This window comes from Struthio camelus, chromosome 1 (genome assembly GCF_040807025.1).
Source record: "Struthio camelus isolate bStrCam1 chromosome 1, bStrCam1.hap1, whole genome shotgun sequence".
Classification (NCBI taxonomy): Eukaryota; Metazoa; Chordata; class Aves; order Struthioniformes; family Struthionidae; genus Struthio; species Struthio camelus.
The window spans coordinates 117,810,266-117,954,444 of record NC_090942.1 but is presented as its reverse complement, the minus strand read 5'-3'; the positions used below and the strand labels follow the sequence as shown (position 1 = coordinate 117,954,444).

At 40.0% G+C, this 144,179-nt stretch overlaps 1 protein-coding gene and 1 long non-coding RNA gene across 2 annotated transcripts; both read left to right on the top strand.

Annotated features, from left to right (window-relative positions):
• The first annotated feature begins 53,642 nt into the window (after positions 1-53,642).
• On the top strand, positions 53,643-65,520 carry LOC104139474 (uncharacterized). The gene is made up of 3 exons (XR_693120.2): positions 53,643-53,831; positions 61,734-61,835; positions 62,330-65,520. It is a non-coding gene; the product is annotated as an uncharacterized lncRNA (long non-coding RNA).
• A 30,169-nt stretch (positions 65,521-95,689) lies between these two features.
• On the top strand, positions 95,690-137,326 carry ADAMTS5 (ADAM metallopeptidase with thrombospondin type 1 motif 5). Its single transcript, XM_009667660.2, has 8 exons — positions 95,690-96,841; positions 107,938-108,070; positions 122,627-122,794; positions 128,911-129,194; positions 130,760-130,943; positions 131,415-131,590; positions 132,595-132,770; positions 136,310-137,326. Exons 1-8 carry the CDS (start codon positions 95,909-95,911, stop codon positions 136,878-136,880), a joined length of 2,625 nt encoding a protein of 874 aa, XP_009665955.2. The 5' UTR covers positions 95,690-95,908; the 3' UTR covers positions 136,881-137,326.
• Positions 137,327-144,179: the final 6,853 nt, after the last annotated feature.

The window sequence follows — 144,179 nt, the reverse complement described above, 5'->3', positions numbered from 1 at the left end:
TCATAAAGCAAAATTTAGCTACAGACAAGAGACAAAATTTGTGCAGAGATGTTTGGAGAATATGATGGAAATTGCAGTGAAAGCAGTTCATTGTCAGAACTGGCACTCATCACTTCCCTGTGCTCTCCACCTAAGTGAATAAGGAACATGCCAAGCAATTTGACTTGTAGGAGGTCTACTTCGTGGTGGAAGACACCTAAAATGGCAGCACTTGGTAAGGGGGTTGCACAACCTAATTGCTATGAGTTTGACTCATCCTGGGTCAAGGGAAGTTGAAGTACCCCACGGAAGTGGGATGCTTTGGTGAGGGTAGGTTTGTTTGAGGAGACAGCTGTGACAGGGCAGGTTGCTTCAGCTCAGTGAGAGCCGAGCCTGCTCTGGGTGTTATGGCTAACCTGGACCGTGCAGACCTCATGAGCCAGGACTCAGACTCTAAGAGTGGCTTAAAGTAGAGACTTCTAAATTAAGAATTTGAAAATTCTTCTCCCTTTTCTCATGATGTTGAAATGCTTATGGTTCACCTTTTCAAAGGCTATCCCCTCCCCCCCCCCCCCGCCAAAATCAGGAGAAATAGGACATTACTTTCTAAACAAAAGCTATGATTCTCAGTGATTTGGAAGTTAAGGAAACAAATAATTTTTCAAAGCTAAATAGCATTAGTTAAAAACTCCCAAAAGAATGCCCTAGCAGGATGTTTTCATTTGTAGGGCATCAGCTGGATGAACTGATGAGAACACCAAGAGAAATGAGACTTTCTGAGATTAGGGTGTTCAGGGACTAATATAGAAGTCATTCCTTAATTTGATTAAGGCCTAACACACTTAGGAATCCATGTTTAGAGTGCAAGAGAAAAGAATCCTATTTATTTAGCCTCAGTGTAGCCTTCCCAATGGGCTGCCAAGGGGATATACATCTCCTGTATTCTGTATTTTCTGTATTTATACGATTCTTTTCCATAGAAGAGGTACTTGTTTTTGTTTCTGACAACAAGGAGAAAAAAAGGGTGAAGTACACAGAGGAGGAGAGACAAACTTTTTGTGAGGAAAAAGTTATTTGGAAATGCGCAGCACCCATTACTACCCTGTTTGGGACTAGCATATAGTTCTAGTATAGCACAGAAGTTCTACTACTTTATTTCTTTCCAATAGAGAGGTGAAAACAATGGGGATGAAAAGGTAGATGAGTATGGCTGAGTATAGGTGGGAGTGAGAAAGCGAAGGATTTAAGTTTAAGCAAATTTTGTCAAAGATTAGGACAGTTACCTACTTAGTTCTAGACTTTATTCCTTATCTAGGTCTTTTTAAAACAAACAAACAAACAAAAAAACAATCCACATTAAAGTCTTCAGCCTCTTTCCTGTTTAATAACAACAATAATCATAAATGATCCAGTAGTTTGGCTATGGTGGACCTTTTCTGAGGTTCTTAATAATAAAATCAGCTTTCTAAATTATGAAGTGGACTGCAGAATACATCCAAATTTTCTTTTGACTGCAAAGATTTTTTTTCTGCAAGCTTATTCTACAGAAAGCTAAGAAAACTGCCAAATAAAATTAGAGTTTAGACCCTTGTGTGCTTCTAAAGACAATTCTATTTAAGTACACAGAAATATTCAGACCAGGAGGGCCAGTGAATGTGATCTCTACATGACACAGGCCGTAGAATCTCTCCACGGGTTCTCTATAGCATGCTTAGCCCACGACTGCTGCACATCTTGCAGAAATGTATCCTGGTTTTAAAACTTCAAGTAAGACATAATGAACCATGTCCTTAGTAAAATTGTTCTAATGATTTACTTATTCTCAGGACTGAAAAGTAACAATCCACTTTCTTGTTATTCTATCTACTATTTCCACAATTTTGTTTCATCCTGCATGTCTTCCCTGCAGAGATTTTTCTCTCTACGTTTGTTCACTTTGACGGTATTCAGTAGCGAGTCTACTGCAGAACTACTAGTAACTACAGAAGGTATGTACAAGCATTCAGGCCCACATCTTATAAATTTTTGTTAATGAGCTTTCAACCTTGTCTTCAAATCATATATGGAGGGAAAGAAGGGAGAGCACAAGGTAGGTAGTACTGCGGCTTTTAAACTGATTTCTTTGGCCAGCCTTGAAGAATGGAAGGTTTCCTACAGCTGCAAAGCCCTGGTAATTTAGGGCTCTGGCCTGCAGTAGCAAATTAACCTACATGTAGCTCGTATTAGAGACTATTTGAACCACTTCCCATGGAGTTCGGCAGAGAAACTTTCTCTGCTTTCAAAATAAATAGCTGTTGAGAGTATCCACCTGTGATTCATGGCAAAGACATTCTGAGGTAAAATAGTCATTCTTTTCCATGAGGTGAACTGCAGTTAACTAGGTTCAAGTTGGAAACTCTTCGAGGAACTTGAACCAAGGTTAGATGGCATGTGTTTGGTTTGGTGACTATATTTAAGGACGTCTTCTGAAGTAATCTGGCAAAGGGAAAAAATATTTTTTGTGGTGTTACTTGTCTGTGAACATCTGATTGGGATAAGTTACTTAATCTTTTGGAAATGCCCAAGTACTCCTTTTTTTCTTCTTGTTACTAAAAAGTGTTTTAAATTGATGTTTGATTAAAATATGTTCATTCCAGTCTGTCATTCAGTTATTTAGCCGGAGCTTTAAAAATACATACTAAAAACACAAAGTTGAGCAGAGGGATGAGTCTTGATTTGATTTGAGTGAAGAGAGGGTTGAAAATAAGGCTCATCATTGTAATTTTAAGTTGATGCCATTGCTAAAAATTTTTGAGTGCTGGATAGCTATGGATAAGTACACCTCTGTTTTATTTTAACTACGTAAGATTTTATGTGGAGTTGTTGCTTGGAAGCACATGCATCGGCACTTGTCTATCACCCTCTGTAGCAACCAACTGCTCCTTTGCATAACAAGCCACAATACTAAGACTCTTTTGCAATTAATTATGTTAAGACAGTTTAGATTAAGAGATGGGTGTGCAGAAAGCGAAATCTGAGGGAGGAATGTATAATTATATGATGTGACATGCAATGGGTGGCAATGCTTAATTACAACTGCAAAGAAATTGGACAAACACACAGAAAGTTTCTGTTCCTCTGACAAATGCTTTGCCTGATGGTAAAATGCATCCATTGTGATTCTGTAGTTCTACACAAATTTTTCATTTGATGCAAAGCTGACTATTGCTTTAGTGTGGTAACCACTGAATTGTACTATCTGCCTGGAGTCTACATCAGAAAGAATTTACATTGCATTTTTATATTCTTTTGCATGCAGTGAAATTTATTGTCATTAATGATTTCTTTAATTTCCTATTATATGCTATTATATGTTTGTACTATAAGATTCTCTAGAAGGGAATAACTGTTTGAGTGTGGTAATCAAAACGTAGTTCACAGTGTCAGCTGATATTTCTTTACCCATCTTCATCCCTTTAATGGATGGACAGAAAAGTTTCCATTATATTTGACCTAAAAACAATAATCTAAACTGTTTGGGAATAAATAGTAGTATATATCAAGAATTTAAATGTGTTTTGCTAATGCATTTTAGTCAAATACTAGGAGTAAGAAAGAAAAAGAAAAAAAAAAGAAGAGAAAAAAGCATATTATCCAGTGAAATACTTCTAGAAAACCAATTGTAGCTGGAGGCCAGCCTAAAATGTTCTTGGATATAAACACTACCTAAGAAACTTCAGAAGCTTCAGTATCATAGTAGTACAACAGAATATGCTCAAGAGTAGAAGCAAGTCACTAAAGAGTTGTATTTTATAACTTCCAAAGATCTAAAGTTAGAAAAATGAGTATTTCTGTTTAAAAAAAGTATTTAACTGCATTAGCATAATTTTTCTAAGGTGTTTAGTTGCTTTTATCAGTGAATGGAAGAAACCGAACATCCTCGGCCTCTTCCCGATTGCTGCAGGTAGTCATTTGCTAGCAGTGCAAATTTATATTGTGTCAGAATAAAGCTGGGTCAGAAACAAATGCTTTTTCCTTTATTTACACAAAATAAATATGCCAGTAGAAGGTAGGTCTCTGCTAGTTCATACTTAGGCAAACAGCAAACAGACATATTCCTTAGCCAAAACTCACTAAAACTTTAGGGCCTGTGCATACATGGGTAGGTTCAGTCAGTCATAGCTACAGCCCTTCTTGTGATATTCGGAAAAAAAGTGTGTGCATTAGGGTGAGCAAGCTTAATTTCAGTAACTTCAGTGGAAGTCATACAGATGTGGATATTCTCCACAGTGGTCAGCAGAATCACTCATCCTTGCATAACCTAAAACATCCACTTCTCAGCCTTATCCTGAATACTAATTATACTCCTAAACCAGAGTCACATTGTGCTTTTCATTGGGTCTGAAGGGTCTCTGCCACAGTATTGAGATGGGGAGAAACTGCTCCTAATGTCAGCAGATGGTCTGCCATAGCCAGCATCATTACAGGAGTGCTCGAAGCAGAGCAGATCCTGAAGGACTAGGCCATGATGGCTAACCAGTTGCTGTACTTGCTTGATTGCTGCCTGACATGAAGAATGCTTTTCTGCAGTTTACCTTCTTGTTTCGGAAATGTATCACGAATGAAGGTGAAATAGCTCTTAATTCTTCCTGAAATATCCCATCCTTTCCTCCTACTTTGTTTCAGACTAGCTCTTATTCTTATGAACAGCCAAACAATTGCCAGATTCTTTAAACATTTCTTAAAAAGAAATATAATGAGTTTAATCAATGAAAAGTGATGATCACTTTGATTTTGCTTGGAAAATAATTTCTCAGGGAGCACAGAGAATTAGGGAGATATAGCGAAGAATAATTTTTATATGGTTCAGAGGGTAAATGTTTCTTGATAAAATGTAAATATTTAGCTCTACTGTCTTTTTTTCACTGTTCAGGAAGCATTTCATTTCATTTGGTGGGGAGGCAGGGAGAGAAGGTGTTCTGGTGTTTTTGAGACAAAGAGTGTAATTTAGCTCGACTTGCAAGAGATTGAGATGGAGAATAGAGAAGCAAGAATGACGTTATCGTTTATTGTGAACTGATGTGTTAATATTGAAACTTCTTCAAGGAGACTGAAGTTCTGAGATTTACAAAAATGAAAGGGAGGGTAGGAAGGAAAAAAGAGTTACCAGTTCTTTATTACACCTCCAGAGTTTGATTCATGTCTATATTTTGAAAAAGAAAAGGCTATAGGTGGGTTGTTAATTCACCAGAAACAAGGAGTTCATTATAGATGTTCTGTTCCTTTTGAAAGCAGCATTACAAGGTACAAACACTGGAGATTCATCATACTACTTCATCTTCATCTGTCCTTTATTACTGTTGAAGATTTGTTCTGAAAATTTCATCCTGTGTAGTCCTATGTTCTGTAGCTGATGACACTGTTCAATATGAAATCCTATATAATATTCTGAAGATTTGTAGGAGTTATAGTAATATTTTGAGGAAGGCAGTATATACCTAAAGGTGAACTACATGGGAAATCAGACTGATGCAAATTTTATTTTGCTCAGAGAAACATCTTGGAACCTATTTCCAAACTTTATGGAAGGCCAGTTGTCTGGGAAGTCAGCTATCCACTCTTGCACAGCTAAATCTCATTTTGTTGATATCTACAGTGGAGTTTTACTGGCTTTATTTGGACTAATGACAGGTTGAATAGCAAATATAGAGAATAGAAAGTAGCCCTTTCTGTGAATACTTGTATCTGCTATTCTGTAATATCATTTATGGCTTTCCCTTTCCTTATATGATAAACAAAATGATACTATTGTTACTGTATTTGCAATGTACACCTTATTCAAAACTGCATGCTATCATCATTCTGATTCCTTCACGGCCTTTGTTTCTGAAAGGTATCTATGTCTCCATCTTTCAAATTAGATTTCCATTATTGGCATTTAGTTTGTTTTGCTTGTATCATGGAGCTGACAAATAGCTGCATTTAATCATATCAACCCAATACAAATGAATGAATTCAAGAATCCAGTTAGAAGATGTACATCAGATTTGTACTGTCCATCAAGACTAAAGATTTACCCTCTCTTCATGTCACAATTGCAATTTATTATTTTTATGCCACTTCCTAAATTCTAGTTTTCTTTTTCTCTCTTTCATATTTCTGCATTGTTTTCCCTTACCTCTCTAGCACGTCTTTTCTGCAAATAGTTTTGTTTTCTAACTGGTTCCTATTGGTGGATTCGCGCTACAAAGATTCTCTGCTCCAAAATGGGAATAAATATTTTCTGTACTGCTCAAAGTCATAGTTTGATTCCATTTAAGTGCATTGAAAAAGTGCGCTCTACCTTTGTGAGAATCCTCGGAAGTGTGCTGCCTAATTTTAGCTCACGTTTACACTCAGAAGAAATGCCAATGAAGCGGCAGCATGTATTTCTGCATTATGTTGGGGGGAGGGGCGGGCAATGACTTAAAACTAACCATTAAAAGATGCCACATGATTTCAGTTCAGAAATTACCCTTCCATTTTAACCCAGCACTACAGTATTGACTTATTCCTCCCTCTCCATGAGTTTGCAGGGAATTTGTCCATACTGTGCAGTGACACATGGTGCAGCAACACTCTGATTAGTGCCAACTTTAAAAGATATATCAAATGAGCTTGACAGAGCACTCTGTGAAAGCTCTGACAGCACTACAGAGCACCGCTGCAGTGGTGCTTACCACTCAGAGCTTTGTGTGATCAAGACTGCAGGCCATCAACGCCATGTATGTGGGGTAAACTACAAGACAGAGGTCTTGAGAGGTATGCTAAATTTCTTTGTACTGTGCATTTTTGGTGTTTATTGTGAATATAATTTATGCCAAAAAAGTAAACCCTGTGCTATACTACAGAAATGATGTTCCAACGGACACAGTGATAGCCTGTGTTGAACATACTCAGTAAAGTTAAGCAATTTTGCATTATTTGCAATGTTTAAAGTAGGTTTGTGCCTAATTATGCTATAAGCAAAAGAGACACGATCCAGGCCAATGAAATATATACTACAATTTCTGTCACGTTTGCAGGTTCTGCTATAATTATTGTCTCTACCTTCAAAAGCTTAACCCTGCTTAGCTCCATATATGACATTCTCCATTCATTAATCTCAAAACCTTTTTGAGGGAAGGAAGTACTTTTTGCCCTCCTCAGATGGGATAAATTAGAAATTAATATTCCCAGCACCTTATGAAGTGAGCGGTAATAATATTCCCATTTTGCTGGTGGGATAGCTGAGGAATAGTGGAATAAATAATAGATTTTTTTTTCCAAAAAAAAAATGTTCTGACCACAAGACATTTTCCTTCTCCTCTATAATAAAGTTAAATATGTGAACTAAAACAGTGAAGTTGTTCTACAGGTTAAATTCACAGTAATAAAAGATGTTGAACAGTTTTTAATTTCTCTTTTTGAGTAATGTGGTCTGTGTACTGCCTGAAGCAGGATTTAATTTGTCTCGTTACGTTATCAGACAACTAAGCTGCTGTTAAACAGACAGATCAGAAATTAATGAAAATATTTCTATATACACTCTGTGATTATAGTACAGATAGATGCATTTTAATTTCCAAGCATTTAAGTTTCACAACGATAGATTTCCAGCTTAAACTAAAATCAGATAAGAATACAGGCTAAAGCTCACTTCATATCTGAAAATCTCATGTTCTCGTTGGAAGGAGTGGATCTATGCACAGACTCACATAAATACTCATTAATAACTGTGTTTCCCAAAACCCCTATCGCAACTGGCACTAAATGAAACCTTTCTTTGCTGGCTAGTCTCAACAGCCTGCAGAAGGAAAGACAAGCTTGCACAAAGAAAGACAACAAAAGATCCTATGATCTACACGGGAATACCTAAAACACATTTAAGCCAAAAAGATTAGTTAGCTGCCTAAACTTCTGCTACTGCCGTTACTAGAATTTGTGTGACCTTGACTAAGCTATCTTCACGTCTATCTCTCATTGTGAGCTTAAGTAAGTCCTTTAGTAAAGTATGATGTTCAAATTAGTGAACTGCATGTGGGCAAAAAACGGCTATGAATGTTCCTTGGGGCACTTTGCTATCATCAGCATTAACATGAACAGATCTGTAGTCTGGAATTACCCTTTTTGGTTCATATAGTAGGTGCAGCTGAGGAAGAGTGTTCAAAGCCCAGTGAATTCTGGGAATGCCTGCATGATGTAACCTTTTATATATGCATTCTTAATAAGCAACTACAGGTGGCAGTTCAAACCTTATGTCTTCAAAATCAGCCTTTGGGAAGTGCCAATCTCTTTCTTCACTATAGAGAGAACAAGAAGCATTTTGGTTATGCTGCTAAAAAGGGAAAAATTTTGGCTATATTCTTCAAATTACTCTGTGTGTAATAGAGTCCATGCCTTTCAGGCTTCACAGAGATGCAACCAATCAGCTATACTCATAAGAATAGGTTTGGTTCAAAAAAAATTTTTTTGCAGCACTGCTCCTTTTCTAGTCCAAATTAAGAATATTGGCATGGGAAGCGATAAAGCTGTTATTGACCTGACTTTTGGTGGGCCATAGAGTGCTGAAGAAATTCAGTATCTTTGTTCCATGCTTTCCTTCCCTTTTCCTATCCCCTAAAGTATCAAGATCTCCTAGGCTAAGTTTAAAATATATTGGAATTAAGGTCTTCTAGATTCTAAGGTCATGGCTTGACTTTCAACAGCAGTCCTGTTTAAGAAATGTCTCCTTCCCTTTCTCCAGTCACATGTATTTTTCTGCATTATCCCTTCTATTGTTTTGGGACAAGTGTTTATGTACTTAGACAGGGAGATGTAATGGGAAGGTGATCTGAATGAAATGTAGGTCAGTCCTTTTCCCCTCTGTCTCCTGTCTCCCCTAAAAAAGAAAACAAATTGCTATGTTGGCACAACTCTGACAACAACAATTAGAGATACTGACTGTATATGTCCATACAGTCATCAAAAAATAGTTGTTCAAGTACATCCTCAGCGTGCCTCAGGCAAAGCCCATTCTAGTCTGCCTTTAATATAGTACATGTGAAACTGTTATTCAGTTATTGGTTCAGTGTAGAGAAGCGATCTCTTTTTCCATTCAATTTTTGATTGTTTTTTGATGATCTTAAACTTTACAGTGCTTTACTCCACTTTTATGTTATCAACATATTAAGAACTGGAAGTCAGATACTGATGCAAATAGTACTTCCCAGATGTACTGTTTTGCGGTAGGACAATAGAAAAAAGAAGACAATTGGCCATGGACCTAACTTGATGAGATGCCTAGACAGGATCCTCCACCTACTGCAGTTGAAGTCAGTAGAGCATATTTTGGGAGATGGAGAAACGTGGATGTTACTTTTTACTTCTATTGCAATAAGGAAAGAGGCTGACAAAAGCAGATGTTGAGAGGGTGGTAGATTATAGCATATTTAAGAATCAGAGATTCATTTCCCTGTGGGATTTTTTTGTTTACTTATTAAAAAATATGTTTAGACATTTTGTATGAAAGTTATCCAACATTGCTAGGTATTCTCCTGGGAAGGAACTTAATTAGAAAATTGAAGCATTTAATCATCCTGTAGGTAGGAATTATTATTCTCTTTCAGAAACGTGCTTCTCTTACAGTCTCTCTCTTTCTTCCCTGTGTATGTCAAAATCAAAAATATTTTAACTGTTTATTTATACCATACCTAGACTGGAGGAGAAGGTATTAAATTTTTTTTTTTTTTATTTTAAGACATGTTGAGCCCATATGTTCATCCAGTTCCACTCAGCTGCTTAGAAGTTTAACTGGCTGGCTGTTGACCAAAATAAATGGAATGCCCTTGTTACAACATCCCTGTAAAATCTGTAGTCAAAATTGATAAATCTTGAGCAGAAATGAAGAACTGAGCTTCAGCATTGCAAGACAACTTAAAAAACACTTCCCCTGCCTTTCACCCTTCCTCCAACATTAGAATTTAATATAGGTATTGGCTCCAAGTAGCTAGAATATTCACTTTAGATCCAAAGGTCACAGCACTGTGACTTGATAATATACCATTCTCGATTGCTGTTTGAACAAAACAAAGAAATGCTGTTTGGCATAGTCAAAAGTAGAAAACCAAAATTACAGACCACAATAAAGTCTGCCTGTAATAATCTACAGTCTTTAAGAAGAGAGAAAACATATGCTATGATTTCAGTATTTTCAGCTTCACTGGGGAGCACTAGTAAATGACATTTCCCTTCTTTTGCTCCTCAGTTCAGTCATTTTATTAACGTAGGAGTTGCTCTTCAGCCTTTCCAGATAGTCTGCGTGCTTCCCCAGCACGGCATGACTTTACAAGGAGTTTTCACCACCCACTGCAAAGCCCCTGCCTGCAGCACTCAGACACCCCAGAGGGAAAAGATGAGCTAATGAGCATGACCAAAACATCTCGTCCCCTTGGGATGCAGCCCTGCATGAAAATCCTGAGGAGCGCTTTCAGCATAGGAACCAAATCAGATGGATTCAGAGCAGCCTTGAGGCTGCTCCAACTATTCCAACTGGATTACAAAGAGAATAGGAAAATATAAGGAAGTAAAGCTGTCTTGTGAGGGAGGCACAATTATTTTGAAATTCAAGCTGGTTGTAAATAAGGTCAATGTTCTCTCAAATAGAAGTTTTCTCTGAGACACTGAGGCTCGATGTGACTAACAGACATCCCATCTTTGCATGTCAGTCCAGTGTGGTCGTTACGGCAAATAAACTAGTTGACGATGGAAATGGTAAGTGATCCTTTTCGCTGTGCAGCGGTCACAGGGGTTCTACTGTAGCCATTGAACTCTTCTGTGCACGAGGCTGACATATTCAGAAAACAACACTAAAACATTTTACACCCTCTCATTGTCTCCCACTTAAGTGCAGCCCCCCAGGAATTAGTATAAACATTCGGTCTCTGGATGCTGTAACATATCATCTGCTCACTAAACTTTTGTTTACTTTAAAATAGCTGCACCCCATAGAAAGTATGGGATATTTCTAAATTAAAGCATGAATTCCTATTGATGCTGGCTGAGGTGTAGAGTTGTGTACAGTGGGAGGCTGAAGCCATGCAGAAGCCCCCAGTGGAAAGACTGAGGTAGTGATTTTGGCCCTGCTAATTAACTCCCAGTGGTACTAAGAAAATGTTTTCCCCTCCCTCCAGTCAATTAAAAAAATGAGGATATGGTTATGTAAGTCCTTTGCAGCTGACATACCACAAAGCTTAACAGATCAAGGATAGCCGTTCCAGCGGTCCAACTCCTTTCTCCTCGCCTTTCTGTCTTTAAATGCTTAGCAAAAGCTCATGCATATCTTGGACGGTGCTGAAGAGTCTCTGTGTTGTGGTACCTAATCTGCTAGTAGTACCTGTGTGAGCCGTAGTGACTGTGTCAAACATAAGCCAGAGCTGGGAGTGCCTGATGTGGTCGTTTCCACTCTTCAAGTGGAGAAGAGCTAAGAAAAATCCCCACACTTTGTAGCTCTCGTAAAGCCAGCACAGCAGTTACACAGCCATTGCAAAATGGCACAGCTCTCTGTTTCATGAGTGCCTTTGAAACCTGTTTGCCTAAACTGTGGCCTCTCAAAGGTCTACCTGAAAGCAGCTGGAGAGAATGGGTTGTGTCAGTCAAATGGTAGCAGATACGCAGGAGAATCCAAGGGCAAATTGAATGTTCTCTGCCACACCTGAGGCCAGACCTCCCAAACAGCTCAACAGCATCTGTAACCTGTAATTTACATGATGAAGGGTGCAGAATTTTAAATAAAAGAGCTCTGTTGACTAGGAAAACCTGGGCTCAGCTGTGCCTGCTTCTTGTGCTCATGCACTTTCCAGTGGTGACTGAAGGAAAGCAGGTTTTGTAAGAATTTGGTACAAAGAGGGAAATAGAACATGTCAGAGGCTTTTGCTGTTGCTGCTGATTACCTTGTCCCAGGGTGTTTTGGATGAGTTAAAGAAGTTCTAGATTGCTGCCTTTTCTGTGTGGAAATCGGATAGCAATATTTAACGATAAGTTTGGGAACAATATTTTCAGATGCTTGCCTAAACTCAGATTTGCTCTTGAGCAAATATCTTGTCCACAGTTTTTTAATCAAAAAAATCATGTGACCCCCTAGGCACAATATACTCATATCTATGCACAACAAGGGACCTCTGAAGCAATCCACACCCGTGAGTGCCGTCCGTTTCATCACTGCATAGTAGGAGTTAACAATACCTGGTGCTAACTTGTAAAGGCCAAGTAAACACTCAGTGTTATTCAGCTAAGAAGATATCTTTTTTTCTTAAAACAGAATGTTCTTAGCTTCTGAGCCAGAGGAAGCAGGAGTAAGATTGCAGCAGTTTTGTATCTTATCAGGAAAAACCTGTTTGTCAATAACAAAAATTGGGCTTTATAATGGATGGCTCAATATCTTATAGAGCTAAATTTTACTTATTTGTGATTAGCAGTACTAAAATCTAATAATCTGAAGGATTCAATGGATCAATTTTTTTTTACTTTTCTTTTCCCCTGTAATAGATTTGCTCCTTGGCCATAATGTGGCATTTACTATGGCTTGAATTTTTAGGGCCATAGTCAAGATCTTTGTGTTATTTTGTATGCTACAACTTCAGTTCTGACCCTTGTTTCAGGGCCTAATACATAATTTGCAAGGGATGAGAGAACTACAGTGGCATGGATTTTTTTTCCCTGTACTACAAAGTGATGGTGAAATTACCCTGCTGAATTTCCTCTACATGAAAGTGGATTTGTGTGGTCATTTAACCACTGACCCCAGTGCTTTTTACCCACCTTCAAAACACTTCCAGAAAATCGACAAAAAAGTTTGTTAACAGTATGTCTGCTACCTTTCTCCATGCCACAAAACCACTGAGAATGCAATGTTTTCAAGATTTTCCAGGCCCAAGTTAAGATCAGTTAGCCCAGATTTTTTAATTAGTAGTGAATTAATTTATGTACATATTTCATGGGTGATATTGCACAGCTTATACAAAAGAGGAGGAAAAAAACTATCTGAAAGGTACCTGAAGCAATTAAGCGTTCTTCTGCCAACCTGTTCAGCCCTGTCCTTCTGTGTAAAGCCCACAAGTGTGGAGTAGAGGACTCCTCCTTATCTGCGGAGACGGGGTGGGAAGTGACCCGTCGCTCCTGAACGCTCATCCCCGCATGGACTCTCCTGACACAACAGCCAAAGGGAAGAGGATCTCCAAGTCCCAGCAGGTACCTTGACCTGGCCCCAGGGCAAAAGTAGCGTTTCGCTGCACCGCCTCAGCACTCAGCCTCGGTCTAGCTCCCAACTAGTGGAAGCTTTCTTTATTAACCTTCTAGGCCTGTCTTGTAAAATGTGGCTTTCTAAGCTCGGGGATGACTTTTTTGAAACAGTTAGTGTTTTTGTGAGTAGAGAAGGTACCGAAACTGAACTCACCAGTCTCACTAGCCATGTATATGCCCATGGTTTGGAGCAGGGCAGAGCATGACAAAACAAATGTGCAAACACCAGCCAGGAAACACGCACAACAGCTTCTCCTTCGGTATGAACTGGGTCAAGCAATGTATCACCTTAATACATAATGACTATTTTAATTGCATTTTTTAATTCCAGTGATGCAGGTAGGAAGAAAAAAATATGATATTCTGAAAGGGACCAAATGCATACATATAAACTGCTGACCTCCTGAAAGTGTGTTTCAGCTCTTGGGACTCTGAAGTGGATTTTCTCCAAAGTATAACTCAGTTCTGAAAAATGTATTGTGTTTTCTTTCTATGCTATCTGATATACAGTTCAGCTACTTAAGATAAATATGCTGTGTTTATCTGGGTAAGTATTTTCTGATAGAAGGAGGACATCTTATTTAGCAGAACCTGACAAATTCCACCATGTTGGTTATATATTGGTATGCCTTGTAATTATTAATAGTAATTTTCAAAGGAGCAGAATCCCTTATCATTGATGTTTCTCCTCTATGAGTTCCTACCCTGCAAAAAACTAAGCCCTTAGCTTTCCAACAATATATTCTACATTTATTTATTGAGATTGCTCAAGCTGTGTCTTGGAAATTTTTTTTTTATTTTTCTTTCAATAACTTGTTCACAGTAATGCAGTTTCCAACCCTAATCTAGCAAAGTCTTTGAGTATATGTATCAAGTCTACTGGCCTAAGAAATTTTACAATTTGCTGAAGATGTTAGGGGAAAAGAGGAAGCACTATACCATAGCTGAAAAATGTTATGAGTGTGATTTGTTTGGAACTGGAAAGGAATGATTTGTATTATTTTTAGCTGATCTATTTTAAAAGTCAATGCAAAAAAACATTTCTGATCTGATAATATTTTACGTAGTATTTTTCTCTGGTTTAAATGGTTGCAAAGGAACAAGATAGATGAGGGTGTCAATGACAGTTCTTTTCTTTTTTGTGATAATCCAGTATTTTCCTAACGTTTTTAAGTCAGTGGAGCAGAATGGCCTCTTCTTTTTATAAAAGATCTGCAGGGAAATTGAGTGTGACTGTTTTTCAGCTTTTTTATAGAAACATACAGCTTCATTCAACTCTCACTGAAATTAATGTGCAGACTTCTTTTTACCTGAACAACTCAAGACTGAGTGCTAGCCATTTTCTGTTGTCTCTTTTGCCAGTAGTGACAGATTTTGCACAATTTACATAATCTTAGTGACTAAAGTCCCATTAATTTTTTGTTCCTTCCTTAATCTTCTAGAATCTCAGCATTTCCTGCCTTAGAATCTTTTATTTGTTTCTTTTATTTCTGCCATCAAAACCTATCAGGTTTAAACTCTTTGAAATAGCATTTTTCATTTCAGTTTCAACAAAGCCATGTAATGTCACAATTGAACAGTAAGCACATGGGGTAACAAATTAAGCTAAAGTTCTATAGCTCATGCTTTTTCTTTAACAAGGAAGTTTATGATCCATAAAATGTTTTACCATGTTAACTTATTTTTACACCTAGGTGCAAATATATGTGAGTCTAAACGTATGTGCGTTGACGTTGTGAGACATGCTGGTATTGTCTACTCTCTCTCTCATGCATTCTGTGACTTCTGCAGTCAGAATGGAAGACCAGCTTTGCAGGTTCAAAGGCTATACTGCTTGCTCACCTTCAGGAGGATATGGCCTGCATTTCAAATGCTTCAATATAGAAACAGAATTGTCTGTACCTTTTTTCTGAAGTATTCAAACTGCATGCTCTGTGTGTTAATGGTGGTTGCTAATTTTCCTTTGATTTATCTAAAAGAACTGTAAAATCTAGAGTTATAGTAAGTGAATGGGTTTTACCTAACTTTAGTTTGGCTTGAAATTAGGGTTTTTTTAGATTCTTGTATTTTTTTTTCCTTTAATAGTGATTAATTTTAACTATTTGGTAGAAGAAATGGCAGATGCTTCCTTATTACTGAAACTGAATTGGAAGATACCAATAGTAGCAATGCTCTCTATTCAGCGGTTTGCATTTCTTGTATAGTATTTGCTACAGTTAGAATGAGATCTCTTCCTAGTCTAGTCCCTTGATTTTGACACATTTCTAGCCTTAAACTGGAAAAGATACTGTTATAAAATAAAGAAAAGTTTAGACCCAAACTGTTCCAGCTTCAACATAAGTGTATTTTAGTCAGACCAACAGTCCCTCTCACATCAGTGGTCTTTCTTGTACAACTTAAAATTTTAGTGTATGTGTGTCTTTACAAGATTGACACCTGGAGATTGATCTGAATGCAGATCTCAAGCTATATCTACGGTCTTGCTAACTACCTTTTCATGCGCTTAGCTGTGCTCAGAGAACTGTCTGCAGGAATGGAAACTTTCTGCTGACATGTTTTATGTATACATATGTATATATCTATATGTATATTTGATGTGGCTGACTTGTTAATGAAGAAATTTGTATATAAGATAGAAAGGGAACTCTTGTCTTTTGATTTCTTCTGAGATATTATGAAATTCTCAGATTAAATACATACGGAGCAACAATTCTTGCACTTTTTCATTTAAGCAGCTTTCTCTTATTAAATGTCTCTTCAACCACAACTACACGTTTATTTTTATTAGTAGAATGTGACCACTGGCTCCCCAAAAGGAAAAGGCTTGTTTCCACATTGCTTGCCAGACCACTCCCTTCACTGGGAATTAGATTGCTGCTTGCAACAGTAAAATAATTTTGAGCTCTTGTGAAGAAGTCATTTGCATCTTGGGTGGATTTCACAAAAATTTAGTTCATTGAGTAATAACCAGATTAAACAGGCCGTTCTATATCTCATGCTGGCATGACATAATGAATTCTGTATTTTTTAATTATCAGTTTAGTTGGTGTGTCAGTTAGACAAGATGCAGTAAGACTGAAATGCATGAATATGTTTATTGGATAAATATCTGTGAATAGCTGACATTTTATTGACAATATCGTATACTTTGGTTAGCTGCATTGACAACGCAGTTGTCTCTTTAGAGCAGTTACTTTGCACACATTCAACATATTCATTTCATCTGGCCCAATAGAGATATATGTATCTTTTTATAATGTCGAGATATATATTGTTCTGGATAATTGCTACATGTCTTTGAATCACCTAATAATTTTATGTAGAGCTGGTCAAAACATTTGCAATATTTTTTTTAAAGAGAAAAGTCTTCTTGTGTGTTTTAATGTGCTTTTCTTCCTTTTCCTCTTTCTAAAACTGAATAATGTGTATTGAACTAGATTCAAACTAAAGAGGGTTTTGTTTGTTTTTTTTTTTTTTGGTGTTTGATTCTCTAGTTTCTTCCTTTTCTTCCCCCGTTCCCTTCCCTTTTTCTAGTGGAAAAAAAAGTCAGGAGAAAATTACAGGCACCCTAAGAAAAAGAAAGCTGGAGCTTTTCTTTTCAGTCAAACCTTAAATATTTCTTCACAGAAAACTGTTTTCTTTTAAACAAAGTTTTAAAACATCTTTTTCCACAGAATATGCCTTCTTTCATTAATCCAAGAAATTCAGAGTGTTACAGTGCCACGAGTGCTTTGAAGTAGTCTCATTAAAAAGTACCAAGGCAATAAATAACCGGAATGGTATCAGTTAGTAGTATTACAAATTCTACATCAAATGAAAAATGCTTTTACTCAGTGATGCTTATTTGAAATTATTTTGGCCCCACTAAACCTACGAGCAAAAGTTTCCATTTATGCACCAGGATTTCACACCTAAACTTATTGGAGAGATGAGAGCAGTTAGACACCTTTTGGATAGTAGTTGAAGAGAAGTGTGCCATTAACTGGAGGAAATGGTCAACAGAATGGGCATTTAAAAGACGACTTCCTGCTAACTGGCATCACTTTCCTTTTACGTAGATTGGATGAAAGTCTGCATAGATCAAACTCAGCTACTAATCTTGGATAGCTATTGGGGAGGCTGTAAAGTCAGATGTATCTGAGTCTGAGAGCAAGGAGTTGGTGGGGGTTGAGCGTCAGCAGCACGGTGGTAGCCCGTGCACGACACCACCACAAAGCACATCCCCAGCGGGGCCGGTGATGGGGGAGGCACGGGCTGAGCCGGCATCGCCATGGGCCGTGGCCTCAGCAGCTGAGAGCCCTCGAGGCATGGGAGTGGGGCTCAGCTCTGGCCCCTCCGCTCCTCTGGAGAGGAATGAGGAGAATCGCCCGCCCAGGGCTTTCTCTTCAGCCAAACGAGAGTCCACAATTGAGTCAATACCTGTCGGTTGGAAGGAGAGGTCAGTGCAAGGCCAAGCAGTACCATCAAAACAATTTGGTCTCTTTTTGCTCAGAGGAGATTGTAGACGGAGGAAAGGAAAGTAATGTTGTTTCCGTGCTCTGCCCCGGTCTGTGGTCTGACTGATTGGGGTCCAAGGAATTTGAGGATATAAAACCTTGTGCCAAGAAAAGGTGGGTGAGATGCTGGGTGAGAATTGGCAAGGATATGAGTGTGCAAAGCTGTGTTCCAGGTTAGGGTAAGACCACAGCATGCTTCAAGGTTTCTACCTTCTTTACCTCCCAATGGGGGCATTACCAGAGTATACCAGGCACAAAAATATATTTAAAGTCTATAAATAAAAATGAAAGTGTACATGTTTTAACCTAGAATGGCTTTAAAGCAAAGTTACTAAGTTGTACCTGATTCCTTCCTTACAGTGACAGCCTGTGGGAGGTGATTCCTCTGTTCCATTTTTTTAGTCCTAACTGTATATCCTAGTTCCTGTGGCTTTTCTCTTCTTCATTGTAGATGGAAGTGTTGCACATCATCTTCACTTGTTCTTCTAAAAAATGTAACAAAAAGGGTACTTGCTGATTTTACATTTCTTCTCTTATAACTATGTCTGAGGCACTGGAGAACATAAAACATGCCTAAATGAATTCCTCGGAGTCAACCTGACTGTGATTCTTGATTAAGCCACTGGTTATGCAGCGCGGTGCCTTTTCCTCCTTTCAGATCTCTAGTTCAAATGCAACGACCTCTGAATCATGTATGGTTGTGTTACCATTTGGATGGTGCTTCAGCTTTGAGATGAAAAGCTAGTACAAACCAATTCCCATTAAACGCTTACATCACAGAAAACACCAGCATAACTTGTACTAGCTATGACCACACATAGGTTTTTTCAGTCTTAATTAAAGAGGTCTGGAGATGGAATGGAATTAGCCACAGCCTTTGAGGAAGTCTTGTGTGTTGATGTTGAAGCACTTTTGCAGGGCAGCGCAGAAAAAATCCCCTGCATTCCTCTGCCTTGTGGTGTATTTGATCTGTGGGCAAAACAAGGACTCTAATTTAATTTTGTGGTGTGCTGTGATATTTTTACGAAGGGTGTGATGCATGCACTATTTGAGGTTGTTGCTCTGTTTCTTGGGCTGTCACTCTGACACCTTTCACAGACACTAATTCCTCGTTTAATATGGGCAAAGCCGATATATCTAGGCCAAGGTCCTGATATTAGGCACTGTCATATGAGAATTGAGAGAGGACTGTGCAGCTATTTTGAAAACATACCTGTACCCCACCCACTCATATGTATTACATCAAACTGTAGAGGAAAAGGAATCTTGGATTTTTTGTTTTAACAATCTAGTTTCTCAGGTAAGTCCTAATGTATTTCAAGCAAGGTGAAATGGTGTCCAAAGACAGCCTATATTTCTCTCTTTTTGTTTTTCTTAATTTTCTGATTGAATTTTACTCTGCTTATCCACTGTCTCTTTCTGCATGTATCAAGTTAGAGTAGGCTGAGAGCGATGAAAAGCCCTCTGCAGAAAAACAACTTGACAGCAGAAGAAAAAAATCTGTTTCTGGAGGAACACTCTGTGCAGTTTCTTATCTCCTTTCTTCCTCTCTCTTCTCACCGTTTTGCAAGGAGTGTCTGCTCAGTGACCTGCCCTGCCCCTATGTCCCGGGGTATTTCAGCTAGGCAGTATCATTTCTCTGTAAAATTGCCCCCTTTTTTGTTTCACTCTCAGCAGAGACAAACTTGCACATCCTGCTTCCTAGCCTCCAACCTCTTTTCCACTGCGCTCTTCTTTCCCTTCAAATGACTTCAAGAGATAGAATAATTTACCAATTCCATAGATACTCATATTTCTTACAGGTTTGAAAAAATATGTAGTGTCCATCCTTGAGTAAGTTATAAAAAGATAAAGTATTTTTATATACTTCTCCGTGACTACATTTGAGAACTGGATGTTAGAGGCAGCATGTAGACATAATAAAAGATATGGATCTTTTTAGAAAAATTTTAATAAACCTGACTCACGAACTATATGGAAAACATCTCAGCACAGACCATTTGTATCAATGTGCTAGTGCCTTTACACTGGCAGAATAAGAGGTTCTTCAGCACACAGGCTCAAGGCATTTCCAGAAATAGTTCCACCCTGAAATTAGTGGGTTAGGAATTGAGCGTTCTCAGTGCAAGAATGTTTTACTAGTTCCACTATTCATATGCCACAATCTGCAAAGACTCTACTTGCTGCAGCGCATAAAGCGGAATGAAAAAGACAAAACCTACTCGTGCGTAATCAACAAAGAAAGTAAACATGAAAGAATAAACAGATATAATCAGGAAATATTGGATAGCTAATCTAAATACATTACATGCTTTAGACAAAAATGCTGAAAGGCATGGTCGTGGGCCAGACGTGTTGAACTTGTCGACAATGCCTCTTCTTGACTGCTAGAGATCTAAGAATGAATACATAACCAGTGAAAAGTGATAACTGTGAAAAGTGTTACTGCTCAGCAAATACAAATTGCACACTTCAATATATTGCACACTTCAGGCCTACTTAATATTAGAAAACTGTAGGTTTTCATTTGTAGTTTTTTTATGTAGTCCTAAACTTGTGGCATATTTCAGGACACTGTGCTAAAATATGTAACATGTGAAGAATAGTACTTGCTGAAATGAGAAAAGTTTTTTATTCCATTGCTTGTACCCTTTGAAAAATGCAAACATATTATCCTGAAAGCCAGCCCTACGTCCCTCTTCAGCAAACCTTTATACACACGGACACATATACATAGGTGCTCCTGCACAAAGTCTTATGAAAGCTTGTGGATGGATTTACAAGTTGACAAACATTTATTTCAAAAGTTCATTGATTTTTGTTATTGACATAGCTTTTTAGTAAATAAGGAGGGAAATTCCATGATTGTTCTGACAAAATCAGTTGAAATTTTCCATGGCATTTACTTAAATGGCACAGTCAGTTATGAAGGTTTCTCTTCTAGTTCACCTCAGAAAATAATACTACTTGTGAGCTAAAAATTTTGACCAGGTGCACATGCTTTTCCATTTGTTAAATCAGTGATTGCAGAAAACAAACTTACAAGTGTACCTTATGGTATGTGAGCTTTAGGTTAGCATATCCAACACTTACAGACTAAGACAGAATGATGTATTAAATGACATCTGCCTTCCTAATAACTCTTTGATTGTTAGACAGTTGGATCAACTTCCTGTATAACAGCCTGTCATGTCATATATGCATGTGCATTTAGCTGGCTTCAAAGTCTGGATTAGACACTAATTAATGCCACGCACTAGGTGTTCTTTCTGTGCATAAGGTATGATAAAGTATGGCTTGGAGATAAAATTTTGAAACCTCTTTCCAGATCTCTGGTATGGAGATAGAGCAAGATTTGATTATCTAATCTTATCAAAAAGATTACAGCTATGGTTATTCCATGTGACTGGGAAGACAGAAAAAACAAAATCTCCTATGACCTACCCAGCTAACAAATGTTATTAGTGTCTTTTTCCTTTTTCCTTAGAATATTTCAGGACAGCTCTCTGAGTTACATAAATTCTAGTCTCAAAACACTTGAAATTTCCAAATGTTCTTCCTCAAAAAGTTTAAAATTCTTCTGTCTATCAAGATGTAGCCACTGAAATATTGTTTCTCACCAGACCAATCAAACTAGGGCTTTTTTTGTCTTCATGTTGTGTCTCTAGTGATATTTCTGAAGATGAATTTAATTTATTTCTCTCTGGCTTCCACTCTAGCCACCGCTTGTGAGACTTGCAAGAGGAAGGGAATAAGACTTAGTAAAAAGGTTTCCCCCTCTTCTCAGCCCCAGGGAGGCCACATCTGGAGTACTGTATCCAGTTCTAGGCTTCCCAATACAGGAGAGATGTGGAGCTCCTGCAGCAAGTCCAGCAGAGGGCCACTAAGATGTTGAAGGGACTGGACCATCTCCCCTCTGAGGAAAGGCTGAGGGAGCTGGGCCTGTTCAGCCTGGAGAAGAGAAGACTGAGGGGGCATCTGATCAAGGTGTACAAGTCCTCTGAAGGGAGGGTCTCAAGAGGACGGGGCCAGACTCTTCTCCGTGGTGCCCAGCGACAGGACAAGAGGCAACGGGCACAGACTGAAACCCAGGAAGTTCTGTCTGAACAGGAGGAAAAGCTTCTTTCCCGTGAGGGTGACAGAGCACTGGCGCAGGTTGCCCAGAGAGGTTGTGGACTCTCCTTCCTCAGAGATATTCAAAAGTCGTCTGGACAAGATCCTGGGCAATGTGCTCTAGGTGACCCTGCTTGAGCAGAGGGTTGGACTAGATGATCTCCAGAGCTCCCTTCCAACCTCAGCCATTCTGTGATTCTGTGATTTTGTCATGAGGCACAAGTAGAACTAGGATTTTCTTCATTAAATCATTTTTAGCATTGAATTATCAGTTCAAAATCTGTATGAAGCTTAATAATACTCATGACTCAATGCAAGCAAGTAGCAGTTCTTTTCTGCAAAACTATTTTCATATTGTCTCTCACTCCAGAAAGAAACCGGTTGACCTTTTTTTTATTGAACAAACGCCCTATTCTGATAACAATACCTCAAAAATATTTTCTATCAGCTGTACATTTGCTAGAAAAACTAGGTATTTGTGTATTCACGTGAGCAGTCTGACATGAAATTATGTGTAGTTTCTTGTTTTGTTGCTACCAGACATACATTCTCTATCCTCTTTGAAAATTTTCTCCGATAGGATGTATGTAGGCACGTCCCCTTCTACATTATCCCAAATATATCCTTTGGCTCCAGAAATCTATGTATTTTTTAAGGTTTCCTAAAATCAATATTTTTTAGGGTTCCCAGTCTCTCACTGTTCAGTAAAAATAATTTAGGTGGTGGTCTATATTTGTTCTTCAAACACAGTTCTTAACCAAATGCTTAAATGTGGCTAGAATCTTAACAGAGTCCTGTTATCTGTTAAATACCAAACAGCATCCTAATCATCTTCAAGTCACATCCGTGACTGTTCCCTTTCCATTAACGATCAGGTAACATCCCTCAGGGCAATCTCTTACAGGAATGTAATATCAGGGGAATACTTTGTGTACTTTTAGGCCCATTAGTGCATTTTTGTAGTTGGAAACAAGGAGAAGCCAGCATCATATGTTACTAGCAAGCTATCATGAGATTATCAGCAAGTGCTTTGGGGACATGTAGATATCTAAAAGCCACAGTTTGGGAACTGTTTTTAAGTTTTAAAACACTTTCAACCTGTGTATTTTTTTATCTCCAGTACCTCAGTTTTAGAATGTAAAAAAAAGACCTTGTACCAGTATTTCAGAAAGACCTTTAAAACACTCCATATCTGTTCGAACAGCCTGGACATTGCCAGCTGCTGCTTTAATGCATCTGCAAGGGCTTCAGTTTCTTCTTTCCTTTCACTATTGCTTAGTTAAGAGGCTGGAATCTTTTGTTCTGCTCTTACTCCCCCTCTTCAACCCACAACTCTCCCTTGTTTGACAGCACATATAAAGATATCTTTGTTACTCTTCTTGGAAAAGGAACAGGTTCTTGAGTCTCTCAGTTTTCTGAGAGCTTACCAATTTGAGTTTTGACCTGGCCCTTGCAAAGAAGATCACTGCCTTGGCAGTAGAACCAGATTCCAGGGGCTAGGTATTTCAGGCTTCTTTGCTTAGGCTGGTGGATTAGAGCTCACAGTTCTCTCTTTCTGAAAAACAAAAGCAAAAACAAACAAACTTGATCCATAATTAGGCAATGACACAAGATTGTCTTGCCAGAGTGAAGCATACAGCAGTAAAAGCTAGTAAAACTACCAAGAGCTATAAAACGCCCTATCCAATACAGAAAAAAAAATGATATATAGAAAAGCAACTTGATTGCTGCTACAGTTTATAGGTTCTGACATAACTAAGCTGTGATTTTTGATATAACCAGAATTGTGAATACGAAGTTCAGTTCCACATCAGAGTACGAATGTCATCTCTGGATCCAGCTGTCGAGCCACTTACAAGCCTAACGGTTGTTGCATCTAGGTTGCAATTCCTCCTTTCTCTACATCTTGGTGGCTAAAAGTAAAATGCAAGAAATAATTTCATGAAGCAGCTTGCTCACTTCAGGAAATGTTCAAATTGATTTTTAAACACAGTTTTCGAATCAGTAGCAAAGGTTGGTCAATGTATATTCCCCTGGACATTTTGTATTATTATTATGGTCAACTTTAAAGTAAATAAAAACGGTCTTTGAGAGAACCTTTTAAGGCCGAACGTAGGTTATTTGAAAGGCTGAGGCTTCTGGATGCTGTATCAGTTAGAAAGTAATCCGAGTAATTCCAGTGTTTTATTCGTAGAGTTCCTACCATGTCTGTTTTTCCATTCCGCTGACAGATCAATTTCATATTTCATTTCACATACACTCCGTATGAACAACTACAATTTGTATACCTTTCAGCTGACTTTATGGAGTGAACCAATTTAACTTTTCCTCAGGAAAAGGCATCATAAAAGTAGGTGCTGGTATGCCAAGTCCAAGTATTTTTCCTCAGAGCAAGCTGTACCAATTCCTGTGGGCGCGTCAGTCTGATAAGAATGTAATTAAGATTCATTTCAGATTTAACCTAGAAAACGTTATTTTCTTCTACAGACTTTTTCTTCTGCAAAGCATTGAGCACTGGGTAGCTATTTCACCACTTTGCAGGCCTAAAGTGGTCTAGTATGACTGTTGGGTTAATGTTCATCTAGTGCTTCATGAGGAATTTTTTCAACCTTCTGCAACAGGGCTGTATATTTCTTTTTTTGATTGCTCATATTGAATAATTATTTTTTTCTAAACTTTTAACAAGCTAGGTCTATAATAGATTTTGAATGCAAAAAGAGCAGATGCCATTCGATTTTTCTGATTGGAGCATCTCCTATGTTATTTTTCTTTACAAGTAGGTGGAGAAAATATGCTAACAAGAAAGTGTGGCATTCCAAGCAAGAGCTGCTCACACTGTACAACTTAGCTCGGTCTTGTTCCAGAATGCTTGGGGAAAGTTGGGGCTCTTTTGTGTGTTTTTGTTCAAGTTTAGCATAATTTAAAAGCTCTTGAAGCTGGAAAGATGCAGTCTGTTTTAAGAGAAGCTGTCAGACATAAAGTAACTTCTCATTCTCTTCTCTCTTGAATGTTGCTTTAATATGCACTTGGTAATTCAGCTTTGTGATTCAGTATAACAGCATAATTTCTTCTTCAAGTATAGAATCTGTAAAAAAAAAGAAAAAAAAAGTCTCAAACATTCCTTGGCTTCCTTTGCTGCTTTCTTTCTGTTCATCAGACATATTTACATAGCATGGAGTAGAGGCTGAATGTCAGGGATTCTTTCCACCCCTAGATAGTAAACAGCCTGTGAATACTCTGAGTTGTTGCATCTGTGGGGTGCTGGACCCCTGAGCATCTTATACCTCCAAGCATGAAATTAGTGGTCTTCTGTTACCCTTTTACCCGTATCTTTTGTTTTAGAAAACACCCTATAAATTGATTAAAGGCAGCACAGGGATATACTTGCACATCAAGTCAATAAAAGTATAAATCGAAAGGACTGTAAATCTATGACATCTTTACTGTCATGCCAATGTTATCCCCATTATTTCCAAGCATACCTGGAGCATTTCCTGTGACATTAACTAAATATTTCTCATTCTATTTCTGCCAGTTAGCCCAGGTGGCTGCTAACTCAGTCAAAACATGTGGCTGTGATGGGGAGCTGCAGTGTAAGGAATTGCCCTCCTCACTACAACTCACACAGATGGAGTTGCAGTTGAAAAAAGACCTGAAAATAGACAGGTATCTGGAGCGGATGTGCCACTGGAATAAACTGTCAGGGCTCCATTAACTTCACAGAGCTTTCTCTCTTTACACCACTGGAGGCTCTTGCCCCATTGACCTTTAAGTAGGAATTCTTTTCAGAAGGATTTGCTCACTCTGGTTTAAATTTGAACTCATTTTTACAACCATTACCTAAAATCCTTCCTTTTTTTGCAGCAGTAGTAGTTTTGTTTTGTTATTTTTAAGAAGAAAAATAGTTTTCTTTTCTCCTCCATTGCATTTTATTTGAAACTGTGGTTTCCAGGGCCAGCAGCCAATTCAGCAATTGCATCTTAGAATAAAGATTTGACTGGGGTTTATAGAAGAAATATAGGTGTGAGGCCTGCAAGAATGCTGTAGCTATGCCTGCTCTTATAACAGAGCCCTCTGTCCTCCCTGCCACGGAAGTTAAGGTATGCAAACTCATGAGATCGTTGGGTTGGTAGAGAAACTGGAGGTGTTTAAACGCAGAGAAAAGCAGAGAAATGGAACCCATGGATACAGCTTTTAAATGTGCAGATGAAGCACCTCTATAACGGCCTCTGGGTCTATTAGGGCCTCTGAGTTTTGTAGCTGGCTGGACAGGAATACCCTCCCTGCTTTTTGCACTAAGGCTTGTTGCAGTCACACCTTGCTCCAGAGACAGAACAATGCAGATACCCACTGTGTTTTGGAAATTAAAAATCTTTGCACACAAAGGAAGAAATAAGTATGTATTTTTCCCTCTGTGGATATCAGCTACATGTGCTTGCATTGGAGACATATATGGGTTGTACCAGTTATGCAAAACAAGTGCACGTAAAATCTCTTACAGTGCAACTGCTCTTTGCTTTGTCCACATTTAAAAATGCACTGAAGATGTCATGACATAAGGAGAGGGGCAAAATACATCTTCTCTGTTTTGAAAGATGAAACAGCTTGACAGCAGTTTAAGAAAGATCTTGACAGATCTCTAAGTCTTTGATGCCTGCATATCTCAGAGCCAAGACCACAGCACTTGCTGCTGTAGAATGAGAAAGTTGTCACCTACTCCCTCTTTCTGCCCACCTTTTTATACTGAATGGATTTCAAAACAGGAGAGAATTCAGACAGACCTGACAGCATTTCAGTTAAGTGACACTGCTGCTCAGCAAACAGTTACAAGCTCTTCAACAGAAAAGCAGCAGATTGCTGCTGAGCTGACAGGCAGCAGAGTTGCACAGCATGATGAACTCGGCGCCAGAAGCAGCTCAGAGGAAATCCATAGAATTGCACCAAGGGAAGGAAAAACAGGTTCAAAAGAGGTGGCTGTTTTCCCTTGTTAGTTCACATGCTCGGGCTCATTCTTGAGCCCAAACCCTTTTCCTGGCTCTCCTCATGCTGGCTGTCAACTACCTCAAGCTTGAAGCAAGCCAAGAAGCAACTGTGATAGGGGGTGTTTCCCATATGGTGGGGACCACACGAGTCTCACGCTGTCCTCTTTTCCTTAGAAGGAAGGATAGAGTCATCTTAAACCAAATGATAAATAGAGAACTGGACCTCATGGCTCTAGGCAAGGTTGTAAGAGTCGGTAGGTATGTAGCCAGGGAGGACAAGTCTATACGACCAGAAACTCTGCATTTAATGTTTGTTGTTCTCTGCTTGTGGTTTAGCTTCTAGCTTTTCCTGATTTCATTGTAAATTGCACTTTGCATTTACCATAGCTTTGGTTTCCAATGTATATTTAACAATATTTTAAAATAAGACAAAAATGATGTAGTCCTATACCCTCTACTGCTCTTTGAAAACAAGCCTGGCCTTAATTTGAGTGATATAAACAGCTGTGTGCCCTCAGTCTGCTCTGCCACCACAGTGAGCCTGTGTCACACTCAGTGGTGTGACATGAACCAAAAGACAAATTTTTATACACTCTCTTCACGCTTGACAAGGAAGCTGTGGTCTGGCCTTGGTGGGAGGCATCTTTATATAAATAAGATGTTTGTATTGTGGGTTTCCAGTCAAAACAAAGTGACAGAAAGCCTTCTGAATCTAGTCAAGGTTTGAAACTTGTTTATAATGTGAACTTGCTGTAATTTTAATGCTGGAAAAAAGATGCAGGATATAATTCCTGAGCAGAAGAAGCTAAGGAAGATCAGCAACAACAAGAACAGAAGAGTCGGTAAGTCAAAGAGTCTGCCCACACATTCACATTCATGGCAACTTGCTATCTGAGTTTTCCTCTTCAGATACTTCTCCTTTCCCTACTCAGGTAGTACAATTTCCTATTTATGCTATGTACATTGCCCTTAGCCTTTTACTTACTATTTTAACTATTCTTCTACAAATCAGTTGCCTTTAAATCAATCTCCTTTCTCTTCCCATAATGAATCCTGTTGAACCTTTCTCACCCAGTTGTTTCCTCAACCTTCCTACCTTCCCACATTTTACTTTTATATGGATAGTACTAGCCATTTAATAAAAGCTCCACTACATAACTGTTGATATACCTCTGCCCCTGGCTGGTAACATGGATTTACTGAAAGAGTAGTCGCAAAGGGAAGAAGAAGGAATATGGCCAGATTTTGTGTGCTGCCAATTCTTCCTTGAAAAAACCTCGTAATCGGCTGAGGTTCCCTGTTGGGAAGGAATGAGAATGATTCTGCAGATACACAGAGGCTGGTGCAGATGCACAAAAGCTGTTTATCCATATCTAGATATGGGTCTAGATATATGGGAGATGCAGTGGTTTTGAAAACAAAAGTTATTTAGGGTATGGCTAGAATGGTTTGAAGAGAAGGATTGCTGTCCAGTGCTTTCGAGCTTCTCAAAGTCACTGCACTAAATCTCATTTACATCAGTACAAGCTGTGGCATGCTTAATTTATAAATTGGTCTAGTCAGAAATACAGCTCTTGACAAGTTCTAAATGCATCTTACAGCTAACAGCATTTGTCAGATGTCTTTCCTCGTTGAGTTCAATTTGTGTCTTGCAAAAAGTTCCCTTGGCTGTTTTCATATTACACTGTCAGTAAAGAGTATAATAGTCTTTTAATTGATCCCTGGTGTACTGCAAATGTGCAAAACTGCTTATCCCTCTACTAGGTTCTCCTAGAAACAGGAATTCTTATATAAATTTAAAGCTATTTGATGAAGATCGCATTTTAAATATAATAATAATGTTTGTTTCTGTGCTTCTGTTCTATTTGGATCAAATTAATGAAGACAGCAGAAGTTTTAGTTCTGTACTTGTATGTGGAAAAGTGAAAAAAGACTGAGCAACTCCACACATTACAGTTTGGGAGATTTTTTGTTTGTTTTTCTGTAGCTACCTGTAGCTCTGTGTTACCCTCCTCATCCAGCTTTGGGGCATCCTGGTGCTGCCCACAGTGCTCTGAGTGTACCTGGCTCCTTTGCCCACTCTGCCCGCCAGAGATGCCCCATGACGGTGCAGCGTGTCAGGGGGTGCCAGCTTTTGCCACAGCTATGGCAACAGTGGGTGTTGGGCCAAAAAGGAGAGCAAGCTTCTGATGACGTCCAAAGAGGACTTCTGGGAAAGAGTGCCCCCCTGTTGCTATTTGCCACCCCTGTTGCCAGTTTGGGGCAGGGATGATGGTGGTGGGAAGCCAATGCAGATTCCTTAGCAGCCGGCCTTCTTCCTCCAGGGCATCCCACCAGGGCCCTGAGGTGCAAGCAGGGAGAAGCCAATGGCTTGCAGCTAGTCCCTGTATTTTCATCTCACCACTTGCATTAGTGTGAACAAAAGAGCAGCTTTGGCTTTGGTCCCCTTCCACCCTCTTTGTGCTCCCCCCCAAGCAGTGCAGTTATTGCAGATATTGCTTGCTATATCTTCTCCTGTCTGCAGTGGGTGCATAAGTTTTTGTTCACTTGGAAATTGTGTGATACTCCCTCTTTAAAAGTTGACTAGGAACTATGCACATCATGTTAAAACTCATGTGACATTAAGCTTCATGTAATGCTTTCTGAAAAGTTCTGGCAACTAGCTTGCGTTTCAGGAAAGAGTTAAATGGGGATACATGAACAGAAAAAGTTTGTACATAAGATTGTCTCCACCTTTCCTTTTGCAATAACACAGCATAGACTTCATTAAGGGGAAAACCGAGAAAGCCATTCAAAAACAAGTCTTTCATATCATTTTGGTACCATACATTTAATATTCTACAGGTCTGACAACACAATCTCCCACTCTATTAACAGTTTTCATACCAAACTGAGGATGTAAAAGGTCCTTCTGGATTCCCTCCAGCTTTTCCTTTCTACCATTATTCAACCTCTGTTTCTTCAATCTTTACTAAGGTGCTGGAGCATTGCTATCATGACCTAAAAAGTTGCTAATAGGACTTTCATACTCTACACTGATAAAATTAGTGGAATGGAGTACTCTACACTGATAAAATTAGTGGAATGGAGTTTGTAATCTAAATACTGCCAGTGACAGAATATGCTGAGGCAAAGCCACGAGATTCAATTTAGAAGCTGTAAACTGTTACAAGACTATAAATTCCTATTACATTAATGCTATGCCACATTAAGTGGAAAAAAGCCTCAGCTCCCTACAGCAGCTGCCTGGGTTCTCCTCTCTATAAAGGTGGAGTCCCAGGTGAGCGTGCTGCTTTTTTGGCTGGTTCTTCTACCTATGACATTTAAAATATTTAGAAACATAACTCTAGATAAAAATCAAATTCCTTGACTCTTTTGCTGAACCATAGATTCCTGTATGAGATTTAATATTTTTACTTGCATATGCTAGTACCTCTTATGAAAACAGACTGGCAAAATTGCAATTTAATCGAGTGCTAGCTATTGCTAATGACTAGCAGATTGTGTCCCCTTACTAAATCATGTTCCTTCTTTGATACATTATAATCTGTCTTTCATAAGACACAGGTAAGCTGAGCTCAAGCAGAGCGGAGGGAACTCTGACTCCAAGGGAGAAGAAATCATTCACTATAGTTCCTCAGGCCAGTACGTCAGGGAGTTGTGCCAAGTACACAGCCTTCTTCGGCCCGTGTTGATGCCTTCCATAGACACCTGCAAAGGTGTGTGGAAGACCTCTGCCTCCCCTGGCTGCAATTTGCAGGGTTAGCAGTTGACACAGGAGCTGAGGATGAGGGATGCACTCTTTACTACTTCCTTGTACACTACTGTAAGTCTGCTCATCATCTTCCAAGTTTCATGGGTGACCTGCATAAAATGTTATCTGCTGTTTGGATCCCTTTCAGCTGATTTACATTCATTTCCCCTTAGAAGTATTTCACTTCATGACTCAGGCTTCTTTGTGAGGCTGAAGACTAGAATGGAGCAGTGATTAACTCTGTGAAGCTTCAAATAACGGTCTTCTACAAAATAACACGTCTCATCACAATTCAGTCTGTGATCTTATACTTTTCTACTCATCTTCTTTCCCACGGTGTAACGGTAATAATATATTTAGCACAAAATAGTAGTGCTCAACAGTAGGAAGTGAAAGATGTGTACTTGCTTTTTTTGCACAAGGTCCAGCTTGGAATCAGAAGAGCTCAACATTATCTAAAATGCAGTTCAAGCTACAACATTTCCTGTAATCAAGGAGGAAGTTACTGAGGGTGAATTGAGGCCTTTGTGTAATTTGTGCATTCTCTACAATTTCCACCGTGACAGAGAGCAATTTTAACACTGTTGCAGTGTAGCTATGAAAAGGGAAAAAATATTCAGTTCACCAGGCTGGGGCAAACTTCAGCAACAAGCCAGTAGGCAGTGGATACTTCAAGCATTGTATCAGCAGCAGTCTCCAAAAACCCTGCTTGCTATTTAACTCCCATCCCTCTTTATGGTTCTATACATTTGATAATGTGTTTGAAAGAAGGGTAAGGTAGTATGAAGGGAACATGTATGTTATTACCAGGAGAAACTGTTCCCTTTAAAATGAGAGACAAGTATTTGATGTCTATATTTTTCAAGTAGGTTTCACACAGATTCATTCTTGTAAATCTGTGAAATGTGTAATTGCTTGAAAATGAAATAATAGCATGATCATGATCCTTTCTGTAGGAAAGGATCTTTTCTGTTCCAACTGAAAATCATCTTGAAGTTCAGGGTGAGTGTTGCTTTTCCTATGAGAAAGAAAAAACACCCAAGAGAGAATGAGTCAGTGTACTAGCTTGCAGGTGATGACTGATATAAAGATGAATAACATTGCCTAAGCACACAAATAGTGTTGCTTCTGAAAATCTTGGTCCTTTAGTGGATTTTTTCAAGTACCTCAAATTTTCAATAACCAATTTTAAAAGGTGTAGCATAGCTTGGAACCCTTTATGGTGTGCCTGTGTGGACAGGAATAGGCAGTCCTGAGCACTGAGCTTGGTGGCAGAAAATAACATAGGTATGGAGAAGGAGAGATGTATTAAATTCATAGAAACTCACCTTAAGGTAAGCTCTTCAGAGATTAATTGCTTAAACAATGCAGGCAGTGGTAGGATTCAGTATTCAAAATGCTTATGTGAGTTAGATGCCTTTCAGCACCGTTGGGCACCTAAATACTTTCATCCTTTAACACAGAATACCCTGTGAGATTGAAATTATTACTAAAAGCAGAAGTGTAATATTTCATTAAGACACTCTCAGGAAAACAGAAGTCTATAGGCCAATACTAGGAACTAGTCTGCTCTTACCCCTGTTTTTGAATTAAGAAGGAACACAGAGACACTTATAAAAACATTGAAAAAGATACCAAAGATAAACAGACTAAAATCTGTATAAATATGTATAAATCTTATAGCCAAATGCAAAGTTATACAAGATGCTAACATACAGTTTCTACATAAAGAACATATTTATTGGCATGTGTGTAGTGATACGGGACAGAGTACAGAACAGTTTTTGAAACATGTTGGATGGAGTTACTGAAAAGTAAAAAAATAGGGGGTCTCAGGGCACAAGCTGGTCTTTTTTCTTCTTCTTCTTCTTCTTTTTCCAGGGTTTTCTTTAAAGAAAAAAGAAGTCATCAGTCTTTTTATAGCACAGGAAAAAAACATAAGGCTAAACAAGTTGGCCTGTCTAGACGTAACCATAGGGAACACTAGAGCCTCACCTCTCCTTCAGGAAGGAAGGAGGGAGGATGTGTATGTGCGCAGAATCGTAATACTTAACTGCCAGCCAGGAAATGTCAAAAGCAAATCGCACATACCGAGAGTCCATCTGCTGAGGACCAGCAACAGGAGCAGTATACCAACATGCACGGGTATAGCTGCCCCTAAAGGAACCCCCTGCTCCTGCTGTCTCTGCCCCTACCTCCCTCTCACTAACACCATCACACCCTCCCTCATGCCACCAAATGCACTCAGGGGTTTCTAGGGCTGTACAGCAAAGCAGCAGCTGGGCAGCCTCTCCTTTCACCCCAAGCATTTTGGCACGGCAGCCGGCCGCGGCACTGCCATTGAAGTCTGACTGCAACGGGTGCTGGCGACAGCTCAGAGTGCTCTCTCAAGCCTATCAATGTTAATTTGGCAGGGAAAATTTAAGACACTGAGCACATTTAAAGTTTCATTTTCACAACCCACAGGGAAAAGAAAACGACTAGCAGTCATACAGTTGCCATGTCACCTATACCGACTGTGTAATAAAACCCTCCAACAGAGCAAATGTGTAAAATGTGGCTGTGATGTCATGAAATATTAATGTTAAACAAGTTTAAACAGAAGTGTCTCTTCAGAATGGTTTGGTAGGCTCTATTTAAGTGACTGTGCATGCCGCTACACCTGAGAGGCATGCTGTTGACGACAATGCCTTTCTTTTAACTCTTTGGCATTTCTCCAACAAAAATTTGTTGTATCCCTAATCTCTTTACCTAAAATTTAGAAAATATTCTGAAAATCTACCAAGAAAAGCAGTGTGGCTTGCACAAAATCACCTTCACCTTCAGCAGGTAGTGGCCCTCCTACTGCATGCATCTTTGTGCTGCTTGTCTTTAAAACCCTTTTCAGAATAGGTATTTCCTCCGTTTGAGCACCCCTTTTGCCTCCCTATACTAGGCCAAACAGCAAAATTAAAACTGTGCTTGTTATCCTGGATGTTTTAGTCAAAAATGCTCTGACGTTTCCCCAGTGTGTGTGCATATATGCATATATATTTACAATAAAGGATTGCTGATGGGAAATAGTTGTGAAAGTAAATGAAGATATTAATGATGCAAAAGCATTATAGTGTCATTAAAGAATAAAATCTACTGCAGTAATAATGTGTGAACCAGTTTTGCTTGTGAGTTTTCCAAAGTAATTGTGTTTGACCTTAAGCCTGCAATAATGAAATATTTTGCGCTTACTGAACTGTGCCTGGCATTACATGCTAAACTATGGAGGAGCAAAACGGTAGGATGCCGCTTGGTTTGTAATCACATACCATATTGTAATCCCATACCATAATAATATTTACAGCTAACTATTTGGGGGTATTTCAGTAGAGTGTAGCTGCAGGGCTATGATCTCTTTGGAATCACGGAAGCGCGGTGGGATAGCTGAGACAACTGGAATGCCACAATGGATGGACACATGCTCTTTAGGAAGGACCAGCCAGGAAGGCAAGAAGGGAGAGTTGCATTGTATGTGAGAGCACAGTGGGAATGTATGGAGCTCTGCCTAGGGGTGGATGACAAGCTGACAGAGCTCATGGGTCAGGATTAAGGGGCAGACTAACATGAGTGACAGCTGAGGATGTTTGTTACAGGCCATCTGATCAGGAAGAAGAAGTAGATGAGGCCTCCTACAGATGGCTAGAAATAGCCACACGTTTGCAGGCCCTGGTCTTCATGGGGGACTTGAACCACTCTGATATCTGCTGGAGGGACAACACAGCAGGGCACAAGCAATCAGGAGGTCCCTAGAGAGCACTGATGACAACTTCCTGATAGAGGTGATAGAGGAGCCAACAAGGAGAGGTGCTCTGCTGGACCTCGTACTTATGTACAAAGGGCTGCTTGGGGATGTGAAGGCCAGAGCAATCTTGGCTGCCGTGACCATACGATGGTGAAGTTCTGGATCCCAAGAGGAGGGAGCAGGGCAAAAAGCAGGATCACAACCCTGGACTTCAGGAAAGCAAACTTTGGCCTCTTCAGATTTCTTCATGGAAGAATCCCACGGGATAGCGTCCTAGAAGGAAGTGGGGTCCAAGAAGGCTGTTTGATATTCAAAGATCACCTCCTCCATGCTCAAGAATGGTCCCTCCCAATGAGCAGGAGTTGGAGCAAAGGTGGCAGGAGACCTACATGGATGAACAAGGAGCTCCTGGCAAAAGTCAGACATAAAAATAAAGTATACAGAAGGTGGAAGCAGGGACAGGTAACCTGGGAAGAATACAGGGACATTGTGCAAGTATGCAGGGATGGGCTAAGAAGGCCAAAGCCCATCTGCAGTTAAATCTGGTGAGGGATGTCAAGGACAGCCGGAAGGGCTTTTAAAAATACATCAATAACAAAAGGAAGGCTAGGGGAACTAGCCTGCTGCTGAATGGGGCAGGGACCCTGATGACAAAGGATACAGAAAAGGCAGAGGTACTGAACACTGCCTTTGCCTCAGTCTTTCCTGGTAAGACTGGCCCTCAGGAATTCCAGGCCCTGGAGACCAGGGAGGAAGTCTGAAGAAAGGAAGACTTTTCCTCGATGGAGGAGGAGCAGGTTAGGGAACACTTAAGCAAACTGGCTGTACACAACGTCCATGGGGCACATCCACAAGTGCCGAATGAAGTGACCGATGAGTCCAATTCTGGGCTCTACAGTACAGGAGAGACGTGGAGCTCCTGCAGCAAGTCCAGCAGAGGGCCACTAAGATGTTGAAGGGACTGGACCATCTCCCCTCTGAGGAAAGGCTGAGGGAGCTGGGCCTGTTCAGCCTGGAGAAGAGAAGACTGAGGGGGCATCTGATCAAGGTGTACAAGTCCTCTGAAGGGAGGGTCTCAAGAGGACGGGGCCAGACTCTTCTCCGTGGTGCCCAGCGACAGGACAAGAGGCAACGGGCACAGACTGAAACCCAGGAAGTTCTGTCTGAACAGGAGGAAAAGCTTCTTTCCCGTGAGGGTGACAGAGCACTGGCGCAGGTTGCCCAGAGAGGTTGTGGACTCTCCTTCCTCAGAGATATTCAAAAGTCGTCTGGACAAGATCCTGGGCAATGTGCCCTAGGTGACCCTGCTTGAGCAGAGGGTTGGACTAGATGATCTCCAGAGCTCCCTTCCAACCTCAGCCATTCTGTGATTCTGTTACCATCATACTGAAACTGTCAACACTGAGCAAATTAACTCTTCCTGAGACTTTGGGATGTGAGTCATTGCCACGCTGTATACTACACTGAAGATGAAAAACCATAGGAGCACACTATGGAAAAATGTCATGGGAGAGGAAGGGGGATATTCTGTGAATTTCATTTTCAGGTAGCCTAGACAGGTTTTGGAGAACTTTAGCTGGGACCCTTGAGCAAGTAGGTGGCTTTACTGCTAGTCAGGTGTTTGAATAACAGTTGGGTTTGCTGCTGTTTGTGATCTCTCAGAGAAATGAGAATGAGACCAATGATTCCAGGAATGCCACTAAGGTACAGCCAAGTAAGCTGACCTGTCTGGTGATACCGCGTTGGCTAGTGACACTTCCTGGGATGATGGGAGAGCACAGCAATGTGGCAAATATTTCGGGCTTGTGCAAGTCAATAGTGAGGAATGAAGACAACTCCAGAAATGACAGCACTTTGCTGTGCAGTAGTACATAGTTATGGTCTGCGCAAATGGCTGGTGGATTATCTGTCCTGGGATCATAATATTAGGAGGAACAGTCACTCATGTGACCTTTTCATTAGATCCTAAATGTATTAGATCCTAAATGTTTAATGTTAGAAGTGCAGGTATTACTCTCAATAGGGCCTTGTGTAATTTCACTTGTAATTGGGTTCATTGGAAAGGTAGACATCTATTTCAAAGCCAGAGAGCAATTCATGCCATCACAAAGGTATTTTAGATGCTGTGAGCTGTCCCCTGGTTTCATCTATGTTTTTACTGCAATTCCATATAAATCAGCAGAGTTATACTGCCATGAAATTAGCATCAGTGAGATGAGAACTTGGGTAAAAAATTTTGAGTGCAAGACCTGACACTCAAAGCACACCAGGTGCTAAGAAATGCAGAGCCTGGGCTAAAGGCAGCATAGTAATAAAAGTAAGCAACAGTAAAAGTAATTAAAAAAGTAAAGGTTTTTGATTGTTTACAGCACAGTAGCAGACAAGGACATTTTTTATGGTGGCTAGAAGACAGTAGGAAACTACAGCAGACTGAAGCAAAGTGACTGCTCACATTGTCATAGCCTATTTTGTAGGCATGTAATGTGTAAGCCATTGCACTGACTAAGGAATCCAGAAGAAATAGGACTCTATGGTTAAAACTTTGGGTCTCTTGAAGTGAAAAAAGAACGAGCCTATAATAGCATATTGCCCAATGTACTTCACTCAGCCAGCTATCAGATGTATGAAGTGGTACAAAGCTGCTTCGTTTATGGTCTTCTTAAGGTTCCTACCTATAGCTAGTTGATGAACTTGTGTAACTGTATAAATTTGTGTTATACAGTTAGTAAAGCATTGTTTCTATTTTAGGCCAAACTGTTCATCTGCAAAACCCTGCAACACAAAGAGGAAAGTAGACACTGTCTTTGATACTTTGCATATAAACTTTGTATTATCATTTTGTGTACATATCCAAACGTCAGTCAGGAGAATTTCTATAAGTCTTTTCTCTCTCCCACAACAGGATGCTATTTTTTACGCAAATTTTGCTTCCCCTAGAAGCCTTTAGCTTGATGAACTATATTATTCTCACCATGTTTGTATGACTGGACTAACACTTAAAAGGCTATAGGATGCTTCCTGTGCTTGGGGATATCTTTATCGGCATAAGTTCTGCACATAGCCCTGTCAGTCCAAATTCAAGCTGTGAGAAAGGTAGCTTCTTAGGGCACAGTCTAGCCACGAGGGCATCTTCCCATGTTACTGATTCTCCCAGTAAAGAGGATCTGTTCCAGGTAGCACATTAGAGCTGAAATTCTTGTTGCAGGAACGCCATTTTTCCTACAGCAGAGATCGTGTTTAATTTGTCGTGTAGAAAGTAAAATCAGTTCTTATGAGGGTCGTTCAAATGTCTCAAATGTGTTGAACCTTGGGGGTGGGGAGGAAGGGACAAGATGGCTAACTTCAGGCCACGTGGAACCCGTGTATAACCAGCTGGGCTCACTTGCTTTATAACATGTTTCAGTAACCTACGTGTGAGGCACTCTGAAATACTGATCCACAAGCACAGCTTCAGCTTCCTTATTTCCTGTCTGTCAGAGCTTTATTCTTATGTGCACAGTAAAAAAAACTTGAGATTTAACTGTATAAATCATTGGTAAATTAAGTGGTTAAGGTCATTACCAAATGGTTGGTTATGTCCTATTTTGATGGGAATGCACTAAGTAGAAAAGTTTCTTACATTACAGCAATTATTGAACATAGGAAAAGAACATAAACATTAAAGGTCTGGAAAAATGGAGATTTAGGCTAGTGAAATGTCCACAGAGCGCTGTGGTAAAGTAGGCTTTAAAAGTTGGGAAGAAAATAAAGGTACTCATCAGACTTGCATACATTGTGTAACAGTATAGTCCTGGAGTTAGAGACAATTGCAATACTTTACTGTATAATGCAGTCAAAGGAAACAACTTTTATCAAAAAGTTGCAATTTTTACAAAATAATGTGTACTTTGTGGCAGATCAAGATACTTAATAAGAAAATCTTCCAGATGATTAACAGGAGAAATAGCACATCTCAGACACTACTTATTAATGGTTGAAATAAATAAGTTTTTGAATAGAAGAGTAACTTCTACCCTAAGAGGATCCCTTTCACTTTTCCATTTCCTTTCCTCTTTCCACCACCACCACTACCACCTAAAGAAGAGGAGAATGCTGGTAATAAAATGCTTAAGATGTTCCCATTATAAATTCTCCATACATTTCGTGAATACTTCATCTATCAAACCTTTAATTCTTCATTATTCCACATGTTGTCATGTTCTGTCCTATTTCAGCACCTTACACAGCAACTTCTGTGTGTAACAATAAGCAATTTTGTTTTCTTTCCATCACAATTTCTTGTGATTAAAAATAGGATCAGATAATATAATCCCATTAGTACTAGTACTTTGCCTCCAGTGATTGGTTAGGTGTTTCTTTTAATATTTCAGTGTCTGTGGAGGCTTTTCACTCCTCAACTGGATGGACTGTTCTGAGAGTGACTGTGTTTACAACTCCCTAAAACTTAACCGGTGATTAATAATGTACTCATAAGAGATATCATGAAAATTAGTCTCTACGGTGTGATAAAATGGCAATCACTTTTAAGTTTCAAATTTACCAGTGAATCAAGACTAGAAGGAAAATATATGCAAGGAACCATTTCCTTGAAGCAGAATTGTGGTCTTTCTTTTGCATAGAAACGAGCTTTCTTGCAATCTATCTGCAAACTTTACTCCCTTGATAAAATTAATGCTTTTCCAGAAATCTTTCAAGCAATTATGTTTTTTTTTTCTTTTAGCTACACTTTTAGTGGGAAGAAAAAAAGAGGAGAACAAGTTTTCCCCAAAACTTCTCACAATGTTTTTACTAATATCATTATGTTTATTATAAAGTCCTCTCTGAAATAGCTACAATTTTTGTCTACAATTTTGTCTAGTATTAAACAGTATCTTGCAGAAACATCTGTGGTAATGGACTCATTTCAAAACTAAGAGAATGGAAAGTGCTTTAACATATTTTGTTAGCATCTCTAGTTTTGTGCGCACTTCAGAAAACTTGCATTGGCTCAAATTAAGCACTGGTGCATTATCTGAGTCTTGCATAATACATGTGTCTCTTTTCCAAAGGGATTTGGAGTTGGTTTTATGTTTTGTTACTCTTGATAAAGTAATAGTATGTAATTTGGGCAACAGCAGGGGCTGGGCTATGTTGATAAGAACACTTTGTATGGAGGCAGCGTACGATTTATTTAGGAATGGGGTGTTTTTTCCTCTTTCACTGTGTCTTATACAACTTTTCAAATGATAAGTCTTTGGCCATTTTATATCCCAGAAAAGCATATTTTTATCCAGGCCTGTCTACTTTGGTGAGCTGAGCAGAATAACTGCTGGGGAATGATAATCCAGAATAAAAGTAAGTTGTATTCCCTCCCTCCCTCCCCCTCTCCCTCCCCCTTTTCACTCCCTTTTGCTTTGAAAGCACACTAATTATTCTAGAATAAAGTAATACTTATTCTATGATACAGTGCTCCCATGGGGGCAGGGGTATGCTGAAGTTATTACTGAAGAATACCACTACAGTTACACTAGATTAGTTTTCTCGTTCATCAACTTTACTTGCTTTGGAAATAAAACCTTTTCCCCTCCCCTTTAGAAAAGAAAATACTTATGAACAGATGAAAAGGGGAAAAATGCAGTTCCTCCATTTTAACAAGGAGTCCAGCAGTTTCTTGAGTTACATCTCATAAAAGTGGGAATTATGAATCTGTCTCATTCATCAGCTTGAAGGTGTTTTTTCTTTTCTCAGAAAATATCAGATCCTTATGACAAAACAAGAGTAAGAGAGAAGAAATTAGTTGACCAGATGAACTGTCAATCCAGAGAGCAAACGGAAATATTTCCCATCTTTGCAAACAGCTCTGGGTAGGGAAATCCTCTATAAAACCTTGCCTCCTTTTCACATGAGAAGAATAGTTACCAACATGGTGAAGAACAGGGTCATACAAAGCTGCCATATGGCATATGAAGTACCTCGAGGAAAAGGATTCCTACTGTTATACAAAAGTGTCTTTTGTTTGGTCCATCCTATCTTAAGCCTTTCTCAATTGGACCATGCTGATCTGTTTGAATAGCTCTCCTGTGTCCCCTGCAACAATCTAGAATTTCATAAGATACCACGTTTCAGCTGAAATCAAGCGAGGTGCTACAATTTCCACTGCTTCAGTGTTTTATCTGAAGCTGTTGAGATTTGGGTGGTTTCCTGAAAGTGTTCTTTGGGGGAAAAAAAAAAAAAACTGTATGTGGGTGGTGCTTGTTATCTGGCTGGGATATAGGAGGAACAGCTGGAGCAGGTTTCCTGTGACCTTCCTAGCACCTGTAATACATGGATGTAAACGGTATCTTACTGGATAATATTTTGCAGGAATTCACCATTCTAGCAGGAACAATTGTGTTAGAAGAAAGCTCCATTAGGATTTCTCACATCTCTTCTTTCCTCTTTTTTCGCTGTCTTCTCTGTCCCTGTGCTAAGTTCACAGATTTTTCTTTGGTATTAGAATATGGTAGAACTGCCATGCACAAGCTTGTAAGGTAAGCTGAATAGGTATTTTGCCATGATGTGTATGTTAAATTGCATTCCTGAAATTGCTGCCTAATTCTGGTGCTTTGCTTGTAGGTATTTTCCACTAATTCCACTCCCTGAAAAGGAGATATCAGTAGGAAGTTGTGGAAGGGAGAGCAGCCTCAGAGAATGAGCTAGAGAAAATGAAGTAGCAAAGAGCAAGAATTTGCACCTACGTTCATAAGGGATTTTGTGATACGAGAGAGTGGAATAAACCTCGTAAACAGCACAGGATTTTTCACAGACAAAACAGGTGAACCTAGAGAACACATGTCCTGCAGAAAACTTGATCCCATAGAGGATCACAAATCCCATGCTTAGGCTGACATATGGCAAACATTTTCAGCTTCTAAATGCAAAACAATGACACGTCACACATGCGCTCTCAACTACATAACAGAACTGCAAAAATAAAAGCCAAATGTGTGATACTACAAAAAAAAAATTGAATGGAGGTTCAGATGACTGTGCAGGAAAATGCTAACCATGCAGTTTTTAAATGGTATAATTACTATTTTATTATTTTGAAATATATCAGATTTTTTTATCTAGAGAAACCGTGGGATATAACCTTAATAGGTCTGTAGGAAAAAGTCGGTTTCAAATTCACAGAGCGATTTTTAGCTGTTGCCAGTTTGATTTTCAGGGACTCATCCTCTAACTTTTGTGCCACGGCAACGCTAAAGGGATGGTGGTGCCAGCACCACAAGATGGTGCTGATGACTGGCTGTCCAGAGATGTTCTTTGGCTATGATGGAGGTCAAACACAAGGACTTCTTATGTAGTCAGGCATGCAAACTATGCATTCCCAATCAGAGATCAGCCAGAGGCCTACAATACCTATGAGACCTTGACTACATGAGCACTGAGGAGAAATTGCCAAACACGCTTTGGAAGGAGACTAGAACTCATAATTCGATGAGTCTAGAAGATCCTGAACACTGGCTCAAACTCAGGTAAAAAAACAATAAAATTTTTAAAAGTCTTTCAGCTCCTAGAGGCAGGAGACTATTTAATCGCTCCCATTTGGGAGTAATTTTGTATCACATATATTTACAAAATGTAAATTTGTGTGATTTTGATTACACTGTCTTAATTCTATTGATCTGTATTCTTCTGTTTGTTTTTGTTTTCCCCCGCCCCCATAAGCTGGATTAAAGGCTAGTATGATTGCTACATGCAAAAGGTTGAATTCATCAAGCACCAAATTGGGGTCAGAAGGAATTTCCATTAAAAATAGACTGGAAGTAACGTGGAGGAGCAGCTGAAGAGGGAGGAAGAGAGAACTGGACAATGAAATATTTCTCTGGAGCATTTGGAATGGATCATACTCATACTCAAACTACAAGCAAATTGCTCTGATACTGCAGTTTGGATGATATTATTCCAATATAGATTTTGAAGTACTCTAGTATTCTTTCCTAAGACACAGCCTGGAGGGGCCTTCATTCCAGGTCTCATTTTGCTGAGGGAAAGAAAACCCCAGGCCTCAGCAATGTGCAGGGGAAATTGAGACAGAAGGCACCTATGTTTTATCCATTTCCACAGGAACCAGAAAGCTCCAAATGCTTTTTTTGACTGAGGCAGGAGGGAGGAGAGATTTGTTCTTCTTTATGTATAGACAACTGCTTTCATGGGATTGTTTTTATTCATTTTCTATGATGTTTCCCAGCTGAGTAATTCACAAATACCCCTTCAACCAGTCATATCTTAAATAAAGACACAGCCCTTAATTGAAATGTTATTATAGGGCACATTAATTTGAAAGAATAACGCACAATCCCTTTAAAGCTCACTCATTCCTTTAGTTTCTTTCACAGAAACTGTGGCTCAGAAGGGGGGATATGTGAAGCGAGACACTGGACCATATGCCCAGATGACCTAAACTGGTATAACTTCATTTATTAACAATGCTAATGTAGTTTGCACTAGACAAGAATCCAGACAGCAAATCTGATTAAAGCACTGTCAGCCCTATTTTCAGTTCTCCAAAGTCGTCTTTACCCCAGTTTCATGGCAAACTATAGGATAACTCCAGCAAATCAGCCAAGCAAGGGATTTTCCGTTATCATGGTCTAATGTGGTCATTGTGGTTCAGTATCTTCAAGTGCAGGACAGCGCAGCTGAAAATATAGCCTACATGAGAACAAAAAGGCTCTGTTAAGGCTTCTTTTTGAAAGAAAGCCATGAATTTCTTGACTTGGTTCACTTTAAATCATAACCACAACACATTAATAATAGATATTTCCCCTGCTTTTTCCATTGGCATTGGGGAATTTCGACCAGGGTGTTTTCTGAATGCTCCAGGGATCAGATTTTGCCAGAATGCCTATTCTGTAGTGTACAGTACATGGCAACAAGCACTATAGATGTGAGCACCTTTTGCATCTATAGCACGTGGAAGCAGGGGTTAGAGAAAATTGTTGATATTATCATTTGTGTTATCACCATCTGATGTACAGTTAAGAACTCAAAATTACTTTTTGTTACCACCCGGCATGTGCTGGCAGAGTGAAACGCTGAAACTGGCCAGTATAAGAATTGCTCTGGGAGAATTTACTGTACACACGTTCTGATACTTGACTAATGCTATGTGTCTTTGGTTCATGGTACTGTAAATATTGCCCAAGTGGAACATCCCCTCTCCCCCCTAAAAAAGGAAATTTGAAAAAATATATTTGAAACTTCAGAAATGATCATTACTGGTCTTAATCTGTCTGCAGAAGGAATTGAGGTAAAGAGAAACTTAGTAAGAACTGAAAAACATGTAGTACATTGAAATGAAGCAGTATCAAACATTGGCTGTTATCTCTCAAAAGGGCAATAAATCAGTGGCTGAAGAAACCAAAAAGCTCTGCTTACAGATCAGATTAAGCAGTCGGTACAAATTTATTGCTTTTGGATTAAAAGCAATCACGCAACATTCGTCATCAGCAGAAGAATAAGCAACTGTGATGTTTCTTACCAGGAAGGAGCTGGATTAATTGCTTCATTTTTTTGGGCACCCTTAGTGGCTCTAATAATTCCTAACACACAGGTATCAGGTCACAGATGTGAATTTTTTCCAGTATTTCTACCCCCTCTTTGTTTTTAAAGTGAAAAACTCCTGTCTGGCAAAGCTAGTATTGTAGAGAAAAAGCATAATGTTTCATTTTAAAGTCTGATAGGAAGCCAGTTTGGGGACATGACTGCAGCACATTATGCTGTGAACTTGGAGGCCTCAGCTGTGGAATGAATCAATCTGGATGCCTCAGCCCCCTACTCAGCGCAGAGGAAGGGTGGGACCCCACTGCTTCGCTTGCAGCATCCCTGGCCCAGAGCTCCTGGAGCAGCCTTCCTCTTGGCTCTGGGGAAAAGGCACTACAGCAGAGTCAGCCTTTGGAAAGGGGGAGTCGTGCTCATTGAAATGCCTAAGTTAAATAATCAAGGTAATGAGAAGCAGGGCTAGTACAAAATGGAGAGATGCTTAGTAGCAAGAGCAAGCGGTCACGCTACACACTCTACATTCAAGGTGACATTGTGCATCTCTTGCTGGAGATCAGTTTTCAAGGAGAGATTTACAATCCTGCCATTTGCTTTCATAAGTCCATGGGTGTGATCTTTTTTTACGGTCCTTGCCTGACCTTTATTAATAGACAGATGTGCTGTGGAGTAAATAGAGACCAGCATTAAATGGAGGAGGGGAAAATTAACATTTTGTTTGCTTTTGAGCTCAAAAAAAAAAAAAAAGGAAGTGAGACGAGTGAGAGGATAACACTATGTTAAAATTGTATTCAGGCTTATTTTTTTCAGCTGAGTGGCAAGCAGAAATAAACCAGTGCGTTCTGCCTGAAAGAGAATTTGGTGGGTGAATATTAGAGAGTTCAGATTTTCCCACCGAGCTGCAACTTCTGTTATGGAAATTGAGAACATGAATGCATAACTACTCCAGAATTCTTGAATCTGATTTAAGTCTGTGTGATTTATTAAGAGCTGGAAATTGAAACAATTTTGCTGACTGGCTTATTTTGATTGGGGGTGGGAAATTCCTTCCCTAGATTTAAAAAGTATTTGAAAAATGTAAGGTAGAAAAAAAGCAGCTCAGGCTTAGACTTTGTTAGGGAAGAGGCCCATTCATCTGTGATTCTTTACCAATAAAATAAGGATACAAATCGAAGGAATCAAATGAGTTACCTTTTAAAATCTGCCTAATGTTAGGGAGAACAGTGCATCACACACATCCAGAGCTATGTGACCAGACCGCTGGAGCATGAAGCAAGAACCTTGTCTGAAGCACTTTCACTGAGGTGAGCTACAGGGAGCTTGAAGAAAACTAACTTGATTTAAAAAAAAAAAAAAGCCTCTGGTTCAGTTGAAATCTCTGGCTTCCTTCACAAAGAAGAATAAAAACCTGAGAAACTTCTCATGTTGAATACAGGGTAACATCCTCATTTGAACTGGTTAATAAGCTATGTAAAAGCAGTGCTTCCAGGAAGGAAGTAGGACTACTGTATAGTACGATGAAAAAAGTTCATCTGAAGAAAAAATAAACCCAGATATTTCAGGTTACAGCACTGATGCAGCAGGATTGTGGGAACCTTCCAGTAAACAACCATGACAGTCCTCTCTATCTGAAGAGCTTAGCAGGCACTTGCAAAACAGCAGAAACAGGAATTATGCTGGAGTTCTGCAAGTACAAGAACTACTAATAAGGCTATAAGGTGAACAGCAAACGAAATGATTGACATACTTTATTAAATATTTCCATTTATCAGAAAATATCACATAAAGGTTTTATGGGAGTTCACTGACACAAGCCTGAAGAGTTAAGATAAATATAATCTTCAGGAGTATTACTGTTCATTCATTCCCTAGCCTTCAGTGTTTTTGCCGGTTAATGTGTCTCACACATGGAGATGGACTGTTCTTGGGCCTTACAACTCTCAACCTACAGAACTGGATTCTGCTCCTGAAGTAGCACTCTGAATAAACAAGGAATGTAACATTTTTACATATACATAAAATTACAGAAAATTTTTCAAATCAAAACAGATGAAAGAAATTCAGTGTGTACCTGTCAATTGTCATGGCAGTTATGCTGGTTTAGAAGTAAAATGGAATAAGTCACCTTTCCCTTCTGCATTTATATTGATGTCAAAGTATTTTTAACAGCATAGCAAGTAAACTTCTTTTTATTATTATCCTAATTGCAGCAAAAAAGGTGTCTATGTGTGTTAGCGTATAGACCCCAGATGGCAACCAGTTTTCTGTAGGGCTAGGAGCTGTGCAGACATTGACTAAATGTTGTGAAAACTCTATTTTGAAACAAATGATTAGGATTATGAGACTAGCTCATAGTCATTAGGATTATGTGATAGCTGCTTCAGGGAATGGAGGAAAAGTTGGAGCCCGCATTACCAGTATGTGCTGTAAGACTTAAACCCACTTTGGGAGATCTGCTGCTTCAGCTGCATTGATAAGGTTAAGACAGCTTAATTTGCTCATATAGACAAGTCCAGACAATCAGTCCTGGATCCACAGACTTGGCAAGCTGATGAAACAGAATGGAAGTGGGTAGGAGACAGTAAAGAATTGCTATTCACAGTTAACAGATGAGGAACTGAGGCACTAGAAGACTTTGGCTTCAGTCTCTAACATTTAACTAGGTTATGATCTAACCTGTAGAAATCTCTGGACTAATTGTAGCAGTAAAGTGAAGCATTTGCGTAAGTGTTTTCAGGAACGGGGCCTAAGTTATCTACTCAGCGTCACAGAGGAAATCGGTAGCAGGGCTGTGAATTGAACCCAGATTTCCTGAATTTCCACACAGCCCCTTAACCAGATGACTAGGCCTCCTCCTTCAGACAGAAAATGTTACTTTAAAATAAATCCATAATTCTATATTTTTTAGCATTATATGCAGAATATTTTGAAAATTTGTATAGTAACAGATTTTTCTTACGGACACAGTGGCACGATTTACCTCCTACAGGAAGCTTCCTTAATGCTACAAGTGCATGGGTTCTGACCTATTTTAACAGGAGGCAACGTTGCTTTGCACTCTTTTATTAGCAGCTAGAGAGCTTACAGCTCTCAACCCTCCTGAAGAACTAGATTCAAGCTACTTAACAAAGACTCTGAATAAACAAGAGAAGCTCCATTGTGAAATATAAATAAAATATTTGAAATGCCACCAGATCAAACACTTATTTTTTAAAAAAAGAAGAAGCTCTAGGAATAAAAAAAAAATAATGATTAAGTTTGCCATATCCTAATTATATTATTGCCTTGGAACAATTTATCTATTTTCCTCCTGAGAATATTTTCAAGCCATGATTATTGAGCAATTCTCCTCGTATGAATAATCAGTCTTTTGAAGTGTGCCTCCAGTGTAAGGTCAAAGTTGTTTTTTATACTCTCCAAGCAGTTGAATTGCTCTCTGCTTATGTAATACAGATGTCAAGCTGCTTGAAATACTTGTGCACTTTTGTGACTGCTAAGGAGAAGAAGCAAGCACTCTCTACAGTGTTTAATTTAGTCAAATTGAAACTTTGTGTCTCTTTCAAAATGAATATGTCAGTCTAACCAAGCTTCTGCTTGTGCAAAAAATGCCTTCCTTACAAAGAAAAAACAGTAATTGCTGATCTTTTAACTGTGACTTTTTGTTGATATTTAACTGTGTTCACAACAGGATGACAACATTCCTCTGTTCTTCATGAGCAAAGTTCAGGCAGTTTGGAGTCTTATCTAAAGTATATTTGAATCTGACAGGCAACTGGAAGTTTATTTTTCATCTTGTGACCAATGCTCAACAGGGTGCTGTGTGAGTACCAAGGGGAGGTAATTCTGATCTGAGAGAACTACCTTTTGGTCCCACTGAGTCTGTGTAAGTTTGTCTTTTAAAAGAAATAATAATGATAAGGCTAGAAGTAACAGTAATCTTTCAGCTAAGTTTTTTTCTCAGATATACAGGGTCTGTTATATCCACTGCCTTGCATGGGCTTTGGATCTTGCCTTTAATAGATTAAGACCAAATTTGCATCACAGCTTCAGAGGTGGCTTATATAGCCCCATGCATGCTGATAATGCAATACTGTGCAGTGCAATGCCTATGCAATTGAAAGGCGTAATCCAAGCTAGTCATCGCTATTGTTAGTGGGCTAACAACAGCGGGCAACAGTTAGATTCTGTGCCCAGATTCTGGCACATTGCCATGTGATAGCGGTCAGATTGCTTCCAGGCACATGGACTAGTCACTGTGTCACATGGAACTACTGGCACAATTTGCACTAACTCAAGGCATAGTTGTCTTCTGTTCACTGCAGACAACTCTAAGTTTTGCAGTGAGACAGAAAATATTCCCCCTTCCCTCAAATAATGAAATTGGAACAAAGCAGAACTAAAAAGTTTTCCAGAATCTCATAGATATCACTGGTTAGAGCTGGGAATAGAAATCCAGTCCAATGTTAGAGCCACAGGCAGAGCCACTTGTATAGCTTTCAGCCGCACAAGAAGACGTTCCGTATTTTTCATGGCTGGTATATAGAGTACACTGTGTGAACCTTACATCCCCATTAACAACACTGTCACCTGTTTTGATAGTGAGAACTTGATCTGAATAACCTAATTGTAAGTTACTGTCTCTCAAGAGGACCAAAATATCAGCTTTTGCTAAGAGATCTGTATATGCAGTCTCATCAAAAGTGACAGGAATCGGAGCAGCTTTGGTAATCTGTTTTAGTCATCTTCCTCTCATCTTCCTCTTTGGATAAGTTTGAGTTTGAGAGGAAGTAAGGAATTTGAACTGCTGCCACATTTCTCGGTGTTATAGTTTGGGTGGTTTCAGTATTCTTTTTATCTAATGTTCAGCTCAACATGCATCTTCAATGGTACACAGTCTCCCTTTTGATTTGGGAAGTAATGCATCACAGGAGTTGAGATTCATCACAAGAAATCTCATTTGACCAGGTGTATACTTACAAAAAATAGCTGAATTTGGTAGCTGAATTGGAATAAAAGCAGTATATCTGATCCAAATTTATCCATTTGGGACAAACAATAATCTTTGCGTTTTCTTTAATAACTGTTTCTTTGGAAAGCACGTTTCTTCATAAACTTAGCTTTCCTACCAAATAGTTGCAGCTCTAACAGGAACGCCATGTTTGTATAATAGCTTAAGGTATGGCTCATTTCTTAGGAGATGATGCACAGAAGGCAGTATGTATCCATTTTGAGAAGCCCAGAGAAAGAGAATCTGCCACAGCTGAAAGTAGTTTTCAGGCTGTAGAAAGAAATTAACTTCAGGACTAGAGAACTGACCAGCACAGACAATGATGAGATGGCAGAAAAAACAAACCCAAGACTTGAGAAGAGAGCATAGTTGCCAAAAATAAATTAGAAAGGAAGAAGTAGGGTTTTGGTGGCAAACTGAAGAATTCTGTTTTCACCAGGTTCTGTGAAGGCCTCCCGTACTAGCAACACTATGGAAAAAGAGATAGCTTTAGCCAGCTTTAGGGATAGGGAGACAATCAAGATGGAAACAGAAGAAGCAGTTGCAATAGTAAAACTGCGTTCAGACCTTGAGATGAGATGTGGCCAAGTTTAAGAACCTCAATCCTGTATATATAGATTATGTATATGTATATCCAATATGTATATATTTAAATATACATTTAAATTAGATACCTAGGTAGGTGCCTAAAGCAAGATTGTTTGAGCATAGCTTGAAGAATCTCTGCAGAGGAGTTTGTGTGTGGGAAAGAAACTTATATTCTATCAGCACTAGCAAGTTAAGGATGGAAGGTGCTTATTGGTATTTGATCACTATAATCTTTGCATCCAGGGAGGGAAACATCAGGACAGTAGATTAAGATAAACTGGAGAATCAGGAGAGAAATGATGAAGGGCAGGGCAATGGAAATAGGAGCATACTCTCAGGAGTGTTAAAGGCAACAGGAATGGCAGTTTAGGTGCTGATTTGAGAATATTGGGTTTAAGAAAGCTGTTCGGCTGTATGACCTGAGAAAGCAGGCTCTGATACTGCCTAAGAAGAAAGCAGAGAGAGCAGAAAATGGAGGGTAAGACAGAGGATGATATTCGACTCAAATATCTCAGTAGAGGAAAAGAATTGGGAGGGCAATGGAAACGCAGAAAGGAGTGTGTTTTTCTCTTCAAAGCAAACAAAAAGTTAATATATTATAAAAGGATAAAAAGTAAAAGAAAATAAGCTGAAGAAAGGCCAAAACTTTAAAGAGAACTTATGTTCCCATAGTTATGAGATTGTATCATGAATAAAATTAGAGCAGGAATATTTCCCACTAAACCCAATACTTTAATTGATAGTTCTTCAAAATGTTTTCCAGTGCTTTACATTTCCTGTAATGGAAAATGTTATCCTTCATTAAAGCCAAACTAGACTGTTAGTATTTTCCATCTCATTGTCTATATTCAGCAAGCTCTATATTATAATTTAACAGCATTCTTGATCTTCTCCATTTTCCCATCAGTCTTGAAGAACTATACCAATTTTCCCTTCTATGTTTTCCTTAGTATGGAAAAAATTCAATATCCTTTCCTCTATCTGGAGTCCACATCCAGAATACTTGCCAAAAACTCAAAGAACAGCAAAAAGAAGAGGTGAGGAACAGACATGTCTCTTCTGTGCTTCTCCCTCTCTCTCTCTCTCTTTAAAGTCACACTGACAATATAAACATATGTCTTTCTGAAGTCTTTCCGTGAATGTCTCTAGTTGCCACTACCCTGTCTTCTGTTACTGCTTCTTAATCCTATTAAGTATCAAGAGCCCTAGTTCCAATGAATTCTCCATTGCCCTAAGTGTGAAGAGACACTTTGAGAAAGTCCCTTCCCCAGAGAGTTTTAAGGAAACTAAAGACAAAAAAGGAGATTAAATTTAACAGCAACTCAGGCTTCCCAGGAATTCCCATATGTGTGTTGTCTCCCAAAACCAGACCTGATGCTTTCACTGCATTAGTTCTGGCTTTTCTTGAGCCCAGAATGTTGTGTTCAACATACACATTCTTCTGTAATCTGCTGTTCTTTAGGATACCTTGGCTGCTTAGCCATTGTATATCATCAGTACAGGCATTTCTTTTTCTTATAGTACACACAGAAAGTGTGTAGCACACAGGAACCACAGTCTCAGCTCTAACAGGGTCCAGAACATTACACACAAGTGATAAATTTTTCTTGCTGTAACTCTGGCTCCTTGACATAAGTAGCTTGTATCTTAGTTTTAGGCACATAAAACTATGAGCCTGAAAAAGAAAAATGGAGCAGTTTTTCTGAAGTAAGTTCATTATACAGTCAATAGAGATGCCTTTAATGGCCTTCAGTGGAATACTCCGCTTGCTTTAATTTTAGGCATCTAAACCTTGTAGGTAAATTGACCTGAATTAATAGGTACAGATTCAAACAAGAACAACAACAAAAACTAAAACAAACAAACAAAAACCAAAACAAAAAGGGAGATGTTTCTTCATGCAGGACCTCACTGAGCTGTAGAATTCTTTGTGCATCCTAAGAGCTTACATGGGTTCAGGAGGCAACTAGGTAAATTCATAGAAGAAAAAGCCCACTGAAGTCCATTAACCATAAAACATTAGCATGGGGTGAGAGATCTCTCAGCCATGAATTGCTGGAGGCTACAAAAGGGTCCTGGGGGAACTATTCCTATATTCCTACACACATGTTCCAATGTTTTTTCCTAGGCATTGGTGATTGGTCAGGATTAAAAAAAAAGAATTTTGGACAAAGCTGTGGTGTCATCGACGATGGCTATTCTTATGTTGAAGAACTTCTCCAAATGCTGAAAATTTATGCGAAGAAAAAAGATCTGAAGTAAATTCACCACTTCCTCATCCTCTACTACATTTTATAATTGGCTGATTTCATAACATTTTCTAATAGAGTTCCTTTGAGGCAATATACACCATTTTTTAATTACTACTTCTAGAGAGCAAGAATTGAAAATCACATGAGATTTCTTGTTTCCAGGTTGGTATTTAGGTGAATCTTTTAGAAAAACCAAGTAGAATCGTGCCACCTGTTAATCCCCGACCAGCTTTCCTTTTCATTCTCTCATCTGTTCACTTGCTCTTATTGCTGGCAAATGTCCAAGCTTGTCTACGTGGATGTAAGTGAGCAGAAAAGGGTATGAAACAGTAAAAGAGACAATGAGAGAAAATAGCAAAATCAACTTAGAACAGAAAAGGCTGGTAAAAAGAGGTTCCCCACTCCAGCTTTCTTTAATACCTGTTATTTATAGTATCCATAGCCAAAGCCTGAAGCAGAAATAGAATTCATCCCTGTTGGATGTCCCCTTCAGTTCATTCCTAAGTTAGCTCAAATATTTTATATATTTTATTCATAGAGTTCCTTGCAGGCATTTCCAAGATTTAGGTAAAGTAGTTACATGTGGTTATGTTTGTAATTCACTGTATTTCTTTACAGCTTTGACTTGTTTTTTTACATAGCAAGATATTCTATGGTTAAACAAAATTTAATGTTAAAATGCATTTTCCAGAAGGCTGCTGAAAGTATAAAGTTACAAGAACTTTACTTTAACTATGGATTTATCGGATTTCTGTAACTTGACATACATAAAGCATGTTCATCTTTTTGTCTTCTAGAGAGTAAACAAGATTAGGTAATTCATTTTATCTGGCATGTCTTTTTACTATTGAATCTGCATGAAATCTCCTTAAATTCTCCTTATGCCATTCCAGACAATAAGATGAGCTTATTTTAACATGGCCTTTCTTTTTAACGGCTGAAATATGTTTTCATTTTCTAAGTACTTTTCAAGGTTGTAACTCATTAGCTAAGAAAGTTTTGGTTACAAATATTCGACACCAGTACTCAAGAAATGAGCATACGTGAGGGTCCACGTATGGCATGTTCTTTTGAAAACTTAGATCTTTCTAACCTACTTCATTCTTGATGCTGGTTTTGCATCCCATAACATGAACGTCTTCCCTTTGGCGAAGCCAAACAGATAAATGATGTCACTGAAATGAATCCGTAGCACATCTAAGCATGGAATTTCTATTATTGTTCCCTTTAACTCTAAGGGGTTTTTGCAGCAGAGCTAGGAATGGACCCACACACAATACAGGAGTCAAACTGAAACAGTATATTCTGCTTTTTTTCCCATGAGCAGTTTTGGGTGTGATAACTTGTGATTTAAGGCCAGATGGATAATCTAGGTAAAAATTGGTACATCGGCCTTTTGCATAGGCATCTCTCTCCATGCCTGGAGAACTGCCTGTGAGAGCTGGCAGTGTGGGAACCGTCTAGAAAAAAAAAAAGTGGAAATTCCTGCTGATTGATAGACTCAGCAAACCTTGCTGCCCTGCTCTCAGGCACAGTTACTCTGACCTCAGGTGTCCATTACACACCTCCCATGGATCTATCACTGTTGAGGAGCTGGCGGAGAATATGTGCCAGTAATCCTACCTGCATGTATCCACACATGCTCAGTTCACAGTCCAGGATATTAATTTTTAGCAGTGGTAAAGATGGGTTTGTGCTAAGATCCTTGGTAGGCTGAGGAGGAGCTGAGAATGGACATTTCAGCTTTGACTGACTCTGTTATAGGGTTGTAATTTCAGAGAGAAGTGATGGGCAGATATCTGGGGAAGGAGAGGGCCTTAAATCTCCTACAGCATTTTGCATTACTGAATTCAAATCAGAGCACTGACCACCTCATTTTTTTCCGATTCCCAAGGTAGTGACTGAAGCAGTATTTTGGTTGAAGTGTTTGGAGAACAAACTTCACTGTGATACTTAGCAGCCTTTATACCAGGACTGAACAGAAACTGAGGAATCTTTTGCAACAGCAGGGAAGAATAACTCCCTGCTTGGCAGTGAGTATGTTCCCAGTGAAGCAAAGTTGAGCTCTGCAGCCACTGGGGGAAAAGGTAAGCTTAAACCAAGAACAGTGCCCTGAAGTCAAACTGAAGAGAATATTCTGCCACCCTCCTAGCAAAGCGTTGTCTGAACATGCCCAGTACTTCATAATACTGAATGTGCTGCACATTTTAAAAGAATATCCTAAAGCTGAAGTCTGTGCATTCAAACTTTTGCTGCACTTTTTATCTTTGCATAGTTTTGAAGAGCACCAGCATTAACTGTAATTTTTTTCTGTAATGAATTTAGACGTAGCTAATCAGTCCATTATGCTGTAAGCTTGGCATTTAAAATCCTTAGATGTGCCAATCTAATTTTGGCAATTAATCTTTCTCTTTATTGCATTTTTACAAATTCTTTTCAAATAAACTCTCCAGATATGCAGCTTCCCCAGATGCTACTTCTAGTGTAACTTATCAACCTTTCCACATTTAAGCACTGAAGATCAAGCTTTGCAACACAGCTGTACATAAGGAAGGAGAAATAATACCCTGGGAGTTGTAGAGAAGAAGTATTTAAACGTTTTCTTAACAATTTAAGCGAGAAGTTACGTGAGAAAACATTTTTGGAACTTTCTTTGCTTGGAAATAGAAAGAAATTGCCATTTCAGAAACACCTAAGGGAGGAAGGAGGAAAGTTTATCTTTAATACTCCTTTGGAAATTAGCAAATGCTATTTTTCAGCCTATTCCTTACCATTCTCTAATACCCATAGGGGACCACTTATATGTTGTACTCTAAAACTGTTCTCTCTTTTTTCAATGACCAGAACTAATCTCTGTAATACAAACATGCTAGACTTCTCCACGGATGTGTCTGGATTATAAGCTTCTAGTAGAGGTGGCCAGATCCATATAGGCAGAGGTGATAGTGTCTATATAAGATGCCGAAGGAGATCATTTGGACCAAAAGAATGGTTTCTCACATCCAGTGTCTGTATAAGATGCAGAAGGAGATCATTTGGACCAAAAGAATGGTTTCTCACATCCTTGTTTACTTTTTGGAGCAAGTGGGGAACATCTGTGTTAAGATGAAAGTTTTTAAACATTGATCATAGTGCAGTTAGTTCAAAAATATGTTTTGTAATTATCTTCCACCCTTTCTACAGATCAGATATAATACACAAAAGACACAATTTATATGTAACATTCAGCTAAGGCATAAACTCTCCAAAAAATGTTGTATAAGATTAAACGCTGTATACTTAGTATTAGCCTGGTATTTATCATGGAATATTGTTACTCTGCTGGAAGCACTCAGAAGTAAAATAGAAAGTAAAACGATGGAAGCTGTAACACATTTCCCTTCCTGAAGGAAACTTTTTGCAAAAAATGCTTTCAAATTCACATTTTATAATTGCACGTAATAAGGTTCATCTAAAATTCAGGCTCTAAGTGCACTTGGAGAATTGATACAAGCCAGTGCCTGAGCCATCCCAAACTGGTAGATATTCATTGTAATTTTTATTTTTAGTTATCTGGAATATTTAGTTCAGGGGCTTGATTCAAGAGTGCCATCTGAGATGCAGTGGAGCGTCCGTCCACACAGGGAGGGCAGCTAATATACAGAGTTTGCAGGAGACCTGTGTCCTGGAGCACAACCAGATGCCATGAAGGCTACCCCAGGGCACTGGGTAGCCATGTGTAGGCAAAGGAGTGGAGCCCAGGGCATCCTTGTTGATTTGTAACGGACAGACTTGTAAATGTGTGCAGGCAGGCCTGAGATTACCCTGTCTGAGCTGAACTAGACAGACACAAGCAAAAGTGTAGCCACGTTACTTAGTTAAAAAAATAACCTTCATTGCAGGTTTCTGCTATAGATTTCAGTGAGTCTTACAATTTTTGTGATTTCTGAATCATGTTACTTCTGAAAAATAGCTTTTTATCCTTTGTCATCTTCCAAGACAAAGTTATCTAAAAGAAATCTCCCCAGATTACTTCAAATACTGATTTCTGCCATATCTGAAGCTCTAGGGGGAAAGAAAAGCACAGCAGCACGTTTCAATGATAAAAATTACACTTCGATGATCAGCAGTTAATTAGATTATCTATGTTTCCAAGAACATGGAGGGAAAATTACAAGATGTTGCATGGTTAGGTAGTAAGTATAATGCTATATTCATTCCTGAACTCTTCATATCAGATACGGGATAGAGTTTGTTTAGGAGGGTGAGTTCTCAAGTTTGGCTGAGATATCTGTGATTTATGCTAGGAATATTTTAAAGGGAATAAACTAGTATGCATCTGTGTGAGATTCTCATCTTAATCTAAATTCTTTATAGAAAAGCTTGTGCTATAGATGCTGAAACAAAAATACGATGTTTTATAATGGTGTTTCATCAGTTTAGCATAAGACGTTCCCAGGAAGTCATTTCAGTTGCTATTACATGGTATTGGCAAATGTGAAATCAGAAATCCAGTTGAAGTCTGGCAGCAGTGCGTAGCGCCACATGGAAGTTTAAACACTCCCTACTAGAATCAGAGGGAGAAGAAGGAAAGCAGCAGTTTAATACACTGATCCAGTCATTTCCACGTTTGGTCTGGCCACTAATTTACAGTGGTAGGTTTCTTCTTTGTCTCATAGCTGAGACAATCTTCCACCATCTGTACAAGCATGGAGGCTGTTCAAAACACGCAAATGTAAATGAGTCATGAAATCTGGGCCCTAAAACAGGATTAGGCCCAAGCCACAAGGAAGTCTGGCTGGAGTCTGCCACCGTGAGGCCACTGTGTTTTCAAACCATAATACAACTGCCACCAATTTTTGACTGTATTGATTATTTCAGAGTTTCAATGTCTAGAGTTAGCATACAGATATGCATGACCAGGCATCATATCCCAAAGGAGCCAGCACAACTGAACTCAACACTCCTCAAAGTCTTATTATTGCTCAAATACATATTGCATTAAACCTGATAAAGTTGAAGCAACCCAAGGAAAATTCAGCCAGTTCTACTCTCTGCAACGTAAGGGTGAGCAAGGCTATGAAGGCCTGAGAAAGAAGGTAGGAACTGATTTGCTCAAAGAGACAGGCCAGGTCCGTGTCTGCAGGTTTTGTGTTTTGTGGACTTTGAAGGCTGTTCTAGTCCTTGTGCCTCTACAGTTTCTACAAGGACAAAGTTAACTCCTATTTTTTCCATGCAAAAGTCAAGTGCACATCCCATGTTCTCACTCATCTGTGCATTTTATTCCCATGCAAGGAGTGCGGGTCATCTGTTGCTTGGTTCAGATCTTTTCCATAAGGAAAGCAGGAGCAGCATCTGACATTGTTTGCAATACACTGGGTGATCAACTGTTCAGCATTTCCCCAAATTGTTCCGTTTTCTAGCCCCTTTTCCTTTGTTCTGTAACTAGGCCCACATGTTCCTATTTTTAACTCTTCTAGTCCTCGGGCCCAAAACATGTTTCCGATTGTAGACGCTGCCCTTCTTTGAACTTTCCCTCCCCGACTCAGCTGATGAGTATCTGAGCACTGATCTGCCCTAGTGCCATGAGTGGCTTTGCCATACTCACTCTCAGAAAGCCGAATTCACTGCTTTTGCGCTTTGCCCATCTCAGCACCCCCTCACAGCCAGCAGGAAAGAAGGATAAAGCGTGTGGGAGCGCATACGGTGCTGTGCCCCCCTGTCCATCATCTTCAGCGTAGTGCTCATCAGCAGTTATCATGGGGCAGATGTGAGCCAGAGCCTTCTTGAGAAGAAGAGATTCGGATGCTTAAAATCCCCTGACCCTTTCTAGACTATTTGAGTGTTTTTGCTAGTATTTTGCTGTTTATAGCCATGAAAAGTGATCTTTAAAACATGCAAAAGAGAAGAAGCATCTCATGGGGAGAGATGTGAGGATAAAGGCAAAAAAGGCACAGGAGGAATTGCAGCAGAGATGAATGAATAAAGCAAAAGGAGAGATAAATAGAGAAAGCGAGAAAGAATAAGATGGGGGAAGAAAGGAAAAGTACAAAAAGACAGCGACAGCACAGTGAGCACAGAACAGGGAGTGAGCAAAGAGATACTGGGATCAGAAAAGAGGAAAGGGGAAGAAAAGAGATAATATAAGAAAACAGGAGAAAAAAAAACAAAGAGAAAGTGGAGACAAAGTGAGTGTAGGAAACCATCCTGCCAGAAGTTCTGCATCTTCTGTTTGGAGTGGGCAAAGTGCCTGAATGATTTCCAGACTGCTCACGGGACAGTTAAAGCAGTGTTGCCAGCAGCACCCTCGCTGGCCTGGGTGCACCTCCATGACGTGCAGTCCCAGCTATGATCACAGTTCAGCTGTGCTCTCGTGCTGCAGCATCTGCCTCAGTAGGAGGTAACTGAGGAATCAGCAAGTGCAGGAGTGTTCGGGAAGCATCTAACCATCCGAGCAGCAGGAGGGAAACTGAAAACAAAAGGGAAAGCAGAAAAGGAAACCCACAAGACAGTTAATCCAGTCTCAGGAGCTGCATGGGCCCGTGCTCAGCATTACTCACCGGGCAGTGGGAAGCGTGCTGAGGTTATATTTTTGTCTGGGACGGTATTGGTTGAGGGTGTTGTCACTCCTGCGAGGAGGCTGTGGGTTTGGAGCGCTGGCCGGGGCCAGACCGTCCTGTTCCATTCCATTCCTGCTGCTCATGCCTCTGGTGTGATCGTCCTAGTAAACAAGTCGGTTATTTTGCGGCTTTATTTCTTGCCCTCTTGCTTGCTTCCAGATTCCCATTCCTTTTGCCATAACAGGAAAGATGTCAGACACCTTCAAGTTTTGCACTTTTTCCAGTTAGCATGGTTTTTTTTTTCTCCTTCCAATCGTTCATAGAAGGAATACGGAAGAGAATTTTCCAATTGCTTTTTCCTGTTTCTTTTCATTAGTCACTATGTCATTACCTGTCTATAGCTGTCCATTACAACCTTATTACTTGTCTCTAGTACAGTGTAAATAGTCTCTGTTTACCTGCTTCCTACTTTTGTTCTTACTTAAAACATTTCTGGTAACCTGAGGGATGTCTGCATTTCAGCGTGGGCACTTATAACTGTGTTATAAAGATTACTAACGAAGACCGCATAAAAATGAGTCCCTTCTGTCTCATCTTGTGGTGCTTTTCTGTGAGCCATTCCCTCATTGCTATCTTTCTAAGATGAGAAAGAGTATTTGTCATGCATGCATCACAGATGCAGAAAGAACTCTCATACTTTTTTCTCCAAGAAAATATTTGTTAAAGATTATTTATAGCACATATCTTTATATCTAGCAAGTCAGTCATGTGTTGAAGTTTCTTTTAGAAAAATATTAAATTAGAAAATCATTAAAATAATAAAAATTCTAATTAGAAATTCACTAAAAGATAAAGTAAGTGGTAGTTGGGTATTTCAAGCAAAGACAAACTACAGAAATTCAGTACCAAAGGGCAGTTATGATGATCCCCCTGGGATTTACACTTTCCGTATACACGGTATACACGTGTAGGTTCTATACATAGAGAGAAACAAAAACAAGCCTTTGCTTAACACAAGTTGCAATACATTTTTTCCAACTGTTTAAGAGGATAAAGCTGCATGTTTAGTATGGCGTCATTTTCATCTTGACGTTTCTGACGTAACAAACTGAAAGGACTAGCAGGGTAAGGCCTTTGTGTCAATGCCTTTGCATCATGATGCAGAATTGTCATGTTATGAAATCTAAAGCAGGCATGTTTTATCGACTATCTGAGAGGGCTTATCTGAATTAAAGAGGTGGTAATTTTTTAGTGAGGATAATAAAAAGGTTCTGATGCTATTCTGCCACTAGTGATGGATATAGACCAGTTCAAAGATCTTAACTAGAGAAAGAAGATTTTCAAAGAGACAAATAGCCAATAGTTATTTAATTTCCAATGTATTTAAGTGGTAGTTTGATGTATGCCTTTGGCCCCTTTGAAAATTTTCCTAACTGAATTCTGGAAAGATATTACGATTCTAAAATAATGCACAAAGTCTTTCATTAAGGAACATTTTTCTCTGAGGTGTGCACAGAGCGATTTTTGTATTTATTCTAACTACGTTCCTGTGAGGTAGCAAAAATCTATGTTCCGTTTTCCTGTCTATAATTCAAAGATAAAAGAGTGAGAAAAATTATGTGCCTGTGCAATACTATGCAAGGAGAAAGGAGAAAGAGAGATTGAAGGAGATGGTAGTGCAGCAGTTTGCTCAATCCATACCAGTATTATCCTTAAAATAGTTATTACTTAAAAGTTTTAAAATTGTTTGTGTCTGTTGTTCTAATATTTAGGAATGCTTCTCTATTCATATTTCTCAATTTTCAGTTTACTGCAGTACAGGGGAGAAATGGGCCGGGCCTGTGTGTGAAATGATAAATGCAGCCATGCAACAACCTATTGCTAATTGTGAAAGAATGAGGCAATAGTAAAAGACTTTAATTTGTGGAGAAAAAATGAGCAGGATATGAATGTCACTGAAAATTTTTCCCTTTTTCCTAAGAGGGAAGTTGCAGAGAAGACAGACAAATAACTCTCAAGGTGCACAACAAAAGGGTAAGAGGCAACAGTCACAGCCTGCAATGAAGGAAGTCCTAGTTTGCCCGAGAGCAGCCAAGCACTGGCACGGGTGCCCAGAGAGGCCATGGGGTCTTTGTCCTTGGAGTTTTTCAAAATTCATCTGAACAAGGCCTTAGGGCTTTGTAGAGTTGAAATTAGCCTTGCTTTTAAGCTAGCGTTTGGGCTACCTGACCTCCAGAGGTCCCTTCCAAACTTAATTTTTCTATGGCTCTGTGACTGTGTAATATAAAATCATTAAAATCAGTTCCTGAAGAATTCTAAGTAGCAGTAGTTACAGGTTCAATTACAAACAGATTACTGGATGTGCTTTCCTCACACTCCATCAGTGCCATATAATGAAAGGAGGCCATGAAAGATTAATATTTCACTGGCAAACAGCTGGCATTATACGAAGAATGGCAAAAGCAAATGGTTACTTTAGTTTGCCTAAATGCGCTGTTGGTGTATGCAGTTACCTGCTTTCAGAAACAGCTCTCTTCTGTGGGCTTGATTTATAATCCATCTTATTGCATGGCTGTATGTAATATTTTTGTGGTCCCACTGTCACTGAAAAGCCTTTAATACTATCTGACACTGAAATGCTGTGGTATGGCTACCGCAGAGGGACAGAGTCCTTCTTCACCCAGTTCAGGAGGGAGCCACTTTCCGGTGACAGTTGTGCTCTGCAGGGCCCCTCATATTTTTCTCTCAGCTCAACTGGGCCTACTGAGCATTTGCTTCACAGATGGTCTGCACATGCATGACAAATCTAATGTATTCTGGACATACTGTGCACATGCAGCAGCCATTTGTCCTGGACTTCTGGGTGTCAGGCAGCTCGGTTCAGCTATTGCCCCAGCTGGTCTCCCCGCCATCTGGAAACCCCTGACAAGCAGCCAGGCTCTTCCTCTCCTTTCCTTACCTCCCTACCCCTTCCCGGCCCACTCTCTTTGGCTTAGCGGTGCGCTGACGCAGCTTTGTAGGGGCGAGCTCTCCAATTCAAAGCATGAACTGCCGTTGATCTTGCCCACACGGGAGCTGGGCAAGGTGAGGGAAACAGGCCCGTGCACCATTTCCTGCGAGACACAGCTGTATGAAGACTGGGCTAAATCTTCTTGTGCGCCACTGCTTAAAATGGGTAGTAGGATGTTATAGCAGGTCTTTGCATTTTTTATTTAAGATAAGTGTGATATGGCTGGACTGTAAGTGAATGGCTGTTTCTTGAAGAGGAATTTTTTTCCCAAAGGAAGGAGGGAGGTCATCTCTAATAAGGTGGTATGTGTAAACAAACCATTTGAAAGTGAGATTTTCCTTACAGCTAGTGGTTAGTAGAGGCTGGGTGATTGTCTATGCTTCTCCAAGAGCCTAGTCACATAATCTTATGAGCATCTTCTGATTTGTTTTTTGCACTAGGTGAAAGCCAAGCCTGGATCTCTGCAATGTCTGACACTCAGACTAACAACATTACCCTGTGATTAGACTACTTAATGTAAAATATTGATGACTGAAGAAAAGGTAAGGCCATTATCAAACCAAGGGCTATGCTATCTTCTGTCAGCATGTACTCTGGCGAAGATCCCAGAGTCAATGAGAATTTTGTGCAATTACATCTGAAAGCAGCTAAATCCAAACGTGTGGTGCCTTCTCAGCTTTTCTGTTGAGAGGAAGGGATAGAGGGAAGGGTTAAATTTCAAGTCCTTAAACTGTAAGATAAACAAAGCAGGAATCATCTGATTGACTGTTCCATTTCTGGGGTCTTCTGGCAGCAGGCGTAATTTACAGTGTCCTCTGAACTCATCAATGGAAAATTGGCGTGTCTGCCATCTACACTTGTGCATCTGTTATTCTGTTTCTTTTGAGATCACTAACCACCATTAGGAATCTGGAATAAATGTGCACCTAGGAGAAGGAGTAAGAAAAATGACTTACCAAGTCCTGACTGTTACTTGGAAACTTTTGCACATGTAACTAGAGAGAATATTACAAAATGATTGTGGGTTGTTTTACAGATTTCGAAAGTGAAGAAAGCACTTGAGTCACCACCAAGAAAAGAAAAACAACCCAGGAGGAAAAGACCACCTACAACTGATGAGGGGCCAGACACCTGCCTTTAATTGAGTGCCTAAAGAAAACAGTATATGGCCACCCTTTAATTCGTAATGAGTTCTGACTTGCTTTGACATAAGCTATGTGAACTGCCATGTGTGCTGTTAGTTGAAGCTGAGAAGGAAATTCTTAGGCAGTGTCTCGGTGCTGGAGCGTGTTATATGTGTGGACCTGAAGCATGGTCCAAAATTTGAAAAACAGGATAAACCCCAGCCTGGCTGAATATGAAGGGTAAAAATTATTTCTTGCGTAGCAGCATAACATTAATGAGAACAGGCAAGATGGTGGCAGAGAGACCTGTGTGGTAAGGGATACACTGGACAAGTATATTAAATCTATAGATTGAAGTGTAACGGTGTGAGCACCTTTGTCACAACACTGCTCATTCTATGTCTTTCTCCTCTTCCCTGAAATTAAGGTGGGAAAAGATAGAAATGTTATGATCTAATATGGAAAAAGATACTGCTTGCTTATCTGCTTGGCATTGAAACACAGATGCAAGAAAAGGTCAGCCATAGCCCTGAATTTTTATTTATTTATTTGTTTTTAACTCTGGCAGCCTCCCTTCATCCGTTTCCTACATCACTGTCTTTCTGATGCTTCCTCCTGAAGAGCTTATCTTAAATCTTTCATGGCCGAAATCATAGCCCGCTCTGCATTCCTACCTTTCTGTCACTACTGGAAGTATTACTGTCCTCTTACCCTACCAAATTAGAAAAAAATAGTCATCTGTGACTGCTTTCTCCATCACCCCACACATCGAGCTCCTCTCTGCTCTCCTGTCAAGCTGTTTCCAAGACCTTGTTCCACTGCCCAAACAGCTTTTCCTTTTTCCCTCATCTTTCCTCATCACAGCCTTCTCTTTTCTTCTTGAATGCACGAATGCACACACACTTTCTGCCAAAATCATCTTCATAGCTGCTTATTCTCCTGTCAAACCTGCCTCCTCAAGCCCTTCAATGCCTTCGCCTTCTCTACTTAATCTGTTTGAGCTCTTACTGAAAGCCATTAAGGCCTCTCTGTCTTTCTGCTCTGCTGATTCCCCCTTGCCAGCCATAATTGCTATTTTAGCTCTCTCTGCCACCATCATGCCCGTTCCCATTAATGATATGCTCCTGTGTGAGAAACAATTTTTTATACTAGGGTATAAAAGTCATTTTCTTGTCCTCCTCTAAAGTGACTGAATAGCAGCCTGGCGAATACTACTAGTATCCAGACTATTAATCTACAGTTTGTAGAACAAGCTACTTTTAAAGCCAGAGTCATCGCCTAATTCAGGTAGTGAGGTTCTAATCCACATAACCTCATTACTTCTCCCATAGGCCTGTTCCATTTCTCTTCTTTTGCTCTTGCTACACGTTGGGCAGCATGATCCTGAAAATCTTTTCCTGTTATTTTGTTGTTGTTGTGGAGTATCTGCTGCAGGTAGCTCAAGATGAGGAAGAGAGGTATCATTCCTGAGAGAGAAACCTTAAAACTCAGAGCATAGCACTGAGAGAAGGCTTACCATCAGTTGAATGACTTTAGTCCAGATATGGATTTATTTCATTTGCAGTTCATTGTATAAAACCAAAATACCTTAAAGAGTACCAGCTCTGATTTGGCGCAACGGTATTTAAACCAGGACAATGATGTTACTTTGTCATATTATATGCATATGGCCTTGTATTTAATTGCTTTGGGTCTACTTCAGAGAACAAGTAATGTCAGTTGGTCTTTGTACAATACCTAATAAGGGTCTTGGCTAGGTACCGTGGTGACATTTGTGGTCTAAAACTGGTCTTCCTTTAAATCAGTATCCATCAGATCACAGTAGTATGAGATCGGGATGAGGAACAAAATTAGTCCTAATTATGTGTAGTTTTTGATCTGTAACAGTAACCAGACGACTCACTAGCACAATCATGTTGCTGAATTAACAATTATAGGCCTCAGACACTCAATTAGATCTGTTTGGGAAGATCCCTGGGTTTGTACAAAGTTGCACTGGTGCTGGAGGAGTTATTCTTGGTATATATTTAGGTGTAAATTAGAGCATAGTTCATTTAAGGCTAAGGTTAGAATGTATTTCCATGCAAAGCAAGAAATATGAGCTCAGGTTATTAGAGTGCTTTGTATCTGCAAGCTGCTCTCATAAAGGTAATTAGTTTGCAAGAGATCTTCAGTGCGCTTGATATGAGAGACACAAACAGGCCTTTCATCACGCTCATTATACAAGAGTAATCTTTATATCAAGTACCCACCGATAATGTTAATAGCCATGATAAAACACAGTATAATGAGAACTGCTTTCCAACAAACTACAGTAAATCATGCAATGCAATCGACTTAAAAGGGCTGCTCTGAATCCTCTCATTATACTTTTACAAAGCAACAGTATTGCAAGTTGGGATTTTGTAGTAAGTGTACAGTGCAGGAGGCCTTAAAAAGGAGGAAAATTGGGCCTTGCATTCTGCTAGATGAAGACTGCTTAATCTTTCAGAACTTCCCAGCCATGGGCAGTGAGATCATTTTACAATGACTATTGTATGAGAACAAATGCAAAGGCTTTTAGATAGACCTCTGTGTAGCAGTGATGCCAGACACTATTTTCTTCTCATCTTACGGGCATTAAAAGACAATATAAAACAGGATGTAAATGATCTTAAATTTTCTGAAACTACTGTAAGGTCATTTCATTTAGAAAAAGCATCATTTAAAAAACAAAGATTGCTCTAATTGAAAGACAGGAAAAATATTTTTCTATGTTATTTCTAGTTTGATACTTTTTTGTTTGAGTCTTTTTTAATAAAACATTGATTTCTTCTGCAGCTGCTTTAGCATTTGTTTGGAGACAGTTCTCCATTTTATTTTATTCCTGCAAGTTAAGCAAAGTCAAATAGAAAAGGGTTTATAGGATCAGGAGTAAGAGGAGAATTATATAGATGAGAGCTTGTAGGATAGGTTCACAGTTATAAAGTTTTCTTATTGAGTGAGGCATTTGTGCAAAAGGAAAATACCCTAAAAATACTTTCCATAAAAAAAAAAAGGCAAAAGAGCTTCAGGACAGATGATTTTCAATGGTCCACTGAAATCAGCTGAAACTGTTGCTGTCTCCGGCAGAGTTATTGTTATCATTACTACTATTTGTTTTAGATTCATTCCACTTTTTTTATTTTTACTTTTTTACAGTAAAGATACGTTTTAAATTGAAATAAACGCTAAATCCCGTAAAATTACTGTGCATTTCCCTTTGAATTGCCATTATGGGCTTTGTGGTGTATCTCAGTGCCAAAAAAGGATATCATTGTTTACTCTGAACATTCAGAAAACAGAAACAATAGGTAAAAAGGAAAGGAATGTGCTTTGCTCCAGCTTCCTTGTGGATGAGTTTTGTTGCACCAAATTCTTCTGTTAATGTTCCTCTCTCTGTCTTCTCTGTGTTATTTCATATTACCTGTTGCAGAAATGCTATATAGTCCAGATGATCTGCCAAAGAGAAGAACGCTTTCTCACCTTCTAACTATTGAGAAAGGGATAGTCAATGAGCAGAAAAATAAAAATATAATAATGAAAGACCCTTAAATTCAGCCTTCTAAGCTGAAGAATCACAGAAAAAAATGAGACAATATGGAGTTCTGAGATTTATTCTTCTCTGTCCCAGGTTCCTCCAGCATATGCATTTCAGCTGTGGTATGTCTGACTGTTTGATTAGCTTCCTAGAATACTATGACCACATAGATGTAATTTCCAATTTCCTATTCATAAGGAACCTAAATACCTTTTATTGTATGTTGAAATTCCACATTCCTGAGCTGATAAACCTACAAAGTGATCCATTGTCAACACCTCAGGAGCTGTGGCACAATAGTAAAAGATTGTCAGTCCAGCAGTGTAAGCTGTAAGGCAGTATTCCTGTACTTCTGATATTCACAGAATCACAGAATGGTTTAGGTTGGAAGGGACCTCGGGAGATCGTCTAGTCCAACCTCCCTGCTCAAGCAGGGTCACCTAGAACATATTTCCCAGGATCACATCCAGATCCTATTCCTGTTCACCTGCCACAGATCAACCATCAGTGACAAACAGAGAGAGATAAAAATTAGTCCAACAGGAAATTTGAAATATTTAGATTCTATTCCAATTACATGAAAGATTCTCAACAATAAAAGTGTTTCTTAATGAAGAATGCAGACTCACAACTTGATATTTTCAGTATAGTCGAACAGAACAGTTTTACTTTCTATGCTTTTACCTTCATTCTGTTGCTAGCATCATATCACACTGATAGATCACAGTTTCTTCCAACAGGTTTGCCTGATTCTAAACAACTGCTTACAGTAGAAAGATTACAGGGTTTTTTTTAAGATATGCTAAGCTGGCAGAGTGTGCACCATTATCAAATCCCATATAAGATTTTTAATGTCCATATGTGGTAGAATGAAGACACCTATACAAATTATATTACATAAAACTCAGGAGACTGGAGGATAAAGATTTCAGGCAATCTTTCAAGGAACATCCTAATAGAGCATTTAATAATGATATATATGCCTCACAAAAGGTCCACGGAGTCATTGTGAAAGGGATCTATGCCCTTAAATGCCTAATAATTCATGTTAAGTAGCCAGAATCTCATTAATCTAGTGCATAGTCCTAGAAACTCACCAAATATCAAAAATGAATAGGCTCTTTGCAGAACAGTAGTCATTTTCCGTTGCCGAGGAATTAGTTACTTTATTCCATGGGCTCTTTTCTCATAAGATGACAGTGGTGTTCCTGCCTGAGAAGCTGAAATTTGTCTCAAGGACAGCTGAGAACGAAGCGGGACCTTTTGCGAAAGTTTTGATGCAGTTACCTTTCAGCTGGGAACCAGATCATTCTCTTGTGGAAAAAGGAGTTGTGCTGGGTAAATATAGCTTCTGGACTTGCTTACTTCTACCCTATGGGGTCTGTTGGCCACCCGAACCTGGATTTTGAATGAAAGCAGCTGTAAAAAATGATACTTAGAGGGAAAAGAAGAAAATCAGGACTGTTAAAGTAGACTTCCAGATGTTTCCAGGCTTCCCACTTTAACTGAGCTGGGTCTCTTACCAACGGCCATTCTCCCAGATTTCTGGTTTGAACATGTGCTGTAGTCAGTGTTACAGAACGTTATTGTTAATTATATGTGGAAAGCCTGAAGTTTCTACTTCAAGAAACAGATGAAGTTTGTACCTGTGCAAAACAAAATAGCTATTCTAAGCAGAATTGAATGGAAATCAAGGAGAAAATATCCATCAGCACTGAATCTACTCCTCCTCTGGCCAACAGAATATCATTGTTTCCATAGTTATATGAGACTAGAATTAGGCTTGTCTGCTATAGCCGATTTGTAGATAGTAATATTTTTCCTCTTTTTTAACCATACTGTACTGTATTACATGAAGTGCATATTAAATAACTCAAGAGATGTAATGCACAAAGGCGAAATACCCTGTAAAAATGTGAGCAATGGAGCTTTAAAATAGCATACCAAGTAGGGCTTCCCTTGCCTTTTGCAGTTTTCTTAGGTATTATCTATCTATACTGAAGGCAAGTGAACCAAATCTGCAGACTGTTTAAGTGAGACCATGCAAATCTAATGCTTCTTTTTAGCAGTCAGAAATGAAATTCAGTGGTGACCAAAGCAATACTGTAATGCTACTAGGTACCTCTACCCGCTGTGCTTGTGAAATCCCACCCTGTCCACCGGGCATAATTTCTCTTTGCCAGTGTTCCGAAGCCATCCACAGAAAGCTGCACAAGCAAGAGGAAAATTGTTTCCTATAGCAAAAAGCTCACAAAATTTCACTCAAGAGTAAGGCTGCTCTGATAGCTTTATCCCGTCTTGCGTATCCAGTGAGGCAGGCTGGCAACTTGAGAAACTGTTTTAAATGAAAGTAAGTTATTTTTTAACTATGATATCACCATTTCCAATGTAATTTCACATAACATCTTAACACAAGAGATATTCTGCCTATTATTTAGGTTTTTTACTATTATTTTTAAATGATTTTTTGTTCCGTGCTTAATTTTCCCTCTGAGAGGCTTTTGAATCATTCCCCTCTTCCCTGCAAATAAAAACGCTGTCTCTTTCAGAGATTAGATTACCATCAAGTGACCCTTCTTTGTTAGGACCACCTGCCTAACAAAAGCGGTTTCTTGCTGCAAGCACTGGTAGCAAGGCAAAAGTTATAAAACAAGGGAGTTATTGGGCCTCACTGCCTTACTATTTGCCCTTTCCATAAAGCCTGTAAATCATCCAGGTTTTCAGTGTTGCTGATTTTGATTGCTCTTGCTGTCCTCCAGTAGGCATTAATCCAAGATCTAATAAACAGCAGGGGTTCTCAAGCTTAAAATGCAACGTGACTCGTTCCAGAGTTAGATTAGCTGCACCTAGAAAGTACCTTCTATCACCACAACAGTACAAAAGGTAATATGTGTTCATTTACTCCACTTATTTTAATGAGTGGAAATCGGACGAGAAAGCAGAATGAACTGTGGAGGTTTTAGGAACCAACAGTCATTTTTAACTTTTTTTTTTTCTGTCTTAACTGTTCCTCATGGAAAAGTAACTAATGTTCTATGTCAGCTTTTTAGAATGAAAGCTTATGCTTTGCTGATTTAGCAGCTTCATGAATATTCTTTGTTCTGTTGTCACAGAGGTAGTATTCAAAGCCAAAAGTGGATGCTACCAATATAAGACTTCTGCAAATTGTTCTGCACCTTCCTGAAATAATCAAATCACAATCAGCAGTGATGCTCAATTAGATCTTCTTAAGTACCATAGGTGTTATTTATTTGCATTTTACTAACAGGCAATGGAACCTGGAATGTATACAGAGCATAACATATATGATAAGGTTTCCTTAAAACATGCAAGCTTTCCAGGAACCCATGTTCTAATGCATTTAGTTCTTATGAATCTTGAGGTTATAACAAGCCATATTTATTCAGTATATCATTAGTAGCTCCAGAGTTGCAAAGACTTGTGAGGGTTTTTTTTGATGTTTCATCTTTCAGATGTTGCAGTTTTCCTTTTTTAAACCTGCATCTCCTAAAACTATGTAGGTCCTGGAATGCTAACTATGAAAAAATACAATTTGCCTAGCCTTTTTAATTTTAGAGGGAAGCTTAAAAGCACAGTAAGAGGCCTTAATATATTAGAAACATGAGCAAATAAAAAGGTTGTGAAACTAATCATTTTTATGAAGTATAATGATTTCAGAGGAGAAAGGAAGTTGATTTATCTGTAAAAATCTGGTGAGGCAATACCATGGTTCGCCTGTTCACTTTTCAGAGTAAATGCCTCTGCCTGTGGAGTCGAAAAACTGGTCCTTTATCTCATTAACTCTATCAGGAGTGGCATCAGTGTAAGCTTAATCAGAATCATGCCTCCTGGAATAGGCGTGCTATATTTCAGTATCGATTCAGTTGCCTAAACACAGGTGTTTAGCAACATTTGAGATGCCCTAGGGATCCCACCTGTCCTCTCACTGCTGATCCAGAAGGGCACAAGTTTCCCACGGGACCTTTGCCAATGCTGCCAACCCTGCGTGGATGTCACAGATACCCCAAGGCACTTCAGACAGCACAACATGCCTGAGCCCAGGCAACTAAACCCTGCTATTTTGGATGGGCTCTGAACAACACCCCACTTTCTGCGTTTCTTTGGAATCAGTGTAAAAGTGTGGTGGCTTTTGTTTTTCCTACTGTTTGAGCCTTGAGTTTTCCTTTATGCAAATCACCTGCCTCTTGAGGTACAAGAGAAAGGGTCTCAGTGACCTTGAGAGATGAGGAGAATTAATAAAAGAGCTTGAAAATGAAGAACCTGCAAGCCCCTCAAAAGATCTTAAAGGATGATATATGCTACATAAATTCTTATTTACGGAGGTCAGTATGAGGAAAAAAATAGGCAAATGGTTTACTGATGAGGAAGGAAGCTGTTTCAGAGACTTGTCTCCCCACCCGTAAATAAAAGTTAGGCAAACACAGCTGATCTGTCTTAAAAGAGAGCAACAGGTCCATTTCATTGACATTTCTGAAAGCTTTTCATGAACGTCCCTAAGAAAGCATAGAAACCCAAACCATGCACAGTGACTGCATGTACTCAGGAATTAAGGCAGGTACTCCTAAAGGTTTTCTTAATTTTCTGTGTCATTAATTAGTTTGTGAATTAAAACAGCAGTGTGCATACAGCTTCCAGATGTTTTATTCTCCAAGTTAAATGGCTCTTCTGGGGAGCAGCTATTTTTATGGGAAAAGAAATCTTGGAAGGAGGAGTTCTGCGTGGCCTTGCTTCACTGAGCCAGTAAACGTCACCGGGAGAGTGGCTGATGTTGGCCAGCCTCCATTACAGGGAGGTCTGCAATGACATTATAGACCTTTTACTTCACCAGTGGAGGGTGTAACTGTGTAGGAAGCCACAGGAGAAAAGGAAGGAAAAGACAAGACAGGAACATTTGGAGCTAAAAGGGGTGGTGAGAGGAAAGGCTTCCAAATAATAGAGAGGTAAAGCCAGAGAAATGACTCAATTCTTAGGTTGCTCTGGAATACTTAAAGCAGAGCAAAATTCCCTTCTCAGTCATTAGAGATGCCCAGTACCACACAACTGTGTTGAGAAAAAGTGTTAATGAATTGAACGCAGTGAAAGGAGACAAGGTTAACGCATAGTAAAATGCACCTGTTGACAAGTATTTTAGTTATGACTGTGAAAGTGCTTTATAGGGTAGTAACTGCTCAGTAGCAAGCTTAAAAAAAAATAATAGGGGTTTAATAATAGTAATCATGTCACTGTTATTAAAGGTTGTAGCATGTTTTAAATTGAAAGCTTAAACTTCTCAGCAGAGAACAAATTATCTGGCCAATTCTGTAAATCCACTTTTAACACTTTCTGGCTACTTCTACATTAGCAAGTAATTTGGTACTGTAGTGGCAGATGGTGCTCAGTCCCCTATGTATATATTAAATGCAACACAGGGGTTTTACTTTACACTAGATTTATTCTGATGTGCTGGACAGAACATCCCCACCATGTCTGAAGCTGTCGGAGGGACCACCTGTTGGTTTGGGCCTTGGTCTCCATTAGGAGCTCGGATGCATTGGGTGTTCAGCCGGAACAGCTCATCTGGTTTAGGTGCCTTCAGAATGAATCCAGTTCATGGGTCCTGGCACCACGCTGAGAAGAGGATCCAGGTACAGGAGGTGAGGACAAGCAGGTGACTTTACTTCAAAGCCCCACTACAGCTCTAGACGAACACAGAACTGTAGAAAAACCTTGTTCCTTTTCTTTGCTAATTGTTTTCAACATTGAATGTGATCCAGATTAGATTGCAAGTCATTTGGGGAAAAAGCTGCGCAAAACAACGACAATTTGGAATAGTTTAATACTGTAAGGTATTCAGGATAATGCTTGTGTCTCATTGTCCTGTGAGGTGGGCAGAATCCCACAGCGTTCCGGTCTTCTGCTGGTTACTCATACAAATAAGTCGTGGATTCAGCCTGCTGTAAAAACAGAGGTGCAACACTAAACCGGCAGAGGAGGAAGCCTTGAGGTTATGGGCACTTTGTTGGAGGGGTTGAGTGAGAAGGACCCAGATGTGGCAACGCCGTTTTTGCTGGACCAATTCTGGTTCTCCTTCCTTCTTACCTCCCCATCCCTTTTTGCACTGTAAGTGAAAACAGTTAATATGTTACAGATATAAGTAGGGCAGAATAGAATATTTTCACTATCTGCTGAAAACTACTGATGTTTACAAGACATTTTTCTCGGGAAAATGTTAACTTTTCACTACAAAATCAACTTTTGAATTCCCAAAAGGATATAAAAACAACATGCTGGTAACCTTAAAGAAAAAGTGAGGAGCTGAAATGTGTCAAAATCAAGAAAAAAATTGTTCTCAGCTGAAAGTCTTTTTTTTTTCAAATAATTTTTTGTTATTCCTTTAAAAGGAAAGTATATGTTTACAGAGTCAGTTTGTGTTCTGTGAAAATTCTCAACTTTCTAGGTGGGAGGAGGCATGGGGAACCAAGAAAATGATGTGTTAGTAAATTTTGGGAAATTTCTCAGTGACCTATATCAGTGTTATCTTGTATATATCTGTAACGACAGTATATGCTTTTGCTGGATTTTTTTTTTTCCCCAGAGCTTAAGGAAGCCATTTCCAAATCAGATTAAATATCAGGGTTTATTCTTTGGCCTTGAACAGCCTCTTGCAAGTGCAACCAATTTGTTTGCAACCCACTGCACAGACTGGAAGTTTGCAGGGTAACTTTGAGCAAGAGAGATGTTTATGTCTGTTTCCATTTAAATTTAAAGATATATTTCTAGGCTTGTTCTTACCCAGTACTGCAATGATAAGTGGTTCCCCTGTCTACAGATGTCAGGAGTTAGGTGATATGCTGGGATATTTGTAATGTTTGTCTTTAAAGAGTTGAATTCCACTGTTCTCCAAAAATGTTGAGCAGTGACATGGCTTTGCAGGTACCGCTGTTTCAGCAGATGTCAGGAAGCTGTGGGCTTGTCAGGTAGCATATGGAGATTCCCAGAAGAGGCTGAGTGCTCTCTACTTTTATTGCCTTCCCAGCGTTTCAGGTCACTGAGCACCATGTAAAATTGAATCCTTTGGCTGATTTAATAATGACCTTGACCTTTTTTTTTTTTTTTAATTGTAGAGCCAAAAGAAGTAGCAGCATGTGTGCTGGCTCCAATATTTCGATTTCAATCCAACCCAGCTTCTGACGATGTTAAGTACGTGGCCTCTTTTGGACTTCAGAATTAAAAAGAGTATCTGAATAAAGCTTCCTTTTATTTGAGAAGAGAAGCACTCTTTTGAAACTGTCTCAGATAACATACTTGGCTGCCAGCACATTTTGAGAAAGACAGGTGAGAAGTGAAGGACATTCTTTCCATTATGCCTCTTGCCACAGCGTCCAGCTTTATCATCTGGGCAATTACATGTCTTTGGAAAAAAGTTCAAATCCCATTAAAGTTTTGATTTACACCAAGATAGCACAAAAAATTGTATTTTAGGGTTACTAACTCAAAGCTTTATCTCTGCTTCACTTTGGTAGGACTAGAATAGCATTTAAGGAAAGCAGCAGATATTTTATTTACTGCATGGGACCTGATTTTTTTTTAGACCACTAGATAGCTCTTACCACAACACAATTTAGAACAACGAGGTGAGGAATGGAGGCAACTTGTGAGAAGGGAAAAAAGATTGTTTCAAGTGCAAAAAAATCTTTTAGGTCTGTGAGCTACTTTCAGCTGGGTTTTGTACTTTAAAGAACCCATTTCCTCTTATTATTAAAAGTATAAGGCAGATATTGGCAAAAAGCCTCTGCACTGGAACATGCTTTGGAGCAATCCAGGAGTATAGGACTTAAAATAAACTGTTTATACCAGTATCCTATATTAAGTACTCAGGTACTGTAGTGGTAGATGGCTTCTGAAATGGTGGTAAACAAACATATTTCTTAAATATTGGCTGCTATTTTAACTGATGCGTACATCTGGTTTGATTTTTTTCATACACTTGATATTTTTATTCAAGTTATATACAATTTTTAATAACCACCTAAATGAATACAATCTCTACATTAAGTCTTGTGTACAAAATGGATGCAAGAGAGCCAAGGTGATGTACTGCCATCTGAGAGTCTCACTGTCATATATTTTGTCACCAGGCTGCAGGTAGAGAAGACTTTTAATAGCAGACTCCTACTGTTCTACTCTACATGTGATGCAGTTTGGGCGCAAGTGGGGTTTTGAGAGGTTTTTTTGGTTAGGTTCGCTAGATTTCACTACCACATGTAAATATTTGTATAGTTCTGTGCATGCTTCAGTTAGCCTGGATCTCATAGTGCTTACGGTGTTTGGTGTCAAAGAGGGGATTAAGGGGCTATTCAGGAAGATGTATGTGTAAGGAGAGCAGACATAGGACTGTTATATGCTGGTTGAACAACACTTATATTGCATGCCAGCTGTTCAGACAGGCATTGCAAGGAGCTTATACCCATCTTAAACCTCACTTAAGCCCTACTTTGAATTTTTTGGCTCCAACTAGTGAAAATTTACAGTGACATCTCTTTATGATAGCTAGGGAGATGGTCACTTGATCTGAGAAATGGCATTAGCTCTATGTGAAATTGGCTTTTTAGAGTTGTGCACAAAATTTAACAACCTCTGGGACACTGAAGTTAAGACCTGTTGTTACTGCAGTTTCTTTAAGCGGTCCTAGTGAGCAAAATGCAGATGGTACCCTTTCATTACAGATCCTCCCCTTTGTTCTAGCATTTGCTGTTCATCAGTTCATATTAGAGAGTCCTCGCAGCGATAATAAGTTCCCGGCCAGATTCTTCTTAATTCCCACCTCATTTTTTCTAGGAAAGCTTCTTGTCGAACATAAATGAACCCATGGTGTGCAGTGTCTGCTGCTTTTATTCTTTTGAGAACTGTTCCTGCTTTGCTAGTGGAACCAAGGCCTTGAGCTGGAAAAACTCCTGTGCTGTACTCAGTGCTTTGAGGTCTACGTTACGCAGGTAGCATGGGTGGTTATACTTTTCATACTGAAACCCAGTTATCCAGTGACACTATTCTATATATTTCCTTTGGTTATCCAGAGAAACATCAACACTTTTAAAAATTGTAGCTATGTTCAGCACACACTGTCCTCTCCCCAGCTGTCTTCTCTCATCCAGACCACCGAAACCAATAGCACAGGGAACCAAAGAGATGACAGGCTCACAGGAGATTTGGGCTGTTTGGCTGGTTTTGTTTAGCTGGTCTTTTAATTAAACAGACACTTGTTCAACAAAATAATTAGATACGTACTTAGGGTCTGCCTTTTCTTGAATCAGGGCTTTAAACACTTGATGTTCTTTTAGTCTATATCAGCTACGTCTTTTTGAACAGAACTTTACCAACGTGCCCTGAGTCATTCCAAAGGATCAAACTCCACGTCTGTAGGATTTCTCCAGATTCTTGACAGATATTCTTGGTATAGTGTAATAATATCTCCAGGAATTTTCAAACCTCTACCTCCTTATGTCTGTCAGCAAGCAGCCTGTGCATCAAAGCCCTTTGGCACATGGAAACTTGTAATGAAATAGGGAGTTTGAATGCCTGACTTTCAGTCACGCCTGCGTATGCAGCTGTGTGCGTTCTGTCCACAGACAATGCAAGAAAAACCTGAAAAAAAATACTTTAAAAGCAAAAAAGTTTCCAGGACAGATTCATTTGAGGGTGAGAATGAATGAGAACTAAGGGCAGGTCTACATTGGTTACGATAACCTGAATACAAAGAGAGAGTGTTGTTTCACCAAAACACACTGCAGCCATGTGGCTGGTTAGTAGACAGATAACAGGGAAACGGACAGCACAGAGAACAGAGAGGTTCAAGTTTTACTGATTGTTATCAGTATACAGAAGAACACCTTATTTCTTGTGCAGTTAACTGAAAGAAGAATATTCTCTTGAGCGCCCCTAGACTTGCATTTTGGTACAGGCAGCCTTGAAAGAGAATCCTTTTAGAGAGAATTTGCTGAGAGGAGCTTATATGAGCTCCCACTTGAATTGAAAGCTGTCCCACCTGCTAACTGGTAGAAAGGCTATGTGCATAATTAAAAGCAGACATTTCAAAGACTGTTAGTACTCAGCACGATTTTGAATATTAAGAGTAGTGAAGGGTTCTGCTTCATCTACACAAATGTTTTCACCCTCTGAGGAGTCTGGAGAAAATAACTAGCAATGTTTGGTTATTATTAGTCCTTTTTTACAATGAAAGAGCATCTCAAATATTTTTTGATGCCAAGAGCCTGTTGTTTCAAGCAATTCACTAAGCAGGCTCAAGCACTGTGAACCATCCCTAGTTAAAGCTTCAAGCATTTAATTTATTCCAGAGACTGGATCAGAAATGATGCGAAGGTAACGATTCTGTGTCTTAGTATTAAGTATAGTGGGAGTGAGAAATTGTTTCTCTTTCCAAGCTCAGATGAGAAACTGATTGCCAAAGAATAAGCTCTTCCTAGGGAAAAGGTTTTATTGACATGAAATTTGTATTTACTAATTACAAAATACTTTTTCTTCAACAAAACCATGCTATTAGAAACTACAGATTTACAGTTATTTCATCCCAAGTGTAGTTCACGCTTGCTTGTAAACTGCCCTGAATAACTGATAACATTGCTGGGAGTTTAACATGTTCAGAGAATACCTTTTCGAATAGACTAAGAAGTAGCATTTAAACATAAATGAAAATATAATTATCTGCCCATTATGACTCTTCCATACTGAGACACCTGGTCACCAAAATTGCCTTTAGTTCCAAAATAGGAAATCATTGCATACATTGAATGAAGCCAAACAATTCCAACCCCCCCCCCCCCAAAAAAAAAATCATTTGTTGATGGCATCCCTTACTGGCACTATAGAAATGTATTTCTTTTCTGAGAATGTAAGAACTAATGACCAACTAATACAAGCTTATTTTACGTTAACAAAACTTAATTAGCAACAGACGAAATTGACCTTTCTTTCTTTTCATTTCAGGCCAGTCCTCAGCAAAGAAATGGACTAAATGACCACCTCACACCCCTTCCAGGCTTGTTTTTGTGACTCTGAAGTCAGGTGAACAATTTTTGTTAAGTATTCTTCTTTCATCTTAGCAATATTACATTTGCACTGTTTACCACATATGACAAAAATTCATGCATATTGTCCCATTTGGTCATCTGACCATAAGTAATACTTTGCTGTTTTTAGTATTTCATCAGAAAACAATACCATCTATTTCTTAGAACCTCAGATTCTGAAATGTATGAATCATGTAATAAAATGGCGTTGATTTTAAACAGAGTTATTCAAATGAACATGTGTATTTCCATATGAATAGGGCTGTAAAATCAGGCCAGGGAATAAATTAAGTCACCACATAAGGATGGATCACTGGATTAGAGATAGATAACTGCATGAACCTGTAAACTCTGTTGTATCCTTGATTTTATTTTGAATCTCCTTTTGTATTAAAGGTTTTCAAGTTATAAAGACACCCTATGAGAACTGCCAGATAGCTCTTTAATAAACCTAGATCCTGCCTCAGCAACCTTTTTACACATGCATAAATTCAACTCATTTCCTCTAGTATCTGATTTCACCTGCAGTTAAAACTTCTCAGTACAAGAAACTAGCTAGCCCTCTGTATAACCAGGCTGAGAGCAATGAAACAGATTTGAATTACCCTGTAAATGAATAAAACTAACTATACAGATAATAATAGTGGCTCAAATGAGTGGCATATGGGAATGGGATCTCCCTACGTCATCCTCTTTCCTTCCCTTATCCCAGGCCACTTTGTACTACCACCTTGTTTTTCTTCATACTGCCACCTAAAGAGCTTTTTCTGAACATCTCACATGCCTGAATTCTCTCCATGAAGCAGCAGAACTTTAAAGCCTGCAGTGGTTCATTCCCTGCTCAAATATTAGGGAGCTGCATGAGAGTGGCTGGGGACGATGGAGAGAAGAGAGTTTCTTCTGGCAACTCGTGGTGACAGTGAGCACCATGACCTCTCGCAGAGGTCCCATCTCCAATCCTGCTGCCTCTGCTCCTTGATGCGCCAGTGCCAGGCACTCAGCAGCCAGAGTAACCTTTGGCAGCCCAAACGGCCTTTGACATATCCAAATGAGCAACCAGTTTTGTAGTTGCACAAGTGGGGAAAATGCTGCTCTTTCTTTTATGGTGTTCTTTAAATGCTGCGACTTATTGCGAGAGTCCTCTATGTGGATACATAAATAGTAGATTAGTTGTCTGTGTATGGCAGTCAAAATAGGTGGCTGGCTAACAGAAGAGTTCCTGAGTTTTATGAGATCAGTAAAACTTGTTGTTGTACAGAGCGTTTGGCTTTCGCTAGTAGTCTCTTACATCAGCTTTAATCAGGTTTCTGCCTGTATCATTGCGTGGGAGGCAGCACTATGAGTTTGTTCAGGACAGCTGTTTCAGAAAGCCCAGCTTAAGCCTAGGCTTAATGGCCCACTGGAGTGATCTGGACTTATGGATGTGCTTGAGTGCTTTGCTGAATAGGGGCCAGCATGTGTGACACTACCTCACCAAAGAGCCAGGCACCCGGATCTCACTTGCTTTGGAGACGTTTCTATGTTTTGTTTTGTTTTTTTTTAATCAAGAGTAAGCTATCCAGAATGAAAATGTGTGATATGCTCTTGTATATGGAAAACTTAATAAATAAGAACAGATGCTTCTAATACAAAATCATTAGAAAGACATTTCTTTTCAAAAACAGCAGTTACTGACCCTTCATAATTCTCCTCCTGTCCTTGGACAATGAAATTGTTCGGCACTGAGACCTGAAGGGGAAAGTGTCCCTAACCAGTTCCTTCCTCAGGAAAATAGACACTAAGGGGGATTTTGATCTAGATCCTTGCTCTTCTGCACATTCTACCCTGCAGCCTTGAGTCTCAGCTTAGAAACACTGAACTCAGTTCTATGACTCCTGTGAAGTTCAGGGAGTACTGTATCCAGCGTGGATTCGGACAGTGTCACCGAGGCCTTCCCAGTTTTGCTGAGGATGTGGGCTGCTCTCATTAATCACGGCCTTGCAAACAGACAGTGGACGCCACCTTTAAACTGAAAATTTAGGGAAAAACAGAAATGGAGGAAAAATAGAATAATCAATGGGCCCATTTACATTCAGATTCAGTTTGTCACATCACCAAAATATAAAGCAGGGCCTCTGAGGAAGAAAGATTTAGTGCTTGCTTCCTTCCTTCTAAGTAAAGCTGTAACTAATGGTATTATACCTCTTTTTAAAACTAAAATGAGGGAAGAGGAGAAAAAGATCCTTACAAATAGTGTTTACATTACACATATGGCCTCTCAGCCAGCCTGCACAACGGATGTCCCCCTCACCCTGTCCTCCTGCGGGATAGGTCCCCTCCAGTTTGCCAGGATGCTTGTCATTAAAACAGACTCCTGCATATTGGGTATATTTTCAGTGATGGAACTGGGATTTTTGCATTATTTGAGAGCTGGGATACAACTCCTCACCTCCAGCAAAAAGAGAAACAATGCTGATTCTGCAGTGTCAGCCCAGATAAAATACCCTTTAGAGATCTACCTGAACAAAACCAGCCCAATGAGGTTCTGAATAGGCTGATCACACACCACTACCATTTTAACTGGGTTTGAGTGAAGTGTGTTTATTTACTGCATTAAAAAATAACACATACTTCAGGGTCGAATGTAATAAATTATCCTCCCTTTCACCAAGAATAAAACTTGTTTTGAAGTATGTGAAACTTCTTTTTTAATGGTATATGACCGTTTAAATTGCCTTATTTAGCTGGATAAAAACTGTTTTAGTTGAAATGCTGGCTTAGGTGAGTCAGTAAATATTTGTACGGCTAACATCAGTAAAGGAAAAATTATGCAGGGCAAGTTTGCTTTTGTTTAGGCAAACAGAATGATAAAAATAAAGTTGTGTCATGTAAAATTAATGCTTAGTGAAATCTTACTTTCTCAATGACTGTTATTAGGCAGATCTGTGTATCTGTCTGCATAATTCTAGTATCAAATGCACAAAATGGAACCTTGTTTTAATGTCATAGCAACAATATTAATAGATTCAAGAAGCACATGCTTTTAGACATTTAATTTCGTATGTAGGAAAGCAGTGCTTTAAATGGATTGTGTACCAGAGAGTTCCATTATTCCAAGATTTGAGAGCAGAGCGAGAGAGAGATGCAGCAGAAGAAAAAATATGTTACCTGAGGTCTTCCAAGAGAACTAAAAGGACTAGCTTTTCGATAGATTTTCCAAAATCATCTCTGATTTGGAACAACAAATCCACACTGCATGAAATGTTGCATTTTCAGTGATCACTAAATGCGTTCCTAAATTATCTGGATATTTTAGAAAACTCCATAGCTATTTCTCAGTGACTTCCAATGACAGTTAGGCTTTTCAGAAAGCTTACCTGGAATGTGAGGACCTGCGGAAAAGTTTCTGTTGTCATTTCCCAAAAGCTTTCATATACATAACTTGTGGCACTCCAGCTCCAGCTCACTGTAAGCTTGGACGCCCTGTGGAGTTTGGAGAGGGTTCTGTCATGTCTGAGACATCTTGAATAGGTCCTGGAGCAGTTCTGGCCACAGGTGAGCTAGAACAAAAGAAAATAAAAATTGAGTTGTAAAAGATTCCTCCCAAAGTTTCCTCATTTCTCCTGGTTTAGAGGCCCCTCAGAGTATTGTGATTCAACCAGAAGTCCAGCTGAAGCCACACCGCTCTGCTTTGTCCACCCTCTGACCACCCATGAATCAGCAAGCCAAAAGGCTGAAGATCTAACCCCAAACACCTTGAAAAAAGAGAAAGACAAGGTCAGAGGGAAGGAAGCAAGAATTTTTTTTTTTAACTCTACCCCAGAATTTCAGTGTTACTCGAGCCACATCGCTTGATTTTAGAATTTCAGCTTTCCTTAGTTGCCCCTCTTTGAAAGAAGAATAATATCAATTTCCACATGTTGCAGTGCTGCTGTGAAAACACAACAAATGACTGAGAGCACCTCAGATTCTGTGGTATCAGGGACTTAGATGAATAGATGCTGTTCATGCTCCTTAGTCTAACTCTCTTTATGAAGAATTTCACGTGTTATTAGCCTGAATCTGTGTAGCATCCTGCTGTGACTATTTGGTGGCTGAAAGAGCGGAGAAATTGTCAGTAAAAAAGCATAGCAGTAGCTGCTTTTGAAAATGCTTATTTGCCAAGCACAGGGCTAAAGGCCTAAGGATCTTTATGTACATACAGGAGGCACTGAATACTTCAAGACCATTGTACAGTGGGCCTTCAGCTTGGAGAATTTTCCAGTTTTCCAGAACACTGGAGCAAATCAAGAGCCACAATCACTCATACCTTATTTTATTTTAAAAATCCAGAAGTAGAAATTAGCCTTTACAAGTTTCAAATCTAGATTTATTTTTAATCAAGGAACTTTCATTATTGTCATGCTAAACAGCCAGAAAAGGTCCCAGCTCTCAAAAAAAAGCCTGTGACCAATGAGCTGAAGATACCTTCTTTATTCTGCAAAGCTATTTCTTTCATTGCATTCAGTGATGGGCTTCTCTGGTTACTCACTCAATTTCAGCTCTTGCTTTCTAACGAAGAGTACGTCCTATCTCATCTCTGCTCCCTCTGCAGCTCTGGGGCCAGGCAGGGCTTCAAGGCAGAGTGCCTACCTGGACCAGTGCTCATGGTTGTGGCAGTCAGCCCCAGCAGCCAGGACCATGATCGGCCACACAGCCTGAGTGCAGGACACTGCATGCCTGAGATGGAGCGAGGGAAATGCCAGTCCAGAGGCAGCACTTGTTTCTGACATTTTAATAAAACAGCTGCCAGCTAAATGTAAGGTATTGGCAAAGGGCAGAGTATAACAAATACACCGAGAGGTCACCAAGCTCTCTCAGCCTTTCATTGGGTTTCCTCTTCTTGAGCAGAAACAATTAGAGGCAAAAGAGAAGGGAAAGCAAATACAGGTTGAACATTTACAGTTACTAGATACTGTCAATAGTCATTAATCATTAGATGCTATCACCTGAGTTAGTAAAATACCAGTTGTCTCAGACTCAGATTAGAATACCAAACATCCTTTAGGAGTAAACCCTTCTTCAGAGAAGAAGACAGGTTTCCTTATTTTTATATTCATCTTTGGGTGAGTTTTGCAAAGGCATAGACAGTATCAACACAATGCGAAAGGCATAGCCGTCCATGGGTCTGACCTTTCAGAAAAAAAGCAGCAGAGTTATTTTCTTCTATTCTTCAGGTGAAACAAAATTTTTCATAATCATTCACCAAGCTTTGCATAGAAAAACTTCCCATTACCACTTTCCTCTTACTTACGTAAGAATGTTCTGAAATAAGCTGGGAAATGATAAGCTTAAATTCCATTTCAGTAAGGTAAGTAGACTGCCAACAAGGAACTTTAAAATACCTACAGTGTCTTTTGAGTCTCAAACAAAGCAAAGGCTATCTTATCTCCACATCAGTTTACATGCTGTAATCCAGAATGCTTCCATGTTTGATTTTGTTTAAAGAAGTAAAAAAGGTTTTACAGGAGTTTCCCTTATTTTAAAATGACCTAATTAGTCCCAAAGTTTTTGTAGCTTTCAAACAAAAAAAATCGAGCGCAGTGAAAAATAGCCATTCTGTGCTTTGTTTACTCATCTGTTTCTAGGCATTGGGAATGAGGAGGGAATGTGGCAGAACTATTTAATGCAAATGGTACTGAGAATATGGAACAAGTTACTAGTGTTGGGAGCTAGTGAAGAGCATACATGTGTTCAAATTACCAGAGATTTGTTTCTCTGGTAAGGAGGATTGAGGGATGAAGATGCAAAACCATGGGATTCAGCTAAACTAAACAAAGGAATTGATACTATGTTTTAGACTGAATGCCTTTTTCCTGAAAAGATTTTACTTCCAAATGATTCAGGTGCAAACTTGTTCTCTGTGGAAACAGAGCCAAGAGTCCTTGACACGTGACATCAGGCATGTTTGTTTTGTTTTGTTTTGTTTTGTTTTGCTTTGTTTTGTTTTTTCTCATGCAAGTCTTACTTTTCTTATCTGTAAAATATTTATACTAGGAAAGGAATCCTGCAAGCTTCAGTTAAGGATTGGATTTTGGAAAGAGAGAGAAAGACCTGGGGCAGGGGGCTTTAGTGAGCTGCTTTGTGTCCATAGGGGAGGCTGCTCTATGCAAAGAGGCTCTCTGAAGCTGGCTGCAGACTGGACATCAGTTCTGGAGAAAAATCTGCTGAGCCGGAGGAAGGGTTATGCCATATGCATAACAGAAAGAAGAAAAACATGTCCTCCCCTACATGTTTTTCTTCTGAGGCAAAATTCCTCTGACATCCATGGAGGCAACATAACTCTGTTTCACCTGAGGACTGAGGTTTACCTACAGGGCATCCTCTCAACCCAGATGATTGCAAGCGCTTTGATATTAGCTCAAACACAGAACTGAGCTAACATGTCTGCAGGACTTCTAAATTAGAGCTGGCTTATGTCCAGGCAGTTGGAAGCATAAGCAAAGGAGCCTCAGGTCTGTCTGCAATGTCCATATAGATGGATTCTCAGATAGGATGCTCTGAAGTGTTGCCTCTTGTGGTTACAGTTAGCGTGTGGGTGGCTGAGTTTTCTGAATCACACATTGTAAAAACAGTAGTTTGACAGTTCCATTAACAATATAGATGGCTTTGGTTTTAGTATGAAAACTCCTTTTTTTGGAATTCCCCAGATCTGAGGAATGGGTTGAAGGAGAAAAGGATTCTGATTCAGAACTTGAAAGGAATTCATGTCTTTCCCACAAAATTTACTACTGGGGAACATTGCTAACTTTTACGATAAGAGCTATTGGCGAATAGCTCTTATAGTGTTTCCCTAGTAGCCCAGGGAAGTACAAGCACAGAGGCTGGAGAATGAAAAGATTTGCTTTCAGACGTTAAAACATCAAATAAAACAGAATCTCCACCATATGCAACCAAACATACATGCACACATAGTGCCTTTATACCCAGAAAGAGCCTGAAATTCAAAATAGTGGTAGAGCTTACAAGAATTCATCAGGCCGTGTGACTGGAGGGTGCTCATGCCACAACCTAATGAAAGACATTAAAGCTCTAACTTCATGTGGCTTTTACAGACCTGCAGTGCCTGCTTACTTTGTTTGGAAATTTTGTCTCTGCCCCATGCAGGTCACTGCTTCAAGAGAAATATGTAAAGGAGTCACTCTGGGTTTACAGAGCAGGAACAACAGGAACATCTGAGCTGAGTTGTTCTAGACTGTTGTTTTAACAGGCTTCGCCAGACGAGAGAGGAGAAAGCTCCACAAGGGCTGTACTGCAGAGAACAAGCAGCTTGATATGACACCACCTTGCATTTTATGTGTCACTTACTTCCTCATGTGCAAACTAGGAAGAAAACTCTGTTGCATCGTAATTCCCTGACTACTCCATATCAGCGTAAAGACTGTAGGACAAGAAAGATGCAGTATAGGCCCTTACCCTTGGCATCCTAAATGAAAAATAGAAACGCAGATTGCAGTTCATGCATAATGATATCCACTAAGGCTTTTTCTCAAGGATATGGAGATTTTCCTTCCCCCACCAAATGCTTTTTCCTCTGAATTCTTCAAATGTAATGATGAATAAGACTGCTGCCTTGCTCTTCAATAAAAAAATGGTCTGAAGGAAAGACTGGGGTGATGAGATCAAGATCACACTGAAGCGTAGATTCTGAAGTAGAAGGTAGTTCTAAGTAGAAGAAAAAAATACAACAGGAATGAGGGGTTCTTCAGAGGAAGTAAACAGGAAAAAATATATATTTTTTGTACCTCTGAGAGGTACAGGAGGGAGGTTCTATTTGAGCCTTGTAAGTAGAAATGTATATGAGTAAACAAAAAAGTGTTGGATTAAGGTCACATCTTTGTCAGGGTCACTCAGGAAGCCTGTCTTCGTTCTGTGCGACCCCAGCAGCGATGTTCTAGGTGGCAGCCCTGTGCTTGGAACACAAACGCTCTAGCAGATAGAGGATAAGAAGAAGGAAGTGACTATAAGACAGGTAACTATTACTCAGTCTTATAACAGTATAGTTGCTCAGTACAGTCTAGGTGGATTTGCCTAAGCATAAAAAATATGAAGTAAATGCTGACTGTGCTGAAAACTGATAGGCTTCAACATCTGATTGTGCATGTGATTGTAAAGAAGAGCTCATTCTCAAGCATGACTTTTTGGCTGCATACCAAAGAAAATTCTTCTTGACACAATGCAATTCAATATTTGTATCAGTAACCTAGAATTAGAAATAAAATCATAGAATAATTTTGGGAGGTAGCCTAACTTTTAAAATGAACAGGTCACTGGCATGAAGAATTTAGGATCCTGAAGAATAAGTACTGAGCATAGCAATATATCCGGAAACAAAATGTAAGTCATGACCTTAAAATAGGAATATTCTCTCCAGAGAAGCAGTGACTCTGAAAAATACCGTAAGGAGAGGGAGAGGTTGTGGTGGGTAATCAGCTCGTGTGAGTTCCCAGTGCGATACTCTGCCCAACAGAGTCAAGACAAATTAAATGTGTATTTTATGCTGGCATGAGCAGCATTGGAATGCTGTGTCCAGCTGCAATATCCACAGCCTAGAAAGGATTTTGATGAACTGGAAAAGACTAAGAGAAGGACTATGAGAATAAGTATTGAAAACACATCTTTGCATATGTTCAATGTCCCTACTGTGTTTTAGCCTCCCAAAGAAAAGGTTAAAGTGACATGACTGCTAGCTATACTTTTACTAGCTAGGAAACAGAAAAGATTCTTCAGATTAGCAAACAAAAAATTAACAAAGTATGATGGCTGAATGTTGAGGCTAAACGAATTCAGACTAGAAGTTGGATGCAACTTTTTAACAGCTAAAATTTATAAGGATTGAAACACTTTAACAAAGGCTTACCATGTCTTCCTTGGAAATATTAAAATCAGGACTGGAAATTTTCTTTAAAATGACCTGCTTCAGCTAGGAACAAAACCAGAGAAGTGCAGCGGCAGTGGGTCAAGCTGAGTAATCACAAGTGCTGCATAACTGCATTTTGGATGTGAATACACAACCCGTCTCAAGCCCAATATACATACATTTACTCCAAACCATCCATGCACACACTGCCATGTACACCTGGCAGCTCAGCTCGGAGACCCTCCGAAGCACAGCAGGTCAAGAGGCTCAAGCACGAACTGCCCCTTAATGCTCTGTGCTACTTTTACCCTCTCTCTTTGCACGGGGCATAAGTCCATGAGCAAAGAAGGCGGCGACGAAGCTGACAATACGCTGACTTACAGCTGTCAAACACAAACACAGTGCTAACACTTAGCCTTCATTAATGTAACTGCAGCTGGGTCCTTGCGGTAAACCAAGTGACTGCAATGGCTGGTTTTCCAGGATTAGAAGGGTGGGTTTCTGTTGGGAAGGGTCATGGGTGGGAGAAAAAAGTTTGGTTTGTTTTTTATTTTGTGCTGTTATGTTTTCTTTTAAAACATGTCACCACACGGTTTCTATGTTTTGAAGTAGTGAACTGCTCTGTGTAAAGGAGAATGGTTTTCCTACACAGGGGATGGGTGAGTTTTTATGAACCATGGAGAGTCATGCTGTTTGTTGGCGGGGCTCAAGTACACACATTTTTCAGTTCATATTGGAGAATACAAAACCCATTAAATGTCAGGGAGGGAAGGAGGTTGCCTGTTGTGGTTGTGATCTGGACCATGACAAACATATTTCAAAATATCCTCTTAGGGGGAAAAAAAATCTGAAAATATTGCAGACAAAGGAGCAGAGAAATGGAAGGGATCTAAGAGAGGGAAGGTAATTTAGGAAACAGCTTTGAAATTAAGATGAAATTTTTGTGACTCAGAATAAACAGGAGAGCAAAGTTTTGGGTTGATTTAGACACCTAACACGTTGATTTTTACGCTGAATTGGAAGACAGGCTGCCTCCATAGGTGTGTGCGTTTTATATAACCCTTTGCAAATGTATCTCAGGTCAGAAGAGGTAGGAGTGACATTTTTTGGCATAATGTGTAGTAGTGGAGACAGTGTGGTTGTCCAGTGGCCCTGCTCTGATTTTTCCCTCATTGAACTTCATGCGACTTGGGGGTTTTGATAGGACCTGTGGTTGCTCAGGCCAACTCAAGATGAAGCTACTCTGCTCTGCCAGATGCTATTACCTGCTGGGCACTCTATTTGTTCATTCCTCTGCAAATTTCTTTGCACCATGGCTGCTGAAGTTTGCCAAGCCTCATATTTGACCATATTCTGGGCGTCTAGCAAGGTGGGAAATAATTTCCTACGGTACAATATAGTATCACGTAATACAGCTCCAGGGATATTTATCCACTCCCTTTAACTCCCCAGTAACAACAGTGAAAAGAGACCTGTGATTACTTAAGGATTTCCACCATTTAACTTCCTGAAAGGGAAACCATAATGAAATATCATGCACACTGTAGTACCCTATGGGCAGGAAAACTAGATACAGTCTTCCATTGTACCAATCTGGTTGTTACTGGAGAGGATCTGCCCACTTTGGTGTAACAGGATGTACTGCATATTTTGTAGTTTTGCCCAGAGCTCCAACCTCTGTGGGCTAAACCTTTTCAACATAGAAGCAATAAAAGAAGAAAAAGACTGAGGCCCTTCTCTTATACCACTTTTATTTTAGGGGGATATTAAATACAAAGGGTTTCACTCTCAGTGGAAATTGGCCAACTGACTTCAGGATACTGTGTAATCATTAGGAACTGGAAAAACTCAAACTGCCTGTCTGTAGCGGCTTGGATAAGACCTGCTGGGTGCGTTCCAGAAATGAATATTGCAGCTGGGATGAGACTTATGTTTGGTCTCTTCTTTCAGGGTGAACTGTGCCCTTATGCACAAGGCCAGCATAAGTCCTATGCACTATTTGAGACTCATTTTAGCCCTCATAATAAGGCTAACATGGCATTTAAATGTTATGTGGACCTTCTGATCCTTTTGAGAGGAAAGCATGCATTAAAGGGTATGTGTTAATCACTAAATGCTTCTCACCATTAAAGACAGTAGAACACATTCAGAAAATGACCTCTCTGTCTTACACATTTTTTTATCATTTATTTGTACAGTACGCCACTCAGCAGAAGTGTCTAAAACATTTGCATGTGAAAAGGCATACTATGCTGTGTTCGACAGCACTGCAGCCTGTTTGTGCCCTTCTGACACTCCTCGACAGCCATATGACTGTCAGCATTAGCAAGTAGCGCACTTTAGTAGGTGGATATCTGAACAGCAGAGCAGCTGCAGATAAGGACGTGCTATCTATCTGCTCTGTACGGCTTTTGGTGGACCTATAGCTCTAGTCCATTCCCGTGGCTTGTGTGCTCAAAGATCTCTATGTGGTGTGAACCAAAGCACAGTAAGTGGATATGACTGGGAGAGCCACTTCAAAAGCGACTGGTGATAGATACACCCTGTGTCCATCTACGGACCATCTTTGACAAGAAGACAGAGAAATGCTCACAAAATACTCCTACATGTAGATTACCGTTACAGAAGTGTCGGCGGGGAGAGCAAGGAGCAGGCTCTCCACCTTTCCCTTTCGCAGCAGAGATTTCTGTTGAGAGTGGGAATAAGCACCATGAAGGTTTGTGCCAGGCAGCGGTGCCACCTGCGACCTCTCCTCCTGCCTCCTGTCTCAGAGGACCCACAAATTCCTCTCTCCCTGAGTTTTCAGGGCAACTAGGATGCAGACGGAAAAATCTGTGCACATGGCAACCAGAACTTGATATCTTAAGTGGTGCAGCGTGTGTATTAATGCCAGGTGAGATCTGGCAATTGAATGTTTATTTTAAATTTCTCTTTAATCACTCTTTCAGTTTTACCTTTGAAGTCTAGGGAAGTACATTTTCTGGTTTATGCCTCAGATGACATGGAAAAAGATATTCCACCTACAGTACTGGAATATCATTTATAGATGTGTAAATTCATAAAGCTATGCTTCTAACAGTTTGCCTCCATGGAACTATCCCAATTTACATCAACTGAGAACTTGACTCATGGTTTAAAAAAAAATGATGTGAGGCATTTCTTTTATTATAGTTGCCCCAGTATTTCAGTTCCAGCTCTTTCAGAATATATGCAAGAATATATACCCAGCCTATGTGCAGAAAAGAACAAACAAGATTTGGGTAGGGGTAGGAGGGGAATATCTGAGTGCTAAATCAGCATTGAACTAGTTTTTGTTTAGACATGGCTCAATAGAAATTTTAAGGCACATCACTGACTGAACAGGTAGATTCCTTAATGGAGCAGGGAGGACAGCGAGAAGCTGAACATACAAATCTTTGGAAAAATATTTAAAGAAATAATGATGAAAAGGGGATAAAATTTGGAGGGGTACAAGTACACTTGGATTTACTTAAGTTCTGCTTTTCCACTACAGATGTTCTGCTAACTGGTGCAGAGATGTGCAGAGACCACATATTGGCTGTAAAATCCTAGGGCTGAGATTAATTAAATGTCTGCTGCTCCTCATACAAACTAGACTCCAGAGTTTTTCAGACCCTCTAGTCTTCTGAAAGAACAGCTGTAGAATACATCATGTGCGTATCTTGTACCCTTAAAATGTATTTTTATAACAAGTGTCTTTTTTATATAAGGAAACTTTAATATCTTACCCTTCCTCTGATTATCTTGCTGCTGTTCAGAAAAAAAAAGGGTTTGATACTTATGATAATAACATCTGATACTTCCTGCAGAACGCTGCCTCCACCCAACACGTGTTTTAAACAGAATTCATAGTAGGTTCAGTGGTCACAATTATTCATGTGTGTTATGGTTTATGTGAGTTCATTTCTTGCATCAGTTGTAAGAAAGTGAGGGACCCCATTCTGTTCAATTCTCTAGTCAATACCTAGGAAATACAATTTATCATTCGTGCCTTCTTTTCCTCCCCACTGGACAATGTCATAGCTTCTTTCCATCAGCGAACAAACTCCTCTTCTGGATCCTGCTATGAAGGCAAGTGATGTATTTTTAATATAATGTGATGTATTTTTATGCATGATTAACCTTACAGAAATCTCACCAGCTTTTCCTTTTTCTCTCCCCTGAATAGATAACCTAACAATGTGATTTCTAGCCAGGCCTCAGGTAGTTTCCTATTTTAATTTGATACAGTACCCATAAATACACAATATTCTTGTGTTGTTACAATAAAACAATACAGCTGTTTAAACTGTGCCCAACTCCACCTTAACGCTACACTCCTTAAGGCTGCTTCCTTAGCCCTTATAGAAGAACTAAGCTGATGTCAAACATAAAATTTTCAGCCTGCTGGAACTGTTATATACTTGATACATTACTTACACATGCCACTTACAAATCCCAAGCCAAAGGCGTCTCCTTTACTCCCCGCATGGCTGTAGTTGAAGAAGATGTCATTGACCATAAAGAAGCAAGTAAAACATTTTGCCTTAAAGCTACAGTGCTTCACACCAAAGAGACATTTCTTATGAAGACACAACTATTTTCAGCTCATGATTTTATTATAAATGAAGGCACTTGTACTCTAAAACTAGCCAATTACTGCAACCACAGCTATTGGTCGTATGTGACAGCGGCTTGTCAGGGGCACAAAGGTACAGGCTCACTCATGCTGTTCAGGAGCTTGCACACTGAGGAACACCAGTCTGTGTCTTTTCACTGTGATAAATATCTTTTAATTGTTTGGGTTTTCTAAGGTAGGCATTACTTCATCTTTCTATAAATAATTTAGGGCCTACAAAAACTTTGGACTGGAACCATTTAGAAATGCCAGCCCCATACAGTCCAGAAATAAGAGACTGTGCAGCCCACAGCAAGCTTCTCGCTACTGCCTTAGCCACAAGCAACATGAGAAAGATGGGGCAGTTAGCCCAGTCTGCAGAAGCACTCAGTTCCCGGTGCATCTGGTAAGAGTGGCGGGAAGGATACACCAATAATGGTGATGTTGGCTTATTTATCAACCACAAACCTATTTCAGTATCGGTAAGCAAGAGTTAGAGTCACTCAGAACTTGCAGGAGCGTCTCCATCGAATTTGTTTTCAAGAGCATTTAAGCCACTTAAAAACATCCTCCTAATGAGAGACAATTGTTGACAAAGCCACTGTCCTCAGATAGGGGTCAAAGGCTGTATAGCTTATTCCAAATGCCAGTGCATCTAGTCCTTTCCAAAACACTGAAATATTCATCTTTAAAAGTTCTTTGCAAAATGACTTACAATGAGTATTTTATTTAATAATGAGTACTTTAGAAATAAATGTCTTCAGCGGTTTTAATGCATCACCATAGGAAACCTTTAAAACCAGTAGACTTGAACATTATTATAATCATAATGTTTGGATTGTTAAAACTGCTGACAAGATCGATGAATCAAACCCATGGTGAATTTTAAATGCTGCAAAGTATCACTGATAGATCTGTAGGAGACGAAGATTTGAAAACTCTCCTGTGACTAATGAGCTTGCTATTGATGATATGTATACTAAAAATGTCTCATAAAGTTAGCCGAGGCTTCTGATTCTCAGCGGAGACAAAGCTGTCCCACATTACGAAGCACGTTGCTACAGATCCATGCTTAGATTAGGACTTACCAAGACCTGGGTCCAATTCCCAGCTAAAGGCCTTTGTTGATCACAATCTTATCAAATGCTGTGTGTTTGATATTACTCCAGTAATCACTGGAATATGCTGAGCAGCCTGTTTTCTTGGGTTTGATTTCATCTTCTTGGCCCTATAATTTTATAGAAATAAGTAATATCTCCCCTAATAATATCTCCCCTGTGCAATTACATAGAAATGTCAGACATTCTTAAAACTAGAACAGCAAGCCTAAACAGAAGGTAATCCCCAAGGCAGAAGAGTTAAGCAAATGGTGAAAGACGGAATGTGTTGGGTAGGAACTCTCTAGGCATTAACAGCTATCACGGGACTGTAGACAGATACAGGACTAATCTGTTGATGCCTGGGATTCATGGTTTTCTACTCCTAGAGACATGACTAAGTATCAAAAAAAGAGGTGAGCTCATACAGAACCCTGTATGATCTCAAAAGACAGCGTGAGGGAAACGTGGACAAAACGATTAACAGCTTTGTCACTGTCTCAGTGTCCTTTCATTCATAAGAGCATTTACAATGCTCCTCAGAAAAATTTCTCATGTGGCTAAAATGCTATCTAACCAGGAATCCCCAGCTACTGGCGCTGTTCCTTGAAGGATCCTAAAGCTTTTCATGGACAAACCCAAAGGGTGAAATACAGCCTGCATGAAAGCGGCTTGCAGCTCCATTAGACTCAAGAGGCCTGGATCTTTTTACATCAGGATTGAATTTGGCGCAAAGTGTACAAAACTTATGTTGTGCCTTAAAGCTAATTGAGGATTTGTGGCTCTGTATCTTTCGGTTGGGAAAGGTCAGCTCTGTGATTTCCAGGTCAGAACTGTTTGACAAGGATTTAGTGCCATCCACAACTTGGGACATGCTAACAGGCTTTCTTGTTTAAAGGGAATGCTGTAACTGTAAAAAGGGGCTAAGAGGGCAAAACGGGGAGGAAAAAGAAGATGACTTGTTTAAGTGATTTATCCTCAACCTTCAAGATTCTCAGAATAGAAGCATAATTGACCTATCTTTCCATTATTGCACTGCTGAGTTATTACAGTTTTGAAATGTAAATAGGAAAGACTTCATAATCTGTGGGGCAGTTTGTGCAGGCTCATTTGTACCTTCCTGGAAAGCCTAGATCCTTGCCTGGTGAAATAGGGCATTGTGGAAGCTTAGCCAACTTTTTCTGTCATTTAGGAAATCAAAGACAACAAAACAGACAAGCAGTGAGATACGCCATTTAAAAATTGCTAAGCCTTTTAATATTTTTCTTTTTCCTGTGCTATAGCTGAACAGTTGGAATTATGCTGTAGCATGGGAGAACATTACACTGGCCTCTTGTGTGCCATATTCCTCTTCATGGACAAACTAACACTCCTTTTAATGGGAGTTTCTGAGGTTGTTATCCAAACTGCATTCCTTTTCCCAGATCTCATCTTTAGCACATCTCCCAGAGGTATCTGAGAGTTTGGACCCAGACGTATATGTGAATCCATGGCCTGGTCAGGTCCCACTGAAGTCAGTAAAGATCTTATTGGTGCTGAATGGATATCCACTTGGCTCAACTGAAAAGTAAAAGCTGTTCAAGAGAAAGTGGGAGACAAATTTATTTCTTTTATGAAAAGGTGTCTTATTCTTCTCTTCTTCTCTCCCTTTCATTTTTTTAATTTATTTATAAGTAGTTAAAAATAACTGGGAAAATGTGTACTTTTGAAAAATGTTGAATAGTCCTAGAACATAGCACAAAAGGTGTCATACGACCTTTCAGATGTAGAACTCTTTAATTTTAAAATTTACTATCTGCAGTCAAGAATTTTTGGTGATAGTGAAATACTGAAAAGTAGAAAAAGAAGTACAAAGAGGACTTTGAGAACTGAACTTTTGTTTGCAGGTATGACAGTTTCCAGAAAAAAATGGAAAAAGAAAAAAGAACACCTGCGAAACTTTAGTGCGTTAAATCTTCCACACTATAACCTCAGGCTGATCTAATTTAAGATTGGGCAGATGCTAATGTAATCATTTACCTGGCAATATTAATTTTTGGAAAGGTCCGCGGCGTTAGTTAACCTGTTCTTTCCAGAAGCGTTAAGACTCGAAGCAGCCTCCAAAAGTTGAACGGTAATGTGTCGGCTTTGCGTAGCCTGCCACCGTGGTCTTGATCCTGCAGCGTGTTGCAGGTGTGCATGTAATTCCCTCGCGGACAGAGCGATCGAGCTGCGATGCTGTTACCAGGCTGGGGCCAAGCCTGGACGGCACATCCCCTTCCCGAGTCCTACAGCTAGAAAGCACCTGCCTTGAGGGGACTCGAAGGGCGCCCGGCGGACACACACCGTACTAGGCAGCACTTTTGGCTTTCCGCCTGCCGGCGTTTGGCTCAGCGTGAGAAGAAGGCACCTGGGCCGCGCTGCGGCTGGGTCCCCGAGCGCAGCCCGGCCGAGGTGCGACTCCCTCCGGCGTCGCGGTCCCCCGGGGCCCGGCGGGACCTCTCCGTCCCCCGGCTGCGCATCAGCCGCTCGCTCGGCGGACAGCGGGCAGGCAAGGGGCGGACGAGGGGGTGAATCCCGACGCCTGCCCTTCGCGGTGCCCTTGCTGAGCCGGGGGAGGCAGCTGGAAGAGGGGACAGAGCGTGCGCCGGGCCGCGGGGGGGTAGCGGAGGGGGGGGATGATCTCAGGATCTGAAGCGGCTGGGGAGGTCAAAGCGAGCGCTAACCCTTGCTCGCCCTCCCTCCTGCCCGGGGACTGGGGAGGGGGGAACTGCAGCCCGCGCCGACGGACTGACTGCTTGCCAGAGGGGACGCTCGGGGCGCGGAGAGGCGGGCAGGCAGCCGCCGCCCGCGCAGCGCCCGCGCAGCGCCCGCGCAGCGCGCCGGCCTCCCGGCGACTTGTTGCCGCGCGGCGCAGCGGCTCATGCCGGCGCGGCGCGCAAGCCGGTGGTGTGCAGCCGAGGAGCTGCCGGGAGAGCCCCGGCCGCTTCCTTCGCCTTACTCAAGCGAGGCATAAATCCCCCGCTGCCGCTTAAAGTCGCCAAACTAGCGCCAGCGTAGCTCGAAGTGGCGGGGGGGGGACTTTGCGGGAGGTGAGGTAAGCGCGCGGCTCGGCCATCCCCGGTCAGTGGTGAAACAGCGCACACCGGGTGACACTGTGGCTTTAAATGATTCAAAGGAAATCTTGTGTTTTTCATACACAAACATTTTCTGCCGGTCTCTCTCCCCTCCCCTCCTTCCTCCCTCTCTTTCTCTCTCCTGCCTCCCTCTCCCTCGCTCCCTCTCTCCGATTCTCCTCCCCCCTCAGCCCCCCCTCTCTTTCCCCCTCCCCTCAAGTTTCTCTCTCTGTCTGATTAAATGAGAAGGAAGTGTGGGAGTGGTGGTTTTGAAGCTCTCCCTTTAAGAGGCAGCCTGCAGTGACGAATTGTTGAAATTGCCATTGCAGGATGGCATTCCGCTATAAATTCATTGTTCCACCTCCTCTCATCTTCACATTTCTCTCCCTTCTCCTCTTGTTCACATCGACGGACTGGGGATAACAACAACAACAACAGGAAAGATAAAGGGAGGGGGCTTTTACAAAAATCCGGGACGTTTTCCACTTCGTGGGGCTTTTTTTTTTTTTCTTTTTTCCTTTTTTTAAGCCCTCTCACCGGAGACGATCGAGGCGTTTTTTGGTGCTTGAATTTCTTCTCTCCCCTTCTGCTCCTTCTCTTCAAAACTAAAGGGGGCAAAGGAAGGAAAGGGAGCCACCGGAGCCCGAGAAAGTGCCGAGTCGCAGCAGAGCTGCCCCCTGCCCCCGCTGCTGATGGGGATGATCCAGTGACTACAGCAGAGAAGTGGACGAGGAGTGGGAAGCGCTCAAACTTCTCTGCTTGCCGGCTCCGAGCCTCCTCTCTTCCTTTTCCTCCTCTTCCCCCCCTCACCTTTGCCTCCCCGGCAGCAGTGATTTGGGATTTCCCTCCTCTCTCTCTCCTTCCATGTGCGCCCGGCTCTTCCCTGCAGAGAAACACAAAGTTCACACGCGAGCTGCTTTTGTTGACATTTTTGCCTCTCCCACTCACACTTGACTCAACCTTGGGAGGCAGAACTTTTTCCCCCCCCCCCTATTATTTTGGGTTTTTTGTTTGTTTTGTTTTGTTTTTCCCCCTCTTCCCCTCCTTCCCCCCCTTCTCCCCTTCCCTTAACTACGTTGCTGCACCGCCTCTCTTCACCCGCCCCGCCATCCTCATCATCACTATTGCTATTACTAATTGCCCCTGACGGCGGGCCAAGCATGCTCCTGAAGTTTGTCTCCCTGCTGCTGGCCGCGGAGCTGCACCTCGCCCTGGCCCAGCCGCCGGCACCTGCCGACCACGAAGCGCCGCCGCCGCCGCCGCCGCCTCGGCCCGGCCCTGCCCCGGGGCCGCCCCGCGGGGCCAGCGGCGTCGTGCAGCGCCTCGACCCGACCTACGCGGGGGGCGGCAAGGCGGGATACGTCCTCTACGCCGGCGGGCAGCGCTTCCTCCTCGACCTGGAGCGCGACGCGGCGGCGGCGGCGGCGGCGGCGGGGGGCGGCGTGCCGGCGCGCTGCTACTACCGCGGCACGGTGGACGGCAGCCCCCGCTCGCTGGCCGTCTTCAACCTGTGCGGCGGCCTCGACGGCTACTTCGCCGTGCGCCGCGCCCGCTACACCGTGCGGCCGGCGCGGCCGCAACGCTCCGCGCCCGCCTCGCCGCGCATCTACGGCGAGGGCCCGGCCCGCTCCCCGCACCTCTTCCGCCGCCAGCGCTTCAGTTTCGAGACGGTGCCGGCGCGGCCCAGCTGCGGCACCCGCGACCCGGCCCGGCGGCCGGCGGCGGCGGTGAGGGGCGGCCCGCCGGCACAGCGGCGGCGGCGGCGGCGGCGCTCGGTGTCGCGGGCCCGGCAGGTGGAGCTGCTGCTGGTGGCCGATGCCTCCATGGGGCGGCAGTACGGCAAGGGCCTGCAGCACTACCTGCTCACGCTGGCCACCATCGCCTCGCGGCTCTACGCCCACGCCAGCCTGGAGAACCACGTGCGGCTGGCCGTGGTGAAGGTGGTGGCGCTGGGCGAGAAGGACAAGGGGCTGGAGGTCACCAGGAACGCCGCCGCCACCCTCAAGAACTTCTGCAAGTGGCAGCACCAGCACAACCGCCTCGACGACGACCACGACGAGCACTATGACGCCGCCATCCTCTTCACCCGCGAGGTAGGTCAACCCCCCACCCCGTTCCTGCTGCCCAAATGCCCCCGCCAGCCTTGGTTGTCCCGGAGCACTATGTTGTAGCCGTCCCGGCAGTCCTCCGGCCAGCCCTGCCCCGTGCATTGCCCATGCTGGCAGGCAACCCGGTTTGCCTGGTGCTTGCCTCCCCCATCACCTCCTTGAACTTTCATTGAGTTGCAGTGCGTCTCAGGGACGGGCCCCTTTGTGTGGCACTGCTGGGCATGGATGCGGGTTGAGCACCTGGTAAACCTGTGGCCCCCCCACCCTTCCCCATCAGCATCTGCAAGGTCCTGCCCAGGGCAGGTCCGCGGTCATCCTGGTGGCTGCAGTGCTGGCACCTGTGCTGGGGTTGCACAGCAGTGTTAATTTGTCTGATCTAGACACATCGCCATGAGGGACTAGGCTGAGACCAGCTAACTGATCTCCGTTTGAGAGATGACGCTGTTTCCCAGCGAGCTGTTTCGCACACATCCCCCTTCCCCTTGGGGAGGTGGTCTGCTCACAGAGCTGGTAGCGCTCCCCAGGCTGAATTAACGTCCCGGTGTGCTGTGCGCAAAACGGATGGAGTACACCTTAAAAGAGCAACGCGACTTTCTTGTTGAGTCTGTTGACATGCTCTTCCCAGTGTGAAAGAATAGCTTCGCTAAACTGGAAGCCGGCAACACTTGTGGTTCAAGGCTAGGACGTAAATGTAAGCCGCAGGTAAACAGAGCTGTACAAGTTCCGTGCGTCGGGCGGTGGGAAGGGGATGCAGCCTCTTTCTTGTTCCTCGAGTGAAAAATGGGCGTCCTGAGCAGCTGCAGGTCTGATCCTGCCAGTCTTACCCATGCAAAGCCATGCATCACTGCCTGGCTGGCTGTTAATTATTTGCCTTGCCAGAGGTCGTTAAGGGACATTGCTGTAGTAGACATGTGGCAGAGTTTATGCAATGAAATGAAGTTCTTCTGTAAGAATATCCCTTTGGCGGTTTGGGTTTGGTGTTTTTTTTTTTTTCTTCCCCAAGTACGAAAAAAATAACTGCATGACTTTCCGTTAGTTTGAGTTCTCCTGCTTTTCTACATCATAGGAGGCTGCCAAAAAGGATGCTTTGGATGGTTTGTGGAAGGAGTTGCTCCAGAAGAGGGGAGGGCAGTGGGGGGAAGCTCCTGGCTTGCTTTTATAGCTGTAAATAGTTGAAACATTAGGTTCTGTGTCAGTCAGGCATCACTTGTGCAGCAGGAGCCTTTTTTAGCAGTTTAAAACCCATCGGTCCAATTTGCAAGCTTTCATTTTTTTATCATTATAATCTGAATGAAAGCAGGCTACCTAGGCTGAGTCAGAATGCTCTTCCTTTTTGCTATAAACAGTCCTTTTAATGGCTTATTAATTAAGCCTGGGCCAGAATCCATCACTCTTTCATTAAAGAGTGTGTTTCTCTGCCAGTATTCCCATTTTTTTCCGTGGGATTCGTTACAATTCAGAGACTCTTAGGACGTCAGATTGTGAATCTTAGCATAAATTATTAAGAATAAGCGTAATGCGTAGCGATTTAGCAACACTTGAATGTTAATTTGGATTAAGATAGGATGTGAATTAAGATAGGATGTGAATTTGAAGCACACTTGCTTTTCAGGTCATTATCTTTAATTCTTTACGTGGACGCCCTCATACCAGAATGAGAGAGCACTTAGTGGTAATCTACTTTCAGAGATTGCCCAGTAACGCTTCTTCGGTGGGTAGACTTACTTCTTTGGATGTAAACAACATTAACAAAATATCACAGTTCCTGTGGTCTTGTTCCGCTCTTAAGATACCAATATTGTTTGCATACTTAACGACATAAATGCTTGTCAAGAAAAAAAGAAGCACAGGCTTCAGTTTGCTTGGTTTATAACTTGACGTGTATATCTTAACTACTGGATTCGCTCATCAGATAGTGTAATTCAGTATAACGTAATCTAATGGTTCGCTGTGTGGAGAGGCAGACTGTTTGGCCTTGCATTTCAAACTCATTGGGGTGGCTTGAGAGGGATATTGGACTCAGTAAGAGCAAGACTCAGTAGTTTCTTACTGCATGTATTCATAGATGTTCATTGTAGGGAGTATGTGTGAATCTGCACCAGTTTTGTACACTTAGACATGAAATGTCAAAATGAGTCTACTGGCATATAGCAGAATGTAAACATTAAAGAATGAGAAAGGATCAGAGATGCCTCCCATAGAAAACAGCCCCATTATGAGCTAAAGAGAGATTTTTTCCAGTGTAGCTTTTCAATGAGAGTAGCAGCAACTGGCAGGAAGATCCAACCTTTACAACTATGTTTTGAATGTATGAAGTTCGTTGCTTAGCTACTAGACGCCGAGCCATGGCTCCTTCCGTGTTTTGATGGGCTCTGAATACCGTCAAGCTAATTTTTGTACATCCAGATGTCTTTTTCTAAATGGCTTGTTTTTCAGGCATGGAGTTAAAATGTGAGGTACATTTTCCATCGTTGTTTACTAACTGAGGCCACCTTGAACTTTGTGTCTCTGCGTCAACAGAATAATATTTGCAAATCATTTGTCAGCCGAACACATGTCCTCAACTGTATGTAACTTTAGAATCTAAATTATGCATGCCTGTTGCCATACAGGTCTCTAATATAATAATTATCTTCATTCTGGAGCGACATTTACTTGGATGTTATTTTTGACACCAAAAGAGGCTCTCTTAAAGGCTAGTAGCTTTACCTGAATTTTTTGTAAAGGAAGAATTCCATCAGAGTTAAGAACTATCACTTCTTTCTCTTCTGTTATTAAAGATAAATTACTAATCATTGATAGACTGAGTATACTGGCAGCTCTCCCTTATATCTCTCCCAAAATAAGTGCCAGCCGTTCAAATTATCATCATCATCATTCATATTACAAGTATTTCCTATGTAAAAAGATTTTTTTAGTCTGTATGTCCTTTGATAAGGACTTTACAGCAATCATGCTGCAGAATACAATAAAGTAAATAGTAAATAAATGAAGAGATGAGTTTGGTTTGGGGTGATGCAGGCGAAGGCTGTTAAAACTATTTTAATATTAATTCCCACTATACATTGCTATCAGTGATGGCAAGGACCATATAACTGTATCCATTAACCACAGTGAATCATATGTGTACTCTGTAACTACAAGGAAAACTACAGTAATGTGTCAGCATTATCACTCATATAGGAAATTGTAAATAATACCTACAATACGCACAGAAGTTATGTAACCCTAAATATTGCAGAAACTCAATTGGGTTACACGAAGATTATTTTAAATTCCCAAAATCTGATGAAGAGAAATATATTTTCCTAGTGATCCTGAGCTGTCGTTTTTACCCACTGTGGCCTGTATCAAGTCTGGTAGAGAGCTGGGTTATCAGTACCAAAATGTCATAGAAAGTGATAGTTTTTTAATAAATCCTGTAAGAGCTCTCATGAAGGCGGATTGGCCTTAACAGCCTTAGAGACTACATGGATCCCCTGCTGTTCGACTTTGTACTTTGTGGTTGAGTCCTTGACAATAGCTGTAAATTGTTAGGCCACATGCATCCTCAGCGTGTCTTACGCAGATCTGAATATGGATGCAACCATTAGGTCATCTGGCGGCCAGGTGGGTCGTCCTTGCTGTATGGAGGCAGAAGGATGGCTGTGTAATGGGAAGGAAGAAGAAGAGCCGGTGCACCCCCTTTCCCTTGCAGATGATTAGCTCAATTTGTTCTCGATGTCAGTGAAGTCAACAGCAAATTTAGAATATGGCCCGTTTCAAGCTTTTCAGTTGTGAACAGTTCTCTGAAGCTGGAAACAAGTTATTTTCTGCTGTTATATTTTTTATTGACGCAAAAAAATGCATGTCAGATTATTTGTCACAGTGAAAATACCCGTTAGATGTGAATTGCAAACTGCATTTGAACTCAAACTGTTCTTTCCTGAGGTCTAACCTTCTCTGCAATTATCCTGTAGGATTCACTCAATCTGTTTCATTAGTGACCCTTAGTTAAATTTCAAGTGAACTTTTGAAAGCATTTGGACAAAATCCAGTTCTCTTCCTATCCTTTCTCCCCAGTTCTGAAGTATGTGAAAATTAAAATAGATATCTCTCACAGCAGATATAGGCAACAAGAACAAGAAAAAATACTTTCCGAAGTGCTTGTTATTATAGTGATAGTACCGTCATGCCTGGATCTAACAAAAAAGTTCATGTTAGAGCCAAAGGCCACTGTCGTGCCTTTTTCCACACTGTAGTTATATGGGTCTTGTGTGTGTGATTTAGTTTAACTGTCAATCTGACAGTGCTGTTGAAATTTAACAGCAAGCTTTGGATTATCTCAGCTCAATAGATGATAATTTCATTCAGTGGAGCACATGCTTTCTTTGGCTCTGCTTCTTTTGGGTTATTTTTCTTTATTTTCCTTCCTAATATTATCATCCCATCCCACTTATTATCCTCTATTAGTAAAATAGGTCACTGTACCAACTGTCAATAGAATGTGTTTCACTAATATTTACTATTATTACTCTTAGGGAATTATAATGTGATGTTCCTCTCAGTTCCATAGCTTTTTCACCAATCCTGTTGCAACTCTAACACATTTAGAAGATATCCTTGGGGAAAATAAAGTGGGACATTATTTGTGTGGGAGAAATAGCATGATCCACACTAATCTGTGGAGATGGTGTGGAGTTTCCCCACAAAAGAATTGTGGGCTAGGCAAGTTAAATCAAATGTTTTTCCTTGTCTCAGTGAGACCGGCTGGAGTCCTTCCCCATTGCTTTACAATGATGGTCAGGCCCTCTCCCTGGTGCCCTGATCTGGACATCCCACCAGCGTTTCAGGAGCACAGCTTTTCACAGCAGGCTCCCTGCAGGGCAGCGTTCCACCGTGTGGGCTCTTATGGTCTCTCTTTGAGTTTCATGCTATCATTTGAGGGGTAAAATAGATCATTCCCTAGTTACTTTGTTCACCAATTAGCCCTAACTACCAGTATACCTTTTTTTGGACTGTTGATTTCAATCGCGCATTGTTTTTGCCTTCTAGACATGAGGTACTCCTTGGGTGGTATCAGTAATCCTTTCTCCTTGGATGAACCTTAGTCCTTCTATCTTCTTTTTATTAGCGCTTTTCTCAAAATGCACTGTTTCATGTTTCTGAAACATTAATAAACTTTCACCTACTTTCTGCAGTTGAGTGCAGGAAGCTAGATTTGTAGATCCCAAATACCGCATGACTCCACCCTCCTTTTATATATCTGTGGTTGAAACACTTGTGCAGGAACTTGGAAAGTTGTATTAATTCCTTCCTCCGCTTGAGGGATTTCAAGTCCGTATCGCCCACCTCCCTGGAGAGGTCCTTAACCAGTAGGCTGGAAACTGTTCCAGGTGTTAAGGAAATTTTCCACCTCTCTGACTAAAGCTGTGTCACTATTTAGCAAGTAATTCAAGATTCATTTGGTGAGAGAGAGAGAGAAATCATGACCTGAAACTGCTGATTGGAGTGCCACGCTTAGAGAGAGAAGGTCTGTGTTCCCAGGGCTCAGGAAAAAAGACTGTTTCTATCATTTAGCAAAAGATTGTTCTATGTAGAAGCAGTCTGAGAAACAAGGACCAAAAATGAAGTCACCTCTCCGAGTGCCGTAAGCAGTAACTGCAGTCTGGTCCATGCAAACTTTGGCACATGGGCAGCAGCAGGAGCCCCAACGCCCTGCAGGCACGGATGTGCACGTTCCTTCGCAGTAGACCTCGCCTGGTGGTTAGGATGCTCTTCTAAGAAACGTGCTTCCAAGTGCCCCCATCCACCAAAGGAATATGAAGTTGGATCACCTTCTTAGTGGGCAAAGGCTTTAGCTGCTGGACCCTTGTAAAGAAACCAGAAAAACAAACAAACAAACAAACACACACACAGAGGTGTAACAGCTGTTAGTTGTGCTTTAAAAGAAGGTGATGTACAACTGTGTGTGTTAGGCTAACCCTGCAGGCTTCTTTTAGGTCTGATCTGAGAATGCCTGTCGGCTTGGGTTCCCTCAGGGGGGCAAAGGCTGAGGAAACATCACGTATCGGGACCCTAATCAGGCGTTAGTACAAGCAAAGTGCTAAACTGCTCAGCACTGTAAAACTGTGTCACTTTTGGGCCCATAAGGTCACACACTGCAAGCCCTGTGAAGGATAGGTAACCTAAAGACCAGAAGACATGTGACCCAGTTACTTATTGCTTCCATTCTACCCAACTGTCCATGCTGGTGCTTAAATCCTGTTTTGGATCCCATCCATAGGCTCCAGTCTAATATCAGGTTTATTCTTGTTTTTAAGCCTACTGCACAAATCGAAGAATTTCAGGTAAAATAAATTAGCTGCTTCAATAGGGAGCCACGACGTTTATCTTCATTCACTACAATGCCACGTATATATGGCAAACAGCCAGCTGTTCTCAATATACTTAAGAATGCCAAGAAAACTTGGCCTTCAGTAAGCTGTCTAATTAACTACCAGTCTTATGATGCACAGCTCATTTTTCCTAAGTCATTTCTTTGCCAAAGCTTAAGGCTTAACATCTATTGTCTCCTCTGTAGCAAATGCATTTCCTATTCATTCCTCTATTTTGATACTACTGTAATCTAGATCAAAGGCCAGACTCTGCATTCGTTCTTTAGAAATATCGAGAAACACTTATTCTTAAATGCTTCTACCACTGTTTGGAGACAATTAAATGAGATCTGAAAAAATGATTAACTCTTTAAATGGAAGTTATACTCCTTGGCGAAATAATTGTTGGAAACTAATTTTGAATGTCATGTGAGCCCCTGCTTCTTAGTGGCATTTGCTGGAGTTAGAAAAATTGAAGAGATCTACACAGATTTATTAGATGGCATCACTGCATCAGGGCCTGTTGTTAAGAAAAAATGATTTTCAAGGGCAATAAAAGCTTTTAATGTACTCCCAGAAACTTTACTTCAGAGGAGTCTGAGATTACTTTCCAAGAGCGCTCAGGAAAGCTAAAAACGTGGTTATTAATGCTGGTAACAAACCATCCGTGGCCAGTAAGGCTGCAGGAAGTATAAGTCAAAAGAAATTTTACCCTAAAGATTTCAGTCAGTGGAAGTGTAAGCAGGTGTGGTTTTTGATAACGTCACTCAAAATCATGCTGTAGCAAAAGACCATATGACCAGGGAATGGTGACTTAAGAAAGAAGACACCTGAAAGCAAAATTTTCAGAATATTTGTCTCAGAGATGCGATTTGATATGCTTAAATTATGTATATAAGATATGCCATGCAATCCTATAAATAGAAATATATTAAGCTCAAATCATGCCGAGGGATGAGAAAAAAATGAGAATAAATGAGACTATGAGTTGAGAACATAATGGAACTGAGTCTTTAATGATCTGCCTAAGTGAATATTGATAGTGTCAGCATTAGCTTAAAAGATGCATGCTTGCGCAGTCACTGAGCGCTGAAGCCTGCAGAGAAAACCAGACGGCTCTGCGCATGCTCTCTTTCCAAAACTCAGCCAACACGTTCCCCGTTCGGTTTGCAGGTGGGCAGTCCATAGACATTCCTCCAGTAACAAGTGCGTGCAAAGAAGCTAAGACCAGAAAATATTTCCAGTCCCTGTTTCCAAGATCCCAGCTCCTTTGCAACCCGCCTCTGAAACTGCCTGCCTCGAAAACATAAATGGAGGCTGCGAGTCCCTCCCTGTCGCTGGGGAGCAGTGCAGGTGTGCTCACTCACCTGCCTGAAGGAAATGAGCTTTTCCTCTGTCACTGTCCACTGCTCTCTGTCCCCATGTGATTTTTCTCCTCTCTTCCTCCTTGTGGGAATCGGTGGCCCCACCTTCTTCCCAGCATCCGAGGACAGCTGTATTCCACCTGCCCAGGGGTATCAGAGGAGCTAGGTAATTTTAGAGATAAACAGTTTTCAGAATCCCGTATCTCCTGCTTTGGGATTTTCTTGTAGTGACCAGTAAGTAATAGTGCCCTTCCAGAAATTCATTTTTGTCTGACCTGAAGTTCAGTTGTGCCTGAAGAAGGACTTAAAGAACATTTAAAGCCTGTTTTGTTTTGTCTCAAACCAACTGTTATGCGAATGAGCGCTACCTTGAAAGTTATTAGTAAGACACTGAGTTGTTTAGATGTATGTCATACTTTGGGAAATTATGAAAATGGAGAAACAATTTGATGAAGTGATTGCAATTCTGAGAAAAACAGGGCATGTAGAGTGATGCAGTGTCAGTAACATATTACGTGAAAAGTAACAAAACATTGCTATATCCTTTATTGCTTGCATATATACATAGCTGTCTTTTGATGTCTGATGAAGGTGATGTAATGCAGTCCCTGTGCATTGCTTTGGGAATCGTGAGAGTAGTATTATTAACCATTCGAGATGGATCGATAGGTGGTTACTGTTACCATCCCTGTCATAATTTTGCAGACCCACAGATCCAATCAGAATTGACTCTTGACGGAAGTTTATGAAAATGCCTGCTTAGAAAGATTGTACCATTTTAATTATTCCTGTGTCATCAAATCAAGGCAATCATTGTGAGGTCCATTTGTGTCCATGTAAATGCTGGTTCTGAAACTAACATAGCTTCTTCTTGTATGCAAATGGACATAAATCATGCACTGGCCTCAGACTACTATGTGCTGATATAATTGTGCCCATACTGGGAATAGTGCTGATGTAAGTATGTAAGTAAAAATGGTACCCTAGATATAAAAACAGACCAACTGACTCAGAATCTGTATACAGAGAGAAGGTTTGAATTAATGTATTTGATACCATCCTTGCCCCTATCAGCACAAGCGTAATTTAGACCTCCTCCAATAAGCTGCTTTCTCTCTGATTTGTGTGCTTTTTGGTACTAGTGTAAGAATTGCAGTTGAACTGCTTGTGTGGATTTAGTTAAAGTTACACCAGTATAAAGGTATCTTGCTCCCTGTATAGCTTACATTCATTTATCTAGAAGATCAGTTGTATCACCATAAAAAATACTTATATTGGTATTAGGCCCCTGCATTTTCTGAGTGTTATTACCTGAACTATGCTGCTATAGGTAAACTACTAACAATTACTCTGTGTAAAATGAACCCTGAGATTCAAATGGCCAGATTCAGAAGTGGCATAAAGGGCTGAATGAGTATAATCCTAAGCAAATGTAACAGGAATTTAAGTATTGCCTCTTCCTTGTTGAATATGCCAGATGATTAGATGCTATAGTAACATAACCTTGCTTAGGACCTCTTCCAGCATTGGTCTAGAGATGTTGAAAGTGATAATAATTATATTTGCCCAAATAAAACTTGAAAAAATTTACAGCCCTTTTAAAAGTACTTGAAAACAAGCATCTGTAATCTATACCTTCTGATAACCAGTACAGAGCTAGTGGCAAAGTCTGGGGCAAGTCTTGATATCCTCCTGGGATATCGAGAGTGGGAGCTGGTAGGGTTGGAGAGGAATAAAACTCCCTGCATATTATATGTATTGCTACAGAATGTAAGAGTTTTTTTTCTTATTTTGTTTTTCAAACCATGGATTATACCTATGAACATTTGATAATTTAAGTATTTTTAACCTTCTTGCTTCTCTTTTTGTGCATTGGTATTGCAGCATTTAAATCTTGTCATTAACTAGCACTATAAGTGCACTTACAGAAAAAACTTCCTAGACAGCCCTACACCTGGAAGGCAGAAGAACTGATTCTGAAATTCTTGCTCCTTATATGTAGTATTGCTAAATTATTTCTTTGTTTTAGCTTGAAATTTTCTTTATTTCATCTTGAAAAAATATCAGTTTAGACTTTTCTCTGTTATGTAAAGAGATGTTCTGTCTCAGTATCTGTGAACTCAGGGTGTTTTTTTCCAACTTCAGTGGATTTGAATCCATGCATTTTCAAGTTTGCCTAAATTTGAAACTGTCGTGAGTGTGTCAGTGAATGTTTTTGACTAGGAGCCTCATTCAGGATATCTGTTATTGAGATGGATTAATTGTGAAAGGCTTCATGGAAGAAATGCTTCCTAATAGGAGATCTGAAGATAGGAAGGGAGTCTTAATGCATGGAAGCTATTGTGTGAGGGGGAACAGGTAGTCCTCAGAACATTTTGATAAAGATATTTGTTAATACTGACACGTCTTGAAAATGACATTTTCAGTCAATCACAATGAAATGTTTAGGCATGTTCCAAATAGTCACAGTCCCTATTTTTCCTTCTCAACCAAAAAAGCATATACACATCCAGTCAATTATGACTAGTATTCTTCCCTCTGCTTCAGGAGAAACATTGAAAAGTTATTACTGGTTATTAAAATACTGTATGCCTGGCCAAATCTGCTCTTTTATTTTTTCTTCTTTACTGTTTGTGTCCTGGAATGGAAAAAAAATCAAAACCCTAATACTACCTGCATGTTTTTTAGAGCCATCCCGTACCTACATGTAGAGAGCGTGCAATCCAGTTGTTGCACTAGTAAGACTAGGAATCGGGGGGGTTTTCATGCTTTACCCTATCACTGGCTCCTAAGCAACCTTTGAAAATTGCTTAAATACCTAGGCATGTTGGACAATATATTATTAATCACTGTACTGCTTTACAGGTGTGGCATGAGGCTTTACTATATAACTTTGTCACTTCTTTAGGCACAAGCATAAGATTAGTGTTTTGAAAAGACAGTTAATGTTCTGTTTAGAGGACTGAGTAGGAATATGAAGCTTTCTCTCCCTGCCCTTGGTTCACCTTCTCTAAGTAGAATCTCTCTTCTATTTTTATCATAAGTGAAGAAGTGTTTCTACTAGCTGTATGTTCAGTACCTAGCTCAATAGCTCAATATGAATCGGAAATACAAATCTAAATAACAATAATTAATTACAGGTTCTATCCAAATCCCATTAAAGTCAATGAAGAGACTCTCACTAACTCTAGTGGGGGGGGGGATGGTGTCATCCTGCTTTTAAAGTGCATTGACATCTCTAGATGGAAGCTAATATTGTTGTTTTTATCCTGGTTCTGCTGTTTGCAAAAGGCTGGTGACTAACTTGTTACCTATGGGTCTAAAAATTTTTTTAATGATTTTTTTTTTCCTTCCTGGGCAGGATTTATGTGGGCATCATTCATGTGATACTCTGGGAATGGCAGACGTTGGGACCATATGCTCTCCTGAGCGCAGCTGTGCGGTGATTGAAGATGACGGCCTCCATGCAGCTTTTACAGTGGCTCACGAAATTGGTATGCAGTGCCTTTTCTGTTCCCTTGCCAAATCAAACACTTGTAACAGCTGCATTAGTAACCAAAATACTTTGCAATTAATTCCAGATTTCCCCTGGTCCAGATACTCACTTGGGGATTAAGGCTGTATACATATGCACTTTAGGGTTAACTAATAAGGGATCAGCAGGCAAGTGAAGGTGCACAGTAGGTGTTTCCTTTCTGACAGTGTCATTTTTAAGCAGTAGTTGAAGTGAAAATTCAAAGGCTGCTGCTACTGTCCAAAAATGTCAATACATATCCCTACTGAGAAAGCGTTCAGCCCGCCTATTATAATGCGCATGCATATAGTTTAAATACAGTGGAAAAGAACTCACCTTGTTGAACTACTTACATGGTCTGTTTTTTCAAAACGTTTACTTGGGATGAGATATTCCTTGCAGAGAAGTGTTTTGTGGAGAAAACAGCATTCTAATCTTTTTCATGGGTGTATACTGAAATTCTACATTTATGGTAAAATATGGTACTAGTGTGGAGTCAATGAAACAGTTTTCAGATGATAGAGATTCGATCAGAAAAACTATTTAACTCTATGTCGGTTTCAGCCTTGATGGAGAGTAATTTATTGTAGAAGCCTTGCATGTCCCCTTTAGAAGGACTTAAGACAGAATTAGTGATAGAAGAAAACTTATTTTCTGGGATATCACACCTGTCATGATATATTCCTTGAGAGAGGCTGCTGCCATCTTAGTTGTTTTTAATTGACTAACGTTTCATGAACTGTATTCACCAGAAATATGTATGAGGGCTATTCGCTTTGGTGAGTGAATAGCAATTTAAAAGTGGAAAACAGTCTCTCTTTTTTCTTTTTTAATAACATTCTTGGAAGGAAATAACAAGGAAAGGGGAACTTTCAGAGAGAGCCAGTTTCTGAATTGCCTTATACCTCATGCCAAACCAAAATAAAGTTTGCTTTGGGAGTATCATTGCAGTAGTTCAGTTTTCAAGTAGCTAGCAGGTAGAGCCCAGGAGTTCTGTGCTGTATATATATACCTACCTTTGCAATCAGAGGCCACCAAGTCTGAAGAAGCAGCTGGCATCAACGTTCAGTGGTTCTAACTCTACTATTCTTATGTTGCCGCCAAGAAATGGAATCTGGTGGCTGGAGGGGTCATTTGCAGCATGAATGTATAAAATATTATGGCAGAAAGAGTCCCCAAACCTGAAATTTTCTTAATAAACAAGATGCTTTGGTAATAAAAGAGAAAGCTCTCTGAAATCACTGGTTCAGAGCATTTGGAGATAGGTACAACGAGTCGAATATAGCAACATCATATGAGTTTAGTGGCATCAATCCTGGATGCTCTGAAGCTAATCACCCATCACAAACCTGGTCTAGAACTGGGGCAAATAGATACACTGGCAAACGGTCATTCAAAGGCCAGTCTGCCAGAGGGACTGCTTGTGTCTTCTTACTTCCAGAAGTGGTGCATACTGCTGAAGGTTAGTGAATGTTGGTGAGGCTGGATGAGGGACCTTCTTATGATGCTAGTGTTGAGGTATCTGTTGTGTAATAAGGTCGTTAATGTATCTCAACTACCATTTTGTCAGCAATAAATACCCCTTTAATATATCAAAAATGAAAGGACGTAGATTAATAAAGGTAAGGATGAGCAGTAAGTAGGCATTATCTTAAACTTTACGTAAAGAAAATGTAAATAAAAGTGAATTATTTTTAGTGATCTCGAAGCACATTTTTGAAAAAGAGCCATTTTCATACTAGAAGTTTACAGGAATCCATAAAAGCTATAATTTTCAATATAAAAAAGGCAAGAATTGAAACAGTTGGATAAATAAGTACCCTAATGGACAAAAAAACTCTAGTTTGCGGTTGTTTAAAATAACATCCTTTTTTTTTCTCCTCACCATAAGATTTTAAGAAAGGAGGGGTGTCAAGTCACAGAATGATCTTTGTGTGTGTGGCCCGAAGTGGGAGAAGTTGAGAAGAAAACACAGCTAAAATTGCTTATTTTGAGTACTTGCATTAAATTAAAGGTCAAGGAAGGATGAAAAATAAAAGTGTGGCGTGGATACCCTTTAGAAAAGCTTTGCTTTATTTTGGCGGAGAACGGGTTTCTTCCTACAGTCCTGGAATCTTAAAAGTCCCCCCTGTCCTGTGGGTAGGGTGTAGTTTTCATTTTGCAACAACTCAGTTATTCAGTGGAATTCACCTTGCAGAGTATGAGATGCCTTGCAGGCAGAGGGGACTCTAAGGGCTCTAAACCTAGCTGCTCCTTTCTGTCTGTAGGACGAGTAAGGGGAGCCGCTAAGTGAATTGAAGTCACTGTCTGCAGCTTTTTAAATAGCCCTCTCATATGTGGGCCTGTAGTAGATGCAACATCATTAACACGGACTTGATCCTGAGAATGGTTGTGTCCTCACTCTGACTTCAAGGGGATGTGAACGCCCCTGTTTCCTCTCTGAGGGATCCAAGAGCATTTTTCAGGATCATGTTCTTTCTCTGGAAGACAACCAAAGTAAATGGAACTGCAGCTCAACCTAACGGGATGATGCACAGCCCAAGGACTCAGGTTGGATACGTATATAGGAAGCCAAAAAGCAGACCGCTACAGAATGAAGCCTGCCGCTTCTACTGCCAAGGTTTCTACCCCATCATGCCTCAGATCTTTATTTTATCCCTTCAAATAAAATAGATGAATTTTGACCAGTGGTTTTTAGAAGGAAGAGTATGAATGAGCGGCAACTGCAGGCAAAATCTCCAGAGAACTATGAACAAAAGCATAGAAGGAAATAGATACAACCAAATTCTTAGGACATTGGTTAGCTGACAGTTGATAAGGTATGGAGACTCATCTATAAAGAGCAGCAAGGACCTGCATCGTGTCCTAACTCTGTGTAGTAAAATCAGGAATGATTTGTGTCAAGTGTAGAAAATGGGGACAATACAACAAGAAACAGTACTGGTAAGAATGCCTTATATCTTTGAAAGTGATAATCTGGTTTCTCCCCAGAGTAAAAGGAAGCAGTGCAAATAGCATGAGTGTTATTTTTTAAATCACAGCCTGTAGAGACATTCTGCCACTAATGCTGAAGTGGCAGCATTCTGCCGCCTGCTGTTTTCTTGCAGGGACATGCTGCTATCAGTGTGGACAGTAGCTCTACTGTCACAAAAATAGTTTTCTTGCTGTCATCCTATACAAATAGGAAGTGAAATAAGATGACAAATACACATATTCCAGAAAGAATAAGGAAAAGTCCAAACCAATAGGTTATTGGCATGCTGCTAGGTTAACGACCAGTGCCTTGACAGAAGTGAGAACTGAAGTGAAGTTACTCTTTTGTTGCAGTTTTAAAACACCTGGATTAAAATAAGACAATTCTGGAAGCAACTATATAGCAGATTCTTCATCCATAAAGAAAACAATCTTTTAGAAGTAGTTTCTATTGGAGAGGTAAGCGGAAAGCTTTTTATATATTAAGGCTTCCGTACTGTTTTGGCTCTGTCGATTTGGAGTTCATTTCCTGAACATTTCTACCTTAATGAAAGTTGTTGAGTCTTCTGGATTCTTGCCTGAACTCATGAGTTCAGCTCCATGTTCTGGCATATTGGTATCTTTGTGACTTTAAGCAACTCCTTCAGGGTAGGCCTCCATAGGTTTGCAAGGGTTTGACCATGGTACGTAGTCACTGTCGGAGTCTTTGTGATCATCAGCCCATGGTCTGCAAAATAATGTTCCTTCATTACTTCACACACCTCCCTAATTCACAGAGACGTCTGGAGAAAAACATTAAAGAACCCATGATTGCCCTCAATCTCAACATTTATTTAACCTTTTTCATAGGTCAGCCTTCTGTTATGTGATCATGCTGGTATATTGCTCTTCCATATATCCTCTATTAAAATAACTGCCAGGAAATAAAAGTAGATAGGTTCAATAGTTACTGTACTACTCAAATCTTTTTCTTTTTTTTTTTTTTTGAGGTTTTGTTCCTTTTACAATATTAACACATAAGCCAGCCTGTGCACTGCCTGAAAATAAGCATGATCTGACACCATCAAAAGACACAAGCAATCAATTTGAAGTTGATGCTTAACACATCTTCTGGCAGGATATACCTTATACATTACAACTCTGTATTTCGTAGCCTCTCGTTGCCTTTGGGGATGCAGTAGCGCTCAGAAGCTTCTACTGACTTCAGCCCCTGCTATGTTGGATTCCCCCGTGCTTCAGTGCAGACAGCCCACATCCTAAAGGGCTTATCATCTAGAAAAAAAACAAAATGGGAAGAGTTCAAGAGGAAAGAAGTGGAGCTACTGCTCATTCTGTTAATACGTAATTGGGGTGAGAGAGATTTGGTGATTTGCCCCAAATCACATAGGAAGTCTCAGGGAAAAGCTAAGAATTAAACTTGTCTCCTGAGTGTCAGTCCAGTCCTTAAATACAAAGGCATTCTTCCGGCAGTCTGTAAGCAGGCAAAGCTCTGGTTTAGTTCAGTGAGGGGGCCTAATAACTTGCAAAGGTATTCTTAAATTACATGTATTTTTGTTCTTTCCATCAACTTCGCAGAACACTTTTTTTCTTTTTGGAAGTAAGAGATACAGAGAAAGATCTGCCTTTTTGCTCAGAGTCTTAGTGTTCATTTGACCTTTTGCAGAGTTCCTATTTCTCTGTTATGTAATCATGCTGGCATGCTACTACTGCTTGTATTCTCCTGAGTAATGTGGTTTACTGATGTTCTTTCCAGTATTTTATTTTTAGGATGTAGCTTAAAATTTGCTACATGGAGCTAATTAAAGCTCTGTTTACTAGTTTTCTTTATCTTCTTTCATGTGATTTTAGTGTAGAGAAAGGAAGACTGAAGGGGGACATAAAAGCAGTTGTCAAGTATCTAAAAAATGGTTATGAAAATGCATATAATAAGTCATTCTCCATGTCCACCTGGGACAGCACAGGGGAAAACGGCCTTAAACTGCAGCGAGGGAGATTCACTTTAAATGTTAGCCAAAATCATCTAGCCGTAAGGGCAGTTAAGCACAGCAGCAAGCTGCCTGGGGAGGTTGTGGAATCTCCATCGCTGGAGGCTTGCAGCAGCAGCCTCAGTAAACATCTGCCCAACATGGCTTGGGTGTACCTGATCCTGCCTTAGGGAGGAGGGAACGACACGATGGCTTTTCTATACTCACAGCCTCATTTTCTACGGTTTTATGGTGCTGTCACAACTTCCTCTTCAGCTCTGTTAGATACCTGCACGCTTAATACAGAAGGCAAAACTAGAGAATAAAGTGTTTAATACTGAAATTTTTTCAACATGCCATCATTCCACGGCATTTGCCGTCATTGAAGACAAAAGTATCGTGAGTGCTGTGTACAAAGTTTAGCGCTGTATTACACAGCATAATTTTATGTGAAAGGAGCCTTTTGAGAAGGGAGGTATCAATCCTGGGGTCCTAGCTCAGGCACTTCACTGAAATACACCATTTTATTGAATTCTGAGTGACTTGAAAGTAGCTGTTCAGAGCCTGACCCTGAACTAGTGCTCTGAGCCCTCTGTAGCGAGAGGACCGTGGTATGTAACCTTATATATTCTTTGTTAAGCCCCATGACTCTGACCATTCTCCAGAAGAAACTGCAACCAAGAACAGTGTATCTGGTATTTAAGTACTAGTCTTGCTTTAAATGTACATACAAGAGTCCAAAAATACTTTCTTTGTCTAGTTTCATGTTTTACCACAAATGCTTATTTTGTATACACTCAAAGTAATTACATTCACAATCATCTGGTGTTTGCTGCTGCTGCTGCACATGCAGCCTTTTGATTTTAGGGCAGTCAAGGCAGAGCAGATAAGAACAAGCTTCAGACTTGACAGGAACAAATCTTCTGTAGCCCTCTATCTCAAGGGTTATATGTTGCCAAGGCCACCGAACCTCATAAGCACATGAAAAATGGTGCAGGACGTCTGGCTTGCATGCTACTTTTCCTTCATGACAGATGAAGTTTAGGCAAATATCAAGGTAACTATAGTTAGGCAGAATTGCTTTGTTAAAGGAAAGAAAGAGAAAGAGAGAGAGAGACTGTGCTCATCAAAATCTTCTCTGAAGACATACATCAGGAAAACTAATTCCTTCTCTTTGCACTTTCTTCGAAGTTCTATTTAAAATTCTGCTAGCAAAAGCATCCGGATTAAGCCCTCATGAACATATCCCCTTTGGTTCAGAGGAGAAGATAAGCACTCAGCACTAAGTCTTCATGAGAAGTGAGGAGTAGGGCTGAAACTTGTGATGTTTCAAAACACAAATATGAGCTGTACAGATGGTTACTGGTTAATGCCAGTTTAAATTTTGGCTAAGCATTCTTGGCTTACCCAAGAATATTTTTATTAACTTGTAATACTATATATAATACATAATAATTGTTCCACCTGCTGCACATGTGGTATTAAAACTAACCTTTTTTTTAGTGAAGCTGAGACAGTCTGTAATGGGCTTTGTATGGAAAAATGGAGAGATAGAAGGGTGAAATTAATAAGATTTAGAAAAATTGAATCCTCAGGTTCTGAATATACATGAGCTTTTCTTTATCTACCACTTTTAAGTCTGAGTAGATTAGGGATCTTTGCCTTCTTACAGGCTGTAGAGCAATTCTGACAGAGAAGGGGATTAAAAGCAAAATTCTCAACCAGAGACTTAAGGAAGTGACTCAGACATAGCAGAACCACTGCCTGAGTTTTGCTGTCTCAGAGGTTTTCTGGAGTTGTGTTGATCTTTGTATATGAGTAACCTCATGAAAGATTACATTAAACAAGGGCAATACTTTGAAAAGCTGCTGTGGATCCTGAAGCATCATAACTTAAAGCCAAATATAATGAGTGAAGTATCACTACCTCTGCAATCTTAAGGGAATTGAGAATGAAACTGGGTCTTGCCTCATGTTTCAGAATGATCCTTGTTATCAATATAAAAGTTCACTTTGGCCACAGGTTTATGTACCCCATAATGTTCCATATTGCAGGGGAAAGCAGGGACTGCTTTTCTCCGGGGCAGATAAGCATTACCAATATGATGATGTAGTTTTCATGCAGACAGAACTTCAAGTATAGAGAGGAAGACAGAGTTTCCTAAGAAACAAGCAGCGGGCAATGTAATATATTCCTTCTTGCACTCTCTGCTCTCCCAGAGTTCATTCATTCAGCATGAGCTACAGCAAAGTACATTCTTTGTGAGTTACTCTGAGTTGGAGAGATGTAAAATGGGAATCACCACATCCCTTTTTTTTTGTAAAATTGATACTCCTCTTCTGCGTGCCCCACGTATTAGGATAGCGGATGTAGCATGAACCTCCGGGACCACATCTTTTAATGATTACTTGAGACTCTGGACATAATGATCTGCAATTGCCTAGTCTGCATTGCTTGGACAGAGTCTTGTCTGCAAATGCACTCTCGGATGGGGTTTGTATATCTGTGATCTCCCTCAGAAGTCTGTTATAACAAGTCATTCTAGTAGAAATTTGTTTCGTGTAAAGTCTGCAGAACTGGTATGTGAACATCTGATCGCGGCTTTTTTTATGTCTGCTCCTGAAAAGAAGCTGCAGTTCAAACTATTGTTTCATTCAGCCTGAAGAATTCTTTTCAGCTAGAAATATTAAAAACTGCCTCTGGGCTGGAGGTTTAAAAGAAAGAGTGATTTTTTTTCTTTCATAAGTGACGGATAGCAGTTATATAAGACAAAACTGGAAGGGTAGTTCAAGTGTGAACAAAGGGGAATAGCCAGTTTCAGATCCTGTGCATGTTTTTAGCAAGCTTGTGTAATTCAAAACACTTCTGTTTTATAAAATACAACTTTATAAATCATTAGTGCTTAGGTCCATCGTTTTTTATGTACAATTCCCATGACTTCAAAAGGTTTTCCACCTATGAGTGATATCAGGATGTGGCTCTTAATGAGGAACCAATTGCTTGCGCGAGTTAGAAAAACAATACATGCAGAAAGAAAGGGTTTTATTTTAAACCACACAATTTAAAAAAAAAAAAAAGAGCGAGAGGATGATCCAGAATGTATGGTCTGGTGATTAGACCAAAGAATGTCAAGCAAGGAGGTTCCTGAGTCCTGATCCCCTGGGAGCGAGTGACTCACTGGCTAACCTTGGGCAAATCATTTGACCTTCTTTTGTATCTCAGTCATCCCCACTGGAAAATTAGGTGAAAGGCATGACCTCACTGAAAAACAGATGCTTCATCCAAGCTGAGCTTTTCTAAGAAAACAAATTACAATGCCTGTAGCATTTTTTAGCATGCTGTGTCACTTTATATAGTGTCCTGTGGTCAAATTTAGTGCAAGAGCCTTACTTTGGCATGCAGTTCAGTTCAAACACAGAGATTGGTAGATGTCCATAAACAGCTTTTTTTCTTTTTTTCCTGAAGAAAGAGCCACCACGATGTGCTTTTTATTAACAGAAGCTGAATTTTGGTTGCTATACATTGGGGCTGCTTTTCATTTACTCTATTCCTATCCTTGAGACAGGAGTGGAAAATCAATGTAATGAGAATAATTTTTGCACGCTGTTGATTCGGAGAACCTGTACCAAATTACCTGGCAACATATTTTAAGAAAACTTAGAAATATCCAAACTTCTGTTTTGCTTTCCAGTGCCCCTAGGAAGAAAATAGCTGCAATGAAATGTGCTTTGCCACACATCCCACGTAACTCTGTTTTGGTCCGTATATGCCCCCAGAACTCTTTAATACAAATTAATTTTCCCTTTTTGTCTTGATATTTAGAGAGGATTTAAGTTTTAGCTGACTTGTAATAAATGCTTTAGAGTATTCCCACCTTACTTCAAGAATATATGCCCCAGTCCTACAAGGTGCAGGAATTCCTGTTGATCCCAGGGGCTTATTATCTTCTGTTGGGCTGTAAGAGGTGTTAGTCTTCAGTAGGTGTTGCAGGTGTAGAGGCCTAGGTGGTTCAAGCTCCGCTATCAGGAATACAGAGAGTGCAAATGAACTGGGATCCAGGGGGTGATGACTGATATCTGACTCCTTTCATTTCTTGCTTCAGGATCTAAACAGACAGCCATGCCAAAAGACCCTTGCAGGTGACATTCTAAAATATTTTAAGGTCCAAAGTCTACATGCTACTTTGATACTGGTTTTAACAGATTACTACCTTCACTCACCTCAAGATGGGAAGGAAGGTTGCTAAGAAAGGCTGTGAGTCCATTTAGAGGGTTGGTCTTTTTGCTGTTTGGGAAGAAAACAATTTGCAGGAAGGTCAGCTCCTCTTCACTTGCATGAGGGTAAACCCTGCCTCCTCTCCATCTGTTTTTTTTTTTTTTTTACCATTTTGTGCATTCCTACAGCATAACTTAACTAAACACCGTCCTGCTGGTAAAATTATATTATGTCATTTTCGCTCAGTGGGAACTGTCAACACCAGTAAGATGCTTCATTAAGGCGAAAACATCCGATGATCTACTAACTCGTTCTTGATCAGTCATCATTTTACACAGCTGTTGGGAGCCTTTTTATCTTTTTTCAAGAGAAAGTTTGAAGTTCACAGTAGTACAAAATGGTGTGGTGCTAAAATTGGCACCATTTTTAGAAGCCTTAGAAGAGTTGCGTTCCTTACGTTTTTACCCATAGCTTTCACTCCAGTTTTGCTTACATATAAGAACACCTGAAGAATCACCTGTAATCTTTTCAGTTTGGCTCTTTTGATAGGCAGCACCCTGCCAGCAACTGCCAGTAACAACCCTAATGTCCTGAGCTCTGTGTGGTAATGTCAGCAGCCCGTTCATGCATGCAAGTGTTTGTGTGTCTGGGGGAGAAACTTTCTAGACAAGAAGGGAAGTGTCCTGTCTTTATCTCCTGGATACGGAAGGACAGACAACGCAGGTATAGGATTACTTTGTGTTGTGCTAAAAAGAGCATACTTTAGCTCAGCAATATTTAGAGATAGCGGTGATATTTTGAATTTTGATCCTTTTTAATGAAGAACAAAAAAAGGTTTGCAGAGTCATTGGAAGTTTGTCATATATTTTAATCTATTTTAGCCTGATCAGAATAAAAGTTGAAATTAAGATGGAGAGAGAGGATTGTGATATGAATTAAAAATTTTGGAAAATTGCATTCTTGGTGTTTGTAAACATGCATACAAAGTTAACAGAAAAATCTTCATGGTTAGATAGAATTTGTACATGCAATGCCATGCACAGATACTGCACTCCCTAGTGTCACTGGTGGCTAATTTAGAAGCTTGACTACTAGCTGTTCAAATAAATTTTAATGCTATTTTTGAAAATTTAAATAATGAGAGATTCGCAAATGCTTTGGGAAGCCTCTCCTCAAAAAGGCAAGGTATGCTAAATAAGTGACTAGTTCTCGTCATGCACTGGAACAGTGGTCTAATTTAACATAACAAAAGTCCAGGCTGTTAATGAGGTATGTCCTTGGTTTACCCATTTATCATCCTAAAGTACAGAAGTTACTCTATACTTTAATTAAAGGTGAAGCTTGTAGGTTAACACTTTCCCTAAGAAGACCCTGTTTCAGTCTCTTGTGATTTTTCCAAAGTGTTTGGGCTAAAACGTTCTGTGTTGGATAGTTGCTTGAGAAGCATTTCATTTTATTCATTTTGAACATTTTTACAGAGACTCTCCAGCTATTTCTGAGAGGGAGATAGACTGATTTGCAACCACTTTATTGAGAAATTTGCAGTCTCTATACTGTAAGTGAAGAGCTTGAAATTTGGCTGCAAGCTTGCTTGTACGTGAAGGACGTCCTTTTTTCTATGTGTATGGAAGGGGAAAAAATGGAAGAAAAGTCCAGTCTCAGGCCACAGTTCAGTAGTGAAATTCTGCACAGCAGCGAGTCTCAGACATGCTGCAGCTCGGGGCTGGAGGGTCAGATCAGTGCTGGAGAAAGCACTTAGGAAAGAGAAAGGGGTCTTTCCAAAGCCAGGACTGATGAAGTTGGTGCAGGGAGGAAATTGCACCCACAAAAAGTGTGTTAAAATAATGTCATAGGTAGCAGAGAATCTCACAGATGTCAAAGCTGCACATTCGGAAGCAACAGCAGTAGCAGAACCTATGCAGATCTGCATCACATTGTCTTATTCTATGATCACGTTTATGTGGGATCTCTGTCCCATAAGTTGAACAAAACTGTGAAAAGTGAAGTATGGTTATGCAAGAACAAGTTTCTTATAAAGAGAGAGGTTGCATCTTAAATGGGTAGGCGTTGCAGACTGATATCAGAGGGGGTTATGACATTGAATTCTGCCCTACAAAACCAAGTCCTTCATGTCAGTGTTTTGCATGGTTCTGAATGGTGCAATGAAATGTTGAGTACTCTGAAAAATTAAGTTCTTAAACTGCTGATTCACACCCAACTATTATTCGTATCCTACGCTGAACATACACGGTATGCTGTATAGGGTTATTCAGCTCTACTTTTAAGAACAATCCTAAAGCTTTTATTATTCAAACAGAAAACTATTTAGTACCACATCCAATGACTTAGAAATGAAACCCCTTTTTCGCTAGCAGGACCTCATTATCTTATTGCACAAGCATGCTGCTGTGAAGTAATTTCTTGCAGTGTTACAACTATGATCAGTCTTGGGACATTAATACAAATGCAATCTTCCTGCAACCTTTAAGCATATAAGTTGTCTCAGTGAAGGCTGCTATAGTGAGACTTAGGTCTAAGCAGCACAGTATTTTCGTGCTTACTGGGCTAATTTTGTGCAAATATTCCTGTTTAATTGTTTGGAAATATATGCGTATTTAACTGCACAGATTCAAGTAAATCGCAAGAAACGAGCTGAAACTCCTAAACACCTCTGCAAAGGAGTGTGTGTGCAGACCTGATTTAAGCGGGGAGCTGCACCACACATTCAAGGGTTCAAAAAGAGCTAGTCCACGAGGCTAACGCGCTCTCTACTGACTGCTTTCTTTAGTTAGCAGAACGCTGGTGAAACTTGCTACAGGGAGCTACTTAGCATCAGCAGAAAACGGTTGTGGTTTTATGACTGCTAGGCATATGTCAAGGTTTGTTAACACGTCAACTGTGCTTGTAGTTCTTCCCAGACCCAAGGTGTGACCTGGTGCCATTCACTGCGTTAACATGGGTAGTACAAGCATGGAGATAACATCATATAAAAAGACAGCCAAAAACAACATTGTCTTCATATGTCCTGAAGATACTCTTTGTTGGTGTGTAAGACCAGCAAAGTCGCGGGCAGTCCTCATTGGCAAAGGAGCTGCTGATTCATGAAACGCTTAACCCTATGACACTTTCAGAGGATTTGTTCTGTAGGTTAGAAGTGGTGCACTGATTATATAGTTATTCTATCAATCAGAGGAATGTGGCTGTTTGAAATAATAATCATACTAGTGTGTTATTTTGTTCAACGTCAACATTTGGCTTAAAGAAAACAAAGCAGAGGTTGTCATCTCTTCAGTAAGCAAAGCAAGCAACTATTTTTATTGCCAAAAAACTGCTTGTATTGCCAAGAGAAAGTCTTTATACCTATCAGAAAAAATAATCCAAAACCTTGCATATAAAACATGTCAGTGATTAGGCATGCATTCAGGGTAAAGGTTTAATTCATTGCATTCTTGCAGCAATGTATTCGTGAATGTAACAATGCAGCATTGCAATAGCAGACAGTAGCAAGGAGAGGGGTTTTAATTAGTTTGACTCTCATCAGTGTTAACCCAGGTTGCTTGAATGAATTCTTACTAGTATTTATTACACTGCAGGGCCTTTCCTTCAAAGAGGAGCTGTATTTGCATGATACCAGTGAAAGTGCACATGAGGGGAAGAAGGAAAACAAGAGGAATGCTCTCTTCATTCTCCTTCCCACCTCCCCTCTGGTGGGGATTCAGTAGCTGCAGAAGTTAGACTGGCTGTTCCTATTCTTAGTCATCACTGGCAGAAGTAGAAATGGCAGATCAAGGTCCTCTTCTTACTTCACTGCAGCTGCATCCTTAGGTCAGGGACCCAGCGTCAGCAGGGGTGAGGCTGCTAGGCAGCTTGGCTTCTCTCGCAGGACAGAAACCCTCATCTCTGATCTGCTGCAGCCCTTACGCTAATTTGGGGTCAGGTGGCTATTTCCTAATCTCAGATACTGCTGGGCAGTGGATGCTACCCCAATGTCTCTTTTCTTTTGGCTTCTCCCCGATACAGGTCAAAACAATGTCACATAAAGTTTATACACGGCAAATAGGTATTTACTAATTTTCTTCTTTTCTGGCCTAGATTGTAGCTATTATTATTGCTATTACTATTCTCATGGCTATTGCTATGGCTATCAGTACAAAATATCCCGCCATCAGTGTTCCTACTTTTGTCACCTTTCAGCTAGTCTGCAGCAGTTGCACCTAAACATGAAGTCTGTGGTACGCAGAAGGCTTTCAAATATTGCAGAGTAGTTTGCATCTCTTCAGCCACGCAGGCTGTTGTGAGGGCATAAGATTTATTTCTGTGCAGTGGCGTTCATGGGTGGTCTCCGTCCCTATCAGTAAAGCACTTGTGCTCTAACCCTGGATGTTGGCCTCGGTTGAAGGCGATGAAGGATAACTTCAGGCTGGACCTTTCTGCAGCTGGTACCCGTTCATAGTCTTTTACCCTTGGATAGTAAGTTGACTGTGAGATAATCCAATATGGGAGTGGAAATTGAAGTTAAACCTGGTGTTTATAGAGGGAACAAGGTATGTTGCCTGCAATCTGTTATTGTTGCCCACAGACTAGCGAAGGTGGGGACCATTGCTCTACCATAAAGGTTACTGTCGCCTTTACAGGAGCTGATCTGGCACTGGAATAAATTCTCCTAGGTATTAAGGAGTCTCACGAGTTTCATCATTGGCTGTTTTGTGTGCACGTTTGTATTTTGTAATATAAATATCTAATACTGTGTATATTTAAAAGTAAAAGCCCACACCACTAAAACCTTAGCGAAAATAATAATAAAAAGAAAACCTCACACAAAATAAGCCACACTGCTGTACGTGGAAGAGACTATATGACAAGGTTACTCTGATTGATTGATGTATTGCAGAGGGTACTCACACTTTAGGGAGGCATACAGTATAAGAATTCTTGTACAGTTTGTTTAGTCATGTAGGTACTTATTCCATAAATGTTAGCATTTGTGTACCTTCAGAAAGATACTGTAACACCTTTCTGAACAGTCACAGAATGTCTTTATAGAGTGAAGTATTAGTCTTTCTTGCTACGGATGATTTGGAAAACAGTAAGAACTACCTTATTGACTAACAAAAATGGGTAGAGTTCACTTTAGTCTCCATCATGTTTAAATCAGCAGAGTCTGATGAAATGTCAGCTGATGGCATTACTTTGCTGCTACGTGCAATGGTGTAAATGGGCACAGCTCTTTTGTCTTCCAGCAGAGATGCTGTGTTTCGAGTGGCCTGCTTTAGGCTGGTGTTAGAATGAACTACACAATTCATTTTACCTTGACTGTGAGGTTCAGCTGGTAAATTCTGTTATGCATAGCACTATCATTTTATTTATTTATTTCATTCCTGTAGGGCACTTGCTTGGACTTTCCCATGATGACTCCAAATTTTGTGAGGAGAACTTTGGCTCCATGGAAGACAAGCGCTTGATGTCCTCCATTCTCACGAGCATTGATGCTTCCAAACCCTGGTCCAAATGCACTTCAGCAACTATAACAGAATTTTTTGATGATGGTCATGGTATGTACTGTCACTCCTGGTGTCGGCTGTTTGTCAGTTCTTGCTGTGAACCATTTTTGGAATATTAGCATTTTATACCAGCTTTTTCATTCCATGCTCATCTTCAGGACTATTTTGGAGGTGCTTGCAGAAAAAGTCAAAGGTCTCAAAGAGTGGCAAAGTCTTTATGTGGTTCATATGCAAAAGAAAAGAGAGAGTTGGTACAGTGTATATTGGCAAAAATTTGGTTGGGAACATGGAGAAGTTTTTTAAAAGCATGAAATTAGTTTTGTGTTTCCAAATGCTATAGAAACAAATTCAGAGAGTACTTTAAACAGAGGACACAAGGAAATGCCTTGGTTCCTCACAGAAATTAAAGTGGCTGTTGTGATCTACTTAGTGTTAGACTACACATATGAGTAGAGTGTATGCATATAATTGTTGTTACCATTAATGGCATTTATTATTTTTAGAAGGCAAGTGCTAGAGGGGCCATAAGCAAGAATTAGACTCCTCTATGACAAAAGAGTTCTTCTGCCCCAGGAGCTCAGCTTCCCAGTCTTTTAACTAATATTTGTAAAATATGTCCTTTACTCTTTGGAGAATAAGCACAAGGCTTTCATTTTCTGAAAAGTTAATAATAAAGCGTAGTCTGCACTTTTAAATGAGTTTTTAAGTCTTCGTTGTGCTCCCAAAGCAACTGCAGTTCTTAAACAAGCCATTCAAATTCCAAAATGCTGAGATAAAAATGACATAATTGAGTGAATGGATCAAGTTGTTATGGTAACTGAAATACTTATGGATAAAAAGTATGGTATTCCAGCTGAATGTAAAGGTTTTTTGCCTTTAAATATTTTTCTGGCTAATTTCAGTCCTTTCTGAAATATTTTCTCCTATATTCTCGTATCTGGAGAATTACTTCATTTTTTTCTCTCAATTTTGTTAGATCCATTAATCTGTGCTGTCCTATTTTATGGACCATATTGCTCTGGCATTGGCTTAATTTTAGCAAGTTGGTTTCCATATGTGTAAGAGATCTTTTCTTTCTGAACTCAGTTAGATTCATTGCCTTTTGTCTCACTCGGGAGTTTCACAGTATATATTCTCTGGGGTAGGAAGGAGACCTCAGTGGCCATCCCTGTATAACCTCTTAGATAGAGCAAGAAACTCTGAGCTACAATTCCTCCTCCATTCCTCTCCGGCTGGCAGAAAGGGTGTTTGGGGTTTTTTTTTGTTGTTATTTTTTTTTTTTTTCTGAGATCTGACTTCTCCATATTGTGCATCCAGCCAGCTACTTTCCCCAACAACACAGAAAGCAAAGACAGCATTTCTCCCCCCCACCTCACCTTTGGCTTGTTTGTACTGGGAAATACTTGAAATTTGGACCTTTACCCGTGAGCTGGTCCCAGTCTCCCTGGTAAGGGGAGCTGTAACAGTCAAGCCTACAGGTCTAAGAATATAAAATCTGCTGATTTTTTCAGAAGAAATAGGCAGCAGCTTCAAGTCCTTCAGAGTCATATCATGGTCTCCTTGTTCAGAACGAGTATTTCCTATCTGTACAAGAAGTTTAATTGTCTTCAGCGGCCAACACTTCTCACAAAGTCATGTATTTTATATTGCACATAGAAAGCTTAGGATCTATGAGTTTGTTAACAGATGAGTTGTTAGAGTGCATTGCCGTTTCTAATACTGGTAAGTAATTATCCTTCAGGCATATAGTGTCAGGAAGTTACCAACATGATGAAATAATTCATAGAAAATTTGAGCCCGTAGTCTTACCTAGGAATCGATTTTAGTATTGCCTCTCTTGTTGTGATTTCAGAAAGATAATGTTTGGGGACTCTGTTTTCTTGATAGAAAGGCCTTGATAGATCAGGCCTTCAGAAACCTGTTTTCAAAGTAGAAGTCTGGCTTTTCTGTGGAATTTATCATTATTCGATAGCTATTTAAGTCAAAGATTTGTCTTTACAGAACACAAATGCTGTCTATGAAACCAAACGAAAATGAACGTCAGTGATTTTAATTATAATTTCTCCAAATTATTGTGCTAAAACAATGTGCAAGATTTTAGGAGATGGAACTCTTTTTAGTTTTATTTTCTTCTTGCAGCCAGTAAATGAATGCATAGCTCCATAATTCCCATTTATAATGTACATCGAGTGTGCCAGACGACTACCCAATCCTGGCAGAGCAAGATGCCACCTTTTGAATGGCACTGTGTTGATAATAAAACACTATAAATGTGCCGTATTTCCTTGTTTCCCTCAGAATAAGTATGTGTCTGCTTTTTGGATTATTCAGTTTTTTCCTCAGCTGGGACGGATGTACTGTAGCGTGGTTATAGGGCTTTCCCTCCTTTTTTCTTTTGAAGACAGTGCTCCCCTGTTAAAAAAAAAGAAGAAAATCATCTGTCTACTAAATGCTGCTAGGCAGAGGAAAAAAATGTAACTATTAATTCAGGTGTAACTGTGAACAGTGCTGTAGGTATAATGGAGATGAGGAAGGTGTGAAAGAGCATTTATAACCAAAGGAAGAGAGAATATAGTTATTCATATACCTGGATTTATTTTTTGTTCATCTATGTCTGGATTTTATATAATCACAGGAAGCTAATGTGGGAAACATTGAAGAAGAGGAGACTTTTCCATTCTTTCATACACAGCATAAATAATTTATATTGTGCTTTTGGCGTGAGCTTGTGAATTGCGCCTTGCAACAAACAGGGCATGCCAGTATGAGAAAGTAAATAAATAAAGTTCTTCATCTGCTACTTCTTATGGGCAAGCTTAATGAAGCTTGAATGAAGTCCAGAAATTTGGATTTTTGAGTAGGACTCCATTATAAAAGAACAGTCAATACTTTATCAAAGCTTTACGCTTTTGTTTCTCATATAGATTTTGATATTCGCCCCAGATTGCTGTAACGGAAAACATCAGTCTTGACTCTTTAATTCCATAACATCAATTTGTCAAGTTTTGGGCTTCCCATTTCATAAATTTGGAAAGTGCTGTTAGAGAGAGGTTTCACCTTATTAAACGTGACTATTTACTATGTAGATAGCTACACCTTAACAGGATATTTAAGTTCCCATCATAGTGAGGATTGTCTAATCCATGGCATCAACGATTTGTGTGATCTTCTCTGTGGTGCTGAATTACACTATAAAGTCCTTTGCCTGTACCTACAAGTGAAAACTGAGAGCTGACTGAACTGCAAACACCAGCCTTACATACAGTTAAAGCGACATAAGCAAATCCCAACATAAGCAGGTCTGGGGAAGATCAGAGTGCTGATTCCCTGTCTCCTGTGTCCCAATCTGAGAAATAGAGTCATTATCATCATGATTTCACCATGAGATTTATACTCATGAGTTGACCTCAGTCAGCAGTTTGACATTTAGGAAGAAAAAGTTCAGTTAGTGTCCAGAAGACGGGTGACATTTATTTCCATCTGCTTTTAGCCTGCTCTTTCCTAAGGTACTAATTGCCTTTATTGTCATGCCAACCACTAGCCTGTGATATGATTGCTTGCTGTTTATTGTGTTTAGTCAGTGTGCTTGGTGCTCTGCATAATCTGAAAAATAAGACTATTCCTATTTTAATTAATTTACATCCTGCTTATCTGCTTCCTGCACAGATTTTATGCTGCCTGTTCTTCCAGGGTATGTTGCCTGTAACACTGAGGAGAGATAACAAGATGGCTTGATTAGCACTGTCGTCAGACAGTAATGTTGCTCTTTTTCAGGGTGCACAGATGTTCCTCAGGACTCAGGACAAAAAACGGGAATAGCAATATATGCATGCTCTATTGTAATGTAGTGAATTGAAGCCCTTTCTGTCCTCTGAACCAGGTGGCCCAGGACTAACCATTCTCCAGCTTCTTATCTCTGTGTTTTCTGACCATTGCAAAGTAGGAGGTTAGACCAGCTGGTGGTATAAACACCTGCACTTCACTGGAACCTGCCTAAACAAAGATTACCACTGTTGCTACCTATAAATGTAAAGACAGAGGGTTTTTTTGGTTTTTTTTTTTCTGTGGAGAAGCCTTAGGGGCCTTTCCTATCTTCAGTTTTGAGTTTATCACGTGAGATGAGCTGGAATATATGACTCTACAGACACTGGGTTTCCTCAGAGTGATATCAGTTCAGGAGAACCTTGAAACTCACTCCTCTATTCTGAGTGGGGAAAATGCTTTATTTGCTACATATGCTTGTGAAACCTGTTTATTATTCAGGGATGAAGGATATCCAAATGGGTGTTAACTAACCTGATTGACAATTCAAGGATATGCAAGAATGTGATTTTTTTCTCTCCCCCTCTCCCTCTCCCCCCTCTCTAAATTCAGATTTTCCATCATATCAGTTAGGGTGCATCATAGTTAGTGATGGGTGGCAGAGTATCTATCTGTAGAAACTATGTGTTACTTTCATATTTTAAAATATTGAATAGTGGTTGCCCTTGGGAATTTGATAAACACTGCACTGTATAGTAGCAGTGTATATGTCTAAATGTTGACATGGTAGTGACCTCTTGTCACTGCCCCAACACTTACACTAGTGTCTTCCTTCATACAAGGTAGGTGAAATAGTAGGACATTTGCTGTTCTCTGCTTTTATAATATGTATTTTTGACAGAAACTGTTGCCAGTGATTTCCTTTTCAGAAATGCCAGCAACCTACCTTTATAGAAAACATCAGTGCTTCCTCACCCTTTACCATGTCTTTAATATTTTACACTACAAAAGGTTTTGAACAGTAGGGTACTTTTAATTATCTTTATCTCATTGCACTTAGCTCATCAGTTAGCATTGGCACACCTTGTCTTCATTTAAAAAGTCAGCATAATCAAGATTAAAGATAAAACCAGGGTGAATCAGGGTCAGCAAAGGACAAATGGAGCAACAAGTTTAACAAGGTAGAGGTTTTTCAGCAGTAAGCGATGATGCAGAAAGGATTTTTGGCTGAATATAGCTAATAGACCTTAATCTTTAGAGGAGAAAAAAAAAAAAAGAATGGTTGCAGTAAATGTGTGTTCTGGAGGGAAAAAGCAAGCCGTTCTTTGAGGGATAGGGTGTTTGGTTTGTTTAAATGCACTGCTATAGCTTGAACCTCTATTCTATTTGGCTAAATGGTGAGATTTTTACAGTGAGCCTTTTTTACCCAGGATCCAACTGCAGAATACTGGTGTAAGTTGCAAAGTGTGATAAATTGTGGTAAATTATTTTGGCTAAGGATAAGTGAAGCTTGCCCAGACCACATAACCCTTTCATGGGGTGTAAAAGCGGTTATATTGAATAAATAATTCTGCATGTCAACAAGTAAGGTTTTCAGTAGTGAAAAAAAATCTTTCCGTAGATCCTCAAGAATCTGAAGGTGAATTCTCATTTTAGAATGTGCAGCAGACAAATAGTAACTTCCGCATTATTTCTCAACACATGTATTTTCTTCCATATTTTATGTATATGATCTATTTTATTTTTTCTGTTTTTTTATACAATGTATAGTGCTATTCAAAATAACTCCAAAGTAGAAGTATCATACCGCACAAGGAGAGCGTGGTGCAGATTTACCACCAGCATTAGCTTTGATATGCGGCTTATATTTTTCCTTTGATCCGTTTTATTTTTTCCCTTTTTTAAAGGCTTCATTGGCTACAGGTCTGTTGGGGTGTGTGTGTGTGTGTGTGTGTGTATATGATTTTTCTGGCTTACCTTTAGAAGCTTTAGCATTTCAAACGGGCTGGCTCAAAACTCAAATGACAGCTTTGCTTAATTTACCATGCGTCCTGATCATTCCTTAAATCACAAATTGATAAATAGGGTAGAATGTATTCAGAGTCAATTCAAACAAGGGTAGACAGAATGAAAGGCCAAAGGGTCTTGAGTAAAATTCATTTACAGTCTTGAACTGGAAATAAACAGACAGCTTGACGCCTGGTACACTGCTGAGAGTGAATGGAGTTGCAATAATGAGACCTTATCCAAAACCTGATGATACCTCAGAGAGCCTTTCCGCTGGCGTCAGCGTCCTTTGAATGAGGTTCACAGTCATTACCAGCCTGTCTAACTTGAATGACAAATTTGCAGCACTGCAGAGAAACCTAGGAAGTGAGTAATAACAGACTGGGTTGCTCTTTTAGGCAACTGTTTACTGGACCAACCAAGAAAGCAGATCCTGGGCCCCGAGGAGCTTCCAGGACAAACTTACGATGCCATTCGTCAGTGCAAACTGGCATTCGGACCCGAATACACAGTGTGTCCCGGTATGGATGTGTGCTCCCGCCTGTGGTGTGCAGTTGTTCGCCAGGGTCAGATGGTCTGTCTGACTAAGAAGCTGCCTGCTGTGGAGGGGACACCATGTGGAAAAGGCAGGATCTGCCTCCAGGGAAAATGTGTTGACAAAACCAAGAAGAAATATTACTCGGTAAGTTACCAGCTGTGACCATAGGGAACTTTTGAAGGTGTCATCCTGAAAGGCGCTGATTTCCATGGGAGTGAAAGGGACTTGACGATGTTGGCTTAAGAGCTGCCTTAGTTTTTAACATGTTGCTGGAGTCTTACTGGTGAGGGATATAGGAAGAACGCTGCTGAACTTGAGGAAGCATGTTTTCTTGTTCTTGAAGTATGAAAGCCTTCATTCCTGGCAAACTGGGAGCCTCCCTTCAAAATAGAGGATTTGCCAATTCAGTAAGTTAGGTCTCAGGACAAATGGAAGGATTGTCAAAGACCTGTTCATATCTCTCTGACTTCTTGGCGCTGGACTCCAAAGTAAGTTAAATCTGTAAATTTAATTTACAGCTTTCATCAGAAGGGCCCCAGGGACCTAATTCTAGTGAAGAGAAAGATTGATGAAGCTCATCCAGCAGAAAAATTTGTACCCTCCGTCAGCTTTATATCTCTGAAGAGTCTCCAGGCTCATGAGAACAGTCTAGCGCGGAGTTTGGATACTTTTACGTTACCTGGGCGGACAGTCACCCTGCCCTTTCCATTATACCCACAAGAAAGATATTCACTTGCAGAGCTTTGTGAAGATGTTTACAAATTATGAGACTAGTTCAAATCAAGCTTCTAAATTTACTTTGCCTTTATAACACTCTTTTTAAAAAATATTTTTCTTCTTCATGCAATACTTGTAAATTGGTGTACTGTTCTATTTACGGAGCCACATTAGCAGAGTTGTAAACTATCTATGACAGCTCCATCTCTTGCCAGTGTTCTTGGAACATTAACCTCTTGGTTCAGCGGCACCTTTAACTTCGTTCTTGTGGCCAAACTTCTTCATCTTATGCCTTCATTTCCTGCCTTTAGAAAACTCTGAAATTCAACCTTACATGTTTACAAAGAGAAAATTAGAGGCAGTGGCCTAATCTTGGAAGGCTACTGATGTAGTTCGGGCAGATGATTCACTTGGTGAAATTGTGGATATTCACTCGTAATTGTAGCACGTGTGTGAAATAGGTCTTTGGAAACAAAACTCATTAACATAAGATACATTGAACTCTGTTGCTTCAGGATGTGGGCTTCAGGTATGGTTATGAATCTTTGCATAAGTTGGTTGATCTTGATTAGATCCCATAATACAGAACAATCCCTGAATCCCCTGGAGCTAGTTTAAGTGGGCTTGTTGGTGGGACAGCAAAAAAATGAGAGGGCAGTACATGAGAATATGGTTAGGATTTCTGATGCAATGTTTGTCTTCTGGGAAAGAGGCTGAAGTTGGCTGTGCAGAGTGATGCCTAATATTGCCCTAGCCTTGCGTGCACAATGCCAGGTGAGATGTCATCAATGCATAGGTAAAAAGTAGACGCTGATTTTACTGAGAGAGAAAAAAAGCTCCTCAGATGGAGCCGCCTTTTATCCCTGATGAAAATGGCTGAGGAAATGCCTTTTTCAATTGAGGAAAACATTAGCAGTGTCTTTGAGATTTGTTTATTTACCATTGTTCAGTTTGGATGACGTCCTTACTTCCCACCTTTCCATATGTTTCAGGCTTCAAACCATGGTAACTGGGGGTCCTGGGGACCTTGGGGACAGTGTTCCCGTACCTGTGGTGGAGGAGTTCAGTTTGCCTACCGTCACTGCAACAACCCAGCTCCCAGAAACAACGGCAGGTACTGCACTGGCAAGAGGGCCATCTATCGCTCCTGCAACGTCACACCTTGCCCAGCAAATGGTATGTGGCATAGCTGCCAAAGTGCCTCCATGCTCCAGCCTGTGTGTGCCTAGATAATAAATACTGAACTTCTACTAGGGCAGGAAACGGTGGAAGTCCGTTATAGTTTCTCCAACACACAATAAGAATTACTTACCACAGCAAGGCTTTTGGCATTAATACAATACCATGAATCTTCCCCAACCCTCACCCAAACCCCAGACAAAAAGGATGGAGATTCCAATGAAAAGAAATTTCACTCCTGAAAAGGAACAGTAAAGCAAACTTTAATCACTTAATTCTTATAATATCTAGGGAAACTTTCCAGGCTGAAACAGTTAAAGGATTTGAAGGCCTGTTAGGTACTAATGAGGAGAAATTATGTAACTTAGAATTATGTTAAAACAAATCAAAAATTGAAATAATGAGTAGAAATAATGATATTTGCAGCATGCTCTGAAATAACTACTAATGGGGCAAATAATTCTACAGCTAAATCTTTTCGACAAGAACAATGTGAAGCAAGGAACGGCTATCAATCTGATGCAAAGGGTGTCAAAACATTTGTTGAATGGGTCCCCAAGTATGCTGGAGTACTTCCTGGAGATGTTTGCAAGCTCACCTGCCGAGCCAAAGGAACTGGCTATTATGTGGTATTTTCTCAAAAGGTAATGGAATCTTCAATTATTATTTCAGCTATCTATTTAGAGGTGTCCTGTACCTTAGAAAACTTTCTAGGTATATACTACACATAACTGTGTACGAAGCTACACATAAAACATAACTAATTTAATCATATGATCCAAAGATTTAACCATATGATTAGATATACTGGTTTGATCCACTAGCTATCAAGTAAGACCAGAGTTGGTCTCTGAATTAGGTGTGTTTTTCCACACCTAAATTTGTGGAGTCATAATAATATGTGCCTGTTAGTGTACTCTGCACTAATCTTTTCAGTAGTGGATAAAGGGGTTTCTGCCTACAGAGTCATTTGTGACTCTAGGGTTTTCTGGAGGAGGGAGGATAATATAAGTAAAAGAATAAATTTTACCCTGAGTTGTGTTATGGGAATCCAGAGTCACTCATGTGAAGCCAATTAATCTATGATGTGACCTGTGGTCAGTTTATGTTACATCAGATGCAGCTCAGACTGAAATGGCTCCCACCCTTATGCTTGCAATTTTCTTCCTCTAAATGTTATGAGGATGCAGTAATTGATATGGTGAACTGAAATGTTCAAATGAAAGGCTGTCTAGGGGTATTGTTATTGCTATTATTAATAAGCTATGAAATCATCATTAAAATCAGACTCATTTTAGTGTCTTGTGGTAGAGTTATCTGTCATTGCTTTCAGCCCTTCCACTAAATTTTGGCTGCTTTGGTGCTAGGAATGTTAGGGCAACTCAGTCCCGGCTGCCACGCTCTGTGCTGGTATTCATCTGGCTAAACACCAAACGAGCACAAATTCATTAACTGGATTCGTAGCTGTAATGGAATGACATACCATTTTAGAAATGCTCAAAGTATTTGTTCACCTATAGCATAGTTTTAAATGACTTGCAGTCTTTGTGATACAGGTGGTATAAATGAACTCTTTATTTGCCAGTCACATTCACAAAAGCAAATGTTTTCCATGGTGGTTTTAACCAACAGTCAACTGATTGCCTAGGTAACTGATGGAACGGAGTGCAGGCCGTACAGCAATTCAGTCTGTGTCCGGGGAAAGTGCATCCGAACTGGTTGTGACGGCATCATTGGTTCAAAGCTCCAGTATGATAAGTGCGGTGTGTGTGGAGGAGACAATTCCAGCTGCACAAAAGTCATGGGAACCTTTACCAAAAAGAGGTATTGATCGTGAGTACTAGTGAATGTATATTGCTGAGCAATTAGTAACTCTGCTTGTGTGCCTTCTTTCTGTCTCTAGATGCAGCTTATTTTAAATTAAGAAACGTAGTCCAAAAAACTACATTGCCTGTGCTTTATCGCACTTTTCAGATGTGTAAAACTGGCCTCTTAACAGCACCTTGATGCTGGCAAATAATCACATAGTAAAACACTGTACCCAATTCGTTTCTGACACAAAGTGCCAGTGATACAGGTGAGCGCCGAATAACATGAAGTCTGCTTGGAGTAAGTCACAGCATCTTATGCTATTTGCTAACCTTGCGGTGTCAGATGGCTTGTGGTTTCTCGAGGAGAGAGGGGAGGGAATAGAAGGATGAGCAAGGAAGTTCTTGAGGCCAGAATAATCTGGGAATATCTGAAACTCTGCGTATCCTAGATGGTGCTGTGTTAGTAAGTCACCCACTGAGAACGTGTTTCATCTCATCTGACCTTGAAAATGGATAATGAATACTTCCCACCTCGTTTAGTGACACAGATTACCTATGCAGATAATGGAGAGAAGCAGACAGCATTAGAGCACAGCTGTAATAGTCTTCTACAGTAGGTGAGAGGAATTAATACTCTAAAAATGCCTTTTCACTCTATGGAGTGTATGTGGAGCTTAGATGACTAGATGAGATGTCAAAAGTACGCATAGACTTAAACATGGCATTTTTTTCTATATCCCTATATCCCTTTGTACTCATTGGCATCGTATCAATCCCCAGGTGGATTTTCTTTCTTTTTTTTTTTTTTGCAGTTAAAATATTTTTATAGCAACTTTCCATTAGAAAATCTTACTGACAGGAGTTCAGCTTTTAACTATGATAAAACTTAATAAAAGTAAAACAAAAGCAACCACTCGGCAATATTTGCCTGTCCAGCAGTAAACTTTGTAGCTGGATTACCAGTGTCAAGTAAATCTGCCTTCTATCTGAATTGTTTCCCTCCTTCTTCGCTTCTTTAGGCGTATAGATAAATAAGGATTTCCTTTACTATCATTTATGCAGATTCCAAGGTCCTGCAGGACTCTAATGATCTAATCTTAGAAACTTTCAGCTGATGATTTCCACTCAGTATCTTTTAACTGAATTAGTGTACCATCTTTTAAAGTACATGACCTTGATTTAGTTTTATCTTTTCCAAATGTTTATAGGATGTTGAAAGCTACCCAAAATTGAAATCTTACTCTTAAAAGGACCTTGTATTTCTATTCATTTTGATATGCTGATTAATAGCGGTCAAAAATGGCTTTGAAAGTAAATTTGTTCTAAAAATAAACATAACTGATCTTCTTCCTGGTGAACCAGTGATTACTCACCTAAGCATGCCAGAACACCTCTGCCAAAAGAAATCATTTTCTATCCAGTTCAGTAATTATATAAACCAAATGTTTTCCAATCTGTAAATACTGAAATGCCTGAGATGTCTAAATGAAGAAGACAGCGTGAGATAAACCTCATCTGCTTCAGTAACGATCCTTGTGGTGGAATTCAGGCTCCAGCAAAGGTGCTAAGGGGGCTCTGTGGATCTCAGTGAGGCCAAATTTGTAGCAGAGGTACACCTGGAAATGGTGAGGTTCTGTTATAATTATTCATATAAGGTGGCCATCTTGTTCCTCAATATATGCCTTTAACCGAAACAACACCAGTCAGAGAGTAAAATGTTCTTTGCTGTGTGACTGAATTTGACCTTAGTAGATTCAGAGTTGTCCCATTTGAAAAACAAGAGTCAAACTGTAAATAACAAGTGTATTCTGACTTGGTTTGGATTAAATTTTAGAGTAAAGAGGACTTGATTTTTACTGTGAATATTGTTTGAGATTAATTCCTTTAAGCAAATAGTTGACATTAAAATAAACCCTTTACTAAAATAGCAAAATATTATTGTCTGAAAATATTATTGCCTATAACAGGGCTGTGGCTGTAGTAAAATTATCTCTTGTCCACTGTAAAACAGCGTCTCCATTGCATTGCTGGCCATTATAACAGGAACTGTACTGGCCTATATATTAAAGTTAACTAATATTTCCCATTGCAGACAGTTGACATAATGCCATTTGTTTGTTCTTTTTTCTTTTTAAGCAATCAAAAAAAAAAAACTCCCTGAAAAATGTATGCTAAGACCTTTTTTAAAAGACTGTAAAGTTAAATTGTCAGAAGTTGGGAAACACTAGAATTAAGGCTGCAGCTGCTTCTTTGTGCGCATGAGGTGTTACAGTTGATAACTATGATTACTGTTTTTTATGCATACCATCTGAATTCTCTAGCGTATCTTTTAACTTTTTAGCACGTGATTTTGTAACTTTAATAACATGTTTTTACAGATATTTTAGCATCTATTGTCTAAAAATATTCATGCAGTGCTGAATAGCAGGGACCCTCAGCCTGATTTTTGTACTATATGTCTTCAGGTTTATGGAGATGCTAAATCAATAGAGGTTTAGCAGTTGTCCCACAACTGCTAGAGAAAGTATAGGAATAGCACAGTGCAGTCTTTACTTGTGCAACGAAAAATTCTCAAAAGTACCAGTCTATTGTGTAAACAGTTGCCATGGAGACACCTTCACTTTTACATGTTTAGTACACTTTCTCATTCCTTTTTTTCTAGAAAATACTGAGCAAAGCTTTTTAGATATGAAATATTTGCAGAATGATTTTGCCACATCTTTAGGAATGAAAATAAAACTCTCCGAAGTCCGATTGGTAGTTTATAAGTATGTATAGGCCTTAAGATTTTTCAATGTATTAGTCAAGTTAAAATAAATCAGATAACTTACTTGAGACAGTGAAAGTTCTAGCATGCCTGCAGGTTTTTTAATTGTTGCCACTTTCAGCAGACGAGTTAAATATCTTTTTTTGAATCTGAATTTAATTACTTTGTAAGTAGCAACTGAGAAGACTCTGTAATGGTACAGGTTAAACGTTTGGTTGCACCTTTTATTAGACACTTGGCAATTAATCTTCTTCTTTATGAATTTCAAAGTAAACGGTTTTTTTTTTTCTCAGCGATCAAGATCATTTTTAAATATTCCCAAGGTACATCTATCCAGCTGTTACTCTGCTCATGCTTTCCTTCATCATCATTATAGCAAAGACAGCAAGAAACAGCTGTAACCAATGCATATCTCATTATCTTTCCTTGGCAAGCAAAACATGCATCGTATTTCATATCTCCCACCCTTTGCTGAAATATATAAGCTATTGGCTATTATGCAGTCCTCTTGTATCTGACTCATATGAAATTATTACTAAAGCTAAAGATTAAGCAATTTGAAATAAGTGCAGTATAAATTTCTTCAAGAACATGAAGAACAAAACAAAAGGCATAATGAAACCTGGTTAAATTAATCTTAGATTAGCCTCAAAACATAGGATTCAGGGTCTGAACTAAATTGGAGCAAGATGTGTCTTACCAATGGTTTCCTTAGGCTTTGCAGTAAGGCTTGAAGTTTGTTTCACGCTTGCTACTGAATACTTTTTTTCCCCTCCCTCATTCAGTAAGGGCTACACAGACGTAGTGAAAATCCCAGAAGGGGCGACTCACATCAAAGTTCGACAGTTCAAGATTAAGGACCAGAGCAGGTTCACTGCCTACCTGGCCCTGAAAAAGAAAAATGGTGAGTACCTTGTAAATGGAAAATATATGATCTCCACTTCAGAAACGATCATTGACATCAATGGGACTGTCATGAACTATAGCGGTTGGAGTCACAAAGACGATTTCTTGCATGCAATGGGACATTCTGCCACAAAAGAGATTCTTATTGTGCAAATACTCGCAACTGATCCAACTCAACCAGTGGATGTCCGTTACAGTTTCTTTGTGCCAAAGAAGCAAGGGCAAATGACTAACTCTGTCACCAGCAATGGCAACACCAACAAAGTAACTCCGCAGCTCGTGCAGCCGCGATGGGTTACTGGACCGTGGCTTTCTTGTTCTCGAACATGCGACACAGGATGGCACACCAGGACTGTCCAATGCAAAGATGGGCATGGAAAATTAGCAAAAGGATGTCTCCTCTCACAGAGACCATCAGCATTTAAACAGTGCTTGCTAAAAAAGTGCTAACCTGTGGTTGTGATCTTCTTTAAAAGAGGTTTGATTAAGCCATTGTTGACATACTGGTATTAGGTCTGCCCAGTCAGAGAGAAGCCAAGGCTTCAATGTACTTACACGCAGTCTCAAATTATGGGCAGAATCTGCCTATTTGGACCAAATGAAGATGTGCACTGCTTTAAATAATAGTAGGGTGATCTTGATATGTCAAAAAACTAAGCATTAACATTGTAAGCCCTCCGTGTCTGCAAAAATATAAAACAAAGAAAAAAGAAGAAAAACTAGTGAATGGAGGATCCTGGGATATTTGAAGGTTACAGAATCATCTCCCCTTTTTCACCTACCTCTAATACAGTATGTCTTTAGAAAGCATCACACATATCCATAATACCACAGTAGCTTATTTTATACTGTTTTGTAAATACCTTTCATTTGATATGTCACTTTATATCACTGGTTCTATTAAAAAAAAAATCAAAAAACAAACTATATAAGCAAAGTGATTGACCAAAGTATATCTGCAGCCATTGGACTTGGCCTGTTCTTCAGAAGTGGCTGCGGATGTTTTACTGGAAAATGAAAAGCTTGCTGCTGTTTTTAAAAAGTAATACTTTTTAGTTTTTTGACAACAGGAAATGCATTTCCATTCTAGGAATTTCCTGACAGCAGATCATAACTCTATGACAATGTGTTTCCACCAAGAAATTCTCAAAAGGAGCATTGCAGCAGCTGGTGGACCAGGGATCCCCATGTGTGCGTTGCTCAAATACCAGCACCATCAGCAACTCCTGACTGTGTATGTATGTGTCAGACATACACAGGGGGGAGGCTTTTGGCTGCTTAGAAGGAATCTGTGTACGCTTTGCTCATGTAAACCTTCCACTAGTTCTGGGCATGTCACAGCTTGGGGACCTTGTTGTAGATGAGTGATAGCTGCTAGCTCCTTCTTTCCATAAAACAAAGGCATACTGTATTTTGTAGAAGCAAGTTAGAGAACCAAAAATTACAGGTAAGATAACCAAGTGTCTTCTAACTCAGATATTCTGAGACTGTGTTCAACTGCTTTCTCTGTTATTTTCTCTATGGCTTCCACCTTGAATCTAACAATGTGTAATGTACCTACATCTTTTGAAGAGGCTATAAAGGTCAAAAAACACAGCAAGCAGTTCATGTTTTATCACTGTTTTGTCCATCATGTCTAACCATGGTATTTATCTTACCAGCAAAAGTTTGTAACTATTTGTCTTTCGGGGGGGGTGGGGGGGGAGGGAGTGTTCTTTTGTTTGTTTGTTTTTTAAGCTGTAGAAGTCATTCGTGTTTTGCATATCTACCACATATGGGAGGACCAGGGGTCGCTAGGAAGTCAAACCACATCAGGATGTGGAGGACTTACCCAATATCAATAAGACTGTTTCCACAGTACAGGCAGTAGCTGGTAACAATTTTTTTTGGCAACAACTTCTGAATCCCATTATTGTCTGGTAGAAGGTCTGTGACTGAGGAAGGGCATCTCACCATATGCAGGTAGCAGGTGGAGGCCTGATAGAAACCGTACCAAAATTGCTTCCTTTTATTTCAGCGGGTTTTGAATTAAGCCCTAGAATAACAGGTATTGAAAGAAATGTATATAACATGCTGCTGAAAATAGAATCCTGCGTTTCATTCACGAGATCGTCCACATAGGAGAATATGAGGCTGCAGGAGGATTTTCAGACAAACCTCACAGCTGCAAGTCAGTGGTACTTAAGCACTGAACGTCCCTAGGGTCTTTTCAAAAATCCCAGTCATGAAGTCCGGAGAGAACTTGTCGGTTTGTGTAGCAAAAAGGGCAGATTTCACTCCAGGCTGACACAAACATGTTTTTGCAACTGGAGCATGTTTGTATGAACTCTAGAAAGCATGTGATGATTTCAAAATAGCAGAGCATTGCTACATCTTCAAGGGTGAAACCTAGAGAAGTATCTATTTTTGTATTATATTCTAAATAAACAATAATAGGGACAGGTCCTCCTAGTTTGTCAAAATGAATTTCAAAGGAGTGTTACCAGTCATCTCCAGCTTTCACAAACAGTATGCCTTCTGGTCACGTGTAGTCCTATGCAAAACTGTGGATCTTGAGGAAATTTCCCCAGTTAATCACTGATCCCACCCTCGCAACTTAGATCAAGGCTCTGAATATTTGCAGACTTTTGGAAAGTTAGGATTTATCCCTTCTCTGCCTATTAACATAGGTGTCTTATTTATAATGTCTTATTTTCCCTTCCAGGAATCAGATTTTTATACTTAAATATTTATTACTCATGTTCTCAAACCTCTCAAAATTTCATAGCACAGAAGAACATCATGAGAGGAAAATAAGAAGACTTCAGGTTTACTCGTAGATTTAACATTTGTCTCAGCATACAACTGCTGTATTAAGTGGCATTTATTTTACCTACGTTTTAGCATTATAGAGACAAAATGTGTGAGTATTTGTATTTGCATCATAGTAATAATTTATTATATATTCAACAGGAGGAGTAAGGTTTTTGGATGTTATTCAGACTCTAGAAGATTAATACCATAAACGGGTATAAATTTAAAGCTTTCTTAGGTGAAGAGTATCTTTTTCATAGAAGGAATTTATTTATAAGTAAAGAAATATGAGAACAAACCACTACAGTGATTCCCCCCCCCTTTTCACCAATATAGTTATGAAGCATATTAACATGAGCGTAAAGAAGTTTATATGGTGAGAGGGTAAAAGGGGTGGAGCAAAGAAAGCAACCGTAAAAGCGTAGGGTAAACTAGGTCAGCATGCTCTATTTTACACTTGCTTTTTGGCTGTTCTTTGTAATAAGACTCCAATTCCAAAGCTGGTCGTTCAGTGCTCTTTCGTGTAACTGCTGAATGAAAAATTGGAGCTAGGTGTGTGACTATCGTTTCAGCTTGTGCTCTAAACTCGATTCCTCGCTGCTCACACTGTTACATCGTTGTTTACATTAGTACCGCCTGTTGCCAAACAGCATTCATAAAATGTTTCTAGTGGGTAGAGACACTATTAAAGCAGCCCACAGTGTTGCTCTTTGCATGGCAACGAATCATCTGCAGTGTTAAATTCACTGCTGATTCTTTGGGAGACATCTCCAATGCCTTGACTGGACTTGGACCCACTAGCATTAGTGTTTTTTAGAGCATCTGCCTTTCAAATGAGACATTCTCATTAGGAGAAAGCCTATCATCTCTGGTTGGACTGTAGACAAGCAATTAAATTTAGCTGCCCTCCTGTGGAAACAGTTTTATCACAAGGGGGAGAGGGAGTAATCTTGTGGATTAATCACAAATGTAAAAAAAAAAAAAAAGCAACACAGCACTGAAAAAAATAAAATAATTTATTATTTTTACAACTGGTATGTGAACGGATGTAATGAATTTATTTATTCTTATTTAACAAAAGTACCAATTGTGCAAATTCTATATTTAAAATGTTTTGCTATCGTCTCTGTCTCTCTCTTTCTCTCTCTCTCTTTTAATTTATGCTTCAAATTTGTGTTGAAAGTACGCCTTGTGAGTTTACATAATGTATGGCACTGGTTATTTTTTGTATGTTTTTATTTAGAAAGCTTTCTGCATGGAACAGGAGTATATGTGTATACATGTGTACACACTGTATAGATGTATATTCTTTTTCTGCTACCATCTTTTTTAGAGAAGTTGTGGATTTTTGATTTTGTGAAACCTCATGCTCAAAGCTCCTTGTTACGCTTTCCTTCTAAAATCTCTCAACCAGCAAATCGCAGAGGTCTGTGGAGCAACATACTAGCTCCTAAAGAAATCAAACAACAGACTGTTTTCACATAGGTGCATACAATTCATGCTACAAGCCTCGCTAATTTTCCATTGAATCGGTAGGAGTCCTATCATTTGCTTCAATGGGAGCACGTTCAGGCTTGTAGTGAGACCTCTATATGTGAATGAAGTTTCTCTGAGTTGTCAGGGTGGCAAGTGAGTATTCTCTCATGTAGTTTTATATTTAAATGGAAACATGAAAAAGAAACTGGTTTGTGTGTTTCTTCGGAAATATATTTGAAATGATGCATAATTTAGTTCATGATGACTGAACCATTTAAAAAAAATACTTTTTCAGTCTTTCCAGCATTTTTATATCCATAAATAGGTATAAAAAAAAAAAAAACAAAACCCCCATTTGCAAGGCTTTGCAATGTTTTACTTCGTTGTATTCTAGCTCTTTGCACCCTGTCAGGCAAGGTAAAACAAACAAGTCAGGCAAGTGTATGTTCCCAGTGTCTCCTGAAAAATAACAATACCTAGTTGCTTCTGCTTTTCATCCAATCTAACTTCTGTTGAACTCAAGGGGACTCGTCTTGAGCCCTGTTCGAGGGGGAAAAAATGCAATATAGACAAACTTACAGCAAACTTACTTACAGTCAATTTATTTAACAATACAGATTACATCTCTAACCATTTCACCTTAAGGGCAGTACTACCAAGAGCAAATAACCTATTTCACACTAGTGAAAGGTACCTTACTCATCACTGCCCACAGTCACACAAGTTAAATTCCAGCTCAGCCCCTGTGCCCCACGTTTCCTGCTCTCTAGGCACTACGGAAAACCCAGAGCCAGCCACAAGGCTTTAGATGAAATTACAACATCCGGTGACTGATGATTCCTCACTTAGGATGCAAGACTCATGCCAGAATGCCAGGAAACTGCTGTGAGCCTTGACTTTGATGATCCTTAGGGCAGGCTCTAAATAGGATTTGTAAGGATGAGACAGTAGTTATTATGGGTTTTCAGCAGTGTGTTAGGTGAGTGTTTCTCCTCGTGTTAATGAATGCTGCGCTGTTCTTTGTTACTGAGGAAGAAGGAGCATGCAGCAATAGCCAAAATCAGATCCTTTTGGCGTGGGCTGCAATCTTCAGGAAAAAAACATAGTTGCTGATTTTGAGGGGGTTTGTTCCCCTCACACACCTTTTTTTTAATTAACTGATCATTTTTTTTATAGAGTTGCCAAAGTGTATTGTTGCATTCATGCTTGGTAATGTTTTCCAGCGGGTTTTTTTTTGTTTTTTGTTTACTATGGATACACTGAATATTAGCTCGCATAGTAAAACTAGTTTGACATTCTTGTTTCAAATAACATTGTCAATGCAAGTATTCCTCATGTTAGCATGTCCACCCATAATGATTCATAGCATGAGAGAAATTGTCAGGTTCTCAACTGGCATCACAAAGTGCAGCTCTGGGGTTTGGACCATTTTAGTACAAGTGCAAGTTTTCAGTTATAGCATATAAAGTTTGAAAGACCCCCAAACAGATCTGTAGTCTTCCAAGTGACCAACTTAAGCATTTATCTCCAGATATGCAGTACCAATCATCTAGATAATGTCAGGCTGCTCTGCACATGGCGGAGTTACAGGTCAAAACCAAAACTCACAAGGTTGTTTGCTCTCAAAGTCATGTGTACAGTCTCATGGTAGCTGTGAGGACACGAAAGTCATTTCTCCATACATCAGCTAAAATCTTGCATAGTCAATATTAAAGTATGTACCTGGACATGTAGAACTTAACTGTGGTTATACAGAAATGCGTATTTTGTGTGTGTGCTTGTGTATACTTGTAGAAACACATGCACACACGCACGCACACACACACACACACACACACACACACACACACACACACGGGTATTTGAATCTCCGTTACTCTCACTCACAGGGCGAAGTAGTTACACTGGTTTTGTTACACCTGTGTAAATTCAGAGTAACTTCATTTCATCATTTGTCTTTGCAGGAGCTGCTTCAGACTTATACCACTTTAAGTGACAGCATAATTTGTCCTTTAATTTATAAAAACAGGTTTACACGATTTATCACATGAACTGTGAAATTTTCAGTGAAACAGTTTATTGTCTGAAACGTTCTCATTGACAGTCCAGCATATATCCATTGTTAACATCCTATCGGATAAAGGAAATAATATACTGAATTCAAATAAGATGGAGACAGTGTGTACCCCTGTATAGCAATAAATCCATTTAATTCCTATTGCCAGGTCATCTGCCTAACATTGGGTAGGAGAAAAACAAGAGAGGTATTGTAGGGAAGACTAAAGGGAAAGCACAACATTTGGTTTTGCTTAGTTTATTTCACGTGCCTCTTTATACAGTCTGTTGGTGTCAGCATATTCTGGAAAGTGTTACTTTGTGCATTATAGATAACTTGGCTGAAATACCAATACCCTTTGAAAAGCTAAGATGTCTCACAAAACTTATTTTTGTTTTGATAAGTGTCTAATCAAAGAGAATTAACGTTTTTAGAGCACTACTACGTCAGCCAGTTTACATCATAAATAATATGTTATGCTAAATATAAATTCATTTGAACTGAATTGTACAAGGTCTAAACTGTACTATGACACATTGAAGGCCAATATTTTGTTTTGTAAACTATTACATATGTATAATTTACCAGTTGTAATCTTAAAACATTTGATTCTGTGATTTCAGTAAAAGTAATAAATATAACCTGTATCATAGGTCCAAGTACTTGTTCTATATGGTATATTTGCGGGCTACCATTTGCCACTTGTGTCCCACTAAAGGTGCATAAGCTAAAAAAGGTGGAGCTGATCCCTAAGTTAAGGCACAAATATTCTTTCTGTATGTAAATACTGCACTTTTGTTGTGGTGGGGTGGAGTTCTGTCAAAATACAAAGTGGTTTTTTTGAGCCACAAAGTGTAACAGAAAAGTAAGCAGAAAACAGCTTTCAGGGCCTTTCGGAGCCTGAGGCAAAGCTCCTACTTGCTGCAGTCCAGAAACACGACGTATACTAGGCATCTCCTGAGTCTAGGCAAAGCCCCCAGGAAAGCTGTGTCCAAAACGGTTGTCCTGCAGAGTTACAGACAGTGGCTTAAGGTGTTTGGAATGAGATCCATAATAAGCAATATAAACTAATTCAAGATTAGTAAAAACCTGCCAGAACAGGTGATAGAAGCATATGATGGGTGCAAAAGTGGCAGTACTGCATATGTAGCAAAGGAAAGATAAATGCAATAATTAGGTGATTGGGCTGGTGGGACAGCGTTGCATACACACGCGAAATGAAGAGTGGCCCTTACAATGCGTGATTACCGAGACTCACTTTTTAATACAGAATCACAGAATCACAGAATCGTTTAGGTTGGATGGGACCTCTGGAGATCATCTAGTCCAACCTCCCTGCTCAAGCAGGGTCACCTAGAGCATGTTGCCCAGGACCACATCCAGACGGGTTTTGAGTATCTCCAGCGAAGGAGACTCCACTACCT

Excerpts from the sequence above, each read along its gene's own strand:
- ADAMTS5 (XM_009667660.2), top strand. The coding sequence starts at position 95,909 with ATGCTCCTGAAGTTTGTCTCCCTGCTGCTGGCCGCGGAGCTGCACCTC. Across the intron at positions 96,842-107,937 it reads CCATCCTCTTCACCCGCGAG|GATTTATGTGGGCATCATTC; the intron begins GTAGGTCAACCC and ends CTTCCTGGGCAG. Across the intron at positions 131,591-132,594 it reads ATGTGGTATTTTCTCAAAAG|GTAACTGATGGAACGGAGTG; the intron begins GTAATGGAATCT and ends CTGATTGCCTAG.